General features: G+C 41.9%; 3 protein-coding genes across 5 annotated transcripts; 1 reads left to right on the top strand and 2 right to left on the bottom strand.

Annotated features, from left to right (window-relative positions):
* Positions 1 to 30,138: 30,138 nt before the first annotated feature.
* LOC111227860 (nuclear factor of activated T-cells, cytoplasmic 1-like) lies at positions 30,139 to 89,677 on the top strand. Its single transcript, XM_022753586.1, has 10 exons — positions 30,139 to 30,256; positions 33,646 to 34,750; positions 36,671 to 36,830; positions 46,113 to 46,315; positions 49,525 to 49,697; positions 50,667 to 50,807; positions 60,757 to 60,812; positions 62,854 to 62,986; positions 69,855 to 70,520; positions 89,622 to 89,677. Exons 1-10 carry the CDS (start codon positions 30,139 to 30,141, stop codon positions 89,675 to 89,677), a joined length of 2,811 nt encoding a protein of 936 aa, XP_022609307.1.
* An 11,501-nt stretch (positions 89,678 to 101,178) lies between these two features.
* LOC111227886 (riboflavin transporter 2-like) lies at positions 101,179 to 109,964 on the bottom strand. 3 transcript variants are annotated; one of them, XM_022753618.1, is made up of 5 exons: positions 106,150 to 106,320; positions 105,290 to 105,355; positions 103,371 to 104,454; positions 102,979 to 103,102; positions 101,179 to 101,905 (listed from the first exon to the last, which is right to left on the bottom strand). In XM_022753618.1, the coding sequence occupies exons 2-5, from the start codon at positions 105,300 to 105,302 to the stop codon at positions 101,693 to 101,695; spliced, it is 1,434 nt and encodes a 477-aa protein (XP_022609339.1). In that variant the 5' UTR covers positions 105,303 to 105,355; positions 106,150 to 106,320; the 3' UTR covers positions 101,179 to 101,692. The 3 variants fall into 3 exon arrangements, with proteins under 3 accessions (XP_022609339.1, XP_022609341.1, XP_022609340.1); XM_022753620.1 differs by lacking the exons at positions 105,290 to 105,355; positions 106,150 to 106,320 and adding an exon at positions 109,846 to 109,964; XM_022753619.1 differs by lacking the exon at positions 105,290 to 105,355.
* A 4,640-nt stretch (positions 109,965 to 114,604) lies between these two features.
* On the bottom strand, positions 114,605 to 123,727 carry LOC111227859 (microtubule-actin cross-linking factor 1-like). Its single transcript, XM_022753584.1, has 24 exons — positions 123,677 to 123,727; positions 123,305 to 123,469; positions 123,006 to 123,161; positions 122,403 to 122,600; positions 121,814 to 121,942; positions 121,507 to 121,677; positions 121,228 to 121,383; positions 120,904 to 121,110; positions 120,691 to 120,810; positions 120,443 to 120,612; positions 120,168 to 120,327; positions 119,855 to 120,049; positions 118,989 to 119,114; positions 118,511 to 118,654; positions 118,079 to 118,267; positions 117,733 to 117,847; positions 117,506 to 117,591; positions 117,147 to 117,309; positions 116,811 to 116,965; positions 116,643 to 116,717; positions 116,192 to 116,309; positions 115,254 to 115,399; positions 114,758 to 114,895; positions 114,605 to 114,646 (listed from the first exon to the last, which is right to left on the bottom strand). The coding sequence occupies exons 1-24, from the start codon at positions 123,725 to 123,727 to the stop codon at positions 114,605 to 114,607; spliced, it is 3,375 nt and encodes a 1,124-aa protein (XP_022609305.1).
* Between the last annotated feature and the right edge of the window lie 20,267 nt (positions 123,728 to 143,994).

The following is a 143,994-nucleotide window of genomic DNA, read 5'->3' as shown; positions in this document are numbered from 1 at the left end:
GAAACAAATCACCCAAACACATTCCTATCTGCTACTTCCCGGACAATTGAATCACTGGAAGTCAGAGCAGCCAATCACGGCGTCGCAGGGCCGCCATTCGTAAGGAAGACTCGCTCGTAATTGAGCTTTATTGAAACGGGAGTGTGTCAAGAGCGACTACATCAGAATCGCCGTTGCGAGTTTACGCCAGACAAACTTTCATTACATTCAACAGCCATTTCACTTGGTCGCCCCCACCCCCCCGAAGTTTTATGTGTAACAACATCCTGGAACCCACCTGACACGCAACTTGTTGCCCACTTGGGGGCACTAAAATGTGTACTGGTGAACGTTACTCAACATTACAGTCAGATCTGTGTCTATTAAAGGTATATTACCAACCTGTGTACAAAAGTGACCCCTTCTCTTATTTCATCCAGAGTCAATTACCGAGTGGGCAAAGAGGGCAAACGTAATGAAATCTCATACAAATATTAGGCTTCAAGTTCCAGTATTTGAACCTAATTTTCCAGGGGGTTTAACAGAGTATGTGATATCCTGGGATTCCCGCATGTAGTATTTCAGAGAGTGTTTCTGTGTCATTATTGGCACATCTGTGTAACTGAGGTGACATATTTTATTCCCCGCAGGGCCAGAAGACAGTATAATCCCCCAGAGATGACTTCCTTTTGATAGTGCGCTCTGAAAGCTTCCTGTCACTTAGTGCAGTTTGACAGCATCATCACAGCCACCATTGATCTGTTTGCTTGACTCTGCATTATTAAGATGACAACTGTGTGTGTGTGGGTGTTCGCTGTGTGTGTGCGTCCCAACTGTAATGCATGTCTCAGATCCATTATAACCCGATTAGATTCCCCTCTCCTGGAAGCGCCGCTCTGTGACAGAGAGCATAATCTTTAATGGAATTTGTGTGAAATTAAATTATACGAGCATCAATAAACATAACATAATTCAGAAGAGTAAATGGGCTTAATTTATTGGATGGGCAGTCGTAATGGCACCGGTGTGTATAGAATGAAGATGTCAGGGGGACAGGTTTGAAACAGCGGGTTAAAAAAATAGGGTTGACAAATACATTATCCGTGTGTATGCGTGTGTATGCGTGTGTATGCGTGTGTATGCGTGTGTGTGTGTGTGTGAGTGCATGCGTATGTGTGACACTTTAAGTGAGAGAGATAAATGTTAACGGTGAGGCATAGCGGGGTCTTCACTGTTCTTACAGTTCTGTGTGAGAGTGTGTATGTGTGTATGTGCGAGTGTGTGTGTGTGTGTGTGTGAGTGTGTGTTCAATATTCTGAGGCAGGAATTTGGAACAGCAGGAAACTGGCAGATTCTTCATCCACATGAGTGGGTAAAGAAAGTTCAACCTTTTATTAGAGAGGACTGTAATTTAATGGGCAGGGTGCACACATGGACTGAGAGAGCCGAGCGAGAGATGAAGACAGAGGGTGGCGAGGGAGGGAGAGAGAGAGAGGGAGAGGTAGAGAGAGAGGGAGAGAGGAAGACAAAGATTAGATTGAGAGACAGATGAAAAGATAGCCAGAAATGCGATGGGGATGGACTCAGAGAGAAAAGGGGGTGAAAAAAAAAAAAGGTTGAAAAGGCTGGGGTGAAAACATATTGAGGGATGGAGTGAGAAAGAAAGGCTTGGAGTATGTGTGTGTGCGCGCTTCTGTGTGTGTGCTTTGAAAGGAAGATTTGATGGAGTGGCTCTGCAGCTGTAACAGTCAAGTGTTTGATTGCCCGGGTGGGAATCGTGTGAGGTTGTCATTTTGCGTCTTAACCTTTTCGGGGGAGCTTTTCTTTTTTTGGGTGGGAGGTTAATAATCAAAAATGATCTGCTTCACTAGAGCAGATAAATAGTGTCAAACACAGCTGGGACAGAGAGGGGCTGACTGGCCACCACAGAGCTAAATTGATGGTTGTAGCTGCAGAGGAGACGGGGAAAAAAGCCCCCTCGCTCTACTGTATGACATGAATAGACTTCTAGGTGTCGTTTTTTTTTTTTTTTTCTTCCTTTTTTTCTGCTCTGTCGTTTTTGTGATGAGCCGCAGTCAGAAGCCAGGCGGCGCAGATGTAAAGTGTGTGTCGCCCCGAGACGTGGCAGCACAGTAGCAGCTGAACCGACGGAGCTGCCTTTACAGCGGCCTTTCAATTTACAAGCTGAAAGGTTGACATTTTTATTCATTATTTTTTTCTCCTTTCACTCGGTGGTGGGTTGTGTGTATTTCAGAAATGTTCGCCACACTGTTGACTCTGTGTGAGGGATTATGTCATAGTCAGACACACACACGCTCACACACACACACACACACACATGCACACACACACACCCATGCACACACACAATAAGACAGAAAAAGGTGCAAGCTGTTGAAGACATATGTCACTGTCACATTTTTTATTCTCTCCTCCCCCCGAAGGCCTGACTGTTTTTGAAAGATATACTGTCCACAAAGGCTCCTCTCCTTTATCCCATAAATCTGTTTGTGTGGCGGATAAAAGGAGATGGACTGAGAGGAAAAGAAAAGCAACTCAGTTTACTTTATCATCTTTCACTCTCCCACCCTCCCCACCTACCCCTCTTCCCCTCTGCCCTCGCTCCAGCACCAGATTTGTGGCCATAATCGAGGATAACTTACAGTATAATCTTGTTTGTTCCTTTCTTAAATGGAGCGATAACATCTCTCCGGATCATGAGTGGAACGGCAGCGGGGGGGCAGAGGATGAGGAGGAAGGGGTGGGTGGGGTGGGTTGGGTTGCGGGATGGGGGTGGGGGTGGGGTTCATGGTAGATGAAGAAGGAGGAGGAGGAGGAGGAAGGCGGGAGGTGGGACTGTAGCAACAGCAGGGGAAGTGGGAAAGGATAGAGAGGCTGTTGCACCTCTTTTCTTTATGTGGAAATCCTATAGCGGTGGCATTTATGACCAGATGCCTGGTTGCTTCCACTCCAGGATTTACTAACCCCCTCACACACACACACACACACACACACACACACACACACACACAAACACACACACATTCAACTAGCAATGTAGGCGCAATGTTATCTTGAGAAAGCACAGTAATAAATATCAACAATATAAGAGGTCAGCAAAGGTCGATCGGCGAGGAAGATCCCCTGTCATAATTTGTTTAAGGTCCTGCATCACAGAGCTGTTTGTGGGATTATCAGTGCTGTGTGTGTGGGGGCTTTAAATGCAAACTGTTCATTATTCAGTGAAGGAAAATGGGCTTTTGTTTAGATCAGTCACAGTCGTAAGAGCTCCCAGTGACACTGCCATATACACTGGACTAGAGAATCCTTACTGGGAGCGCTGCATTTGTGATGATTGGTGATGTTTATCTATTAAATACAGTTAGAATCAATTAGGCCGGATAAACCTCATGAACTCAACTTTTGACTCATGTGCAAGTTCTACATTTAAAAGGAAATGCAAAAGCTATTAATTTAGCGTAAAGCATTACTGCTTTATGTTGTTTGTTTATGGTGATCACTGACTGGAGGTCAGGGATTATCTTCAATATGATTTTCATCTTTGATCTTCAGCTTTATTTCAGTCAGTTCAGTAAAATAAAGTTTAATATATACACGTATACAATGATAATACCTGTACATATCACTGCTGTCCCGTGAAAACAATGAATTTGAGCATTAAGTAGTTTGTCTTACTTCTCTTATATATGTATGTATAAAAAAGAAATGTTATTGTCTAAAAAGTACATTAATTCACAAAACTCACACTCATGGACAAGTTGGTGTGAATAACAATATAGTAAAACACAGTTGTAACAATATAAAACACTGTATACGTCTGATAAATACAGTACATTAATACTTATAACATGTCACTAATGTGTGATGCAACCCATCTGTTAAATGTTTATACATGTTTATACGTTGCTTTTAAATACAACATACATTATATCTAGGACTTACACAGTATATGTCAGTTACAGGTGATATGATTCAGTTAGACTTTCTTTCCGTCATTTGTAATTTCAAGATGATTTTCTCCTCTTTGTGGTTTTACTGATAGCAAATCTTAATCCTAAGTGATTATTTTTAATGATTACTTTATATAAATTGCGGTGTAACTTTCAGACATGGCTGAAGCTGCGCACTCATTAAAAGCCTGTTGTTCGTGCGCCTGTTCCTCAGAGAGAAAGGACAGCTCCGAGATGCAGATCCCTCATGAGGAGAGCTATAGAAATGTACGCCTTGTTAATTATTCAAAAGGCTGAGCAGGCGGCTCCGAAGCTTTAGCGATAAAGCCGATCGGAGATGAGGGGTAGTTTGCAAAAGCAAACCCGATAAAGAAGACCTCAGCCTTGTGTCTGCCAGCCGGTGGACCTTCCCAGCCAAACCTTCCCCCATGTTGAGGGTGCGCCTGATGGATGGGCCTGCATTTCCTAAGCTTGGGAATTACCCCATCCCCCCCACCCACCACCCCCCATCCTCACTGCACCTTTCTCAACCTCCCCTCTCTCCCCAGCTTGGACAGGTGATACAAGTGTATATTTATTTATTTCCTTTAATACTCTTCTTTATCTCCTTCATTGTTAGTAGGCCTGTGAGATTGATCAATATTTAATTTTCTGGGAGAAGGAGTGGGGAGGAATCAGGGCTGCAGTGACACTCAGGAAATTGTCCTCCACAGTCCGGCTTCATTCTCTCATCCTCTCCCTTCCCTCATCCTCCCCTCATCTCTTGTCTCATCCTATCCCTCTTCCCTCTGTCTCCCCACATCTTTTCTTTCACACCTTCTTCCTGTTACTCTGTTAACCACTGTTTCTCCATGCTGAACAAAAGTGGCTGCTATTCCCCCTGACACAAAGACCAAGGCTGAGGTTAACTTCTAATGTAATGAATGATCATAAAGGGAGTTGCTGTGCCCTCTTGCAGGAAGGGCCTTGCTCTGAACAGAGCCCTTTGGTGACCTTTGACCCCATATAGTCATTGCCCAGTGCTTGAATATGCCCTTTAATGACTTAGCAGTCTAATCAATGGATCATTTTTCACTTTGAAGACTGGGAGGTTTCTTTTAATGCCGTAAGCAGAAGAGAGGAGCACAATGAAGGGGCAGAAATAAAGGCAAGACTGCCCATATTGTCATTGTGTATGTTTCCTTCTCTATCTGGTGGCAGTGTAAGAAGATGCTGACACTTGCTGTGGTTTGAAAATGAAAAATTGGAGGCCTGGCCCTGCCAATAAAGCGTTGAGACAACTGCTTAGTCAGGTTCAACTAATCATGTCTTTTTGTCAATGTATTTGAAACGAGCGAATTGTCGTCAATGACATAAGCCATCATTGTCTTGACCCTAAAGCCCTCTTTAATTAACCCATACATTTGATTTAATGCCTTTACTTTCGTCTTTTCTGGACTTTTTTTTTTCTGGGTTTTGACATACTGAAGTTACACACTGGAAAGATTAGAAACCAAAATCTATGTTTTATGTTGAATGACTTTAAATGTTTAGATACAAATCAGTCTAAGCTCACTTTAGGCATCAAAGGAGCAAACACGTGTTGTGGAAAAGAAGGGTATTTTTTTTTCCTTTCCGATGCCACTTTAAGGAGGAATGTTAAATGGCTCTCAGTGGATTGAACACATTCTCGCAGCTACTTAAAAAAAAAAAAAAAAAAAAAAGACGAAGCATCCTTGTTTTGCTCCTCGCATTATCAGTGCTGCAATACAGTAGATGATCATGAAAGGGAGCTGATAGTTTTGACTGCAGGCCATTGAGACTCACTCTAGATAGAGGGCAGTGCCACCGCGGCTCTCATTATGACCCCAACCCCCCTTCCCCACTCCCTTCCCTTTGCCCCTCTTGGTAATCGCCACCAGAAGGGTGCAGGAATTTCTCCGCACATGCTGGTGGTTTCTGGCTCGTTTCAACCTCTGCTTCCCATTGACTGGCGGAGGAATTTAAATTTTCATACACAGCGAGGAGAAATTGCTCTCGCAAAGTTGTTCCTGTCTCAGAATGCCTGGCTCGCTTTGAAATATCCACTCTAAAGACTTTGAAAGCGAGTGATAAAATGTTATCAGGAGAGCAGCAAAAAAAAAAAAAAAAAAAAAAAAAAAAAAAAAGAGAGAGCTATTCTTTTATAGGTCTCAAACTCTCTTTCTCGCTCTCTCTCTCTGAAGTGGCAGCAGCCAGTTTTAGCTCTGTCTATCTGTGATCCACATAGCTGACTAATGGTGTCGTGCAGCATGTGGTCTCGGGGGCTTCAGGCCAGGTGTTGGTGTTAATGCTGGAGCCCTCACAACACCTGTTAGGGGCAACTTCAGCATCCATACAGTCATCTGCTGCGGTTGCCCTGCTTAACCAGCCTGACTTACTCTCAACTGAGAAACGTAGTGGTCTGTTTTCTAAATGATTACAAAGGAAACATTTTTATCAAATCTGGTAATAAGGCATTGACATTCTATCATAATCACCATCATACGGTTTAACTTTCTCTGGAAACGAGCAGATAATTTCATTCCTGTTAGCGTTTGTTGTCTCTGAAAGAAATCAAGACATATTAGTCTCGGAGGTATTACTATACTGGATAACAATGTTTCCTCCTTGACAGAAGACCATGCACTCATCCTTTGGACACTTGAGTCCTCACACCCACATAAAAGTTGATCATTTGTCTTCAAAAATGACCCATATGAGCGTTTTCTGATATGGCACCTCATTGGTCGTTAGTTAAGGTTTGGTTACATTTAAACTGCTAAGTTAAGTATGACGTTTAATTAGTCTCAAAAGTCAAAGACCTAAGAGCCGTGGGCATACGAAAACACATCAGTAACTAGCTTCAGCTAACATTGTTCGCTACATTGACGGTTTGGGACAAAGAAATAGAAACTGCACAGACAGTCCAGCGCTCAAATTTACGCGAAGAAGGCCAGGGCGAGAATTTGCCTTTCTGCATTCTGTCTGAAACAAAACCACGCTGCTTCAACCCTTTGCTTCTGTAAGTGGACAGCCATTTGCATGGCCACAAAAGGTCACTTGTCAGGAAAATATACCCGATGTCATTTTAAGCATTTGAACAAGAAACCGATGCCGTTTTGTAATGAAGGCAGTTTCGCTTCTCTCTGCTGTATTTTCTGAAGTGGCCTTTAGCAAGTGTCACGGTCACAGGTTGTCATTTGTCCTATTGATTGGTTGCCGAATGTCAAGTAGGCAGGTCTTACCCAGCATGAGAGCGTCAGAGGGCAAACATCTTTTTGGCACGCTGCAAATATTACAGGAAATCATTATGTGAGACCATGAGTGATAACCCTTGTCCCAAAAGTTTTTTTGTTTTGTTTTGTTTTTAGTTTCTACTGGGGTTTACAATGTTAATCTAAATGAACTGAAACCAACAGCAAGCGGTGAGATGTCAGTGTTTGGTTTGAGACGCAAGAGGATGCTGGGTCCTGCTCCAACCGCAGAGCTCGGTGTGAGTCAACACCGCAGGTTTGAATCCTTTCTCTGACGATCAAAGCCAGCAGCGATACCTGTGCCATCACACAAGACACATTGTCCAAGTCGTCCACCTTAACACTTCCTCTTGTTTTGAAGGTGCCCTCATTGGGAAAGATGCTATTAAAAAAAAGAGCTAGCGGTGGAAAAAAAAATTTGTACTGTAGACATCATCAGAATATTACAGAGTTTGGGCTTAAACCGGGACACCATTATACTTTACTTCACAGACCATGAGAGGGGGGAGAGTCAAGAGTGACAGTGAGTTTCCCTGCTGGAAAAAAAACACATTAAATCATATCTGTTCCTTGACAACTTGCCCTTTTGTCTCTTCTCTCAGGTGCCATTATGTAACCCTCGGCAACCACCACACACAGCTTTACAAGATGTTATGACCTCTTAAACAGTGGCACTTTAAAGTATTCCTCTCCTGCTTAGTGGCCCGCAGAGGCCAAGTTCTTGCCAGGGATTATCAAAGTTAACAGAATTTTAATGGGTCCAGGGAGACTGGTAAAGACCCTACCAGGGCCAGGTAGTGCCGTTCTCCTGCTACCCCTCTCAGTCCCAAATGCAGTCAGGCTGCACATCCGAGCACCAGCTAAATAATAAACAGATGGCCACAACCAAATATAGCTGGCCCCAGTTCAAACTACAAAGGGACCCCGAAATGAAATGATAGGGTATTAAAGGGGAGATACAATTTGCAGGTCAAAATGTAATGGTAACCCTTCCTTGTGCAAATTGAAAATTAACCTTTGGTGGTACTGAATTATTCACAGCTGATGTTGTACATGCATGGGAAGCTTTTTTGGCCATTGCAGAATAAGCTGTAGGGGGAAAAGGGGGAAATCAATGGTGACGAAGTCAGCTCATATTTATGACTCTGGGGTTTTTCTCTCATTTGTCTAACCTCTTCAGGACCCACTGCAAGCCAAGAAAATCAGGAGCACAATGCATGGTGCCTTTGAGTTCTACGGCTTTTGTTTCCAACACACCATTTTTAAAAAAAAAAAAAAAAAAATCTGTTTCATGCCCCGGAGATCATGATTCAAGCTTTTTTACGTGCGACTGTAAGGTATGAGAGCGGCGTTTCCAGATGATTTTGTTTGCGCAACAAAATACCACTCATGTTTCATAGAATTATGAAATCCAAAAACAAATGAGTCAAGGTCCAGTGTATTTTTCCCCCCCTGGATTAATGCATTTATACAAATAGGCTGGCCTCTTTTCACTGTTCCTGGGGCATTAATCCATGCCCTAAACCCCCTTTGCAAGAAAAGGCTTATGATGCTAACCTTGTCATATTCAGCAGCTGTCAGCGAAATGGCCACTGTACCGGGCCAAGCTGGTAAAGTGGCCTATTCATTATACTAATCTCATTAGTTAAGATCTGTTAAGTAGAGACTGGTTTTAATGCATGCTTTTCCCTTTTAATTATTGACCATAAATACATTGGAGTGCATTAGGGTCCTAGGGCGAAATGCAGACGGGCTCCTAATAGATTAGGAGACAAGCACGTTATCTAAATGTACATATCTAACTAATCATGCATCAGCCATGGACATGTGAGCATTGTGACATCAATTGCAGTTTGACATTTGACCCCAGCTGTGGCCTCTCGGAGGTCCAGGCACATAAAGGTCTAACGCTGTCCGAAGGAAAAACTGACGTCATGACTGTAGCCAAGCTCCAGAGCGTAGCACCCCCACTTTTCTTTCCCATAATGATTAAGACTGAACTGTTATTTCTGAATGCTAACAGATTATTTCTAAATTGCTCCACGCTTAATCATGTTACAGATTAAATCATTTGGGGATTAGCTTTGAATACATGAATAAGCACTGCACTGTGCTGTATGTCAGCCGGCGCGCTGGTGATCTCATGTTGAGGTGATCCAGGAGAGAACAGGAGGGGAAAAGAAACAGGAGGTTCATCTCCATTCACTCTCCTCTCTGCTGCTTCTCTTCTTTTTGTCACTTTTGCTTTCCATCTGTCTTACACAAGCACCTTCTTTTTTTTTCTCTCCTTCTGCAACACACACACACACACACACATACACACACACACACACACACACACACACACACACACACACACACACAGACAGTCAGTGATGAGGGGAAGAGTGCACTGTTAGCCACACAGAGGGGCTTTTTTTTTAGAGCTGTGAGAGGCTATTGTGTAAAACAAGAGCGAGGGCACGCTCCTTAGAAGTATCATCCCAGCTAAGGATCATCCTAGCCTATCCTGTGTGTTGTTCATACTGTGTTCTCCACCTGTAAGCACATGGAGGTATATTCAATATCCTTTACCCTGAATGTTTAAGGTCCTATCATTTATTATTATTTTTTTTTTTTTTTATTGATTTGGTTTAAAATCTCCTGTCAGTCAAGATAAGCCTCATGCATCTCATTATGATTCTTAGTTCTTTCAAAGTGCTATTCATTTCAGATAAGGTCTTTGCAATAGTGGATCCTGATTGGCCAAAACAGCCTGCTTTCAAATTAAAGGTAATTAAATAAAACCTGCTGAGTGCAGGTTTCTCAGTTCAAACGCTGTATACCGTCCTAATTTTATAGTGATGGGAGCCAATCATAATCACATCCAGCTGGGAAGCGTTCACTGGGAGATAATATGAAAAAAGAGGAGGAGGGGGAAAAAAGGCTTTTTAATACAATTGGCTCAAATTCAGCCACTCAAGCAAAACTGAACTCAAAATCATCATTTAGATATCGTGAGCTAAATTCTCTCAGTGGCCATTTGATTAGTTACATCTCTACAATCTAGTGTGGGTCAATAATAGCAGCTCTACCATAAATGATACCTTTATGAAATCTGTATTTGACACTGTGAGAAATGTGTGAGTTCAAATGGATATTTGGAAGGTCAGGTCAGAGTTGAAGGCGTGTTGTACTGAGAGATGTTTCTTTTTTTTTTGTTATCCCTATTTACACACATGAGAGAGGCAGAATATTAGAAACACCTGAATAGAATGCCGCCACTAACTATGAACTCAGTGCTAAAAGACATATATGATACCAAAAAAAAAACTGTTTTATTATTATACATGTAAAAGTAGACCTTGTGGCAGAACAGTTGTATTGGATTGCATTAGACTGTATAAGTGTAACTAATGAAGTGCACACTGAGTATAAATACATGTTCAAAAGAGTCTAAAAATAGACTTAATGATATATTATAATAATCTGTAATAATATTTATAATCCATTTTATGAAAAAAGCACATAAATATAATACAATTTAATTTCTGTAGAGGGGCTTTTAAGCATCATCTTTATCCTTTACCCAGTTATTTCAGGTGGGCAGTTGCAGTACAGTAAATCTTCAGGACATAAATATGATAAAGGTGAAGGCAAATGCGTTTTAAATCACACACCGTGCTGTGCAGCTGATGAATCAGAGAGGAAGGAGCTGTCCTGAAACTATAACCGAATCTGTCCATACTGGTAGTTTGTCACTGCAGCATGAGGCTACAGAGCAGCTGTTGAACTCCACAGGACAATCACCCCCCTCACTCCACATCCAGTGAGAGACACACAGAATAAGGACTATTGTCTTGTCCAGCACATATCCGTAACAGCATACAGTGTGTTTGTGTGTGAAATAAGAGCCTCAGTGTTACTTAGCCTTAATGACTGGCTACAGCAAAGTCACCAGTCGCAGTGCAGTTAAAGCACATGTGTGATATGTGTGTCCGTGCTCTCGGTTCTGTACACTAACATTCAGTCTTAGTCTGTGGTGTATTTGCGTCATTGTTTGCAACAAAACTGCCATTTAAAAATCATACAAATTTGATTTGCATTATTTTTCCCCATGAGGCAAACAAGGCTGTCATGCCTCTGTGGCCTTTTTGGCAGTAGCACACTTTCAGCATGTGTACGTTTAATAATCTGCTAAAGGGATTATGAGTTTTTCGACATCACTGTACAATGAGATCTCTGCTTGAAATTACATATGCAAAAATACAGTAATTACTGTTCTCTTTTCTGATGCTAAACACAGGTGGTGCATTAACATCCTTTCCTTTTAATCCATTTAATTACTGTATGTATGACAACGTGTGTTTATGAGTGTACATAACTCCCTTCCAACCCCTGCGTCATCATTATCCGGCCGCTTCCATTCATTATGGTCTAATTCAACCGAGGCAGTTATTGCTTGGCTAACATGTATGGATGGACGTCTCGAGAGCGGCAGGTCATAACAGTCATATTGTATCGGCCATATTAGCGAGTCAATAAGAGCCCGGGGCAGGTTGATTTAATTACACTAGTAGCCTGATTACCCTGCTTTGCCTGGAGTAAATACGGACTATATGTCATAATCATAACAATGGTGCAAATGATGAACAGGTCACAGGAATATCCCTTTGTGGTTTGTCATTGCTAATCATTCTGGTAAATGAATGTGTGGTGATGTGTGTTCATGTTGTGCCTGCGGTGTTGATTTTTTTGTTTTGACAAACTGTAAAGAGAAAATGACAAATGACTGCAGTGTGTTCTGAGTATTGGAGCGGAGAGAAAACCACCTTTAACCAATTTCAGCTTCCTTTACTCTTCAGAAATGAATAGAAAAATCTGTGATGTTTTGTGACACATGACAGTAAACACAGGCATGCTTAAATGGCACCCTGGAGCTCCTATATTCATATCTCCTGAAAGCATGCTGGGAACAAAACTGACATGATTTGCTCTGTTATGCTCACAGACTTAATGAACTATCCCAATCAAAGCAAACTTGACATTTAGTCATTTTCTTAAAATAAGCGAATAAATAAATGAATAAGGTCAGTGTTTGCGTTGTCTTTGTTTTAAATTAAGGATTACACCCCAAACCGAGCACCTAAACACAACACAAAATAATTAATTTGGAAATGTTATTTAGACATAATTTACATATAAATGTGTTTGTATTAAAATAAAGCATTAATACAAATAACCATAGTGATAAATGACCCCCTCAAGACTGCAATTTACAATTAAAATGTTAAATGTGCTGATTATATTCAAGAACAATTTCTTCTTGACCTTTCTTCATCCAGAGAGTGTTTGGGCTTCAATTGAAATTTCACCCTTTCAGTTGCCACTAATATTATCATGGTTTACTTTTCATCACATGTTACTACATTACAAGACCGCTGGCTTACACGGTGCTCCGCCGTGCTGGTGATAATGCAATATAAGGAACAGGACAACTGATTCGTCAGACAGGAAAATGACAAATGTCCTTTGCTTGACTATATTTCGTTTATGCTACTTTATACTTTGACTCCACTACATTTAGAGAGAATAATATATATATTTAGTCCACTATATACACTACTATACTGCTACTTAGTGTTACTTTCAATTTACACACAAACCATTTAGAAAAATTATTATATCATTCTGCATTATTATAGATTAAAGAATAAAGTCAATTACTGTGACTGCTGATCAGACCTGCTCAGGTTGGAGTTGTGCCAAGGTGCATGGTCAGGCACATGAGGTCATCATTTATTAATAACATAATGATAATTCATTGTAAATATGTATATTATCTTCCACTACACAATAATTAGTTGAGTGCACAAATAATTATCATGTCTGCACACAAGTTAAAAAAAAAAATATTTCAGCACCTTCAGGGCTCCATAACTTCACACTCTGAAATGAAACATTCTGCTGATAAAACCTCTACACTTTTAACCAAGAGGAATTTTGAATGCAGGTATTTGACTTGTAACAGGGTATTTTTACATTATGGTATTGGCACTTTTACTTCAGAGAAGGATCTGAGTACTTCTTCCACCACTGATTGTAATTGATAATTTCCACTTGGGGATCATTAAAGTTTTTCTGATTCGGAGCATAAAATAATGAAAACAATGTGCAAAAATTAAGGGATAACTGCAAAATGCATGATATGATAACTTCTCTGATGTCTGTCTAGAAATAATGTATTTATAATGTGCAAAAGCAGGTGTTATAATCACATAAGGTGTGACAAGTGATTAAATGTTCCTCCCAGCAATTCCTCTTTATTCTGCAAACATGCAGCAAATCTGATATGTAGGAATTTAAACAAATAAAAGCCCTGATCATAGTATTTCCAGTTATAAAATAACCTTTACATATTCCATAATAAATGTGGCTCCAACTTAAATTCCCTGGGTTACATGTGTAGGTGGATATGGGCCATAATCATCCCATTGTTGCTTACAGAGGCAGATGTGTCAAGCCTTTTCCACACGGTGGCAGCAGAGTAATAGACGTGTGCATTTGCATGTGTTCACATACACTCTGTGTGTCCCTGTAGGGTGTGTGCGTTTGGATGCGCACGCACACATGTGCATGCCATCACATGTTTGACAGCGCTGATCTGACCCATGCTAATGAAAGCTGCCGACGTAGCTGACACAGACTGACACCAGGACAAGAAAAAGACCCTCTTCTCTCCAACGCCTCCATTTCTGGGCCTTTAAATAGCCCCACGTCGCCCGCTGCATGTTTATTAGTCATGTATCAGACCAGCTGCTGATGGACACGGATGCTCATTACCAGTTAGTGTTGCTTCAAAAGAGACCAATCTGTTGCTCTGTGAGGCTCGTCACTCAGGAGCGAACCTGATCGAGGCATAAGCTGAACTTGAATGGGAAATGTTGCACATTATATTTGACTGAATGAAAAGGCAGCTTTCACTGAAAGGAAAACGTTCCTGATCACATCAGTGTGCATGCAGCATAATAGGTCAATTGTGCTAACAGTGCAGAACGTTCCCATGAGAGTTTTTACTAATAATATTGCCCCTGTCCTTTCTTTTACCTTCGTCTCCAGGTATTTTCTCAGCAGGTCAAGTTACCTTACATCTGCATAAGTACCACACATCCCTTTTTTTTTCTTTATTGAGATATCTGATATTTTGGCAATTGCGCAATGTGACATACACAGGCCTGTGAGGCAGACGTGGTCCCTCTCCTTACCTTCCATGCATGACATCACCACGTCTGCTTTTAATTAAAAGACACAAAACGGCAGCACGGGAAATATGAGTAAAATATTTGAATTTCAATCACTATCACATTTCCCTTATTTCACACACACTGCATCCGTGGAATGTGACATATTGCTGCGTATCCACCGGCGGGATCAGCCCACTGAGCATGAGGGCAGGAAGCAGAGCAGAAAGGAGCAGGGGCTGTACAGTTCATTCACAGACTGAAGAAACGCAGAGCAGTCCGTCTGTAGTAGCAGGTGCTTTTTATATAAGAGGCCCTCGGCGTGCAGTGACGGTGATGTTTTCACTTGATGCCGCTAGGAGCCTCCACAGTGTTGGAACCAGCCAGAGCAGACGAGCGTGATGAGTGGAGGACAGATGAAAATGAAAATAGTTAACCCATGAAAAATAAGGTTTTCTTTTATCAACAAATGCTTGGTAAATGTGACAGGTAATAATGACCGTGCTCTCCAGCAGATGGTGCAAGGCTCCATAACTGATAATCACTGTTCCCTCCCTTTCAAGTCTGGTTTTAGGCAGCTTTTATTTATGCTATTTTTGAAGTTAACTATATAAAATCATTTTTTAATCTCCACCTTGAAAAAAAAACCATGCAATATATTTACAATACTCTATACTCAATACTAATTAAGGACTGATAATGGAAATCTGCAGTAATTATAGTTATTTTCACTGTAAACCGAAGGTATTTTTGTGATACTTCTCCATGCTCTATTGTGCATGCTCTTGAATGTGATGTATTACATAGTGTGCATTACATTGTAAGGTCATTTAAAAGGAAACAGTTTAGCATTAAGTAAGTTCTACAAAGTGTGTAAATAAATGGATGTTTTACGTTATCATATCTATTTACCTATAATACCATATTACCTATATTACCATAATTTTGATTTCACCTGTTTTTATCATGCACAACATACCTTACAATATGGAGTATAAGTAATGGTGCAATACATCAGTAACCCAGCAGATGGCAGCAGCTGCACATGAACCAGCTTCACTATTTGATCATATTCAAGAATGAAAAAAAAATGCACTGCAGATACCTGCAGCCAGTCACTGATACCTCCTCTATAATGGACCAGGGTGTGATATCTCAACCAGCATTTCAAACATCCTGACTGACTATTTGACTTGAGCTCTGTCAGTGATTTGTAAAGTGACAGCTCCTTTACATTTTTAATTTGCCAGAATACTCAGCTTTTATAAGACTGTGATGGCAGGGGAACTGATGTGTGTGAAAGGGTAAGAGTTAGCATTTTAGGTTAGCTTAGGTTAGCATTTTACATTTTTAATCTAAACTATAGATTGTGAAACATTCATTATACTGAAATAATCGTATCCTAAGATTTTCAAATTGTGATGAAGTGTGTAACCCTGTAAGTGACATAAACCAGTGTAAAGATTTTTCCAGATTCACACCAGATAAAAAGTCATGAAGCGAACAGCTCACTTTTGCATGCACCAGTATCTTTAAAGCTCCAGTAGGTGAAAAATACCCAGAGAAAAAGTGAAGTTGCTTCCCAACGTGAAATTGAAGCAAAGAGCTGCCCAGGAGAACAACATTTGTTAGCAAATAGATGGATGTACTAAATGTCTTTGTTATGTAATTGTGTGTGTGTGTGTGTGTGTGTGTGTGCATGCATGTGAAGGACAGTCATGGTTGACTGGTTTTAAGGAGATTTGAATGATGTGATGGAGAAAAGCACATATTACTACTGACACCTGAGTGCAGCCACCACAATTTAAGAAAAAAATATTCCAATATTCCTGTTATGTCTATTAATACAAGCCAATACTACCCTTCATTCTCTGATTAATCCTCATGTACTTTCAACCAGCTTGGTCACTATTTTTGCCCAATCAAAGTTTGTATACATCTATAAAATATGACTGTGCATTCTGACATTCTGGATATTCTGAGTGTCAAATGTCCTGATCAGTCAGTCAGTTGTGACCGTCACCATGGGCAAAGTGAAACCAGCTCACAGTTGACTTATTTACCGGAGACTTATAAAATGTTTGTTACTCAGAGACAGAAAATGTTCAAACAAAATGTGAAAGAAATGTTGCAATGTGTTTCCAGGAGATTTTCCCTGTTGCCTGGAAGGGTTGTACCCTTCCAGGCAGCAGAATCTGAAATACTTTATGAGTTCAAGAGCCATCAACATCATGATTAAATCAAACATGTTTTTTTCTGTTGGGGCTAGTCTTCCCATAAACTCAAATTAGAACAGGAGTCAATTTAAACTGGGTTTCTGTTGAGAGAAAAAGGGAATAAAAGGAACATCTATAAACTTATTGATGGGAGTTTTGTACTCTAATTCCTTCTGTGAACTGACGGAGAGCTTTGCTTTACTGACACGTAAACTGGTCTGTGTAAATATTTGCAAAATTGCTTTCTGCTCTACCTTCAACATATACAAAGAAATCCACAGATTGCTCTGAAATATGTGTGAAAACCACAGCTGCAATCTGAAGACACAATTCCTGTTAGAACAGCTGTACCAATGATCAATTCCAGTAGCAATGAACTACTCCATCTTTAATTGTGTGCTTCTTGGAGATAGTTGTTTGTGTGTGTGTGTGTGTGTGTGTGTGTGTGTGTGTGTGTGTGTGTGTGTGCATCAAGTGTGACTCAAAATTAAGGATGCAGCTGCAAGACGTTAAATCCTCTCTCCTCAATCTTTCACGTCACACGATTATCACATGAGCAATATTGATTTATGAAGACTGTGACTGTAAAATAATGTGCGGAGGAAGGTAGAACTGATTGTTGGTCAATATTACACTGTACTATAGAGATGTAAGGCGCAACAATGGATGTTACAGCTGAGTAAATAGTTTACCCAGACAAAAAAAAAGAAGGAATTTCAAAGTGATGTGGTCATTCCCGGTTTGCCTCCACTGGCGGGTCAAGGAGGAACTCCGTGTTTAACATGAGACTTCGAGAGATGCATCCCTCTGAAACCACATCGTGAAACCATAACTGAGGTATAATAACCTATTTGCTCTGTGAGTTTCGTAACCGTCTGGGTGCTTTTAAAAAAAAAAAAAAAGCCACCATGGCAGTCAGTCTGCGCTCTGTACCTAATGTGAAGCTAGGACACAGACCTGGTGCATGTGGTGATATGTAAATACTTTCGGGGCTAATTTTCCACCTTAAAGATCTCGGAGCTCCATAAAGCACACGATGGGACACACACACACACACACACACACACGCACACAGACATGCAGACAAACACACAGACACAGTACTAATGTGTTCCGACGGGTGACCGACCAAGAGCCCGACCGATGCAAAAGTGGGAAATCTCATTCATCTGGAGATCTCCTCACTCATGGCCTGGCATGGCTTTCTGGGAAGTGCGGGAAGCCGAGGCATTGAGTCACTCTAGACGATGGGTCAGGGTGGTTTCAGACGGTTGGAAGAGAATTATGTCAAAGGGGCCAGTATGGAGTGTGTATTCTCAGCTGGGGTAGCAGGGATTCCCTCTGACAAGACCTACACTTTATTTCCTTACAAAGGGAAGGGGGGGGTGGGTGATGTGGGGGTGGGTGTGTGAGGTGATGATGTGTGAAATTATATTGTCCAGATGTATTTACACATACAGGCACGATTTAAAGAGAAGAGAGAGCTATTATATTTGGCAACAAACCCGTTGAGTGTGCAGCACACGTATAGCTTTCCTCGTTCATACATGTGTTTGTGCACATGTGTGCCTTTTCTCGGCATGCTTCTTGGCAGCGCGGTAGCTCCTGATATCCTTTTACTGGAGCATGATTATGGGCCCAGACGGTTTCCCAGAAGCCATAGCAGTTGCGTAGATAGTGGCAAGGTTGTGACACATGGGAGCTGCTGAGTAACACTGCCTCCTGCTGCCAGGGCTGACAAGCTAACAAACCATGAAGGCATGTGAGCTTTCACAATCTCATATCTTTCACCGGGGGGATGTGTGTCATAATCCCAAAACTCATCATGCATGTATAGAGTAAGGCATTATTGCACCATATGCTCTAGTAAATATGATCCCATACGCAAGATGGCGTTTGATCCACCATTAACATGAGTGCAGAAAAAACACGGACGTGCTTTCTCTAAATAAACTGTGAATACTTTGGATAAATTAAACAAGCATCACACTGTACAAGTAATGATCTTTATGTACACACACATGACTTCAACTGCAGCCATGCCCTGTTAGAAAACACCACAGTATGCATAGAGTTACCTGCACTCGACCGAACAACTTATAGACTTGCCCAGTCAAGGCTAATCCTGGATATACTCCTTTGCTTGCAAAGGACTGGAGGATAGTATCCTGTTTATTGTTAGGATGCACAGACATGTGCACTGCCGGTCACCACAGCTCTCCCTTGAATGTTTTATTAATTACACAACATCTAGCCACAGGACAGTCGGCACATCAGGCTCTTGATGTTCAGACAATGGTCAGGGTTTTATATGTCGGAAACTAATTGGAGATCATGAATCACCACATTCTGAGTCACTCTGCAAATAGACATGACAATGTTTTAACTGAAAATGCTGATTTTTACTGCGGGGAGCAAATATGACTGTAACATTGGCTGCCACAAGTAAAAAAGGACTGAAAAATGAATCCCAGACCCCAACAGTCATTGAATACGAAATAGTAATTTGTAAATTGAGACTATTACTTACTGAAATGGTGCTTTTATAATAAACCATGCAAGTTATCAGCAGGAGCAGCAGCCAGTTTTCCTACTTGAGTATGTTTCCTGGAGAGGGATCCCTCATTACACGATTATACTATTTGGTTTCAGCACAGAGGGTCCAAACTGCAGCATCAGGGTATTCCTCCTGATTGGGATCACTGTCTGAGGTCAGGAACACCGCTGTAGGATTCAAGTGAAAAACACACCACTAGATCAGGTTTCCAGGGACTGGGGAGACGCTTAAGGCTGCAGGGTGGAAGGGAAAGACTTCACATGGATCCACAGCAGGGCAGCACGTTCTCTCCCTGCGGAGCAGCACTTTATTATGTCTGGGTTCAACTCAACAGTGTTTAAATGGTGCAAAATGGACTGAGAGAGGAGGAAAACTGTTTCTCCTCCTGAGCCGATGTGTGCATGAATATGTTAGTTTTGTGGAATTCAGCCACCAGTGAGTCATTCTGACCTGATGAGTTTTTCATCCGGACACACACGCACATTCTCATTTGGCTCATGTGTGTGTGTGTGTGTGTGTGTGCGCGTCTGTGTCGCGCGCATTTAACATGCGTGTGTGGTTGCTGTTAAACCTTGTAACGGCCTCAAAGAGCAGAAAACAGCCTGATGTAAACCTGACATCTATCGGTGGTACCGGCACGCAGGTGAGGTGAGGGATGTGAAGGTCAAGCCTTCGCCTCAGCGGAGTCATCAAACACTCGAACATCACACTATGTTGCTTATTCCTCATGTGATACAGTCTCGTCCCAGCCCTACCAGAGCCAGATGGGGGTGAATCAAAGGAGATGACTGACTAATAGCACAGCGTGAATCACAGCATTTTTAACAAGGGCTTGTTGTATGTGCTTTTGCTGTGTGCACGTGCTGTACAAAGTAAGCATTTTAGCCCATCACATTCAAGATGAGTAGTAATGGTTAGGGTGATGGTTATAAGAGGAAATAAGAGTCGACTGGCAAACAAGATATTAAAGCGAAATAGGGATTCCAGGTTAAACCCAGAGAGCTGAAATGAAACTTCCAGGTTCTTTTCCAGAAGTAATAAAACTTAATTCAAAATCCCATTGACATTGTAATAGTGCAAATAACTACAAATTCAGCCTTGGAACAGGGCTTTACTCAACTGTATGTCATGTGGTGCACTCCAGCAGTTATGATAAGGAGGATACTGTTTCAATCTGATATAGCTCATTCAATATTTTGCAGCCTTTGACAAACACTATTTCCCATTAGTCCTTGACCCTCACCAGTAACCTGACCTCACCTGACTGTGACTGTGACAGAGAGGACTGAACTCTGTATACATGTTTGGAAGCAGAGATTATGGCTATAAAGTTGAAAAAATGACATTAGAAGAGAGTATTAGCAGATATCACGGATATGGATGAAACCAAGTTACGATTATTGAAGTGTCCATGCTGCCACGATCGTAAATTTCATAGGAGATGTAATGTTTTGCAAGTTAACAAATGAGTTATCAATGGTAAAGCACTAAAACATACATTTTATGTTTCAAAAAGACAGAGAAATTAAACACTTAATGAGAGATTTCATTGTTTTACAGAAGCTAGTGAGGCCTAGAGGTGATGTCACCACTTTGGCTTCCTATAAAGCTCATATAGGTAAATTGGTATACAGGTAAATATGTTTGAAAAAAGTGGCATATTTAAACATCCAGCACCAAACCAATCCAATATTTCCCGTCCTTTTAGCTCTGATTTTGGCCTCAACCAACTGCTGAGTAAAATATCTGGCTCTTTAGCTGCTAAGTGCTCCACTGTGTTCACGAGCTAGTCACTAACTTTGTGAGTCTGTCACTTTGTGCTGGGCGGATAACGGACACTGGACTCATCGGAGCTTTTTTTGCCGACAACAGGTGCCCGCTGTGCAACAAGCTGCAAACAAGCTTGATGAGAGCAGGAAGGGTGAAAGAAAAACATTCTCCATAGAGCTGAGGGGAACAAGCAAAGTGTGATGGTTTTTTTATTGGTTTGTCACTGTGAACAACACCTTCATATTACACATGGTCATTTTTTCCATTGTTAATATAAAAATGTTGATTAGCATTGATGTAGAGGCACGTGAGGGCTGGGTAACGTAAGAACAGCAGATAATGTCAGAAAACTAAGCAACCACACATACATATAAATCCTGTTTTTGTTTTCCTGTTTTCAGATTATTATTTACTCATCATTTTAAGGTTAAGGGGAAGGGGACAAGCCAATTTAGTGGAACGGGGCATTTCTTTCACCTATATATCAGAATGCCAACATAAAAACGGTAAACCATCCCACCCATATGCTGACCTTGTAACCTTCCGAGCCCCCAAGTCACACCAGTAAAAAGAGAAAAAATCCCTCCCGACTGGACAGCTGCCACGGTTTCCAAGCAACTCACACAAACAGCAGGAAACAGAAGAGGGGATCCCATCAGTGGGGCTGTGAAAAAGGAAGGCATTGACTACAGACAGGAAGAGGGGAGAAAAAAGAGGAAGAGGACGGGGTTTGGTCCTTCAGTTGACCCCCTCCACATAAATGTCCAGCCAGGGTTATTTTTCTTGACTCCTCAGCCAGAGTGACTGTCGGCAGATCTTAGACCAGAATGTGACTTGTTGCAGCACTGTAAGCCAGGATCAAGCTATTTTTAATCTTTTTATGACATGTCAATACCAACACCAAGGACAGGTCATCGAATCACACTGCAGTGTAAGTGACCTGCTTCAAGCGCTCTCTGGGTCTGTACAAAGGCCCTGTAAATCCGACTACTGCAGCTGCATTGTTAAACTTGAACTATATAGTAGTTAAAAAAAAAAAAAAATGCTAATATGCATCTATTTTTTGCAGTAGTTTCCATTTGAAAAAGAAATAAAGAAAATTAAAGACGACCAAGAAAATCCATGAAAGTGTATTGTGTGGTTTACAGTGGCTTTCCAATAAATCACTTAAATCAAACCAGCAAAACAAGACAAAGCTCAATAAGAGTGCAGGCCTCCACAAGGGCTGAATAACTGAGCCAGTCCGCTGTTACTTTCATAGTCATCATAAAAATGTAGATGACAGAGTAGTTACATTAGGTTGGTCAAAGTTTGGCCTGTTGGCAACACGAGGATAAAGGTCACCAAAATCAATAGGTTTCCTCCTATTGGGAGCAGGAAAGCACACAGCAAATATTGTGTTTTATGAGCATGGGCTCAGGAAATACAGAGTCATTTGAAAATTGAAAGGTTGACTTGATATGGTGCCAGAAAAGGAAAGGTCATGGGGCTCATCAAAATTGACTGTTTTTTTTTGGTTTTTTTTGTGTGTGCACAGTAAATTTCATGCCAATCAGGCCATTAATGATGGAGAATTTATGGACAGACATATAAATGGACAGGTGGACCTCAGTGTGAGTATGAAACATGAAGGAGCGTTATAGGGTTAGGGTTAGGGTTAGGGGAGTTAGGGGAATACAATATATTATACACTGATGGCCACACATACATATGCAGAATGTGGAGTGAAGCTGGCTAAACACGGTATGTTATCCTAACTTTAATTAAAGAAAGATTTTACTGGTTATTGAGAAGTAATTATACTCACTGTTCAACTCATCTGTCTTTGTTCTCTCACTAAATATGTTTTAAAAGTTCAACATTTTGGGAAATAGGGCAGACTGAGGACGGTTTCATCACTTTGCATTTCTCTCAGTTACTCAGAGACTATTTGGACCAGACGAACCAAACCTTTATATATTAAACTTTAAACACACCATTTAAAGATGCTTATATATGAAATAACATTTGTTTGAATGGAAGAATTCAGATGCTGCAACTGATCGCAACCCCGAGGACAGTTGCAACACAGATCAGGGACGGTTACAACATATTAAAAACACATTAAATTGCACTAATCAACTTTTGCCTTTTGTCTTAATAAGCAGAGTATTCTGAAAATACGCAATGTCTTACAGTAATATTATAGTATTATTTTATTTATTTAATAATATTCATGAAAGAACAGTTATTGAGTTTTGTTTTGCATAGAAGATAGGCAAACCTTGAGTCAAAATAGGCTCAATTTATCCATCTTATTGCTTATGATAAGCAGAACAGGAAAACATATTATAAGAGCATGAGAAGCAAACTAAAAAATTCCCAAAATAAGTTGTTTGTATTCTTTTATGCATTAAAATGACCAATTATTGTTGCATCTGTTGTGCTATTGTACAAAATTGGCTGCATACTGTGCCTATTTTAAACTAAAAATGTTGAAAAATACTATTGCTGTTCGTACTGCTGTTACACCTCATGAAAGAATTACTTTAAAACCTCCTAAATTCTGCCCCTGAAACTGCAACTGCCCCTTGTTGAAACCGTGCCCAGTCTCCCCTACACCTGTTTGAATTCTTGAGAAGCTCATTTCCGCTCTCATGTCTTTCTGATGTATGACGCTGGGGTCAGGAGACAGTTAGCTTAGCTTAGCACAAAGACTGGAAACCATAGGAATCAGCTTGCCTGTCTCCGTCCAAAGGTAAAAATATCCATTCAATAACCTAAATGAAAAAAACAGCAGTTGGTGGTTTTATACTGACTACAGTATTTCTTGGCCAGGAGCAGTGACTTCCTGGAGTCTTGTTACAACAAGGTTGAAAGGTTGGATGGCACGAGGCTAGCTGTTTATCATGGCCTCTAGTCTCAATAATTAACACACAGATAAGTGGTAATGATCTCCTCATCTACCTCTAGACGAGAAAGTGAATAAGCAACAAACTTTTGCTTTAGATGTTTCTTCGAGTGATTTGTGTCATCGGACCAAATTTCTGTCCAATAAATGACCCGGTGATGTCATTGTGAATAGTGGAGGAGCAGAGCTGTCATCAGAGGGAGTGTTTGATACTCACCATGCAGCCTCGAGTTTATTTAATGTATGTTGTCAGTGTTATCCAGTCAGTAATTTGGAATTAGATGACCGCTATGAGTATTTCTTTAAATAAAACACACTAAACATCCTGCCTGTCATCTTTTAGTTAAATGAATTGCAATGGAAACAATGACTGCCTGTGACAAATCACCTCTCAGTATTTAGTCGACAAAATGATTCAAGACGCTGGGAGATTGAGCTCAGATTTGTGAGTGACCCTTTTGCATAACCAGGACCCTGGCTGTGTTGGACTATATAAATGTGTTTTAATGTAGAGCAGCTAAGCTGGAGAGCCCTGCAGTAAAAATGGCCTTGGCATATATGCTTGGGTTTAAATCACTGTAATGGACCTGGATGTGACAGTCATAGGCTAGAAAAATGAAACCATCCGCCCTCATAATCCCATAACCATTACTAGGATTGCAACAAAACTGAACTGGATACACATTTCTGTAGAGGGAGGAAAAAAAAAACAGCGCTTATATCATAGTTTTTTGTTTGAAACTGACAATATGGCCCTCCTCAGATGTCTTGCCTGAGTAATTATCTGTGTTAGATATGATGTAGGAAAATTGTCTCATAGGTCATATGTGTTTGACCTATAGAAACTGTTATTGGCCACAGGTTTTGAATTAGCTACACATGTGGGTAAGATACAGTACCCACAGTGGAGCTCTTATCACAACTCACAGTCAGCAAAACCAGTCCTAGAAAAAACAACACTGACAGAGTGCAGTAATAGGTTATTACTTAAAAAAACAGTGTTCAGATATTTCAACCTTGTGGAGCTTCACTTAATGTAGACATAACAAACAACAGACAGCATATCATACTTTTATGATTTTCTTTGTCACTGCTGGCTTATTTCCAGGGTTTGTATTCTTGAGGTTTTTCCATTATTTTCATAATGTGTTTGGTATTATTTTCTTTCACTTATAGGGGTTTTAAATAGTTATATTGATTCTTAAATTGACTTTGTGATAAAGCACAGTCGCAGGACATCAGATGTAAGTGGGTAGCAATAGTTTTAAGTGGTGTATTAATCTCACTTATCTTTCCAAAGCTGCAACAATGGGACTGGACCCCTGGGATATGTGAATGAAAAGATCTATCTTGAGTTCATCATGTAAACAACAGTGACAAAGCAGCAGCCTCAAACCGTTTCTTCCCTATTTTTTACCAGCACACGATCTTAGTCAACGCCCGTGTGACGATGACAGCCCTGCTCCTTCGCTTTACAAGCCAGACTTGTACGTTACTTCCTGTTCATAAGAGGAATCTCTGAAAAAAGCCAGTAGCTAAACATACAGCAGTGTCCAGACATGCCTAAGATAGCTCCGAGCAGTTCTCCTATTGTGGAGCGCTCAAGTATGCACCTCCATGCAGCTAAATACTAACAAAGGGGGGAAAAAAGGAGAAGTGTGGAAGTGTGTACAACTTGTGCGCTACACTCATGCCAGATGGGAGCATGGAAATGACCGCAGCCATTCACAACTTGCGTTATTAACCGCAGACTTCTTCATTTAACACCGTCACCTCTCACATTAGACGACAATCAAATGAGATGACTAGTAACCACGCCGGTGGCGGCGGCGGCGGCAGCAGCTACACCGCCGATGCTGCAGGGTTAAACATGGCTGAGTAATGTACTTGTATCAACAGCGTGCACATAAATGAGTGTTTACAGCTATTGAAAGCTGCCTGATTCAAGTCACAGCACATAGAAAAACTTAGAAAATAGATAATAATAGTGTAGAGAACTCAAGATGCCAGTGTACACATTTCTCCGGATATGTCAAACATGAATTATACGTTGTAAAAGGAGAGGATTAAGTGTGCAGCTTTGAGGTAAGAGCTTGGGTTTGTAGCCTTGAATTTATATGCATCGCAGAGATGATGTCTTGTTAGTGTCCATATCCATATTAATATCTGTCTCAACCCCCTTTTTTTTTCCAACTGGTAGCATTCTTGATGTCTAGACAAACAAATATGACAAGCCTAAGCCCACAGCTTGGAAAGCTTTATATGTGATTATTTATACCTGTCAAGTTTTGGTCAGTTTTTTATGTGTAAATCTTTTATGGAGAGTTTCTAAGAAACGGTTTCTGACCATGCCAAGATGTAGCCTGACTCCTGGGCCAAACCACTGGTAGTAAACATTAAAGAAGCTGGCATTAAGTATAGCACTCACACCGAAAAACCCACTCTTGTCATTTATTATATCATCAGCACTGTTGGCAAAAGGTTTCCAAGTCCCTCAACAGCGATGCACCAGGGTGAAGCAGTAGAGGAGCGGAAAGCAAGGGAACCTCAAGAAAATAGGAGTGAAGTTTGTGTTGATCTTGATTTTCGCACGTACTGACGTGTGTGCGTATGAGAAATAGTTTTGTCAAAAAAAAAAAAAAAAGAAGAAGAAGAAAAAACAAAAACACAAGAGCGACATCTTAATCTGTGCAAATGTAAAAGCAGCATGTTTCTGTTTACAAGACACGAGCAACGATCACTTTCTGCGAGAGACACGAGCGAGGAGCAGGCCGCTCATAAATCTGAGCGCAAGACGCAGTGTGTCTCTAATGCTCTCCGCAGACATGTTGTGGCTGCTCAGTATGTGCAGTGTCACAGGGCCAGATGTAGCAGAGCTATAAATTATAATCTTACAATTTCCAGAGAAGATGTAAAGCGAAGGCGAATTCTCTATACAACCATGCTGATGTTTTGAAACTCATCACAATCCGGAACCAAATCAAGACGTCGTCGACACAAGAGTTACCCAAGAGTTAAGTCCTCGGCCCATCTGTGGGGACTTTGTAACGAGGAAAAAGAAAAAAAGAAAATACCTAACGTAAGTGAGTCCAGCTTTCTTATTCGCTGCTGTTTAAGACACAATTTGGATTCGCACCTCTGTTAAGTTATGATTTGGCCCCTCCTGCATGTGCACAAGTGTGCAGCTCTATAGGGTTTATCTTGGCAAGTCTACACAGTCTCAGTATGGATGTTTTGTTTTATTTTTTTATATAAAATCCTTACCTCATGTACAGTTAAACTTTAGTGGGCATTCCAACCTGAGGCTGAATCCCACTGAATACAGCCAGACATATGAACTGATCCTGAAGAAAGGGTAAAGTTACTTAAGCGTAGTTGTTCTACACACATACATCATGTGAAGCATTACACCATCAGGTTTTTACATTAGCCCTATCTTCTCTAATGAAGTATAGAGTGCTTGATGACCTGGTGGCTGCAATGTTTGTCGCTGCAGAGATGGTTTTGAAGTGCTCTGACTTTTGTTGACAGACGCTGTAGTTAATGGTACTTTACTCAGCAGCAGAGAATCCATCAAGATAAGCCTTCAGACGGCCATTGAACCATGCCCCACCGCAGAGTTTTAAAGTTGTTCAACAACTAGCGCAGCCCCATCCCACAAGTGCCAATCACTCGTGCAGCTGCTTTTTTTTCCTACCGCTGGTTTGTATCATAATTCATCTCCTAAAGTATGTGATGCTGCTTTTTCATCTTTGAGCTCACACGTGCACATTGGCCAAGCCGCAGCTGACGCCAGAGAGCTACTGTAGGCAAAGAAAACACAGCGTACTATTACTTTCCCCCCATGCAGTCTGCTCACGCTTGCCCCACAGCCTGCCTGCCTTGGCTGCCCCCAAAAGGCTGTCTGCTTCTGATTATGTGTGATCATCCTCGAGCTTGCCAGCTACATTTCAGACTCACGGGAGTCTTTTTTTTTTTTTTTTTCTTCAAATCTGGCCTTCATTCAAAAGGAATTACACTGTAGCTTGTCTAAGCCATTGTTAATTGCACTCATGGCAGCTACCAGCCATATTCCTGCACTGCTTGTTATATGGACGTCTTTTTACTCGTCATTATCATTTCCTTACTTTTTGGAACCCACATGGAGACGTTCAGAGTTTTGTGAAAGTTATGCATTGGGAGGGTAAATAATTCTACCGCTCATTAAACGCTGTTAATTTAAAAAGAGGCAACAAGCACCATAATGGGACGTATCACTGCAAATTAAAACTTAATTTATCAATGTAAGCTTACAGTGTCCATTCTGCCAATTGCTTAAGTGTTCCCATTAGTTAATCACTGCAGTTGGCAGACAGGGATAAGTGGCATTTCAATGCTCAGGAATGTACGGTATATTTGAACATATAACATATGTCAGGCATATCTAACCAGTATGTTTTCACCTTTCTCTATCGGTTTATGACCCCAACATATAACAACACGGTCAGATAACAGGAACTATTACTCTGATTAATGGCAATAGGAGTGCAATTAAGGAAATAAGCTGTAAAGTGAACCTCAATATTTTCCTTTAACATAGGCAAAGAACTAGGCCCGGTGCCCGCAGATTCACTGGGGACTCACTTGAAACAACGCAGTGGAAAGCAGAGATGAGGAAGACGTTGTGTTTGTGCTGTCAGTGGTTCAGGTTGGTTATTTTGGGCGAAACTGTGAAACCGTATTTCCCACAAACACGAGGAAAACACATTTGGAAGTGAAACTTGATAGCATTCGAGTTCGGATTTTAATCATGGGGAATGGGTTGAATGTTTGAGTAACGTTAATGATCGTATAATAACAATGTTAACGAGGAAGGCCATTATAGTTATATCAGTAGATGTGCTGCAATATGATACCTTGTTGTTCGTGTAGGAGACGCCCCTCTTCCTCCCCGTCCTCTAGGGAAGTCAAAGGTCAGGGACAGCTGCACAAAAACACGTGGAAAATGTATATTCATTACATCAATCCCAATAATATACAGTCGCTGCCACTGAATTATGAGTTTAAATAGCAGGCAAACTACCAATAATACTGGAATCATTCATCCGCTTTATTGGTAATCCTGTGGAGGCACTACCATCTAGGAGAAACAAGTTCAGAATAACACTTAACACATATAATATCATTCATAAAATTTCAATTTAGTGTCAAAATTTAAATCATTAAGACAGAAAAATGTGACTCTAATCTAAAATAACACAACAACAGTCAAAATCTACAGAACAGCAAGTAAGGGGACATTTCCCTGAGATTGCTTTTTTAAATAGACTTTATTATAAGAATTCAGGCCACAAAGATAAGGCACCTGGATAATCCAAAGAAGAATAAACTGGCAATTATTTCAATGAATTTAAGGTAGAAATATATATATTATAATAAATACATATAATAAATATATAATATAATTAATAAATACATGTTCGATTAATAACTTAGTTCCATTTTGTAACTATTGTAACTTTTATAAGTTACTTTAGAACTTAAATACAATTTGAATCTAAGAGTGAATATTAGTATTAGGTGTTATGGACAGTTTTAGTGACAATATCAGTTGCAATTTGACAAATACAGAGAATTATGTCACAAATCAATGAAAAAAAGGATTCAAACTTAGGACCTTAGAAATAAACTTGACTTTGTGGTAAGGTCTCTCTCACTCTCCCTCTGTGTGTGAATGTGTGTGTGTGTGTGTGTGTACACTCACACGCGTATCTCGCACACCTCCCACCTCCTCCGATGGGATCCCAGGGTGGAAGACATCATCAGGCGGTCCAGGAGGTTGCAGGAGCCGGCCGCGTCATCCCTGGATGGGCGGCGCACTAACGGAAGGACGGAGGGTGTTTTCCAGCTTTAAAAGCACCGGAGCCGGCCCCTCTGACAAACCGCGCTGCGTCATCGACCTGGGGAGACTCTTGAAAACCTTCACTGAGCTGAAGAGAGCCAAACTCACCTCACCCGCGGTCCCATCAACAGCTCCTACCTGCGCCGCTCTCCAGATCCATTACAGTAGCCTACAATATTTATCCCCGTCCATCTGGAGCGCGCGGTCCACCGCGGTGTGCTCCCAACTTGTGCACGCGCTTTTTTCGTGAAATTCTTTGCGAGCTATGCTTTTATTTAATTGTGTATGAAGTGAAACCAACTCTTGCAATACTACCGTCGCTGAAGGTGTTTGCTTTTTACAGTCTTCACAACCGGAAAAAAAAAAAAAAAAAAGAAAAAAGTTGCGCATCGCTTGTTGAATGCAGGATACCTTCTGCCTGAGCGTCAAATCCAAGTTCAGCTTTGGAGCAACAGTCGCTAAGGAGCGGGGACTCCAGCTTCTCACCTCACTCGCCAACATGAAGTCTGCAGAGGAAGGTAAAATATAACGCTTCAAGTCCGACTGAATGCTTGAACAGGCGCTCACATACGAACTTGCTGTCTTTGCTGTGCTCATTTGATTTAAAGATGTGTTGCCATAACGTGCTGCGGCTAATGCAAACTGATAGGGAGCTTGTGCACCCCAGTGAAGTCTATGCCAAGCATTAGTTGAGCAGATATTACGGCCGTAGCCTATAATCTGCTACTCTACTGCAAGATCAATGCATGTAGATAAATAATTAAATAAACACACCTGTAAATATCTGGGTACAAACTTGAGTAGCCTAACTGTTGAGTGACTGACAATATATTATTATTTGGTCACTTTGATAAATGATTTCTATTTATTAAAGGTTAAAACCATAAACATTTTCCTTAATAATCTATAAATACTCATTTAATGTGAGATATTTGTAAAGATGTCACCACATAAATTGTGTCCACTTTTATACTTAAATTTGTTGCTCAGCATGGGGGATCAAATCAGCTGTAAATTGTGTGAGTGCAGCCATTTTTACATCCACACCATTAGGTGTCTCCAGCTGTCCTTTGCAGGTGCTTCTCATCATGTGTAATGAATGTTGATGGGGTTACACTGCCGCTGCTCAACTTGATAAGAGAAAAGATTCATGTGAAATTTATGATGTTAAAAAGGAGGCGGGTTGTCAAATCTCCCAATGCACTGAGAGAGGTCAGAGGTCAGGGGTCGACTATAGAGCAGCCCTCAGGAGCTGCTAAGGATTCTCTGATTTGCATAGAGACACTTCGGCACAGAGGATGGTTCATCCTGGGTTTGCCATTAAAAGGAAGTTTCTTTTTTTTTTTTTAAGTTCTTTGATTCAGCTTTTTATGGTAGTAAAATGTGATTTGGTCCATCAGAAGTCATTGATAGTTTGTCTTCCAGTGCTGAAGTCATGGGCTTTTTGTGGATTTTGAGAATTTCATTTTGTCTTTGAGGTTACAGACAGTCGGGTGCGGGCTGTATTATTATTCATTTCAGTCCCTCAGTCTTAGCCTTATAATTGGTAACAGACGTGTGTTTGAGTGTGAGTGTGTGTGTGTGTGTGTGTGAGTGTGAGAGAGAGAGAGAGAGAGAGAGAGAGAGAGAGAGAGAGAGAGAGAGAGAGAGAGAGAGAGAGAGAGAGAGAGAGAGAGAGAGAGAGAGAGAGAGAGAGAGAGAGAGAGAGAGAGAGAGAGAGAGAGAGAGAGAGAAAGCTGTGATGTGTGCATTCAGGGATGCCGGGTAACTTGCTTGACAAGGAGACATGCTTAACCACACACAGCTTCAGCACTATGCCGAGAGCTGCTTTATTATCACACATAAACTCAGGCACATAGACACACCAGCACACACAGGCACACACACACACATACACACACACTCTACTGGTGTTTTGCCATAGCCCGAAGTCAGCCATGTGCAATAAGTGGCCCCAGGGTTCTTAGTTCCACAGGCTGCAGATGACTTCTGTGGGCGACCACCTATCTCTCCCTGAGGTCCCGTCAGTCTGAGCCCAGCCTAGACCACAATCCCCGTGGATAAACCCATCCATTCTTTAGTCATGCTGGTTTGGTTGTGGGGAAGAGAGTGTTTTGATCGTGATAGCATAATTGAGAAAAATTGTGGAGGACAGAAAGAGCACGCTATAATCTGTGTGATAGCCAGTGTTTTCAAATTAACTCTGCTTACACCGCAGTTTGAACCCAGTGCAAACAATTGTATAAGCATTGCCTTGAGTGCAAGAGTGAGTCATTTTTATTTTTCTTTCATTTGTTTTATCCCACAAATTATGATCTGGTGTAGTTTTTGTTAGTTCAGCAGTCATGACGTGTGTGTGTGTGCAACCAGGAAAAGCCCAAAGTTTCAAGATCATGCAGCAGCACAAGAGTGAAAGCTCCAGTGTGTTTGAGTGGGTGTTTGAAGAAGTGAAGTATGTTGCGGTGTGGTGCACTGATCACACACATGTTCAAAAGGAAAAAAAAAAAAAAAAAAAAACAGCTGCAACTCTAAGCAAAGTCAGTCAGGCTTGAAGTAAAGGGGTGTGTCACGACGGGTGGAGTGGGCAGGAGATTATCATCTGTTCAGCACTTGAAGAAGGTACACCAGAGGAGAGAGGCATCAGAGGAGAATGAGCTGAAGGCATACTAGTTTTTATGTTGAAACTCAGTGTATAATCACTGGGGTGGAGATGAGTTTCCAGAATAAACAGCAAGAGGTTGATTTCAGCTATGTGTTTGATCACAGCCGAGGTGTCCAGCATGAACCTGAGAGAGGTGGGTACTTTTTTGTATTCTTGGATCATGAGGAAAATGACTGAAGTGAGTGTTTTTTTTTTTTGGAGTGAAAAGGTTATGAAAGGGTCTGACGTCTAGCATTCTGTTAGCCAAACAGAGGAAGTCACTCAATTCTTAAAAGCAAGATCTGGCACTTGATATTATCTCCTGGTTGTTTATAAAAAAATCCGAGGCCTCACTTGTTGTGTGCTGAACTTGTCTGATGCATATCGCATAATCACCTCTGAAAATAGAATCTCATAAACTAATTTTAGCTTGCCTGCCCATATATTATGCGGTGTGTGACAGATTCATCACTTCATGTGATGCGCAGCATTGTGGTTAACAAATATAGCACGCTGCATCAAGGGGAATGCCCTTCACTGGGTTTCTGACTGAATGGTATTCATTCTGTGACTACTTTTATACTCATTGACATTATCAATAAAAGCCAGACGTGAGTTTTACAACTGTTGACACAGCAGCCAGCTGCTACGAGGCTAACTGAAGCAGCATACCTGCCAGGCTCTATGTGCTCCCACTGACTGTGCTTGTGTGTCACTGCACTTGTCTGCCTATGATTTCCTTTTGTGCTAGCTTGTGCGTGCTCTTTGTGTGTGTTTGTGTGTGTGTGTGTATGTGTGTGCCACGGTGCATCTGTGTTTAACACTGCAGCAAACTCTCTTTGTCTTAATCAGAAGCTCAGAGCGATGCGAGAGTGCTGTCAGTTTTCCACAGGGGAGGGCCTAATTCACTCAGTGAGTGATGCAATCAATCAAATAAAGCATCCATCAGCGCTGCTGGAGGAATTCCTGTAGAGTACATATGACAGCAGGATGTGCCAAATAGAGCCTTAGATGAACTGATCAAACAAACAGAGTGGCTGTGCAACTTGCGACTGCACAGCAACCACATACAGTAACCGCTTTGAGATGATTGCTAAGCTTATCCAGATGTTTATAAGGAAAGGAGGCAGTAAGTCGCTGCAAGACATGTTGCTGAGAGTTGTGTAGGGGTATTGTTCTAAAATGTAATCACAGTTAATTACCACCATAATGTCATGCACTATACTTCTCCACAGTTAAAATATATTTCTTTCTTTTTTTTTCCAGATGCATACAGCTACACACCAAATGTCAGCCTGTCCCTTCCACTGGGCATGGGAAACCCCTGTCTGGCCAACCAGTACCACACCTTACAGACCAGCCCAGTCATCTCAGTTTCTTCTTGCCACCAGACAGGCTACAGTCTCCAGAATGATAACCATGCAGCATCAGGCTATTACCTGCCCCACGGCCTGAGACCCAATGGGGCTCCAGCCTTGGAAAGCCCCCGTATTGAGATCACTGCCTACAGCCAGTACCCCGAGGATGAGGTGGAAGAGAGCAGCAGCGAGGACCACATCATCAAACGAGGCGTTAACTCCATCGTCACGCTGACGCTGCCCAACGCAGACGGCTACCGTGACCCCAGTTGCCTCAGCCCTGCGAGCAGCATCTCGTCACGCAGCTGCAACTCTGAGGCGTCCTCCTATGAGTCCGGCTTCTACAACTACGACAACTCCCCACAGAACTCGCCTTGGCAGTCTCCATGCGTGTCTCCCAGAGGCTCGTCCTCACTTCTGTCCTGCCCACATGCCGGCGGCCCAGCAGGCTCCCCTCACCACTCGCCCTCCACCTCCCCTCAGATAGGAGCCATGGCTGAGGAAGGATGGCCGGCTCAACCCCGTGGCTCCAGGCCTAACTCCCCTTCCTGCAGTGGAGGCGGTGGAGGCAACGGCGGAGGTGGTGGGGTGGGCAAGAGAAAGTACAGCTTCAACGGTGCCCCCTACCGTCAGACATCCTGCTCACCCAACCAGTCTCCTATCCCCTCTCCGCATGGCTCCCCAAGGGTCAGCGTCACAGATGAGAACTGGCTCGCCAACACCAACCAGTACACCAACTCTGCCATCGTGGCCGCCATCAACGCTCTGACCACAGACGGAGTGATAGACATGGGGGAGGGAATCCCGATCAAGACACGGAAGACAATGCTTGACCACTCACCCTCCATGAGCCTGAAGGTGGAGCCGGGTGGCGAGGAGCTGGGTCCCGATGGGGAGCTCTGCCATGAGGACTACCCCTCCCGATTGGCCCTCAAGAAGGAGAACTACTGTGGAGGGTTCCTGGATGTGCCCCAGCACCCATACTCCTGGTCTAAACCCAAGCCTTACCTCAGGTAGGTGACACTGCTTTGGCATCTGTTGAATAAACTAAGTCGTTCTGTACCAAAGTTAATCACAAAAATCCACAAGATGAAGCACTTGTGATTTCAAAGATGATTGAACCAGTCAGTGTAAAACCCAACCCGCAGTCTTGCCTCTAAATTGCAGTGCCAAGACAATGAAGCGAAAACAAGCGTTTACTTATTTAGACAGATTTATGGTTTCTAACGTTCTGCCTAAGGACTACTTTTTCCCAGCAAAGGAATGACAATTCATCCAGTAGCGCCACCACTGTGTTCCGTTGTTGTCTTTTCGTTTCCACATTTAGCGTAATTTATTCATTGCAAGGACAAGATTGTTTTAGTTTTTAATCTTCAAAGGCCATATCAAAAGGCAGAAATCCAAAAGTTGCATGCTCTTCACTTCCAAAAGAGTTCTCTTTGAAGATCAAAACTATTTCATAAATCATATTTCACAGGGAGGAGTTGCCTAGCATGTGTATGTCTGTGTGTGTGTGTGTGTGCCACTGTTGCTAAAGCAACCTACACACAAACATACACGTACAGACACACACACACACACACACACATACACACGTATATGCATGCACTCAGCTATGTCATTGATTTTTTACTTTTGAACAAGGTAAGTTTTTTCGATTTCAAATGTGTACCTTGTAACATTTTTTCCAAGCCAATGACACTCTTTCCTGTCGGAAATCAAGTGTTTGATTAAGATAGTGAGCAACAGGAAGTAATGGTGACAGGTCTAGCTGAAGGGGAAGCAGTCTGTGAGTTAATCAGGCAGCTTGCCGCTCTGGTCCGCCGCGCCATCAGCCCATCTCTTTCTGTGGAGCTAACGTGATGTCATGCACCGACTGGGCAGATAAAGCCCTGCAGGGGGAAATCAGTTCGTTTTGGGTCAACAAACAGCCTGCAAGTTCCACAAAGATGCCAGAGATTGGTTTCAGTTGAGCCACCCTTCAGGTCAGGGGTTTGCGTTTACCAGGCATCCGGCACAGAGAAATATTGTCTTGCACATGTTTGTTTTGGTTTAGATATCTCCACGGTGTTCACATGGGAAGCTCTGGCTCTGCATCTGAACAATGATGTTAAGGGAGGCCAGCTGTAGCTCTGAGAAAGAGATATGCTCCAAGGCAGGGTGTGCTGCTGACCTTATTCCACTGTATAACTCCATTGTCTGCAGCATTAGTGTGGTTGTGTTTTATAATTTTACAGTTATCAATATGGAATGCATAATAATTGTATCAAAGGACAGGCTGGTTGCCAGTTGGTGTGAAATTTGTTTTTGTGCCCTAGAAATGTCTTTACTCCCGCTGTCACTTTCTTAACTCTGCATGTCTGTTTCCACCTGTCACACCATAATAAAAAACACACTGCTCTCTAACCAGGGCACATTTGACTCTCATTTATTTATTTTTTTTTGTAAAAAAAAAAAAGGGACTCTAATTATTACCCAGACCCAAGGAATTACACACGTCAGTGAATGACTTCAATTGATTAGATTATAGACCATGATGAAATGGAGAAGGATCAAGCTAGTTGGATTACACTTAAGTGTCCTAATTTTGAAGCTAATTTAAAGCAAGTTTAGGACTTTTTGATTTGCACTTCCTTGGCAGTTATTGAACCGTGGAAAAACGGCAACCTCACAGTTCCTGCTCTGGCAAATCAAATCAAAACAAAGAAAAAAGAAGGAAAGGACAATCATTCTCCTAAATTACAAGAAAACTGGAAATGTGAAACAAGCAACTTCCTGTTTTTCAGGAAAGATAACTAGAATTGTAAATCTTTCATGGACTAGATAGAAGTTAATTCACTATTATGTCAGTCACTGGCCCAGTAAAAAAACAGCTGATATTTTGTATAACGTTACTTTATCCTAATAACAAGCAATGTGTCATGTTATTCCAGCCCATCCCTGCCAGCTCTTGACTGGCAGCTTCCGTCCTGCTCTGGCCCTTACAACCTTCAGATTGAGGTGCAGCCAAAGTCCCACCACAGGGCCCACTATGAGACTGAAGGCAGCCGAGGGGCCGTGAAGGCGCTCTCCGGAGGACACCCTGTTGTACAGGTACGTCACCAGCATTATATGCGCAGAGAGCAACTGTTTACTGAATCAAGGTTGGCTTTGTGTGTTTAAACTGTGTAATAATTTGCTGTCCTTACAGCATAAGTAGTACCAAGCAGACAAGTGTGGGCTGATTAACGGCTATTTTTTTCTGGCCAACAACAAGCTCGTGACGTGGATGTTTGGCTGGTGCAGACTTTATGACAGCTTGTAGTCATAGAGCAAAGTCGGCACAGCTATGAAATTTATGTCAATTTTTTGTCAGTGATTCTTAAAATCAGATTTGAATTTATTGTTGGAACCTTGTCGAGCTGGATCTCTAGATTTTAAAAGACCACTGGCCCTAGAAAAAGCTATTTGTGTCTGTGACAGACTGACTGACTAAGTGATGAAGTTACACCATTAGTTTGGCCATTGGTTGGAGTTTCCTCATTGGCCACTGCTCCTTCACTATGAAGTGCTGCAATTATTATTATGTCATTTACAGGCAGTGTTGCCAACTTAGTGCATTTGACGATACATGTACCAATTTTTCAAACCTCTTTAGCGCCTTTATTTTCAAATAAGGATGTGGCGACCATTGGATCAGGGTTTCCCTCCGCATGCACACCTCTCTATGCCTCTCATTCAGCTGACCGGCTTGGAAGTGACTGCTGGTTAACATGTAGTGTTAATAATAACATATACTGTATTGTGAGCTCAGAGAGTGGCAAGAGAGAGAAGCAAACAGATAAAAGGCGGAGACTGGCTGATACTTGGCGGAATGCAAATACGACGCAATAATGTCATGGAAATGCTAATTCGTTTATTTCGTTATCTAGCGACATTTAGCGACTGTTGAAGTAGGCTTTAGGTACTTTCTATTGAAAGTAGTTGATTACAGCAGTTCCACAACATTTTTCCTTTATATATATATTACTATTACTATATATTATTATATATTATTATATATATATATGTGTAGGTTTTGACCTGGTCTTGTTTGTAACTTCTGGCAGCAGCAGTGCAGTATATCCAAACCGCAGTCTATGTTTCTGTATGTGCTTGTATGCTATGTTATTAATGTTCCCTGAAGCCGGGAGTCAATCTACTGCTGCAAAAGGTCGCTCTGACCAGCAGCAGTGCATGCTGACTCAATTAGTATAGAGCAGGAACATCGCCTCTCACTATTGTACTTGGCGAACACTTAAAGAGCACACGTCAGTCTCACCAGCAGCACAGCACAGAGCTCCTTTCTCTGCTACACTGTCATCGCACTGTGCTGACATCTTAGTTTACTTAAGGTGGGGATTTAGCGACGTGTGTGTGTGTCCTCAGGGTTGTGGGTCAATTTGCCTTCAATTCAAACTAACACTGTATTTAACCCAGTAATGACAGGGCATTCATTGGTTATAGCTTTGTTAAAGAATAGATTTAAATGTTTTAGATTGCAAATTAAGAATTCTATTCATCACGCAGCCAGAGAAAACATTTCTTTTGGGGCAGCACAGGCTCAGGTTGGTGGTCTATCCTTGTTGCACACTTAACATTAGACGTTGTTAGCGCCACAGCTGTTTTGTAAATAGATGTTGTCAACACATCCCGGTCTGCTCAATGTCAAACACACTTGACAGCTGTTGGCCTATGTGGTGCTATAAACAGGCCTGTCAACCCTCAGGTTTTCTCTGTAAATACAGGTAATTATTCCCCTTCATTTCAAACCTTTGTATACCAACATGATGCGAGTGAATCAACATTTTACCCTGGCACCTCCCAGATTCGGCCTGCCATGCACAGCTGCGGCAGGTGAGACTGATCTTGATTTAGTTTATGCCATTTTATGACTCACTTGGGTGGGGGGTGGGGGGGTGGGGTGGGGGTGAGAAGTCATGAGTCAGCGTCAGTGTCTTTGCAATACACACATTTAGAGTGATGACTTGGGTTGTTTATTTCATACTACACAGGCACCAATTTATTGCTTTGCGGGGATGTTTTAAAGTCTTACTGTGTATGTGAAGAAATTATTAATGAGTAGTAGTCATGGAGAAAATATGATGACAGCTGCTTTACCATCACCCCCCCCCCCAGATGAGCATAGCTTACATTTTACTCTTACTTTTTGGGTGTGGAGTGATTTATGCTTCTGATATTGCATTTGTAGTCGATTGGGATATCTGGAGGGTCTCATAACAAGGACAACACTGGAAGCATAGCAGTTGGCAGAAAGATAAATCTATAAGGATTAGGCAATCATGTGTACATGCTAGAGGGTAAAATATAGGACAAGAGAGTGTCTTGTGTCTTCAGAGAGTTTTTGCACAGTTCGAGCACAGGGTTTCTCTACATATGGGTGTCTTAATCTTTATCACTGTCTTAGTCTCTGCTGTAGAGTTGTGTGAAATTGTGTTGTTGTAATCTTGGAGGATAGGGCATGCTGTAGTCCCCAGTGCCCTGTGGTAATGAGTGGCAGGCGCTGGATGGGTGAGGTGCAGTCAAGGAGAATGAGTCAATAATGACACTAGGGCACGGGTGTAGGAAGCAGCTAAGGAAGTGTCTGTGTGTGTGTGTGTGTGTGTGTGTGTGTGTGTGTGTGTGTGTGTGTGTGTGTGTGTGTGTGTGCGTGCGTGTGTGTTTGTGCTTAATACTGGATCGAGTAGAGAGAAAGAGAGAGAAGGGGCAGGAGGGAGTCACCAGGCAGCTGGGGCTTGGCTCAGCTGCCCCTGGAGATGCTCTGTATCCTGCTGATTAGGGCCTGGGTGGCCCTGAGGTTGGCTGAGCATGGTGGTGGTGGTGGGGGGGCGGTGTTGTGGTGGGGGGGTGATGGTGGATAATAGTCAGAATCCCAGCGCCCATCAGACGCCACCTCCTCTTTCCACGCACCGGTGCCTGCCCCCCCCACCCCCCACCCCCTGGGGGGGGCCTGAGGATGTCGCTCCATGTGAACCATTCATCCTTCAACCATCTCCCAAACCCGCAGCAGCAGGCCTCCCTCGGCTGAAGCCCAGTCATCCACAGCTCTATTGTTTTTTTAGCTCATGGGTGATCAGACACACGCGCGGTGAGTGATGGTGACATGTGTGTTGGAAAGCAGCACTGGATGAGGAAACAGCAAGATGAAAAACAGGAAGGGATACACTGTTTCTATACCTTACCGTGCCCCCCCCCAGAGAGCCAGCAACTGACAGATAGTTAAACCAAAATACTCACCTGCTCATTTACTGCTGCTGTCTTGCTATCCAGTAACAAGGTGTTTCCCTGATATACACACAGTAAAGTTTAGCATCTCTAAGGTCTGACATCATCCTAAGCTGCAGCAGATCAACCACAACACATTCAGCGCAGGATGGCGAGCTTGTGGGATGGGTGCGTGGGGAGAATGGAGTGGTTTAACTCCGGCCGCACACCAGCGAAAACCTCTAGATTACGGGTTACCTCGACTCATTACCCTTCTGCAGCTTGCACCGGCTATCCGCACTTCCTGTTCCAAATCTCATTCATTTATTCTGGACCCGTACTCCATCCCTCCGTCCCCTCCTCCACATCCGCAGCCTTTTAACTTCCTCTCTCACGATTGGTCCACTTTGTGACCCCCGTGGCTGCTTTTCCACTTTATTTACTGCAGCAGACCACAGCGCCATTAAGGGGATCGAGGGTACTCTATCGGCTCCTCTCACACTGCTCCAGACGCTCCCCTCTCTCACCACAGCTATGCCAAAACGTCTACAGGATGATTTTCGTAGCTGTGCTCAGGAAAACCAAGCAACCTGGTCTAACTTCACTCAGAAGACTGCCGTGACAATGATTGATGGCTTTTTCCACAGGAGAACAGTGGGGAAAAAAAGTGGAATCACGCCGAAATCTCTTCATTGAGAATATAGCTACAGAGGACGTGACCCGTCTTTGATCTGATATGTGGGTTCAGATGAAGATGTTGCAAGGGCTTTTGGGTTCAAACTCAGTCAGGAAGCACACAGACATCCGCCAGGCCCTTTGGTAACAGCAGACAACAACACCTGTGGAGTATTAAACCTATCACCCAGCACGCAGCGCAGTCATGCATATGGCCAGTTCATATGGGATAATGACTGGCCTATAGGGTTTACCCCCTCATACATACACACACTCTCTCACCCACTCTCTCATTAAGTCTAAAGCAGCAACAGACACGGTTGTAATTTCAGCAGGATGTGGCCATCATCCCCATTAATGTGTGCGTGACTTAATACCCATCTCCGTTCCCCTGCAACTGTATGTAATGCACGTCAAATTCGCATGTTTCCCGCCACAGTGACATAAAAAGACGGCGGTGAACATGTGCTCGGTTCTCCGCATGTGCAGTTTCACCTTGGGATCCGGCTGCGTAATGTCTCAAAGAAAAGCCCTGATCTACAGCACCCTATACTGTAGCTGCTAATTGCTCATTAAATCTACTGCCGCCTCTTGTTTGAGATTCAAAAGGCTCGGTGTACCCCGTAGTGCTGTTAGAGCTTAGTCAGGGCTATTATTCGTTGCCCAAAGGGGTATTTATGCCACTCTTAAATTGTGGTTCTCCATCTGCGGGGCTTCCCTTACACTGGTATTGGGCTACCACTAATTACCAGTTAATAACAAGTGGAAAAACGGAGCGAAATGCGCATCGTTTTCACTAGTTTGAGGTAATAACCAGACAGCCCACAGATTTATGAGGTAAGACACTGGTGGCAGTCGTACTATCGGGGGGTACAGAATTTGTCCGTGCATCATCTTACTCAAATTCTCTGTAGGTTTGGATGATATTTCTTATGGCAGACCGTGCTGGTAACAAAGCCATTCTTTTTTATATGGAATTTGGACCCTCGCTGGTCTAGACATGGGCTAGTGCTTGAAACTATGCCCTCAATGACATAACACCAAAGTACTCAGTTCAACAAAAACTTTGAGGGATATAGCTGTTTGGTTGCTTATAAAAGGAGTAGCATTTGGAGCCATGGAAACGCTGCGCATTAAAGGATTGCATATGTTGCCTTATGCATTCAATATGAGCGACTGGAGACATGAGCAGGGCAGGGGGGGTGATGGAGTAAAGTCTGGAAGGAGAGACAACTTGGATGAGTTGTACATTTAATTGGGTACAGCAAGGCTGGCTGTGTGACTGTCAGCACTTGACAGAAAGAGGGGAGCGTGATAATGGGAAAAAGCCTGAATCTGCTGTTGTAGTTCTCCTCCCCTGCTTCAGCCCCCCCCCCTCCCCCTTCCTCTCCTCTGCTGCTTCCAGTCGTCTTCTCCTTCTCCCCTCTCCAATTCTCTGCGCCACGTGGACTTCTACGAGTCATGACATTTCTCCAGGCAGTGATGAAATCACTGCAGAGGGAAAGAAGGCAGCCCAGTGCAGGCCTGTGGAGTGTATTCACACTCAATTTCTAGCCAGGCCAGACACATCTAATTTACCAGCAAGTAATTATCAAACAGTACATGCTCAAATCCTTTCTTTGAACTATTGAAGCCAGGTGCAGGCAGCATGAAGAATGTCAGTATTACTGAAGAGACTGAGGGATAAAATGTGTTATGAATATATATATATATAATTTCATTATAACTGCACAACTGAATGTGCGTCCCTAATTGAAGCAAATGAGAGAATGACTGAGTGAAATTTTCTGTACCGATGATGGATCTGCAATGGTCCAAAGGCGAGCATGGAAGATGAATGGTGGAGAGTGGTTGGGATGCACCCTTCCTCTCTCTTTTTAGCTCGACCCCCCCCCACCCCCCACCCCCCCACATCATCACAACTGACCCAGACAATACAGCTGCATACAATTACACAATTAATGCATCAGCTGCCATATCCACAATGTTTATTTGAGCCTCAGCTATCAAAAAATGGCTTGTGCACCAGTGGCTTGTGGTGGGAGGTGTAAATGGATCTAGCTGACACAGTGGCAGAAGTTGGCACCCTGAAACAGCTGCAAATCAAGGCTAGATTCAAACTCCGTTTAGATTATCTCAAAATAAATACACAGTACGTGTGCCAGATAGGCTGCAGTTACAGCACGAGAAGCTCATCTGTTCAAAATTAGCGGCTCCGTGGTCCAACCGCGCAGGCAGCGTCAGACACAAATACAAAGCTGAGGTCACAGGTGTGTGTGAAGCCTCTGTCGTAGGCCCACACTTAAAGTTTACGACACTATCTCGACTTTTTCCCCCCAACTTATTTCCCCTTTGAGAATAAAATGAAGAAGTAAGTTTTGTGCTCTGCTTGTGGTGTGCATTTGAGTGAGCATCACAGGAGTTTAGCAGAAGCAAAGAGGGGGGGAGGGGGGGGGGGGCGCCTTAGGGAGAGGGTCAGGGGAGCACATATGGTAAAGGAATCGAGGGAGGTCGCCCAGGGGGGACTAGACTGCCTTCCTCCGCTGCTGGGAAGGCCAGCGTCACCAAGAGGACTACCTGACCTCATTAATCACTTCCTGTCCTCCATGAGGTCACTACGGCTTTGAGTGAGGACGCCACCGTCATTGTGCGCTACCGCAAGACTAGTGAAGGGATAAAGACACCCCCCTCCACTTCCCTCCCTCCTTCTTGCCTCTCTTGCGGGCCCCCTTACAGCCACGTGGCGGCTGAGGTAATGGTTGGAGGTCACTGAGAAATCCAAAGAAGTCTACCGAGGCAAAAGTGACAGATGACACTGCTTTGTAGCGTGGCTGCCTGCGTTTTATTAAATCATAAGGAAACGTCATGCAATTTAACGCTCCGGTGTTTCAGATCTGTACCTCATGCTCCGCTATAGCCCTCTCAAGAGTCAATACACAAGTAACTGGTAGCATGTGCGGCTATGGATAATTACTTCTGGTGACACCATAAGTAAAATATAACAAGCAGAGCGGGGTCTGCTGGTGAGATCACCGCATAGATGAAGTGGTCCCTTGGGATGCCAAGACTTCAAGAAGCTCCTGACCTCGGCCTAACTCACTGATGACTAGCATGTGTGACTAGCTCACAGGTCAAGACAGCTGCTAGAGACACTATGTGGAGGTGAAGAGAAAAATAGGACGGTTGGAACTGGGAGATGAATGACAGCCTTAGCGTAACCGCTCCCTCACCACTCCCTTGATATCTGAATCAAAAAGCAAAGGCAGATAGCCACTGGTGCGTAGTTTATTGAGACATATGGATATATGCTCTGCTACACTGACTAGTCAGGGCCTATTATTATTCAACATAATTAATACTGAAAATTGTGGAACTGGGAAGAAAAAGAACACAATCCTCTGCCTTGTCCCAAATCCAAAAATATCTGTCATCAAGTACAGACCAAAGGCGTTTAATCTCCATGTTTATTATCAGGCCAGACAACTTTAATACAGAATCCAGACAAATTTGTTCTCAAACCAAAGACATTAGGTGTCCATGACACTGCAGCACTAATTTCCACAGACTTCTAATGACGTAGTTCCCCCGTCCTCCACCAGCCTTCCTCTTCCTCACACCCCCCATCCCTGACCACCCTCGTAAAGGTAATTATAAACCCATTAATCAGATTATGTCATAGGTTACATGTGGTCTGCATTTTGTTATATGACTCAGTCTGTTAGATAAACAACAGGGGTCTTTTATTCCATTTGACGGTACCACTGTTTTCACTGGGACGGAGCTCAAAGAAAATTGGGGTAACTGACCAATTTGTGGGATTCTTCTGGTGGCCATGACTCGGTGAGCCCTGGTCTTGAGTAAGTGATCCCTCCCAGTAAATGTCACATGCGGTCGAGTAGCCACGTGGGTGGATCCACGGAGGTCGACTTGATGAGAAGTTAGTCCTCTCAGTTTTTTTTTTTTTTTTTTTTTTTTACATACCAGATGGATTTTGCAGGTTCCTGACAGTTTTTTAAGGTTTGGAGAGATTTCTAAGCCCACACCAACATCCACCCATATGACCATACGACCACTTTGCACTGTAAAGAGAAAGCATATCCTGGGAGGTCCGCAGTGTAAGACACGGTTCCACCAGAAATCCACATTTGGTTGGCAAATTATTCTGGTCAGACATCACTCACAAAGTATCAGTTGTCCTTCACCACACTTTGGAATTTGCAACCCTGTCTGTATGTTCATATTTTTGAGCCATTACACACTTGGTCAAACCAGCAAATTATGTTGTTTTAGAGATTGTCAGAAAATGATCCAGGGATGCTGAATGTAAATTGGCAGTTCAGAGTTGAAGTGCTGTTGACCCCAAAGACAACAGTACTTTTAAAACTATGCATGCCCATGGAGTTTTTCTTCTCTCTCTCTCTTTTTTTTTTTTTTTTTTAAAGATTTGATCTTTTTATTAGTTGAGCAGTAGCAGCTAATGGAGGCTAGAGGAAGTGGTAGTTGTTTGAAGTGGTGGTTCTGATACAGGAGTCTCTTTCATCACAGTGGGACACAGTCTCTGAGCTTTAATGGAAATCATAATGCATGTTCATAACTGCCCAAAGGCAAAGGGGCTGGAATCTGTCTGCATGCCAAATGCAGTTTTTTGTGTGTTATTACCTATCACATGGGGATAAAGTTTGCTGAAGTGCTGCACCTATACAGAAACAGTTATTACACTCTAAATGTATGTTGATACTCATCACAGAAAATTTGAAAATTTGGACATTGCGTCCAATGGTAGTTTGTTGAACACAACACAATGTCATCGTGTTGGTTAGTTTATTGACACTAAAGTTTTAATGTCTACCGAAGATTTTGGTTTCATCCTGCAGATGCAACTCATAGGGAAGCTGGTATCAGACCAATCACTAGTTTTATAAACGTTGATAACTGTGAGCATTACACCTCGAGGCAGACCTGAGATGATTGTCCTTTCTTATTATGTCCCTTTAAGGGTCACTTTACACGCGAGTCTCTGTCGACTGCTTGTCTCTCTATAGGCACTTTTTTTTTTTAATAGCAGCAGTGAGATTTTAATGAACAGTGAAGTGATGGGGAGCCAGCCTCTCCATCAGCCTCCATACCTCTGTACCCAGGAGATCCCTACCTCAGGCAAACCCAGAGACATCAAAAAACTTTTTTCTTCACCTTCCCCTAAAGGAATGTAGAACTAGCTGAAAAAAGAACAGTAAAGACCACAGAAAAAGGGTCTCCAACCCAGCTAAAAAACAAACAAAGAAAAAGGGGCTTATTTTCGCAGCCCCTCTACCATGTCAGGGCTATCATTAAAGGCCCCTTTAACTATCAGTAGCCGATGTGCATTCAATCTCTATTTACTAAATGAGGGGTTGCCTCAGATGGGGGTCTTAAAACCTGATGTTGGCTCTCACCTGGGTCCCTTTGTTCTCCCGCCAGCTTTATGGCTACATGGAAAGCGAGCCGCTCACCCTGCAGCTGTTCATAGGGACCGCAGACGACCGCCTCCTGCGACCACATGCCTTCTACCAGGTCCACCGCATCACCGGCAAAACCGTCTCCACCGCCAGCCATGAAGTCATGCAATCCAACACCAAAATTCTGGAGATCCCTCTGCTGCCTGAAAACAACATGAGAGCCATGTGAGTGCTCTGAGACCTCCACACAAGTTACCTATCCATCTTTTTCTTTCCATATTTTCCTCTGGTAACCATTACTTTAAAGCATACACACACAAACACAAACCCTTCTTTCTCTCAGCACTTTGCTCCTTGCTTTAAGTCTACAAACAGAATGCCTGATGATAGGTACTATACAGCGCACACTTCTAAATAAAAAAAACGCAGTGCTTTCACCCCAAGAGATGCATGATTTCTAAGGAGGTGAAATATACTCAGTGTCGACACACTGAGTTCAGCAAGAAGCTTTAAAATAAATGTCCGACCAGGGGCCCAAACTGAAGTCCAAAGTACAAAAGATATCTCAAAAAATAAAAACCGCCCTAGAGCCACGACACATTGAGAGTCCCACGGTCCCTGTAGCCTGCAATGTGCAATGAAAAACTCTGTAGTCATGACAAACAAAACTGGCAATTGTAGTAGCCATTTAGCAACAGCAAAACAATGTCAACTGATGACCATTAAAGTGTATGAAAGTAATTTAAAAAAAAGCATAAATCGGTAGCATAATTTAAGTCTTGCACTTGAACGTATGCTCAGTAAAACTTTAACAAACACAAGTGGTTTTCACAGCAGACACTGTCATAGCAGAAGAAGCCCAGGTGTTAGTAATAACATTAACAATGGCTCTGTTCTGTTAAAGTGTTGCAGGAAGCCATGACATTTAGCCAGCCTGTACAATTGCAGGATACTGCAAACGAAATAGCTGAACGGTATTCAGGTATCATTACCATTATCATACTCACCTGTGTTTTTTTTCCACTGTGACATGTCAAATGTCTTTCATCAAAAAGACCTGTTTCCAAATGAACAGCTGTTAGAGCAGTGGCAGCCTGCACCATGACCAAAAAGGAAACTTTGACTGTGTGACAGTAAAGTATGAAACCTAGCTTATTGTGACACAGTAACTTTTTGTTTTTACAGTAAGATAGTTTTGTCTGCTAATTAGGGTGGATGTCCGCTCAGTATTAGTTCTGGTGGTCTTGGAGCTCAACTTAACGGACGTCTTTTACTTTGTGAAGCTGGGGTTAGAATCAGAAGAAGTACTAAATATAATTTTGGTTTTACTTTTAAAAACAAGTTTGCTAGGCTGAGGTAAATCTGGCTTGGCCTCTCCTGTCCTCCCCCCAGCCTTGCAGTAATCCAAGGGGCTGTGCTCTGCAGTGTGTCCAGGCTGTGGCTCCTGTCCTGGGGCTCCATTCAGACAAGGGAGCAGTGAAATTATTGGACTCGGGCCCAGAACTCTGTGTTATGGATAAAACCACTGTATATGAACATAGGTTATATAAGGCCATTACCTCTTGCTGCACATTAAATTCATCCTTCACCATTGCAAATTTTAAAATATATATCTTGTAATCATTCCTTACTCTCTCTGTCTATCTATATGTCCAGCTTTCTATACATTGAAAGATAGATAGAGGGAGAAAGAGAGCAAGAGAGAGAGAGAGAGAGAGAGAGAGAGATTATAATGATATTTATGGGACATAGGAGTTTCCTTGTTGGACAGTGGCCTTCTCTGGTTGGGCATGGATGAATTTAACATTCACACTGCCTTGCAAACCAACAATACCACAGTATTCCTTATATTGTATCATATTTTGAGACGCCTTTCCCCCATTTGACTTAACGTCTCCCTTAGGATGAATATGATATTGTATACAGTATTCAAGAGGAAGTTTCTTTTTCCCTTTGTCAATAGCACACATGGTAAAGAAGGAGGAGTGAAAGTTCTGTATTTCTTCCCCAACTATATGAAAGGTCAAAGACGAAGCAAAGCCTGTAACTGTCTCTTTCCACTGAACTGTTAAACAGTCGTCTTGATAACATAGCATCCATCTCGCTGCTCGCATGCCAGCAATCATTCGCTCGCTGTGTGGGATGCAGACAGTCGAGAACTGCAGTCAAAGACAGTTTCAATCTGTCTTTCTTTTCTCTTCTAGGAAAATTCATCTGATACACATCATTTAAAGTTATATATTACCTTCTGCAAATTACAGTAAATTCTACATACTGTACGATCATAAATAAAAAAAACATTTAGAAAAGAAAAGAAGAATTTGGTGAACATGTCTCACTGGCTGGCATCTAATCTAAACATTTCTGTGCTGAAAATGTAACTGTCCCACATCTCAGGTTGTATAGGCCTGGAAACTGACTTCAAACTAATCCATGACATCCAGCATCTTGTGTTTATTTTAAAACTATATGTATGACATGTCATGTGAGGCTGATAAGCCGTGGGTAGTCAGCATTACATGTTATTTTATTTCTTATTTATTCAAATTGTCCAAACCAAAGTCAAGGGAAAAAATGGATCGGTATAAAACCTGACATTTACCATGTTCCAGGAAGAGTGCCCAAATAGCTACCATGTAAAATAATTGAAATGCCAAACCATATCCCATTTGTATTCCTTCACTTTTTTTACCAGCCACTTTAGTTTTATTTAAATTCATGAAAGGCCATGTCTGAAAACGAATGCTTTTTTTTTTTCCACTGAGAAAAGGGAAAGAAAATTCACCCCTTTACCTCCCAAATTGTGAAATGAAATAAATAAAGAGAGACAGCGTAGAAAACATGTGGCAATGATTAAGAGAGGTTTAAGCCCTAAATGTATGAGGTATATGACTTTGTATATACTGACTGCGGCTGATGGGACCTTGTGTGATAGTGTTAAGCCGTGGTGTGTGTTCGGTCCAGAGGACTCCTCCAGAGAACTGCTAATTCTTGGACCACTGTGACCCTTTAAAACTGTGATGTGAAGTCATTAATGTCCAACTCTGTCTTTGATGACAAGCTGGATTAATAATGACACAGTCATGCTAGAGTGAACCTCCAGTGCATGATCTGTAACACCGGCGGGGGACTTCACTGCTTGATCTTATGCACAGCAACTCTGCTCAGTGTCGCACTCAAATAGTCAGTGTCAAATAATCAAATCAGCCTATTTCACCCTTTGTCCTTACCTTTCTAAAGAAAATGTTCTATGTATCATTTGTGATTATAGGTTGTGTAATAGCACATAAAGCAGAGTTCCTTTCCCAATACAGTTGCTTTGTAATAAAATACAGGTCTGTCTTAAAACTAAAAAAACAAACTCCACCTTTCTATTTATCTTGTATAATGTAAAATATTGTGTTAACTGTTGCCCTTCCGTGCTTCTGTCCCAGAATTGATTGTGCAGGGATCCTGAAGCTGCGTAATTCGGACATCGAGCTCCGCAAAGGGGAAACAGACATCGGACGTAAAAACACACGTGTGAGGCTGGTGTTCCGAGTGCACATCAACCAGCCCAATGGCAGGACAGTGTCGCTGCAGACCGCCTCCAACCCCATCGAATGCTGTAAGTCTCACACACCAATGCACAGGGATAAAGTCACAAACTGGCATGCCTTTTTCACTTGGCTTTCCACTTAAGCAAAAGGTGGCATCTATTGTTGTTAATCCAATAAACTGAGCTACTATTTTATTACTTGCTGGAGCAAATTCAGTGCCTCTGCAACCAATAAGCTTTATATGATCAAAGCAATTTGCCAAGGCAATAGATGCATTGTGCATGATGCCAGACACACGTGTTATCTATCTCAATTCGCATTTTATGACTGAGTGCACAAGTTATTGTGGTGAGACTGCCCCATTAGCACAGGTTCCACAAAGGTCATTTGCCAGCCCCAGTTTTGGCACAGATGAACGAGCGCATTGAAAGAAACCTCTGTTTCTTTGTCATTCATTTGTGTGCATAGGTGTGATGTTATTTGCACCCAAGGAAGCCAATTAAAGTTACATGGTAAGATGGAGCTGGCGTTATAGTTTATGGTCCAAAGTGGATGTTAATTTGAGTTGTTTTTTTTGGTAAGATTTTTTTTGTATGTGTTTTACTGAGCTCCTATATGATTATGTAATGGGATAACAGATGAAATAAGTAGATATGTGATAATTAATATATGTGACTCTGGCTGTGAATCTGGTCACCAATTCCATTTCCACATTTATAGAAAGCAGAGACAGGTGATTGGTTGTAGGCTTCTTGATGGAAAATTATGACTAAGCAACAGACCACGAAAATATTGTTTGGATCCGCTGTCTGCCTTTTTCGATGTAATTTAAAGAGCAGTTTTTGGCTTAAAACCCCGTGGCGAGGGGTCATGAAATCATCATAATAAAGTTGATAAGCCTGTTTAACCAACCAAGTACTGCTGTTTTACTGGCTGTGAGCTGGGCCTTGGGGTGGATGTAGATCAGCAGTGAGTTTATGTGGGCTCACGCACTGTATTGAAATGAATGTGTGTGTGTGTGTGTTTCCTTTCAATAGCCCAGCGCTCAGCACAGGAGCTTCCCTTGGTGGAGAAGCAGAGTGTGGAAAGTTACCCTGCCACGGGAGGCAAAATGATGCTCCTGAGTGGTCTTAACTTCCTCCCTGACTCAAAGGTGGTGTTCGTGGAGAAGGCCCAGGGTAAGCTCCAGTCAACAGACCATGTTTACTGCGTCTCAATTTTCCCTTCTTAATATCTCTTTCAAACGTCTCTCTCCCTCTCTGCCTCTCTCGCATTTCCTCAGTCTCTCCTCCCGTCAAAATAGAGCAGGCCTTGCCAGAGAGCCACATGTGGTGTGCATTAAGCCACTATATTTTTAACCAAAGCGTATTTACATTTGCAGAAATTTCCATTGCCTGTTCACTGGTGCTCGCCACAAGTTAAGGGATGAATCACAACCAGGGCATGTGCAATGTCTCTTTCTCTCACTTTCTCTCTCCCCCTTGCTGTCTTTCCCTCCCTTGGACTCCCTTGGTTTTTGACATTTAACTGTCTCGTGTACTTTCTCCAGCTCACTCTTCCACCCGTTCTGCTGGATACTCATCCTTGCTGTTGTTCACTGACGCGAGGTTAAGAGGTTATTCCTTTCTTTGGCCACATTTTTCGGCCATGCGTTTCCTGCCTGTGTGGGAGGGAGCAATGGTCAAAACACCACTGATGAAGTTTGCATGAATGATCATTTCCTTGATTGCACCCACTAAATCAATGCAAAGGTCAAACACAGTGATACCTCCGAAGTCTGTTGAATCACAACTGGTGATGATGACGATGAACAACAAGTGAGAAAGGGTGAGGGAGGAACATAAAGGTTGTTTCTCACCTCTGATAATAAAAGCCAATTGATTAATCATAGATTTTTATATTTCCTGGTGTTGGTTGTAGTCACAAACCCATATTACACACAAAAATACTTCACATTATCTACACTTTTTTGACTTATAGAATGAATCAGGATAGTGAAATTAAAAAACAGACAAAACATAGGCCTCATAACAGACAGTTTACCTTCTCTGCATTTGACAGTGAGTGAATGAATCTAGTTTTTATAATAATGTCATAAATACAACTATCTATCCATCTCACATGGGTTTACAAAACATTACAAATTCATACAAGCCAGATCCAGAGTACTAGAATAAAGAACTAAACCAAATAAAGAAAAACCAAAATGTATAAATTACTTACAAAAAAATAAATTCTAAACATAATTGTATAAACTGGAGTAAATACTAATTAAATGGTCCCACTTGCCTTCTTTTCCAGGCTGTTAGACACAATTAGCAAACTTAAACAGAACAATTAACCATTCCGATATTTGATCACCAGAATATTCCAGGGTTTCATGGAAAATGTACATCATCATAGGTATGTACACCACAAAGGACAATGGGACTCACTTTCCACTTGTCCCAGATCACATGTCGGTTGTTTACTTGTCAACTATTTATGCACCAACCGTCCCCTGTGGGCCGTCAGGTGATTCGGGTGACTCGCCTCTCAGTTAGAAGGCAACAGCTGGTTAGGAAACTACTGGAGTCATTGCCTGAATCAATAGAAAATGCTTGAACGCTTCGGTACTGCTTCAACAAAGCTCACTCAAAAAGAGTTTGAACGCTGGGAAGGAAAAACAAGCTTTAATCATGACTCAGTTTCCCCCAAATTTATAAATGTTCTTAAAAATGACTTTCTTAGTAATAGAAACAATAAGGAGTAATTTCTACACTTGCCACATTATATTAGAACAGTCTACACTTAACCACCTCAGGGGTTAAGGGGGAAACAGAGGTGGGATAAGGGGGGGTGGATGAACTTGGTAATATGGGGTCTCCCTCCTCCTGGCTTCACTTAGTCATGGAAGGGGATTCCCCTGGAGAGGAAAGCCCATTCATACACAACACCTTTTGCCTCTCTACCTCCTGCTATTTGAGACTCATGACCCCCTTCTAGGATGTATTTCCCTCCTTTCACCTCCCCTCTCTCTCCCTCTCTCTCTCTCTCTTCCGCCCTGCCTTTACTTTGGTACCTCGTTTCCTCCTTGTCTCTCCTTTCACTCCCTCATCATCCTCGACTCTTCTTACCTCTATCCTCAATACCCGTTAAAGACATTAGGCTGTGTGGAGCTCTGCACTAGCGGGATCCCCACACTCGTGCCTGCCACGGACATTTCAGTGGTTTGCTTTCCGTCTCTGTGGTGTCAAGAAGGAGAGAGAGAGAGAGATAGAGAGATCGAAGGAGAGGTTGCCTGTCTGCTACTTAGTCTGCTTTTATGTAAACTTTAATGACCCACCACTTCCAGGGTCTCCTAAGTCAAAAAGCCCATTACAGATAGACCTACACTCTCCACGCTCACATGCACACACAGGAACACATACATCACTCTCTAATGGCAACTATCTATGTGCAAGTATGAGTGTGGAAAAGTACTTATGTCCCAAATATACTGCAAAATATTGTCTTTTGGCATTTTAATCAGAGGATCCTGCTGTTTCATGAAGGTTCTCAGACTTAAAATTTCTCTGATTGTTGATTTAGAAGGACCAGACTGGGATGAGGAAAAAAAAGACCCCAATAAAATTATAATTATATTACAGATTCATTCTATAACTTTGGTTTTATTTTCCTCTGGAAAAGTTCATGACTAAATACACCCATGAAATACAGAGCATCGCACTGCAGTAATTACCACTCGCAGACATGTGCTTACACACACAGCGGGGACACACACATGCACACGTACAGCCTAAACTCTTTGTACGGCAGGACACCAATCACTGCTTTCGCCACAGCGGTGACAGCCATTACTGCTGTTGCCATCAAAGGTCACGACGGCTGCTCACTTTCCAAAATTGACTCCAATAAACACCTTCCAGAAAATTCCACAATCCTAAGGAGCAACAGACGGTTTTTCGAGAGTCCCAATCCAACTTGTGTGAATAATTATACACAGTCAAAAGAATCCAAGTTGAGTCAGAGAGAGATCACACACAGCACAAAGGCCTATTAGCACAAATGAGATAGCCATAAATCATAATACATGCATTCTGAATTGTTTCCATTCGCTTTCACACACTCAAGGATGTGGCAGCTTTTAGCACAAACAGAACCCACTGTCTGCTTTTGAATTGCCTGCTTGAAAATAATGAGAGCAGACATCAATTCATTGAGTGAATAATTTATGACATCACTTTTTGAGAGACTTGCCTATTAACAGTTTCTGGTTAAGTGATCACAACTGAGACACCCAAAAACATCTTGCAAATCATCGGGGCTCCATGTTAGTACAAAGGTTTACACTTGTTTTAAAGGACCAGGGCCACAGGCACTGTCTTAAATATGAGAAAATAATTAAAGATAAACATCAAGTGAACTGAATTGGAGATTAGTGAAAAAGCTGCCAGGGACAAATCTGACAGGTGATGACAGGTTACTGTAAAACTAAGAATAAATAAAGGAAAAGTCAAATGAGCTGGCTACATCTAAGAGTGAGTTGAAAAAGTGAATTAAAGGTCCATATTTTATACTTTTCCTGTGTTTCATTTGAAGTTTTGATATTTATAAGAAGATATATTTGTGGTTTTAAGGATCAAAAACCACATCAATCTAGTCTCCTCTCTCAGGCTTCTCTTTGGAGCTCTAGTAACGACAGGTCATGAGCCAATCAGAAGAGAGGCTCTGAGCCTCCCTTCTTGTGACATCACAAAGTTACAGAAGTCCTGACAGCTTGTTTTGAGGCTCAGTTTCTGAATACAGGCTGTGTGCATTTCTCTGTGGACTGAGCGCTTTGATACTTTCACAGTATTAATATAGAACCAAGACCTACTTTACAATCAAAACAGACATTGACATCTACCTTTATGCAATGTGGGCTCTTTAGTAGTTACATGCTGCACCAGTGCAATTCATCTGTGAAGGGCAGATAGCTGATTTTAGTGACATTATTCAGATTATTTGCACCAGTGCAGAGGGCAGATAGTTGTTTTGATGTCATGTCTTAGTAGGAATGTAGCAGCCCCTTCTTAAAATCTACATGTGTTCTTTTTCGCCTGGTGTACTGTTAAATCATAGTTTCCCTCTGCCGGTCTTTTGCTGCCACTTTAATCTTACTCTCTTTCTTTTTATGTTGTTTTGATTGTCTGTCTGCCCCCCCCTGAGATGTCCCCAGTATCAAATGAGCAGAGCTCATAGCGGTTGCCACTGCGGGAGACCTTAATGCGCCTTGAAAAATAATTACTTCTACTTTTCAAAAGCCACATCCATCCCCACTGCTCCACTTCATCACCCACAGGATAACTGATGCAAACTCTGTGCATCCACTACATGCGCATGTGTATGTTTGTTGCTGTGTGTGTGTGTGTGTTTGTGTGTGTGTGTGTGTCCCCACTATTGCTGTTAGCCTCCAGGCCTGTTTGCGTTGTGCAGTAGGAAGTGTTTTCAGTGAGTCATCCGCGAGGGATTCCCTGTAGAGGTGTGAATCGGAAAAGACGAGACCCTCAGAGGCTAGATGGAGAGAAGAGGGAGTGGAAGAGGAGAGGAAGAGGAGAGGCAGAAAAGAATGGAGCTTCCTTAGAAATCCATCTTGTGACCTTGTGCACTGAGATGTCAGAGCATATAAACTGCCTGATGTTGCCTCTTGTTCAGTGAATGAAAGCGTTGGGTCAGATTCATCTGGTCCCAACAAAAAAGTTTTATGTACTCATGTGACTTTTATAGATAAACTTTATTCATCCCACCAGCGCATGAATTGATATAAGTGCCTCCCCCAGTGTTTTTAGTTCAAGCAGGGAGAGCAAGTTAATCAGACTGTAGCCAGATAATGATAGACTGAAGAACCTCAAGTCCACATTTTTGTTTCTACTGCAATGTAAATATTCCTTTTTAACAGTGATTATTGTTGACATGTATATTTAATAGGCCATATCATTTCTTTCTTCACAGCAGTGGAGAGTCATACCTCTCACAAAGCCACAATGTGGGCATTTATGAAACTTTCCATCTGCTTTTGCATTGTTGTGCACGGTTCAGTTTTTCTGTTATTCCTATTGTGTCTATGTGTTTAGGTTGTGTCAGTGTTTCGCTTCGCCCAAACCGCTCTTTTGGCACAGGAGTAGGAAGACATACCTGGCGCACCTATTGCAGTGTGTGTTCTGGCTTGCCCTGCTTTCCATGGATGGAATGAGTGTTAGAGACAGGGAAAATAGAAGAGAGAGAGAGAGACAGACAGACAGAGAGACAGACAGACAAACAGAGAGAGAGGGAGAGAGAGAGCTGGGGAAAGCCTACACTCTGACTCAGAGGAGAGGTAAGGGAATTCCCTGGTGAGCTGGATAGTTTTTACATCTGGTTGGATTGGAGCGTTGCCTGGAGCTCGGCAGCACCACACAGCCCGGGCTGCAGCAGGGAGAAGTCTGGTCTTCTCCACCTCTGCTTCAGGCTGGTCCAGCTCACAGCCAAGACTAAGAGAAGTCTGAGCTCCAGTATAATCTGTAACATTAGGACAGTATGGTCCACAATAATACCCCTAGGTTATTACTCTAGTCATGTGGAAACTCCTGAAATATTTGGATTCTCATTCCTCGATAATTTGAACAACCCAGGCCTTACAGACTGTCATCTGTAGTGTTAGAGTTCATTCAAAGACAGTTTACACTCGGTTGAACGCTTTTACCTTGGGCAAGTCTAAACACCAGAGAACCTGGTCGGGGCATTGTACTTCTAGCAGTATGTCTAGACTGCCCGTTGGCTTTAGGCTGGAATAACGTGCATGATCCCGGCTTGTAGTTTTAGCACTATGACAGCATGAAGTCAGCCTCCACCCATGCTTCAGGCTAGAGATTAGAGAAGCACGAGTTACAGTATCCTGTACAATTAGGATGGCTTATTAAACCACAATCGATGATAATGTATGAATGTAGTTCTAGGAGAGACCCTCTAAAGGTAGGGGACTTCACCTCTCATCCTCATCTGACATCTTCCATAAACTGAAGCCACTGCTGCTGCTTTTCTAGGAAGAGAAAACCCTTTGATGAGATTCATTCAGCTAGCTCAGCCTGCACTATGTAAATGTTCAGTGTCGGCGGGGAGGCAAAGTTAAACCTAAATGGTCCTGTTATACGGTGAAGCCTCTGTGAAGTAGAGCTGAAAATTCACCCCCACATGTTTTTCTTTTTTGTTTTTTTTGTTGTTTTTTTTTTTTTTTTTTATAATGCAATGATTTATCAGCTGGTGGTCAGTGGCAGTGGTCAGTTAGGTGTATGACCCCTGCTTTGGGTACGTCCTTCAAAGGAACTGGTTGGGTCATAACTGTATCATAACTGTATCATAACAGAAAGACATCTAGATTGTCTGGTGGCCTCCACCCTTTACTTCTGACTGGTCTGAACACGTTGTAGACAGATACACGCTTCAAATCAGGGAGGGACAATTGTTCTTTCTGAGGCAGGTCTTAAGGAATGCCCCTACCATATGATAAGAATAGTGATATGTCTTGATGAAGTGTTCCTCAGTGCGTAGGATTTCATATTTGAGAGTCCCTGCCCAATTATCAACATACAACACATACCTACCCTCCTTTTCTACCCTACCTTCGGTTTTAGGGTTCGTAAGTAAGAGTCTTGCTGTGACCCTACTGTGAAAAACACCATGGCAAGCAACCAACCTTGATGTCCTCCTTTAGAACCCTTTGGACTACACAAATATTATACAAATTTAAAAGTGTGGAAGACCCTCCAGCCATCGCTATCAGTCTGCAGATAATTTTCAGACTCAATGCCACACAGCTGGAGTCTTGATAAAAGGAAGAAATCGGACTCTGCTGGCCCGCCATCCTCCTCCTGCTGCACCCACAGGTCAAGTCGGCTCACAGTTTCCCTGTTATACACCAATAATAACTCACTTCCTGACTATAAACCCATCACAAATCTACTGTCGGGCTATAATTTATACGGAAGCCTCTTGATGCGATGCAGACCCACATTTCTCCAGTTTCAGCAGTCCTCAGATTGGCAGAGGCCAGGTGCGTCAGAGGGGAAAGCAGCTGTACCTCTGGGATCAGTCATGGGGGGGGGGGGGGGGGGGGGGGGGGGGGGGACCCCTTTGGCCTTTTGGCTTTGCTCCACATCGGACAATGAGGTAAATGCCATGAAAATATGAGAAAAATTATTGCGAGCTTTTTCAGTCCACGTTGCAGCAGCAGCAGCAGCAGCAGCAGCAGCAGCAGCAGCAGCAGCAGCAGCAGCAGACTGGTACTAAAACGGAAAATAAACTTGACATGTAAACAGGAAAGAGAGAAAAAAAAATGCTCCTGAAAATCATCTCTGGAAAAGAGACATAGCTGCAAAATACTTCTGGGTTGTTTCACAAGGCAACCTCCGCAATTAAGCGTGTGAATCATATTTTCCATTCTCAAAAATATTAAAGTGAACTCTCTTTGGGCCGTGGAAGTTGTTGTGCACAACACGACACTTCTGGCTGTCAATGTGAAAAGAGGAAAAGCCAAAGTCTGTAAGGTGAATGTGAGGACAAAGATGTTACTGCTCAGATATCTGTGTCTTTGTAGAAGAAAGTTAGTAATCTAATCAGGATGTAATATACATATATACTGTATATATAACCATCTTCATCATCAATCAAACTTCAGTCATTGAAAATATGACAACTTAGAGGATTTGCTTGTATGTGCAACAGTGTTGCTGTGTTCTCACCATGTACACAACATTGTGCGTTGTCAAGAACTGACTCCAAGAAGCCTCACCCTTACATGCAGTCTAATTAACTGATGAATGAGTGTGTTGCCCTGGCTCCCTGTATTGGTGTTAGCCTTTGTGGATCTCAATTTCACAAGTGAGTCATGTCGAGCAATAGACAGACTGCTGGCTTACCTTTGAGCACAAAGCACTAAAAATAAGTGTGTGTATTTCCACAGTACTTGTCTATTTGCTCGCATGTATGTCCTTTCATTTCTCAGTTTAATGGTGATTGGTGATTCTCCAGACGCTGCTCCTGTCCCACCTATTGTTTGTGTGCTTCCCAATCTTATCATTCAAGTTGACGGCCAGAACAAAGGTAGAGGATACTGCAGTTGTGTTTGTGCATCTGTGTGTGTGTGCATCTGTGTGTTTGTGTGTGCGCGTGCGTGTGTGTGTGTGTGTATGTGTGTGTGTGTGTGTGTGTGTGTGAGCATTATGCGTGGGTGGAGGCTGCGTGAAGGAGGAGGTGTTGTCGGGAACAGAAGCATTTTGCAGATGTTGCAGGGAAGAAGGAGTGAATGGAAAGTTCTGTGGTTATCAGTCGTACAGCGCTCTCCGACTTGCAAAGGTATGCCACATGTGGCCCCATCCCAACTCAGTCTCACTTTTAGATTTGCTAAGTCTGACTGAGTAAGAAAAGTAAGTTTCGCTAGAGCAAAAAAGGTTTCGGGGTGTAGAAGGTGAGAGGAAGGTAGAGAAAGAACAAAAAAGAGGAAGAAAAGTTTGAAAAAGTTGTTTACTAGAGGAGGTTGGGGTTGACGTCGTAGTCTAAGGTTTCCCTCTTGGAGTGTCTCCCAGAGCGGAGGCGGGTGAGATTCCCTCTTGGTTCCCCTAGACGTAACATGAGGAACGCTCATCTCTGTCTGTCTCTGTCTCTCTCCCTCTCTCTGACCTTCTCCCCGTCTGTGCTCACTCTAATTGCCCTTCCATACTCTTACGGCCGCTTCACAGCGTTACGTGGGCCTCATTCTTTAGTGCATCTCAATCACCCGCCACGTGCAAGATATCATTTCTGTGCCCCGTGGCATTTCTATAGGCATATCACTCTTGCCTCTCTTCCACATCATCTCCATCGCAGAGAGGCACATTTCTCCATATGCAACTCATATTTCCTCCAGTTCAAATAGAAAAACCCTTATCTGATCCATTCACCGTCTGTTTTCCTCTTTCCATGAGTTTTAATATGGCCATTTTGGAAAGAGATATCTACTGATGTTCACTCTCTGAATAATAAAGCTGACCACCCGCCCCCACGACCACAGCTCACCAATAATAAGCCAACCGTGACTGGGATCCTTTATTCTTTCGCTCGCCGCATGATGTGAAAAACATAATGCTTTGGAAAAAAACAAGGGATTTACATCTTCCAGAGCTGCCGGACTGTTTGGAAACTGACTCTGATTATCTTATCTGATGGCTTCCTGTCCCAGAGGCAAAGTGCAGCATTTTCGGCAGCGACCGTATTGCTGTATCAATAAAGGCACAGTTGCAGTAGTGGCGGTGCCACAGTGCCCGTGCTATTGCCTCACATGCTGTGCCACTGACACAAAGGCTGTTCTGTGTCACTTCTATTTCTGACAGCCCTAATGAGTCATCGGTTCTGAAAAAAAGAGGAAAAAAAAAAAAAAAAAGTGGCACTTTGGTTGTTGCTGATTGCCCTAGCAGAGCCCAGAGCCTCACTAAGGTGTGGCATGAAATCACAGAGAAAAACCCAAAGAATGTGAGCTGAGCTTCTGCAGGCTCCCAACAGCTGCAGTAGCTCACAAGCCTTTTATTGCACGGCAGCGAGGGAAACCTCCTCACCACAACAAGATGGAGATGAGAAGAAAGAGAGAACAAACGAAAGCTGCAGCTTCTTTTTTTTTTTTTTTTTTTTGTAATTTCACAGAGCAGAGTTAAGAATAGAAATAAAGGAGGAGAAGAGAAAAAAAGGATTTAATGAAGGGATGAGAATAGTGCAGAACTTGAGTGGAGATCCAGTCCCAGCTGAAACTCGGGAGACAAATTTTTATAAACTGACTAATAATGTAGTGTATAAAATCACCATTTTATTTTTTAACCTTTTAAAAAAAGCCACCGAGAAGCAGCATAACCTCACATTTGAGACGTTTCGCTACCGTGATGACTATTAATCAATTATCCAATTATTGACTAATCATTAACTGTTTCAGCACTGCACGGACTTAAAAGATAAAGCCTCTTAAGGCCTAACACACCCAAAAGCACACATCCTCTCCTCTCTACCGATATGAGAATCATCTCCAGCCTCCATTTGAGGTCCATCTTAATGACGCAGTTTATAATGACCCATACTAAATCTTGTGTCTTATCCTTTTGTCAATAGATGGGCATCATCTGTGGGAGACAGAAGCCAAAGTTGACAAGGACTCCGTCAAATCTGTAAGTTCACCTCCACTGACATGTCTCATTGGAAATGCTCCTGCCGTCTTCATCCCACCCTCCCTTGACACTTTCTCTGTTCCTCTCCTCTCTCTGTCTCCTCCTCATCTGTCCCCTGTAATGATGTAACCTTTGCTAAGGCATTACAAGTTGCAACACAGACAATGATGATTAGCCCACGCAATCCTGAGTGGAATTTTCACAAAATCTCTGTACCCTCGCAAAAGTAAACACAAGCTGTCATATTGTTTTTGCATTTAACACAGATTATAAACTGGGAGCATAAATGCACACACACATACGTACACACACTCACACCACAGCCCTCCCGGCATAGCCAGACGTTTAGTTCACAGCGCAAGTGTTGTGGTGTGGCGAATTGGACTTAAACACCTCGTCTGTGCTGGGATCATGCAGCCAGGAGCGAATCACACCCCTGCTTTTTACCTGCTGCTTTTCATGAGAGCCGTAATGAAAAAAAATAGACCCGGGCGCTCATTTTACTGACGTTCAGTCACACATTGAGATTGTGTTAATATATACAACAGAGTGAGAGGGAATTGTCAAGAGAGGGAATGAAGCAAATGTTGTTGTACACGTCCCAGAAAGCTGCCTGTGCTCTGGAGTTAATTAAGATTTCACTGAGGTTTGTTAGATCTGTTCTCAGTGTGGAGAGTAAAGTACAGGATCTGCAAGAACCTGTTTGCTTGTGCGTGATGACAGTATGTTTTGAAATGCTCAGTCCTTTCATCAGTGGCGTGTCATCTTTCCTCCATCTCCCCCCTTTTTTTTTTTTTTTTTTTCGCAAACTAACTGAGGCAATTTAAACTTGCACAGGATCTAAAATAAACCATCCACATCTAAATGCTGCAACTTGAGGGTGTTTTTCTCCTTGTTGTTGCTGTTATTTCACTCAGGTAAATGACTTGGTTGCATCAGTAGGGTAAATATGGACTCTTGTCTAATTGGCCTGTAGGGCTGGCTGATGTGCTATGGCTCGAGTCCCAGATGCTGGAAAATTAGCAGGCGTGCAAGGCTTGGCCGGGGGCGGCGGTGTGGGGAGGCGAGGTCGATGAAAGACAAATACTACAGTGTGTTTATTTGTAGAGCTAACAAACAAATGGGGAGAGACAGCAAGAGAGCTCTGGCCTTCTTCTTATGTCTGTTGCCACCAGACTAGTTTTAAATGCTCCAGGCTGCCTTCCTGACTGTGTTTTTATTGCTGTCCAGAGCGTGCTAACTTTCATTGGCTAGGCTGGAGAAGGAAAGCCATGTGCATGCACACACTTAACGCACTCAATCAGCCACCTGCGTGTTTTCTTTGTCATCATCTGGCGGGCAGACTGGGGCTGAGAATGCAGATCCCTCAGCTCCAACAACCCCCAGCCACCACTCCCCATCACCCCCCACCACCACCACCACCCCAACTTGACCTCCCCACTTTCCTATATGCAAACTGATGACCGACAAAAACCCGCTTCCTGTCCCAGTGCCCCATTCTGGCCTGTTTAGATCCCCACGAGCGTGACAGCCATCCCAGGAATTAGACAATACCGCTCAGATAAATTCTATCCGTGTTTCCTTGTCAGAAGGAAAGTAGTCGAAAGTTCACATCCGTCCAGACTTGCCGAAGTCTGGCCTTAGGGGTGGGGAGTGGGACAGGTGAGCCTCTCCGCGGGGGGGGGTGGGGGTGGCTGTGCAAACAAATACGCTGGCTACCTCTCTCTTCTCGTGCTGCACAGGAACAAAGCTAAAGCCCTGGGGTTTTCCTCAGGAACAAACACGGGCACTGGACCAGCCTCGTGCTCTGCTGCGTCTACACAGTTCAGACGAGCTCATTTAGACCAGATCTCAGTTCAGTACCCTAAACGCAGGCCAGCTGCAAAGTAAACACAGCAGTTGATTAATACGATGAAGGAGGTCATATTACAAATGTACGTTTGGCGATGAGTGAATACAACAAAAGGACATTATTTTCTGATGGTATCAGCAGCTGTCTTATCTCATAAAGGTGAAATATCTTTTTTTTTGTGTGTTTTAGAGTACTCTTGTTGTGGAGATCCCACCATACAGAAACCAGAGAATATCCAGCCCGGTGCACGTTAACTTCTACGTCTGCAACGGCAAGAGGAAGAGGAGCCAGTGCCAGCGCTTCACCTACCTGCCTCCTAATGGTAATCATCATAAATATTTCCCACCTTTTTTTTTTTTTTTTATCAGCAGTGACATTTAAGGACATGTGTGCTTTTCAGAAGCAGCTCACTCCACATTCATCACGTAGAGTATTTCTCCAGGGTCTTGACATCCATTCACTATAGTTTACCGCAGCCGTCAATATGCCATGTGAAAATTTGTGGCCGTGTTTTTTTCACATTTACGTCTGGCACCACTTGACTGTAGCCTGTGAGTGAGAGCAGGAGATGTGAGGTGTGTTTATTCTGTAGTGAGACCAGCGTTCCCCAGCGATGAGGTGTACCTGCTGAGTGACAGAGCCTCCGAGCGCTGTTAATGTAGAGAAGTCAATCCCCCGGCGACCTAACTTTCACACCCCGCCTCACACAATGCCCCCCTGGTTCACCAACGCACCTATGAACACAAAAAATACACACACACACACACACACACACACACACACACACACACACACACACCTATCTACTCAGCAGCGCTTTGGCCTGTCATTCATGTAGCAACCTGAAAACCCAGGAATACCTCGGTGTGTGTTTATCATGTGTCCCTGGCCTCAGTGTTTATAGATGGCTTTCACATTGGAATCTGAAGAATGTATTGGTGAAGGTTTAGAGAAGAGTTCAGCCCCAACATCACATTGTGAGCTATTGACTTTTCACAGCGGGCACAGGTGAAATATCAGCTGTGATATCAGTTTCAAGCATCCCACTAGAAGACTGTTATTTTATCTTATGTATCCAAAAGAAGGTTGACTGATCAAACAATGCTTCTCATTTTTACACTGTTGAGCTTTACTCAAGCAGGTGGGAGCCCGGTGTCTTTTTCTCCAGGATCTAAACCGCTTTTCCTGGCTCCTGAACAATTAAAGGAGGGTTTCGTTTTTTGTGAAATTTCTCCACCCACATTGTCCCAGCTGGTTTAGAACCTCCAACCAGAACCTTCCATTCAGCAAGACTCGCCTCCCTGTTGTGATAACCAGTGAAAATCCATTAGATCAAAACAATGGTATCTTGTTTTCATTGATCAGTGTCTAATGGGTCTAATGCTGCTGGGATAGCATGCATTGTGTTTTAACTCTACAGCCGTTAACAAGATGTGACATTTAAATTATCAGCAGATGTATTTATGGCCACGGGAGATAAGTGATAAGTGGGATACTGGACGAAGCTCTGAGAGAAAGTAGAGCAGGGCCCTATTTGGAGATGCCTGATTGTATGATGAACGAGTGCATTGTGGGTAACTGGACCGAAGTGGGGAAGACTAACTGTGGCCTTATGCAGCATATCAATTTCATACACTGTACTGCCACGGAGAAAGAGAAAGATATGTAGAGGCTTATCATCCTCCACTATGCATCTCTTAAGTCGTTTCCCTGAGCATAAACACAGCTCTAATTAAAAGATGACTTGTTGTGTTCTCTCCGTCACTGCCAAGTAAACCACAAGTACAGTGTGGACCACACAAGCAGGGCCAACGTCTTGTCAAAGGAGCGTAATTAACTCACAAGTGCTAAAGCCAAAGAGATCATGAATCACAGGATATTGAGTTCTATTTTGAGATTTACCATTCTTTTGAAGACACATTTAAATATACAACAGCATCTTTCTATAAAACAAATATTCTGTTTGAGAGTCTAGTATTACAACTGAGCTGAATAAGAGCTGAGGAAGAATTGCTCTGGGTGCAGAATCTCATTTCAGTACCAAAACACACCAAGCAGTCTAACATGTATTATAGTCTAATGTGTCATTACAGAGTTGGAGTTGAGGTTATAATTATAAATAAAAATAGAAATATAAATAGCAATAATGTATTTTTTTTCTACTATTTCTTACTCTTGATGCTGGCTGGCATAGTGACTAATGACTGAAGCATTCACAAAGAACACTGTATAAAGGTTATAATCAGTGTAAACAGACGCTCTGTAGTGCAGATGAGTGTAATACTTTCATGGTTTCAATGGAGCAACAAAGAAGGGAAGGAAATTGTAGTGAAGTTGTTTGCTTTTGAGGGTTTCAGCGTGTGTGTCAACACTGAGAGAAGCAACCAGCATTGTGGCCAGGTACTCAGGGTGGGCCGGGGATGAGGACACCCACACACTCGCATACACACATGCACACACTGTTGTCAACGCTTTTTTTTTGTTTTGCTCACTCATATGAAAAGACTTCCGGCCCGCTGTCCCACTTCAAGCACAGTTGTGGTCACTGACGTTGTTTAGAGAGAACATTTCTTTCACACTCTGGTGTCTGCTCATCTATAAAAAGGCAAACTCAAACCCTTAAAATAGCCTGAGTTGTTTGAAACACCGGAAGGATGAAGCAAACCCTCTCTGGGACACAGATGCTACTGAAAACCACCTTTATTTTCCACTCGGGTCATGTGACCACCTTGTTATTCTTTGACGCTAATGCAAACGCAGTTGACACCTACTGTGGCTGAACACTGATGCCCGCATTTGAGGAACTGAATACACCAGGATGAAATTTTCTGCGTGTTTTCCCCTCAGTTCAAATCAGACATGTCATTTCAATAGAGATTTTTATCTTCTCTCAGCCAGGCCTTGCCTTCAGAATTATAACATATTATTATCAGATGTAGTCTGTAATGGAAACAGAGCTGCTCTCACTCTTACGAGCTGACACACAAAGATAAGCTTGAGTGATATGAGTGGAGGGGCGCTGCAGACCTGTTGAAACATTGCCATAATAATGCATTGTGAAGTTAAAAGAGGATTTAGAAATTTGACCTCGCACTGTGTAATACAGTATGTCAGTGAGCACATAGGTCAAGTGCCTTTATGAACAGTGAATCCTTTAGTTGTGCTTCAGTGAGCACAAGAGCTTCACCTGTAGTTTTCCAGAAATATGAAAGGAAACTTTAAAGGTCCCATATTTTACACTTTTTCCTGTGTTTTATTTGAAGTCATGATGAGAAGATATGTTTGCAGTTTTAAGAACCAAAAACCATCTCAATGTAGTTTAACATCTCCGGCTCGGCAATAACAGGTCGATGAGCCAATCAGAAGAGAGGAGGCTCGGAGAGCGGTAACTGCTTTGTTGTGACATCGCAAAGGTCAGGAAGTCCAGACAGCTCATTTTAAGGCTCAGTTTCTGAATACAGGCATTTCTCTATGTGGACTGAGCACTTTGATACTTTCACAGTATTGATATAGAACCTAGACCTGCTTTATGATCAAAAAAAGACATGGAAATCTCACTTTATACAATATGGGACCTTTAAAGAATATTTTAAAGAAAGTTAAATACATAAAATGTACATACCAGTTGAGGCAATTTTTTGCTGCTCAAGAGTTATTGAATATGAGCTGAAGCTGTCTTCAGCCAATGGATCAAGAGGAGATTTGCTGTTGAGATATACCATCAGCAGCATTTGTGGTTCCAGCCTAAGTGCTTGTCTGTGATGCTGAGATGTACGTACAGTACAAGTGTCCTTGTCTGGCTCCCGGAGTGAGCCTCGCTTTTCCAAGATCCCTTCCAATCATTCTTGCGTGAGTAGAGACGTGACGTGTTGCTCTTCAAATAAGAAACAGTTTTCACCAACCACATTAAACAACAAACGCCAAAAAAGTGCTGGCAGTGACCGAAAGCTCGAGCGAAGAACTTCTCGGAACCCCTTTATTTTTACAGGCCGTTTGGAGATTCCTCTGTAATATCGAGTTCTATTCTTAACGCAAACGGGTGCTGACTCCCCCACCCTTGCACCCTGCACTGGTTTGTGGTTGGAGCTGGGGAGGAGAGAGTCAGAAACATGTTCTGTGACACATACAGGAAAAGTTAATGAACCACACATTGTTCTTTTTTTTTTTTTCTTTTTTTTTTTTTTTTCGTAAATATTTGCACAGTCATGTTTTTCCAAAAAAATTGGACAAAGACTGAACTGTTTCTGTCATGTCTACAGCTTTGGGCTTTGTCAGACTCACCTATGGTACACTAAGGCCCACAGTATGCTGGGTGACCAGATTGCATACACAGTGGGACATGGTGCACCAGGTACCTTTGAGTTAATGAACTACCACCTGCTCCATGTTAAATGTCACTGCAGATTCATGCAGTTAGAACAAGATGAGTTCAGCATTTCTGCAACAAGACGAGCCCTGGTTTTTCCGCAGTGGCATGACAATGTCAAATCCCGGCCAATGAGCATGAGAAATGCGAATCAGAACCTTTTGTATCACAGGAAACCAATTGCCCAATGGCTGTAAGTAGAGAGGATTTCCTTCTGAAGATAATTTACAAATCCTCATAAGCCCTGTTTGCTTGACCTTTGCAATCAAATACACCGAGACAGGCACAGACACACATCTATGTCTGTGACATCTATGTCATTCCCTTCAGAGGAAACGAGTGCTCTATAAAATACACAGATCAGGCCTGATCAGTTTAATACGAGCAGACAGAGGGGGAACTGCCAGAGATGGAGAGAAAACCATGTGCAGACCATCATCTGTCTGTGGGCCATAACCCACAGGTTGGGAGGAAATAGAAGCCAGCTGAAGTTGGGACTCGCCTGGTGAATCTGTTTTCTCAGCTCACATACAAAGTGGAAAGGAGACACCCAGATGGATCAAGCTGGAGGGAGACCTTGGTTTACATCTGTAGCATAGACGTGCGGATCTTGGAATAAATCTTTGAAGAAAGGCCCAATGTGATTTGATTTCTTTATTTTGCCAGTCTTATGTTTACAAGTTACTTCACTGTAAAGAAATACCTTTAGCTGCCATAAACCAAAGTCATCTTTAAAAACAACAACTGTCTTCTCTGACTGGTTTACCAAGTGGAGCTTCAAAGGACAAGAACAGCCCATTCCTCCTGACATACTGCTGATTCTCCAAATGAAATTCTCACTATGGTCACAGGCAGGAAATCTTGTGACGCAAGATGAACCGTATAATCTTAAAAAGTTGAGAAAGCGCCCTTTGGTTTTCTTTGGTATAAATCATCACTAACCAGAAGGATTGGTTAAGATGACTGTGCTTTTGTTCAGTTCAAACTTACTTACTTATTTCCTTTGTCCAAGTGCAACTTCAAAACTTTTTTTCCTCTCATCCAGTGGCTGAAAGAAAACCTTACATACACTAACAGTTTGTCAGTTTTCAGGCTCCAGCAGGCGTGATGATAATTTAATGTTCTGACTTTATTAAACATCATAAATTTGTTTCAGCCCAGATGACAAAGCAGCTCCTGAGCCGAAGCTAAAATGTGAAAATGATGAAATTTGGTTGTGACATTTCCACATGACGACTCTGACATCACACTGCTGGCTCCGTGGCCCTGTGCCATCCTTACACACTACAGAGAAGGCAGTGAAGAGAGAGCGAATCACTGGAAGGAAACGTCTGTGGATGTGGTGCGCACCATGTGACCCGCTTGTTATTCCCCAGGCTGCGAAGAGGAGGCCTGTGCATCATGGGACTCGCCTTACGATGCTCCCCCAGACACCTGGCTCGGTCTCTGGGCTCTGAAAGCAGACAGGGCTGACGTAAATGTGCTCCCTGCTGCATTATCACCGCACCGCAGCTCAGCACCCCGGAGGCCACAGGCGCGATTAATGTCTTTTCAAATCCAGCTCCCACAAAAATAATAACACTTTGAAAAACAGCCTGTTTTTCATATGACACACTCATGCTTCACACATTTCATTTTGCAACCTTTGCTTTTTGCTATCACTCAAAGGTTCTGCTGTGTTTGAATTCAAACACACAGTTTACACAGGCATCTTATTCATATTGACATCTGTATGCCTTTGAATAAATGTCACTCGGAGCAAGTTTAGCCAAAAACTCTTAATGGTTGGCATCAAACGCTCACCACACCCATTAACACATTTTAACAATGTGTAGAAATAGAAACAGTGTGTCTATTGTGACTCAGAAGCCTTTGCTATGCATCTGGGTATCTTAACACTGCCCTATTAGTTTTGTGTTGGCACAGTCTGTGCATATGTACTTATATAATAACAACAGTGAGCTTGTTAATGTGGATCCCACCCCATCCCTCAACACATTTCAGTTCGTGAACGTGTTACAGACTGAGACAGAAATTTTCAGTTAATAGAAAACCCACCTTGTTTTCAATAACTAACTCCTCTTGACAGTGAACAGGAAGCATTAACTAATCATGAAGCGGCGCAGATGCTCTCTGCTGTGTTAGAAATTAGAGGAGAGAAGGCAGGATGATCAAGTGGGGTCACACTCCTGCATTAGCTGAGGCCTAAAGCTCCTCAAACCACAGGCACAGCTCTATAGCCTCTTAAGGAGCTCAGGCGGCCTAATCAAAAACAAATCATCTCCTTTTTTTCTCTCTCTCTCTCTCCTCCTATCTCTTGGTCCTGAGAGAAACAATTACTCCTTGAGTGCGGAGGAAACCTAGGGGTCCCGGGCTACGCGACCAGCAGCAGCAGCAGCAGCAGCGGCAACAGCAGCAGCAGCAGCCCAGTGTTTTAAAGTAGTCTTTTATTGGATATCAGAGCTGGAGGACAGTCCAAAGAAAATAGGTCTTATTCATTATTAGAGCCAGCTGTGGCTTTCCACACTGATGACTCATCCATTTTTCTTTCCCCCCCTATTCTTTTCCTTTTTTTTTCATTGTGTGGTAAAGAGGGGTGGCGGGTGGAAGACGTGAGGGTTTCTCTGTTAAAGGACTTGGCCAAGTTGACACTGAGCCCATATCCACTGGTGGTTGTTTGTTTGGATTATGGAGGGTAGTGTGGCCACAATTGTGCCTGCTCACTGCTTCACTCAGCCTTGCTCGTGCACTCATTGCGCCACGTGGATCCCCAGCACGTTTTTTTAATATCTCCACCTTTCTTTCTACTTTTTTCCCCCCCCAGTGCCAGTAATAAAGACAGAACCCAGTGATGAATATGATTCTCTGGTGACTGCAGGGCTGTCCATGCATTCAAAGCCCTACTACAGCCAGCCAAGGCTCACTCCCATCATGCCTGTAGCCGATCCTGATGCCTGCCTGGTCGGCGCCTACCCTCCCTGCCCGCCTCGCCATGCTGCCATTCCATCGTCGTCTCCCAGCTCCAGCCCCACCCTGCATGACCTATCCCCCGTGGCATACAGCAAGTGCCTCCCCAGCAGCCCCACCCATGCGGCACCGCCAGGCTCTGTTGTGCCCCCCATCCAGGAGACCCCTGGCCGTCCTAACCTCGCCCACCCAGCCTCGCCAGACCACAACTCTTGCCTAGGGATGCTCCATTCCCAGGGCAGTCCCAGCCACCTCAACAGCCCAGGACCCCATGGTTACCACCCTATCTATGCCAACAGCAGCCCCTCGTCCTCCCCAGTGTCCCACCCTTCCACTCCCGGTGGGACTGCAGAGAGCCCGTTCGTTCAGGCCTACAGCCCCAGTCAGGTTCAGGCAGCAGCCAGCTCAGCCCAGGCCGGAGGGAGCCCACCCAGCCTGCTACCTGAGGACGCCAGCCCCCCTTCGATGGCCATCACCGTCAAACAGGAGCCACAGGAACTGGACCAGATGTACTTAGATGATGGTAAGTTACCAGAAACAAGGTGTGCACACATTGCTTGCAAGTTTCCACTTGGTAATTATTTGACCAAAGAGAGGCATTTTGTTTTTCTAGATGAAAGCTTCTCTATATGAGCTCACTGTCCATGCCAAAAAAAACGGCTGTTTACGTAGCACATCACATTTATTTAACACCTTTTGCTTATCTCCTGGCCCTCACACACAGCCGCGCCCCGCTGCACCTCTCAGTATTTCCTGATGAAATCCTGGTTGCAGATTTACGTCACATTTGTTTAATTTTAGACGCGGCAATTTATTTACTTTTGGTGTAACGCGCGTTCCAGCTTATGTTGTCCAAGTGGCCGCTTTACTTTAAAACAGTAAATTGCCTTGATGGGATTCTGAAACAATCTGTCAAAACATCAGAGCACTGAGGTCAGCCGGGGTGCAGCTGAACAAAAACAGTGGCACACGCGTGGCCAGCCAAACTGTTGACACAACGACTAATGAAGGAAGCAAAACAATGGGTAGGGGTTTCCTGAACCGAGCCATTTTTTCCCCCCCCTCATATTTCTGGGAGGGATGCTGGGATGCAGGAGGCAGAGGCTTTGTTTTCCCGTCTTTTCCCCACAGAGTCGACACCATGTGGCTGTCGTCATCAGGGGAGACTGTGGGGTCACTGGTCTCCCTCTGGCAATGAAACCAGTCACACCCAAGGGACCATATGGTCGGGTTTACTGCCTCCTGTGTCCATCTCACATTATGTCTCTCAGGTCGCCAACCTGTTATCTGTGTTAGCAGAGGCTCCACTTGTTGTTATGATATATATTCATAGAGCACAGCAATGGCATCGGGCCAGTTTGAAATGTTAAAATCCCCCTGCATCCTAATAGAGGTGGGGAGGTAGACAACTCAACATTGAACTCAGGAATATTACCCTTCCTGTGCACCTTTTGTTCAGTAAACTGATGTTGTGTGTGTGTGTGTGCGGTGTGTGTGTGTGTGTGTGCGTGTGTGTGTGTGTGTGCTTGTGTTCATGCATGAGTGTGTGCACACTTCACTCAACAGCTCTGGGAGTAGAGGGGTGATAGGCATGAGGGGACCAGGGGAGTTTTGCTGTGGAACTGTAATTGAGTTGAAATGCAGTTGTCAGCATATCTGTCAGCCCTGATGAGTCCCATTAGTCCTCACCTCATAAACACACAATACAAAGACAAGGGAGGGTGTCTGTCTGTTATCAGCTCTATAAACTGATTTTCAGCTTTTTCTTTCCTCTTTCCTTTTTTTTTTTTTTTTTTAATTTTCTTTTTTCTTGTCTCCTGTTCTTGAGTTCACAGCGATGCCAGATGCTGTGGAAATTCTGATTTGGAAAACAGGTTCTGATTTGAACTTTGTAATAGTTTGGCCAGGCAGAGGCTTTAATTTCAGCATTAATTGAATAAAGTGAAACTGTAGCTTTACTTGGCGTTTTGCAGTAAGGTTGGCCAGAGGTCCTTTTACACCAACTCCATGAAGATACAGCAAATGTACATAGCAGTGCTGAGGGTGAAATCATGTAACCTTGTTTGTCTTCCCCACTACTCCATCCACTGTCACTTTAGCAGGCTCAATCCTCCTCCAGCGCGGTGGCCAAATGTATTCAGCCAGTGATTACAGTTGCATTAGGGACGCACAGGAATGTGTATTGATTGACCAAGGACAGTGGAGCAGCCCTGTGCTGCCGTTTTGCATCACCTAACGTCTGCACAAGCATCTGTGGTGAGCTCCCGGACTCCTGGTAAGTGTGCGGTGGTAACAGCATACTGCAAAGGCATCTGCTGCTCCCGGGGCCCGGCCCTATCTCAGACCCCTCAAATGAGCTCTAAGCTAAAATAAATAAGATTGGAAAGCAGCTCACAGGGCGTCCCGCTCCCCGTCCACACGCATTACCGCCGTACGTTAGCAAGCTGAGCGCTCCATTAGAGAAGGAAGACAAGCGGATGACCTCACCACAGCAGCAGTGATTTAACGCCAGCCATGTAGAGTAGCGTTCCTCCCCAGCAATTGGGGGCCGGTGATTTGGAGTCTGTGGGAGCACACTTGAGCTTCCCCAAGAGTGGAGTGCCTCCCACGCTCGAACACTGAGGCCTCCGGCTCTCATCAGCCAGAGGAAATGTGTCTCTCTGGCCAGGCCCAGATTTTACGCAGCCCCTGAGAAATCACTCAACTTATCAACGGTGAGCTACTGTACCGCAAGGAGCTTGGTTAGTATGCAAGGAGTCTGGGATGTAAACCCCCCTGACTGCCATACATAGTCTCCGCTGTAATCTGCTAAACTCTTCCCTCTACTGTGATAGAAACTTACTATCTACAAGGCGAGACATGAGGTGATGATTCTGGTGGTCTGCAGTGAGGTTTTACAGGAAGACTCCAGTCGTCAGTCAATTGTATGTCAGAGCAGCTCTCACCTGCTTCGGTCTCCCTTCTCACTCCTGTTAGTGAAGCAACATCAGCGAGGGTAAGAAAGCATGAAGAGGAAGAAACACCCAACACTGCTGGAAGACTCGCTGTATTGTTGACTCACTGTTATAAACAAGGCATGGTGGGGCTCACCATAAAACCAACGTTTTTCAGACATTTCGTACTTACTCACAGCTCCACTATCTGTGCTTTACAAGGCACATGACTGTGAGCGAAAACGCCATTCAAATGACATCAGCGCATGTAACAATAGAATTTATGAAAAGCATTTACGTTTGCCTTGTTAGCCGCGCTAATTAAGCCAAAAAAAGAAATGCTACAATGACGGCATGCTTTGTCACAAGTCTGAAGGAGCAATTCTGGTGATATCATACCCCCTCTTGTCTCCAACAACCCGTGGCTCACGTCCATCTACACACAGAAAAACACACACACACACTTTCTCACACAATTTTTGGAAACTGTAGTCCACTTTAAGCGTCAAAAACCCTTCACTTGGAAGTCTGTTCCTGCTGTTTATAGGTATTTTGCAGTGGACATGTGTGTGCGCGCGTGTGTGTGTGTGTGTGTGTGTGTAGAGCAGAAGTGGTGTGCTGGCAGGGCTAGGCGTTTGGTCCTGTGAGGCGGCTGCCGTGTGTCCTGTCTCATTAGCTGCCGCTGTGATGGGTGATATCATGCAATGCAGCTGAATGCAGCGCACAGCAAAGGAACTAGTGCTAATCAGAGCACCAGATTTCTACCAGCTGCCTCTCTGGGAAACAGAGGGCCCTTATTCCCCAAAATAAGAAAAACACAGAGTGCTCAGAGTGCCTCTGCCGATTTCTGACATTTGACATATGTGCTCTGATTGCCCCGTGTTACAGAGCAGTTTTCCTTGTGATTGTTTCCTCCTCAATTCAAGGTTTTGCGCATTTGAAACTCTCCCAGGCTTGTTTTCTCAAACTGAAAACAGAATTGTTGTTGGTTCCTCCATTCCTCCTGCCCTCCCTCCAGCAACAAAAAAGGCACTCTAGCCTTCCTGAAGATCTCCTTCCACCACCGATGCTTCTGAAGGCAACTCAAGGCTTTCCTCATGGAAACTTTTACACATGCTGGCAAGTTGCCCAGACCCCAGGACTCCGCAAAACCCCTAATGATGATTGAGAGCGCGTCCGCACCGCGCTGAAAACATGCTGAGTCGCTAACATTGGAGTGTGCCGCAAGGTTGGCTCTGGGATCGGGAGGGGGTGGGCAGAACAGAGAGAGGATTTAGAGGGGGGGGGGGGTTCATTAAAGTAGAGGTTGAAATGTCTAATGGGACTCACTAAAGCAGAGCTGCTCCTGTACGTTTCGATGGTATGCATTTGTGTGCGTGTGTGTGTGTCTTTCAGTCGGTGGGGTCAGCTGGGTGTGGAAGCGCTGTAAGAGCCAGCGGCAGCTTGTGCTTTCACAACACTCCACCTCTGACACTGTGGCCTTCGGGGAGCAGGTCAAGCCCCAGCTAATAGTGCACAGAAAGAAAGGCTGTCTTGTGGTTAAGTGCAATGCCAAGAACGTAGTCTCCTTTTAGACATAGTGATATTGACATCGTACAAGAAGGAGGGTGATGGCTTTTTTATTATTTATGACTACAAAGAGGATGTGGATTTTTTTTACTATTGTTGTTATTGCTGCCTTCTCATATTAGGAATCCTGTTTTCCTGGCAGCCTGTGATATGGAGAGGTATAAGTAAAAGTTTGGGATGCTGGAGAAGGTTTATAGTCACAGGAAAAATTAATAGGTGGCTGCACTCATGGTTTGGCCTGAGACCACCTAAGCTATAGATCAACAGCTGCACTTTTGGGATCAGCAATAGATTTGATTCAATTTCTTCTCATTAGGATCAAAAACCATTACTTTGACTGGGCAAATTGAACAGCTGTGACTCCTGTTACCTATTATCAGATATTACTGACTGTACCAAGCAGCTGAAGGAGTGTGCTCTGAGGTAAATATGAAGATATATGTAGTTGCAGTCATGGTAGAGGTTGTGTATGATATTAATTGATCAATTAGCTTATAAAGAGACATAAATTTCATGCCTGATCTTGTAAACTTGTTAGTTGTAGTCGTATAATGTTGGAAAAGAAGAGCATAGCCAAAACTGGTGCTTAAAAAGGAAAAAAAAAAAATCTTTACACTCTGTAGCAGCACTCAGTTGGAAAGTTGAAGTCACTCTTGTAAAGTAGATAACAGTCTGCTTAAACACATTTGTAATATAAAGTAAGGAAGTAACAGTGCAAGTGGAGTAATGGAAGCCAGAGAATACGGCGGCGTCTTCGCCATAGAAGAAGAATACCTTTGTAGTTGAGTGGAAGTTCTCTGGATTACCTTAGCGCCCTCTGTTTCTTCTTACATCTCTTTTATCTCTGTCCTCTTGGCGGAACATAAGAGCCTTTAGATTCCTGGTTGTGATCAGATTTTTTCTTTTTTTATATATCACATATTATGAAACCCACTCAATTATAGACACTATTGTCCAAGATTGCTTGCAGTTTAGCAAATAATTGGATCTAAGTGGTTACATATGACAGTGGCAATGGGGTCACCGTATTAGCGCTTTGATTTTTAGCTCTTTCTAAAACCGTTGGGAATATTATTAGTTTTGATAAGTGCAGCAAGATGAATCTGTAAGAATTCAATCCATTCATTACCGCAATGTGCTGGCTTTTATACGTGTGCGTCTGTGTATGTGTGTGTGTGTGTGTGTGTGTGTGTGTGTGTGTGTGTGTGTGTACACCCCAAACCCTGGCAGCTTAGCCAGAGGATCTGGTCTGGTTTCAGTCGCTCTGTCATAATATCCACAGTCACTGAGAAAGAATGTGTCTGCTGCAAAACTGCAGCTAAATTATCTAAACAAATTGGGTTTCTTTTGTGTCTGGGATCTGATACACGCGCACATTTAGATGGGAGACTTTGATTCGGACCCTGAATGGGTTTCGTGTTTATTTTGCCCAAATGTCAGAGATGTGTGACGCAGATTTTGCTACTGTAAAGATTTATGTCTTATTTTCTTCCATCGTTCCAAGCTGTGTAAAAAGATGGAAACACCATGTGGACTTTTTATGGCAGTCAGTTACCTGGCATCAGCAGCAAAATGGATTTGAACAAAGTATACAATCAAATATAGCAGCGTAAAGCCACAAGGTGCAGCACAGAGTCTATTCATTAAGGCTATATCCCTTCAGTTTATCATACGTCATGTATTTCTTACAGTTTCTCCTGACACAGCCGTTTAGAGGCTCGGTTTATGTGGCTCACATTCTGAGGTTTAGGAAACGCGCGTCGAAAAGCCACCGAGCCACACAGATCACAGCGGGTCAGGACTCAGACATAGCCTGTGGCTTGGCTGGGATCTTCCTGTGTGTATCTGTGATCATGGAGCAGTCACCTCATACCAGACACTCTCATTACCTAATCATAATATGACAAATGTCAGTGCGGTTGACAGCTCTTGACTGGATGATCAGTGAGCGGGTCTCCTTCCCCCCGTGAGGCTGCGAGGTCGTTATCTGTCCTTTGGTGAAGGTTGTATTCAAGCTTTGATTCAGCCTCTTACCGGTTTACTGTCTGGCTTCATTTTTCTCATTTTAAAGGTTAATTAAAACTGTTTTCAGCATCCAGCGTCTGTAAGGTTCAAAAAGTTGTTGTGGCAAGTGCAGGCCTCATTTCAGAGGTTGTGATTGGTTGGCGGTTTCTGTGTCGGTTTGTTTGTGATTTAAAGAACATAATGTAATCTCCACAAACATTACACCAGCACTGCATTTACCATAAAACACCGTTCCTCTGTGGAGATAACTGAGCTTGCTGCGCACACCGCAAACGCTGCACAGTCACAGAAACCATAAATTTGCTTTGAATCTTGGATATTTCCTGCTGGCATTGAAAATATGAGCACATGGAAAACTCATGAAGACGAGACACACACAAAACACCAAACAAGCACAACTGATTTGCCGAAAGACACATTTTTCTTTGTTGACTTGCGCACGGGGAGGTCAGAGATCAGGATAAGCTTCGGGACAGCGAGCCTGGTGCTCACAGGGTCTCGCTCAAGGACCCTTAACTCCAGCCACAGACAGTTGAACGTGGTTCACAGATGGGATCCTCTCATCTGAACAGAATAACCACACTCAGATGCTTGTCCCTAGCAGTTGCAATGTTTCTGGTTGGTATTTAGGGGATGTAAATACCTGCGGCATCAGTAAACAGGAGTAGGCCTCCGTCCCAGACCACTTAATAACAGCTCCCCATCTGAAATTTGTTAGCTCAGTGAAATAGTATCCTGTAGCGACGGATGTCAACAGAGAGGTCTGATCCAGCCGGGAGGGATGGGGAAAGCCTTTGGGTTTTGCAACTCTTGGCAGATTTTGTCGTCTCCTCCATGCACAGATACCTCAGAAAGAAGAGGGTGGAAGAGATAATCATGAAGAGAAAACAAGAGGAGGAGGAGGAGGAGGAGGAGGGGGCATGAAGATGGAAAGTATAAGAGAGAATGAAATAAAGATGCAGATATAAACTTTGAAAGAGTGAGAATCCCAGTACAAACTGTCACAAGACTGTAAACCAAATGCACATGTGCCCTGTTTCAGTCGTATAGTCCATTGACAAATCATTCTAAACACAGACAGGTTAACATGAAATGCAACTGTCAAAATAATCAATCTGTCTGAAAAGATTATAGAATTCTGCCATTCATAATCCACTGCTGTCTCGCCACACTTTGTTCATTTTTTTTAAGCATGATATCTGCTCTCATCGCTCATGAAGCTAAAATGGAGGGACGTAAGTCACGAGATGTACTTTAGGGTTTTGAGATTTTGGGGTCAGGAGATTCTCATCATGTCCTCACATCCAGGAATATTCAGCGAGCATGAGAAGAAGCAGGTCAGCCATAGAAATAAAGGAGACAGAGACACAGAGAGACAGACAGACCAAGAGAAAGAGGGGAAAATGTGAGGTGGAAGAAAGTAGCATGCAATCTTGGTGATTTTCCCTGGCAGCTTCTCCCATTGCCCCTGTTCTTCACACGCACATACACACACACATGCATATACACACACACACACACACACACACACTCCTTTTGTAGCTAAAGCTGTTAAAACCAAAACACTAAAAGTCAAAGGAAGATAAACACCACTGAAGTTAAAGATCACATTTTCTTCCTCTCCCACCAGTGGCCGCTTGCAGTGCAGAGACTTACCACGCAGTTGGTGAATGGGTTTACTTCTGGGGAGGGAATGATCATAACCACTGAACTGTAAGTGTCCTACTGTTGACATATGACCCATCGCAGTTATAAGCCTCAACGGGTCCCCTGACTCTCTCGATTGTCCTCAGCTGAGCTCAAATTCCTCTCAAAACAACATGCTAACAAATAGAGAGATCCCCTCACACTCGGTAAGCCTTTTGTACAGTGTGAGCAGCACTGAGGGAAGAAATGATGGGGGTCTATAGCACTGCACAAACTTCTACGTTAAGGTCTGTAGCTCAAGAAAAACCAAGATGGTTTTATTGTTTAGCTGCATTTAGCACTGAAATATCCCTGCTCTCAAATGCTCATGTATCATGAGCTTTTCAAATTAATTTAGGATATATTATTAGAATGCGTATATTATATAAGAATATAAGATAAAAGTATAACACTTTATATAAACCAGTGCCTTCAAACCCCACACCCATGTCCCTTAATAAGCATTTTAAAGCAGCATATTAACACATAATATATTGTTTATGGGACACTTTGATATAGTTGTAAGCAGATATAAGGACATTTTAGGGATTAATTAATGTATCCAATGTATGTCAACACCTAAAGTCCACCAATCAGATATTTTAAGATTCACAGTATAATGAGTTTCAGTATAATGATGTCGTCTTCAGTCATCACATTTTATATAAGTATGAATTATAAAGGTATTCAGTTATCATAGATATTGGTGGCATATATTTATTGATGAAATCTTATACTTAATCTTATACTTTTTTTTAATTAAACATATTTCAGCCAGTGATAAAGAGATCCAGCTTTATACTAAGTACATTATACTGTGCTATAACCCATTTATTTAGTGTAAATATACAGATTATTAATGCCCTTTATAATGTGTTTATATGTTGTAACTAATAGTATTGTGAATTCTTTATAAATCATTTACTAATGCTTCATAGATAAGGTATGCATCGTTAATTAGATTTGGTTCATAAAATTAACTTATACGTGCTCAAAAAGCATTTGTAAATAATGTATTAAGCATTAATATTGTCATTAATAACATAATGTAAACACTTCACGAAGAGTGTCTTATTAGAAGGTGGTTATCTTGCTTTTCTGCCCTGAAATCAACAACTTACTTTTTTTTTTAAAGCTGTTCATCTTCTCCCATCCATTGGGGCCTAGAAGAAGCATAAGTAGAAGAGAAGACAATTCTTTACGCTTATGTTGTAAATCAGAGATGTCAAGTCTGCACCGAGTCTGAGTTGGAAAGCTTGGCTCCTAAACACTGCGTGAATGAAAATGTCACGTACAATTTAATGAAATCAGTTAGATTTACTGCATGATGGAGTAAAATAGCAGGCTCTTGTTTCTGTTAAGGCATTTAAGTTCCCTCCCTAAGCCCCAGCAACTATTAAATCTGAGAGAGCACAAACAGAAGCAGGTGAGAATGTGGTGTGATATGCTATGATGTACAGGTGACAGAAAAATGTCGCCGTCTTCACCTTTGACTCTGAAAATCAAATGGAGGGTGCTGGAAATGAATGGCACATTTGCCAAGTCCTCCCCTCTCTCCTGCCTCCAGACTGGTCTGTGTGGAATAAGTCCACCATGTGCCCCGAGGCGACCTCCTTCCTCCTCGGTGTCTTTGAATCCCCGCAGGCGTTGAGGATTTAAAGTTGTAGGGCAGCTCGCTCTCTCAGGGTCAGCAGACAGAGAGCTGATCATATCGCACTCAGCTTCAGCACGGAGTCAAGTCGCTAGAGCTCAGCAGGGATGTTTGAAAAGGGAGAGGCCGTGTTCTTGTGTGCAGCGGGAGCTTTTTAGGATTTAGTTACTTTTAGTGTACTATTCAGTGCCTTTTCTGTGACTTTAGGATGGAGCCTGCAAAACCCCTCTGTCAGGCTCTCCAAGAGGCTAGATCAGTGGAAATGTTACTTTCATCGGAGCATGCTTTCCAAACCTGTAAAACAACCTATAAGAGACTAGGATTGCCAGTTTGAGCAAGAGTACTGAAGTGTCCAACGTGCTGTTCTGAAAAAAAGTCTGACAGTCCCCCAGAGGCCTGGTTCCTCCTTACACCAAACTGAACCAATTTCATTTGAAACAGCAGACCGATCAAATGAGCAGCTTTTGCATCCTTGCAGCACAAAACTTTTACTAGCGGAGGACAGAGAGCAAAACCAGTGTTTTTTCATGGATGGCAAAACAGACAGGTTAACCAAAGGCCATGATGTGCTGATACACACAAGCAGACACGCACACTAAAAAACAGGAAGGAGCCTCTCTGAGCCATCTATCCGTGATGGATAGTTCACAATAAAGCTTGCACTGATCTAAGCCCTTTTGGACACGGAGAACATAGTTTCTCGATATATAAATAAAAGAAAACAATTCTGAAATCCCACATTACGACTGACAGTCAACAGGTGATTTAAGAAGCACAATACAAATGCAGTTATAAATCGTATTATGTGCAGGTGCACGGCCAAATTCTCACTCAGACGACTGCAACCCAATGAAGTATGATTGTTTCAATATGCTCATTTTTTTTTTTCACTGTGTGCCATTTTTAAAACCAGGGAAATCTCAAGCCCGTCTACATCAGCCTCGGCACGAGCATACGTTTCTAATTCTGAATCAATCACTGCGAGTTTATCAGATGGCTGAGTTATTTTACCATAAACCCACTGGTAATGAGCCATGCAAAAAGTTTTAATCTGTCTCCTTTCGTATCTCCATCACAAAGACGTGTGTGTTTCACTCAGTTTGGTGAATTTTTTCTGACTCTGGTGTTTGCTTCACGCGGTTACGCTTCACTAGTCGTGTGAAACTGAGCTTTTGATTTCTCACAGTCTTCAGTCATCTATACGCACTTTGTGTCAGAAGCTCTTTAGCTTCTTACTTTTATGTTTGCTTTCGATAAACACTCTGATTGTCGAGTTCTGTTGTGGTATTTTCCACTGCAGCTAAACAAATACTTTACAACTCAACGCAATCAAACTGAACTGTGTAATCAACATAACTGAAAGTCCCGTTGTGGTGCTGCATTCAGCATCTGCACTGTTTGACATCATTTGTCATTTAAAGTGTGGGCAGCATCCTTTTGTTTTGTTTTGTTTTTTTATGTTGAAAAAGTACACACTAAATGTTTATGTGCGAGGGCACCTATTGCAGTAAGTATATTAGATCAGTGGTTCCTAACCTGGTGGTCAAACCCCACAATGGGCCCCAATATAAGTCTGGGGATTCACAAGATGATAAGTCTATCGAACAGAAAAATACATAAATATAAATATTTCTTACTTTAAAAATCATTAAATGAAACAATCTGCAAAGGAAAGACAAAAATATGGTTGAGCCGCTCATCGACCATGTAACTATAGGTCACAAGTATGACATTGATAATTAGTATTTCCTTGGCAGCCGCTGTATTAAAATTGTAGGATTACATTTTACCAGTTTGAGATAAGAAAGCAATGTGTCAAGTAGTTCATGTGAATTTGAAAAATTAGAAGCACTACCTGCGTTTTTTACTGCTGTCCAGACTTTATTTCCAGAATGCACTGCATTGTGAGACAATATTGTACATCAGTGCACTGAAAAAGAGATTTTTGTATGCACGCTGGCAATTTTAAGTATAATTCATTTTCTATGTTCACATTCTAAACATAGAGCTGACAGTCTATTCAAAACACTCTTACAATCTGCGCTTTTATTTTGTTATCATTTACAATGCAGTCTGGCCAAGTTGCGCAATGATTTCAGAGAAGTCAGTGATGAGGGCACTGGAGAGCAGCTCCAACCATGTAAACACCTCCCCCTCATCCTCCCCGCGGACCGACCTCGAGCGAGCACACCCGCGGCCTCCTGGGCCCGGGAGGAAATGAGAGGAGGAGGAGGAGAGGGAAGTGGCAGGCTCACAAAGAGAGACAGAGCGAGGTGAGATAGGGAGAGGCCCAGCACACCACGCACGATCAAAGACAGAGGTTACGCACCGCCGTCGCCAAAATAAGCACATGAGTGGTGGTGTTCTCAGTGAAAGCTGTTGGCTTTAGATTTCTAATTTGGGATGGTGCAGTTTAATCGTTCTCATGCCTGGAGCACAACATTTTTAGTTAAAGTTAATGTGGACCATAGGCAGACGGCTGAACTCTCCTGGGCCAGGTCATTTGGTTTGGTAACATGTCAGATTCATCTGACTACAGAGAGCCATAAAGCATGTCGTCTGAAGAGCGAGGCACATCAGAGACTCACAGGTGGAGATTAGAGCCCCGCTCCACTTTGTCTCTCCACATGAGGCTCAGAGAGTATGTCATCATTATTTCTCAAGGCTGCTACAGCTCTCTTATCCAACCGAGCAAGGAGCCCTTGTCTAAAAACAGCAGCAGACGTATTGATTGGAAATCTCTTCAGTGACATCAGAGCACTTAGTGTTTACACTCCACACTTGATTTCTTCTTTTCTCTTGGTCTCTCCAAAAGAGGGATCGTATCACTCCTCTGTTGGCATCCCTGCTCCGGCTCCTTTTGAACTGTTGTTGTCAACTTTACTAACACGCAATAACACACAGTATTTCCTCTCGCTCTCATCAGTCTCATTGTCCCGCAGCTCTTCTCCTTCTTCTCTGTCATTTTCTCCCTCAGCACGCGAGGATGTAGGTTTGGTTTCAAAGAAAAAACGAATAAATAAACAAATAAATTAAAAAGTAACTGTGTCAATGCTATTCCATGCATATAATTTACATCAGTGAGGCAAATGACAAATTACAATGGAAGTGGATATCGGTTAATGTTAATAGAGACCTGATATTTCATCATAGATCTGATGTCATGTGAGTTGATCTAGGAGCATTTTGACTATTTGATAACAGATATTGAATCATTTTTCATGCAGTGTTGTTTGCAGTATTTTCCCTGCAGGTCTTTCTCTCAGGTTACAGGTATTTTTCCACCAATCAGAGGGTAGAACAGGAGAGAAAGAAAGTCCATTAATCAGTCACTGCTGCTACTATAGCTTACGAACTGTGAAAAGAGCAATAATTGAAGAGATTTAGATGAACATATGAACATTTTTATCAGCTTGTCTCATCTCTCCTCTAGATGTTGGAAACTGGACACTACAGAGATTCTGTTTAGAGAGAGGAAATCAAACTGAAAAGTAAGGGGGGACAAAAATAGGATTTTTTTGAGGGAGCATGTCTCCACGGTCCCCCGTGGAAAATATGTCCTTGCTCATCAACTATTTCTCACATTGTTGTCTCTTTCCATTAAGTCTACGTCTACATTATAAATTTCACAGCGTCACGGTTCACCTGAGCAGCGTGAGCGAGGTGATTGGCTGTGGCCCGCGGCGCAGCAGCGTCACCGCACAGCTGCTGCTGCGGGGCAGTTGTAAAGCCTCAGCTCTCAGTGTAAACTCAGCGTTGTTTTAAAACAAACTCTCGCTCTGCAGCCCTATATCTCTCTCACTCCTTCTCTTTTTTTTTTTTCTCTTCTTCTCCTCCATCTCCGCTGTCAGTTGAGGAGACTGAGTATTTCCACATGGGAAAGCCCAGGGCTTCACACATCAGCCTAGCTGTGGGGATGAAATATGCTGTCTGTACATATCATCACATCATTAGGCCCAAAGGGATCCCTGCGATGGATTAGAAGCTGTCTACCTGCAAGACTCCGATGAATTTATGAAGCACTTTATCATGATGAAGCATTAGTGGAACGCTTTGTCTCTTTCCATTTGAGTTTATCTGTGGGAATAATGATTGTGTCTCCCTCCATTTCGCTCCTTCTCTTTTCAGTCGCTCTCTCTCCCTGACATTTACGTGTGTGTTCTGACCTTTGACCCCCTCCCTATTTGTGATGCTGCTGGTTACCAGCACATGATAAGTGACGGTGTCGGAGTCTCTCCGTCCAGCCGTGTGTGGGAGGCAGCAAATTGTCCATTAAGTGTTTCTGCTGAGGCTGAGAGAAGATTTGATATAGTGGGGAAACAAAAGTAATATGTACCAGGAAATTCAATTGTCTCTCTCCAGCAAGTTTGAGCTTTAGTTTGGCTTCCCCACCAAATCAATTTCACATGAAAGCACAAGTTCAGCTGAGGTTTAACTTTGAGTCCGTCTTGCAGCCTTTTACTCTTTCTGAGCTCCTGCACAGACTTGATGCCAGTGTTTATCTGTGTTTATATGAAAGAGCTTCTATGACTCAGACGAACTTCCTCACATGCTGCGGAGAGTCTGAGTGCCACAATTGAAGGAAGCTACCTCCTCTTTCTCACAAACCTGATTGTGCCACTCCAGGAGGTACAAGTAAGCAGAGGAAACACCCCCCTTGCTACAGTGTGAAGGTCATTGACCCCAACACAGCTGCAGTTTATTCATGCAGTGAAAGTGAGAGAAGTTCAGGAAGGTGCCCTCCGCTTCTTCAGTTTCAAGAGACTCCGAGTGAGAACTGGAGTCCCTGGCAGGAAGCCTCCGTTACAACCTTCAGTTCAGAGGTCGTGTTTTGGATAGTCAGCTGAGGGAAGCCAGGGGAAGGTGAAGTCACTCTCTGCCAGGTCTTTGCCAGTCAGTCCTGATTTGGAAGGAGGGGGATCGTGTTACGACAGCAGGAACCTCCGAGCAGCTCTCAGGCCTCCAGGTTTCTGTATCTCACCAGACCACAGGGCATCCTCTGTTCTCTGAGGAAGCCCGGCTGTTATCGAACCCCAATGCACAGCGCTCTCCTCTAACAATACTAACTGAATCCCCAGTGCAGGTCAGGTTTACGCTGGACTCTCAGAGTAACCCAATGAAAACATAATGCTTGGATTACTTAATAGAAAAAAGAGACACATTTGCAGCACCATAACTTCTTCTATTTTCAGTTTGCATGTTTTTTATATATACAAAACTCAGACTTTTTGTATCTTATCATATCTTATGGTGAGACGCTGCTCACATTTCCATTTATTTTTATTTTTTTGCGGCAACTCACACAGCTGGTGATGTGCTCACTGACAGATTTTTCAGTTGGAAAAACCTCTTTCATCATCTTCCTGTACCAATGCCAGAAATGAATGGTGACAGAAAAAATGGCGGCAACATGGATAAGAAGTGAACTTATAAAAAAACTACCCCCCACTACCCCAAATCAGTATAGATACACTATCATTGCTTTTGTGTAGATGAAAAATTGACATCAATGGGACCAATTTGTCAAATCAGTAATAATTAATTAGGGCAAATAACCCCTCTTCTGCAAATGGTTAACATAAACACAATGTCAGGCTGAATTATGAAGAGAAAACTAACAAGCAACTGAGTCTGATAATCGGGCTATTTGTCTCCTGTTTGTTGATAAGCCAAGAGACAGCTGGACTAATGGACATTTGGAGGTCTGTCTATCCTTTGTATAAAGCATTACAGACCAGCTACAATAGTTTGTAAACAACAGCTTGATGCAGTTTTCTGGCTTTTTTCAGATAAAGTTAGAAAGTCACAGCCGAGCTGGGTTGGTGGAGACAAAAAAACCGAGCCTAAAGCGGATGAATATTGGATTTACATTCCTCCTGTATGTCAGTGTTGTGTTCACAGTTTGTTTCCGCTGCCGTCAAGTTACCAAAAAAGAGGTTTGAAAACTTCTAAGTTTCTGAACGCCCACTTAGTCCAGACCTTCTGGTACGGTCGGTTTTTCGACAACCTGTAACACAACGAGCCCACTGTTGCCAAACTTTACGTGTTACGTTGTATTGTTCTGATAATCGATTGTACCTATTTTATAAAAGCTGCAGTTACCTGCATTGTTCATGCATGCACTACAGTGGGCAGCACGTGCACTGGAAGCACTTCACCGCCCGTTCTAACAGGCAGAAATAATTTTCCTTCACACTTGATACAGACGGATTATTTTAGCGAGGTCAACATTCATTCAGCCAGCAGTCACACCCAATGGAGACGGAGGTTTACATGTAAGCCACTGCAAAAAAACACTGGTAGGCCCTCACAAAGGAGCTGAATTGTGCATTGAACTTGGCACGACAGTAAAGCACAGTCATATTTTTGTGTCACTCTCACACCTGCCTGCCTGCCCGCCTGAAATAGATCTCCCAGCCGCCCAGCCCTAAGTATGAGTCCTGACAGGTCCGGACTGTGGTTTACTGATTGCACTGACACTACAGCTAATAAAGGATGTCACTCTGTTTAACTCGGACTAGCAAGGCACGTGTTGTTTTTTTTGTTTTTTTTTTTTTTCAGCAGGGGAATATTTGGAGCTCAGCTTTCCGCTGTTTTTGTTTATTCACGAGAGGGTACCCTCCCAGTAACAGCAGTAATAGCTTTCCATTATTAACCTGGGAAACTGAAAAAAAAGAAGAAAAAAAAAGAAAACAAGTTTCCAATACTGTTGGGAATGATGCCAGGCTGAGAGTTCATTTATGTACATATCTGACCATAAACCCATTACTTGCATCATTATTGTGTAGCATAACATAGCATTCTTTTTTTTACAATGGCATATAGAGATCATGAATGTGGAAAATAACTAGCTGGCATGCTTTCTAAACTAGCTTTACAAGGCCCAGTTTGCAGAGGAGATGTTGTACTTATACCCCTGCCCATCCGCATTATGCAAGGCAATTGAATTTTTAGAGCCAAATTCCACTCTGAACAAAATGTTCCTCAGCATGTCTGACTGCCTTCCCTTGTGCTGCATATTTGTGGTTATCTAGTCACTTCATGGAAGGTGAGACGGACTCAAAAATAAAGAGCTGTCACGTGGAAGAGTTTGACTTCAAAAGAAAAATATGCTCCTTGTCAAAATAGAATTTTAAAAAAAAAATCACTTCAGTGAAAAAAATATATTTTTGATTCGATTAAAAATACTGCATACTCAAAGTCATTACCTGTGTGTGTGTGTGTGTGTGTGTGTGTGTGTGTGTGTGTATGTGTGTGTGTTTGTGTGTGTGTGTGTGTGTGTGTGTGTGTGCGCGCGTGCGTGCGTGTGTGCGTGTGTTATCCGTCATTCAGGTTTCACCTACTGTTCTGTAAAAATTTTCTTCATTTCCCAGAAGTTGTTGCAACTAAATAGTGACAAGAGCTACCCCATTAAACAACTATAAATAGGCTGTTGGTGTTGCCTTGTGGTGTAACAGTTGGCCACATCCTGTTCTGAGATTCTCACTTTGCCAAAGATGAAAAACACAGGGGCCAGTGTCTCACCTTTCTTCTCTTTATCGCCTGTTTCTGAAGAATGGAACATCATTGAACGTACTGATGGAAAATATTAGTTGATAATGCAAAATAACACAGAAGTTAACCTGTGGGTGGAGGAGACGTCACTATTTTTTTTTTTTTTTGACTGAAAAGAAGAAAGGAAGCCACTGCTTTCCCTCTGAGAACAATAAAGAGTACATTCGTTGGGTTTTCCCTTCCCCTCCTGGAGCTGTTTTCTCACCTCCGCTAACAAAAAAACGAGCTGCGACATTAAAGTTTGATCATTTAATTGTTACATGTGCTTGCACTTCCTTTATGTCCTGGGATGGCAGAGCTAAAAATAACCTCAGCGTGTAAATGCCTGTTTAGCCTGGAGCAGAATAGAGTCGAAAACAGCCAGCAGTGTTGGCACAGGTTGGATTTTTCCAATGGGAGTTCCTCCTGTTGAAGGAGGTGAGTCCCAACCAACCTGTTTGTGTGTGTGTGTGTGTGTGTGTGTGTGTGTGTGTGTGTGTGTGTGTGTGTGTGTGTGTGTGTGTGTGTGTGTGTATGTGTGCGTATGTGTGCATGTGTAGTTGGGTATTTGACTAGATATAGTAAGCAGGGCATGTTATTATAGGTGTGTGGCCTACTTCTTTAAAAAACACAATCTGTTTATTCATTTACATCTTTATTTTTAGTTTCCATCCTTGGCAATAAGTGTAGCTACACACTGGTGTGTTATTTCAACACATTATTTCCCTTACATCAGTTCAGCTGACATCAATTGTTGTACATGAAAAAGCAAAAAAAAACATGCTTTGTTCATATTTCATCAGCACCAAACTGTAAATATGTCAATATGTCATCATACAGATGACAGCATTGAAATGTTTGGGTATTAAAAAACAACCTTGTTTTCTCTATGTGATGTTTTCGTCTTGATTAGTGCCAGTGCTTCACCGTTCAACAAACAGTGTCTAGTGATAACAAACTGCGTGCCCACTTTGAACCTCAGAGTGGGTGGACTTCCTGTCTCTGCTCCACTGCGTGTGGAGGTTTCACCAGACTCTCTCTCTCTCTGTCTGAATCAGTCCGCTTTATCGCGGCTTGCTCTAAAACTGAGGAGCTTCTTGTTTGCGCTAAGCCACGGGGCTCAGGGTCCTCACCATCTTCACAGTCACTTCCCTCTGTTTTGCCAAAGAACACAGAGCAGATAAAGGCAGGAGACTGATCTGTGTCTGCCTGACTGTGGGAAAGGCGCGGGCACAGGAACTAGTGCAGGAAAGACAAGACCATGACTTCAAAACACAGATGGGTGTATGGGGCCGATATGAGTTTTAAAGCATGGTAATGACATTGATATGTTTGGATTGTGACCACTGATACCCGGTATTTTTCAACTTGCCCATATCTATGCCAAGTATTCAGTGGAGTTTTGCCACATGTGACATTATTTATTGCAGGCTGCGACACTGTCTTCGATTAAAGTTTTGAGTGTTCTGGATTAAGAAAAATAAATGCCACACATCAGATCGAGGCCAAATTTAAAAAATAACACAACTAACTGACTAAAACTAACACAAAACTTGCAAAACACGACTGAGGCATTGGACACACACCTTTTAATTAGCCTCATTTCTCTCCCCAGAATCCCCTACCCTGGGCCCGGGACAGAAATGAGTTGGAGGGCCCCTATTAATCCCCCTGATAGCACTCTATCCCACTGTGGCAGTACAAATTTTCCCTACCTGGCCCCAGATTTTCTACATGGTAATTTGTTTTAACACATGCATTTATAAAATATGCAAAATACTAGCACAAAAGGGAAACAATAAAGGCCTTAAAACCAGATATAGACACAGTGAAGCCCAGTCCAGGTTAGGCAAAAAAGCAGGGTCCACAGCAGGGCTTCTATCATGTCATTTATTTTACATGTGTGGTGCATATTCTTAAAAAAATCTATTAGAGGTCCACTCCAGTGATTTGAAACAGCAGAGGCCATTATTTTCTTACCTTTAATTCCTATCGGGCATCATGCCACCAAAATCCGACACTTCCCATAATGCACTACAGCACCTGGGTCCCTGGAGTACATTTAACCCACTGTGAATCTTGCCGGGGATTCAGTACACCCTGTCTATCACCTGCCTTGCGTCTGCAACTTCTCTCTATGTTATATGAAATAGTGTCTTAATGATTTTAATTATTATTCATTGTGAGCGGTTAATAACAGTCTGCCACCTCTCTTTTGTTTCCACAGTTAACGAGATTATCAGGAACGACCTCTCCAGCATATCCGTGCATACTCATGCATAGACGTCCAGATGTCTCCTGCAGCAGCAGCAACACACACTCAAACAGCAGCATCATCAACATAAAGAGAGGACAAGAAAAAAAAAAAAAAAACCCAGAGATCCAGATGATGAAGAATACATTTTTGACCAGGATCTCCCACTGGACAATCGTCACCATCAGCTCCTCCTCAGTCAAAGACTTGCTGCAGATTCACATTGACAATCACTGGCAAGCTCCATTTTGAATAAACAGATGAATGTTTTATTTACAAAAAAAAAAAAAAAAAAGGGAAGGGATATCAGGGGCAAAGTATACGACTACACTTGCCTTAATAATTCACAGCAGATGTTCTTTAGGGGACCAAACAGCTCAATGAGACTGAGTTACTCTTCTATCATTGACAAATGACAATCTTCAGTCCGAGCGTGATCTGTATGTTAATGCATGGACAAAACTAACGGGACAATGAGTGTCATGCTTCATCACTTTGGTTCATTTTGTTTGTGCAGTCAGTCCGCAACAACCGAAACGGTGCCTTACAACAGTGATATTGACAGCAAACAACAGCAGCAGCAGACACACAAATGCAAATGGTTCGTGGTAACCCAAAGTGGAAGTTTTTATATGACATTTTTGTATCATTTCAATGATTTGTTTACAGGGACACAGAATAAAAGGCTAGAAAAGTATCTAAGGAGTATGTGAATTGTAGAATTGTATTTTTTCTCGCTTCCTTATATCCCATTGTTCATTTATACTGAATGTTATTGTATGATATTCTTTTGTATAAACATGTATTTGGAAGTATGTATGCCTTATGCTTTTATCGTGCTCTTTTGCTATTTAGTTTTCCATTTTTTTCTCTCCATTTGTCTTCCCCTGATATGATTTGTACCATTTCTAACACCTTGCATTATGCTTTTCACCTTAGTGCCTATTTTTAATCATCCTGCCCCGATCTTCCAGTCCTCCACCCAGATCACGACATAATGACGCACAGACAATCAGAGAAATATATAATACATATCCTATGACAACAGTTCCTGGTTGCAGGGGCTTATAAAGGCAGGTAGCAGAGTTTTTATCCCCCCAAGCTATAAGATAGTTGAACAATGGTATGCTTACCTGCTGAATTTAAATGAGAATACTCCAGGACAATATTATATATATTTGTCTGTTACTTCTTGCACTGCAGGTTTGCATGTAAATAGGCACAGGGATAATCTAAGTATGCCACAGGCTCAGTTTTATTTTTCATCTGGGTGACTCAACTGAGGAGTTGGCAGGACTGTTACTTACAGCTGGCAATAATTGATCTGATTAAACCAAAGGATTTTACCTTTGGTGAAGTTATTGTCCGAGTTTTCCTCTTTCTGTCAGAGACTTTAGCGTAGAATGGTTCCCCATACAAAAAAAAAAAAAAAACAACAACAACAAAAACAGAAAAACATTATGCACTTTACCGTAGACACAGAGCAGGTTTTCTTGCCTCCAGACCAAATATTGTAGATTGATTTCCGCGTGTCATGTCATAAACTTTCACACAGCTGCAGTCTTTTCCATGTTACCTGTCTTTTGGAGCATGCACACCATACCGATGCTGGGGATCATTTAGCTGACAGTAGCTTTCCATATAGCTTCCTAATACATTTTTGGACATATAGTATAATAGCATGACTAAACTGTATGAATAAGGTTTCTATTTTGTGCCTTACTCTCTTTCTTGATCATCAGATCATTGCAAGTCTATAACGCTTTTCTGTGTAGGCACAAGGTGGGACATATTTCTCTTTAATATGAAATATTTATGAAAAATGAAATGTGTTTTAAGTGCATTTAAATGTGTTCTCAACAATTAATTAATAAATGGCATAATGGTGACCATACACATCACAAGTCCTCGATTATTTTGGTGTTAAACAACAACATTAATGATTTTTTTACTGTTGGGATTTTGACACCAGAAATTTGTAGGTAACTGGTTTTGGTTTTACACTTGCTATTGAGGTGGTGTCCAAACCATTTCCTGGTTATCTGCAAGATTTATGTTCTTGTTTTTTCTCCAAACAAACTTACGTTTCTCCAAATGGAAATTTGAAAATGATTTTTGACACCTTTATGACTTACTTTTTTTTTTTACTGTGGAGATTCATTTTTAATGCCTTTTGAATCTCAGCTAATTCTATTACATTTTGTACCACAAAATATTGAATTAAATAATGCATTCTCTCTCTTTTGTCCTCTTTCCCCCTCAGTTCATGCTAAAAGAATTTTTGGACTATTACATGCATGGCCCATATGGCATTGCTTTAGTTTAAGGCTTTTTCTCTAACCTGGCTCTGCGATTTTCTTGTGTTATATAGCTTGACCTTAATAAACCTCAGACTGTTCCAACCTGTACCTATATCCCTCATAAAACCTGAAATGGAGACAGTTGGACATTGACAAGAGCATGGTGCAAAAACAAAATAGTGCCACCTGACAATTATTTTTCAATATAATTTATCAGTCACTTTTAAGCCTGTCGGTATTTTTTATTATTATTAATTTATAGTGATTCCTACAATTGTGGTTGAAGGTACAAATGGTTTTACATCTTACACATTTACCTTTTTCCATTGCCAACAAAGAGGGCACTTAATAAATCAATCACTAGCTGGTATTAAGTTTTGTCTTACTGGTTTGTTTCACACTGCACTGCAAACAAACCTACGCTGTTCTTTATCAGGATGAAACGCAACGGGCTGCTGATATGCCAAGTACAAGCAGAGGCCTGTGTGTTTTCCGGTGAGTATTGTTAGTGGTGGGTAGTTATGAGTGAAACAGCTCTTCGCCATGGGAGATGTGCCACACTCCTGTGTACCACCTGCCAGTCCTCCAGACTTTTTCCATCCAGCAAAGTTATGAAGCGCCCATCCCCATAGTGACAGAAGGCAGGCCTGGGCGGTGCTCCCCTGTATGACCGCGGTAAGCCCAAAAATAGCCCCACTATTTACAGATGCAGTCACGCCCCTTTTTCCTGGCACCCTGTTCTTCTTACCTTAGTCTTCCTCTGATCAGGGCCGTACCCTTTGACACAATGGAGAGGTGACGCCGGGTCATGGTTTCCACTGCCGACACAGCAATCAAGTGAAGACAGTATCTAAAGGAGTGGGATTGCCATGATATGATCATAGAATACAGCTTCAGAATGAAATGTCGTTTATCAAAAGATAAGCATCACTTTCATTTTTGATGTTCACCAGTACAGAACCGGGAATACATCAAACATCATTTCAGTAAACGTGATTATCTGCTATGATATAACAGCATATAAGATGATATATAAATTTTTTTCAACCCTATCACCTTGAAATTGTGTTTACATCAAAGTAGTTTTGATGGAAACATAATGCCAACCAGATTACACTTTTATTAACATAGTGATGACATGTTGTTATTTTATATGTTCTGCAAATCACAGAAGCATTGTTACTAAACTTATCACGGACAACGTATTTGTTGGTCTGGTTGAATAAAGAAAAAGTTCACAGTGAACTCTTATTTCAGTTTACCAGAAATCGTGTTTTATTGTTCTTCTTATTTGAAACTGACAAGCAATTCAGGAATGGTCGTGTTGGCTTTTCTTATTTGGCATCAAAAATATGTTGGCAGCTGGACGGCCTCTTTTGGCTTTAGCCTCTGATATGGTACGCAAATGACTTTGTTATCTGAAAGTGATTTGTGTTTTTCTCTTAAATCCAAGCAAACTGATATCTCTCCTGCTGGAAATTTGATGTGTGTATATAACTTTGTTTTTCCATGATTTCAATAATTTTACAATGGAACGAGTTTGAAATCTGGATGAATCTGAAAGTCACTAAAAATATATATTTATTTGTATAAAATGTCAAATATGATGACATCGGATACAGCTGTGCACTGATTCCACTGATTACCTGACCAAACGACGGGCTAAGGACTGATCCACTGATGATGACTGAATGACTAAGTGACAGACAGCGACTCTGCCATTTTTGATGGCCAAAGCATGCACGTCCAAATCAGTCCCTGATCCTAAGGACTGCAGCGCGTGCCATTTTCTCCCTGAGGTCCAGATGCACACAGCACCTGGCAAAGGGCACAACTTAGAAGTTTCATTGAACAGATTTATAGTGTCTTTACGGCCTCGCTTCCTCCCCAATTGTATTCCCACCGAGCCCTTGATTTGGGCTTTTATAAAGTGAGTGCATAGGCACAGTGCTGGAGTTGCTGCTCTTGTCTCTCATCGGCCATCTGCAGGCAGTAAATCCTCAATATACCTCTGTTATGAAGGGCATGTTGAAAGAACCATGGGGGTGGCTTTAAGAGATGCTTTAAGAGATAATTGCTTGACCATACTGAGGGACCTTTGATAGCTGTGTCCCATAAGCCAGGTCTACATTTGATCTTTTTTGGTCCCTTGAGTCAGATTTTGGGATTTTTTTATTCTTCAGAAACATATGTCAGATGACTATAAACAGACCGTCTTATCAATTACCTTTAGGATGACAAAGGGAGAAGATGAGGACCATGTGTATGTGTGTGGATTTTAGCACGTGTTTACATGTGTGTTTTTAATCTGTTTAGGATGGGGTTGACGGGCGCCACAGGTGTATACACAGACCCTTTCATGGGACCGTTCACATGTGACAGCAGCAGCCAGCAGATGATCCGCCAACATGCTGACATGGTCACATCGTTGCTGACACACAGACAAATCACCTTTTTAAAAGACACTTTAAGAGACGCTCAGAAAGGCAACCAGATGGGGTCTGGAAAATCTTGTGTCGTCTTTTATTCTCCATCTGCAATCATTCAGCTTGATTCACTCTTTCTTTTGTGATGCGTGAAATGTTGTGCAAGGATTTATAAAAATTTAGGGGTGGGACACATGTTTAAGCTTAAGAAATGTGAAAAGTGAGAATTATCTTTAAGTGTGTGTTTATACGATCAGGCCACGTGAGTTCTCTATTCTCCACATCAAAGTCGATGTCTTCAATATCCCTTTCTAGTTCACCCTGAGAGCTCTATTTCTTCATGGAAAAAAAAAAAAAAACCTCCAATACATCCCCAGCAATCATTCTTCCATTGTTTGCTGTAAAAGTTTCGGTACATATGCAGAATGTTTATGTTGAAGTACATTGTAGTGCACATTAAGGATGCTCTTAATGGGCTACAGTAAAAGCCCTTGCTAGTCAAGGGTTCAGGCAGGTGCAGACTCTTACAGTAGATAAAGGAGCCTGGCACTGGAGATGAGTTCACGACAATCACTGTGAGGCTTTTAGACGCCTTCTCCAAGCTCAATCTTCATTTCCCCTGACACTGATTTTGCAATAAGGATCCGGAGAAAAGGGGAATGTCCATCTATTCATTTTAATGATCCCTCATTATTGACTGCTGGCAGGGAGGGGGCGGGCAAAGGTAATGATTCTTTGTCTTTGCTGGCCAATCACTCCTCTTAAAGGAATAAGACGCTAAATAAGGCCACTAATGGATGCCCAGTGTGACCTAAAGCTGACCCCGCATGCAACCCATGCAAACTGACTTCCCAACATGAAGGAGTGAGAGTTTGCTGATTTAGTAATCTGTTTTTTTGGTTTTTTTTTTTTTTTTACTGAGCTGGTTATGATTTGTCCTAATAGAGGGAGGAATTGTGATTACAAATGTCAAATCACAAATTCCATGTGGTTTTATGTGAAAATATTGATTAAAACAAAAAAGACAGGATGTTACTGAAGCTAAGCTCTTGGAAATGCTTATTATTATTGCAAGAATTGTTCAACATTTTGGGGAATACATGTATTCGCTTTCTTGCAGAGAGTTAGATGAGAAGATCAATACCACTCTCAATCTGTACATTAACTATGAAGCTACAGCCGGCAGACTGTTAGCTTAGCTTAACATTAAGACTGGAAACAGAGAAACAGCTGGCCTGGCTCTGGCCAAAGGTAACAAACACCACCTGCCAGCACCTCTAAAGCTCAGCAGTTAGCAGGTTTTATCTTGTTTGTTCAATCAGTAGAATAAGAAAAAAAGTCACATTGTGGTTTTACCCGTGTTAGATGCCGAGTATTTAACTTCATGGAGTCCTTGTTGGTTTCAAGGCAAAGTAGCTAAAGCTGGCTTAAAAAGTTGCTAGATGATGCCAGATGACGCCCAATTTTCATGAGTTACTTAAAGGTCCCACTTTTCCTGTGTTTTATTTGAAGTGAGAAGAACAACAACAAAAAAAACACTCTGAGTCTCTCTTCTGATTGGCTGACTGTTTTCTGAGTGATTGAATAAAAATATAGCAGATTTCAGGTAAAACACTCAGAGAAACCAAATACTGCAAGGCTGGATGGTGGGTCCAGGTGGGTGGGGCTTGGGTCATGGCTGAGAGCAGTGTCTGCTTTGTTGTGACATCACAAAGCTTCATCCTGCCATCAAACAGCCTTTCCTTTTGAACTACAGTATGTGAACTGTTGGACAATAGTATTAGTATGCATAAGCGCAGCTCCGCAGATGGAGCTGCTGGACCAGAAAGAGCTAAGCGTGGGTTTGCCTCTGCATATGCGGTAGTTCAACACCTGAAAGAAATGTAGTTCCAAAGGAAAGAGCTGTTTGACGGCAAGATAAAGCGGTGCGAATATTCAAAATGTACACTTACATACTACTTACGTATACAAACTGATATTAGCTGTTCTCTGAGCATTTTTTTAAGTGGCTCAAATACATTTATTTGCTTGCCCCATCCGCAACAGCTCATCGCTCAACTTCCATGCGGGTGCTTCTGGCTGCTTCTCTAAACTGGCAGTGTGCTGATCCAAATCTATTGCAGTAATACACGGATTATAGATATCTTCCTCACTCAACTATCACTTTAAGTTATCAATAGAAAAAAGCCAAACAAATGTGATGCAGGTCAGCTTCCAGCCCCTCAAAGACGTCCTTTGTCCGCTGAACTATGTCGGTGAAACACAGATTTTTAATGTGAAACTGCTTTATTCAGCATGTCTAACGATTTTTATCCCCTGGTCTGTTTGTTGTGGAGAGGATGACACCTCTGCATATAATTTGAATCCCGGTAAAAAAAAAAACCTCCTGAACAAGGGACACTGAAGGAATCCAAACCAGGAGAAGCTTACAGCAATGATGGGTAAAACAACAACTCCCATGATCCCACGCTACACTTCACACAACGTCGCCCAACATTGTCTTTTGTTATTGTTTTGATTGAGAGACCCCTAGTGACAGAAATTACATACTGTTCGTATAAAGAATATAGATAAATGAACAGAGCCATGCTAGCCATTTCCCTCTGTTTCCAGTCTTCATGCTAAGCTAAGCTAATGGGCTGCTGGCCCCAGCTGCAGTACATATTTATCATACTGACACGTTGTCAGTATTCTAAAAGTTAACAATTGTGTCTCCCAAAAAGTCCAACTATTGCTTTAAAACCTTTTTCCAACTAAACTTTTGGAGATCCAGACAGTTTCTCTGAACCCACTGCACTTTTATCATGCACTGATGTGGATGCCTTCAGCGAATAACTCTGAAAGGACTTGCAAGTAAGTGATCTTACGTTTTAGAGCCCCCAAAAACATTGAGGTATTTCTTTCTTTGCAGCGTGGGCATTCTGATTTATATAAAATCTTACAGTGTGTGCATAGCGCCAGAAGCACTAAGAACTGATTATTTAGCCTTTACTTTACTGTGTATGTGTGTGTGCGCATCTCAGCCAGTCTTAACTGTCATCAGTCTGTCAAGGTAATGAACCCTACTTTACTGCAGCCTCCAACAGCTCTTTAAGGCATACTTCACACCACTGAAGAAATACACTCAGGTATTAGTTGTTCTGCCTGGATGGTCTGCTGGATGATGGGTGGGCGGGGATGTTATTAGGAGTATTCATCTACAAGGCTCCCCAAGCCATACTATACTGAAACTGACCACAAGACAACCCTATCATCCTCAAAGATTACCTGTCTCCTGCACTGTATATGAATGTTTTATCATAAAAGCTTTTCTTTTTTGCTAAGTGCCTCCTTGAGTGTTTGCTTTTAACTTTTGATTACTTTATGTCTTGTTGTGAAGAAGAAGAAGAAGAAAAAAAAAAAAAAAGCCTGGCCCATTTGAATATAATGGACTTAACGGGAAAGGTAGTCTCTGTTGCTTCATTGAGAGGATACAGCACGGTGGTGTAATCCACCACAGTGGGTGTGAAAAAGTTTTCACAAAGTGGTAATTTCAGTGCCTGGGGGCAAGCAGTTTTTATCAAGACGTTGTCAAAGTGGGCCAAGCAGGTGGAGAGAGTCAAGGGAGAAAACAGACATGACACAATCATATATATCAAACAGCATGGCCGGGTTTGTATAGGATCCATATGTTTCCGTCTGTGAGGAAATATAGGATATCATGCATTACGGTGTAAAAAGAGTCATTTAAACCCATTAAAAACAGCCCAGTTCAACTTATCTGTGTTTGATGTGGTGGATCACATCTCATTTGGCTCTTTTTTTTATATATGATAGCTGAGTTTCTCTTTTATAAAGCCTTGAGTCATTATAAGAAAAAATATTTTTCTCTCTTTTGGTCTAGACATTGAGGTTTCCAGCCCTTAGCCCCCCTCCCTTCCTCCTCTCGGTTTTACCAGACGTCGCGTTGTGAGAGGGGAATGGTCGATTGCATAACGGCAGGCGAGACTTGATCGTTCCTGGCCTTCTCACAAAATTCAATCATTCTCTGCATACTCCAATCCCATGACGGCCCATTAAAGAGTAGCACAGGCTAGGATTTCCCCTCATGTGTTTTAAATTGAAATTACGGTCACAAAGTCTGCCATATGCATGAATCGAGGAAGACAAGGAGCTTGGGGAAAAGGAGATATCAAAATAGTTGGACTGAAGGAGAGAAAGAGAGAGGCAGCAGAATGATAAGGAAGACCCCACTCCCCCACTTTCTTTCATTATGTTATTTGTGTCATCCTGCCACCCACATTCATATTGGGCTGTCTACCTGTCTGCATCTCAGTGCTTTCTGATTTGGACTTCATAACACTTAAAGGGCCCTGTTCGCATTTTTTATTACACAATTCTAGAAAAGCATATAAAAAATTGAGCTAGTCTTGAATGTTTCCCCATTCACAGATATAAAGCTATTGCTAAAATCATTCCAAACAAGTCTGTGGCATTTAAACTCAGCACACCATAAGTCATAGAAACTACAGGAAGAGATAAGAAGAAGAGGAGAAGCATGAGAGATGATGATGATGACCCCAGATGTTCTCTGAGGAACCACTGGGATCTGAATCAGACTCTGACTGGCCATGACTTCCTCATTCCTATTTGTCCCCGTAGACTGGAGGAAGGACAAATACACACACACACACACACACACACACACACACACACACACACACACAAACACCTACATGGATAAGACTTACTCTCTGATTTAGTGTGAGGCGGATATGATGCAGACGTGACTACAGTGACCTGGGCAAACACCCCAGAGACATGCATCACTCCCCCACCTTGAGCAATATTTATGTAGGCTACTTTTGGAAAAAGAAAAAACAGCATCAAGGCAGGATGAAAGATGGTAGAGAAGTTTATATTTATGCTCAGTGTTTCCATCAAATCGAGTGTAAAATCTTGTGTAAAAAAAAAAAAAAAAGAGCACGATAAAACTAAATCCTTTCTTATCGTCTCATTAAGCTAATGTGATTTGATCAAACAAATTTTGAGTTATTATTATTGCTGCAGATCAAAACTGTAGGAACATTCGAATCTTGAAGTGTGACTGCAGCTTATTGTGATGCTCTTCTAATCATACAGTGACATCTAGTGTTGGTTTCAGACACGTGCAGGCTACCAATATTAATGTATTATCTAATGACACATTATATAAAGACAGTGTGCATAGATTTGAACCAGTTCTTACTTTTTCAAGTAATTTCTGGAAAACAATTGAAAATGGGTATAAATGGGTGGTAAAGAAGTTTACTAATACACCACTATTCCATGATTGGTTGTTATGTATTGGAAATAAAGTATTTTAAATAAGTATTTGTTTTTTCAATGGCAAACTGGAGGAATATGTTGTCTTTTCAGACATTATAAAGCAAAACCTTTGAGTGTTCCCAGGAGCACAGTGGCCTCAATAGTTGTGAAATGGAGGAAATTTGGAACCACCAGGACTCTTCCTGGAGCTGGCCATCCTGCCAAACTCAGTCTGTGGTCTCGTGAAATGATCAAAACTACACTGCTCATCACTATGATGAAGCATGGTAGTGGCAGCATGATGAAATGGGGGGAGGGGGCTTCTCAGCGACAGGGAGACTTGTCAGAATTGAGGGACTGATGAATGCAGCCAAATACAGAGGTGCTTGAAGAAAGCCTGCACCAGAGTGCGTCCGTCCTGAGACTGGGGCGACAGTTCACCCTACAGCTCGACAATGACCCAGAGCATACAGAGCCCCTGAAGGTGGCAGTTTTTCTATCTATAATAGTTTTTTCTATCCAATCAGACCAAGCTTGAGATACTCTGACAGGAAGAACAGGATAAACTGCCCAAATCCAGGTCTGCAAAGCGTGTAGAGACTTTCCCAAGAAGGCTTTTTAATTGATGCTGAAAGGGGCTTCTACAATGTTCTGCAAAGCACTGAATTAAGGGTCTGAATACTTTTGTAAATGAGAGATTTCAGTTTTTGATGTTTAATGAATTTGGAAAGAAATTCTACAAACATGTTCTTATTTGTCATTATGGGTTATTAAGTATAGACTGATGGTAGTGTTATCCATTTAACATGAAATCCACACAATAAAGTGTGCACACATTGTGCTTTCTGGGGCCACTGTATGCAAATGTTGTAAGATGGAAACCCCATTAAACCTGTTTTACAGTCAGGTAAATCTATTTACATGAATGATTTAAAGACATTTGCATATGATACCTTTCATGTCACATGTATGTAATAGATAATAATAATAATAATAATGATAAATAATAGACTGTAACAGGATAATATATGTATATGTAGGAGATGAATAGATAACTGTCAGGGGAACGAGGGGACGGTTGGATTGTGTGGGGGATGAATTGTATGTTTTCTTTTTTGTCTCTTTTTCTGTGTTATCTGGGATCTTATATTTTCCTCCCTCTCCTCTATTGACATGTTTGTCAGCTGTTGTAGTTTGTGCTTGTGCTGCACATACCTTGCACCATGTAAAACCACCAGCTATGTGCTCAGGGATAGGTGGGAAGGATGATGGTTTTATCTATGATGGAAAATACCCTTTTGAAATTGAATTTTTTTTTCACATTTCACACATTCCCTGTAACATTTGCCAAAATAGTTGATGCTACCTTCAACGGTACTCCAACATTAAAGACAGGCTCATGCTGCCCCCCCCCACCCCCGTCCTCTCTCTATTCTTAAGCATAAAATATTTTGCCCCAGCTGGATTAGGATAAGGAGAATGTTTAAGAGAATTTGCAGAATAAAACACTCATTCAGGTAGCAATAAAAAGAAAAGTTTTATTTGGTATGGATATAACAGTTTCTCCACACTTGTCACATACAGAAAGCAAGTTATAACGTTAAACAAACCAAAAACTACAAATCTGTCCGTCTCAAATTAAGGCACATCTTAAAGCCAAAGGTATCACAGGTTCTTATAAAAGCAACATCACTCACATAATGGTAACAGTTCAAGTAAAATGGCTTTGACCTCTGAATTGAGAAGGAACTATAATATCCTCAGCAGTAACATACACTTTAGTTGGTCGTTTGTGGTCTGAGACATTGAGAATGTACAGTAGATGTCACTTCATCCCTGTCTAGAGTTCACTCCATAAGTCAAATAAATAGAGATATCTATGTAAAAGCAATGATTCATCATCTGACTCTCGTGAGAAGATGTACTAAATGTAAATCTGATGAGCAAAATGAATTCGGTGCCACTGAAATAAGTGCAATTTGAAGTTGAGTTTCGTACAGCAGTGTTTAACTTAAACATATTAACTTATCGTCTACATTGGACATTTAGTGTTGCAAGCATCACCTGACTTGAAAAGTCCATAGACACTGACCAACGGGAACATGGATACGGCGCCAACCATGGAGCCCAACTGCACTACTGCTCCACACCACACCAGGGCGCTGTGGCCCTCGTCCCGCAGAATCACCCCGATGATGACCTTCACATATGACAGCGACAGGACAAACAGGATCCAGGCCAGGACCTGCAGCACAGAAGAGGTGATTATTTATATATCTGAGCAAATCACAATTGACATCCAGTCCCTGTTACATGGATACCACTAAGATTGCAACATGTCCTGGTTTTACCTCAACATATCATCCAGCTCAGTGGCTTTCGATGTCGTGCCATCATGAACAGGCTGGAACAGGAGCTTTTCACTCCCAACAAAAGCGGAACCATAAGTTCCTCCTCTCTGGTTGAAGTGCTAGCAGTCAATAAATTCCCCTGCTGAGGTGTTTGACTGCAGTTATGGCATCATGATTATTGATACACCAAACCATTTTTTTTGTTTGTTTGTGTTGTGCATTAGTTTATGTTTGGTTGTAATTGTACATGTATGCTCCTCATTTCAGCAATTTTTTTATTGTTTACTGTAATTTAAGTTAAGCTAATCACATTTCTCTGTTTAGAGGTGTTGTGTAAATAAAGTTAGAATTATTAAGTTATTGATTGTGATAAAGAGAAATGGACTGTCAAAAGCTCTGAGGGATAAAAATCTCTCAGAGCTTTAGCCGAGCTAACTCAAACCCTGCTAACTTGCTATTAGGATTTTCCCCCTATGCTTTTTTCTAAATGATTTTTGGACATTTTTATGTTCACTATGATAGGGAAAGTGGGAGGGAGAGAGAGAGCAGCATGAGGTTTCCCTAGGCTGACAAGTTTCATTCCTGGCAGATACAGGCGGGGACAGTATGATGCAACCTTGTACAAGAGTGCTTGCCAATCTACATGTGAATGAACGCCTCTGTGACGGTAACTGAAATTTTCCTCAGGCAAAATTCACAACTTCATAAATATTGCACTAAGATGGTTTGACAGTATTGTCTTCATCAAGTCAGATGGGACTGAGTTGACATGCATTTATCTAAAAAACCAAGCAATGTGAACAGACAGGTGGGTTGTACTTTCTACTTTCATTCTTTTATAAGGTGTAGCATGAGCCTGATGTACAAGACAGAACGTGCGATCAAAAATTAACTTGTTTGCAGTATGTAATTTATTTCATAATCTAAACAGCTGTGTGTCAGAATGCGTTAGGAGAAAGGGTCTTACTATGATTACAGCTCCAGAAGCACTGTAGACCAGCAGGGGACAGGGACTAAGGGCAGCCATGGCCATGATGTAGGCTCCAAATCCAGTCCCAAACATGGTCAAGAAACCCATGAAGATGAGAGACCTGGAAGCAAAGTTTAATGCATGAATTAAACTGAGGATTTTCTGTTGCACACTGAACTACTTGGCTTCATAAAACACACAAATATGACAGTTTAAATGCATTCAGGGGACAGCTTTTAAGATGTGACCTCCACAAACTCTAGTGACCTGTAGGAGTTGCAGTAATGAGTAAATGTATCTCTTCTTTGTTATTGGAGGAGACTGAAAAAATCCTAGTCTTATTAGATTGAGCCTTTGTGTAAAGAGGTGGTTCCAGTATTCATTCTTACCTAATTGGCATAAACATGGCGATGAAGCAGGCCACTGGGTTAGCAACAGCACCCATGGTGGCAGCTAGATGGTAGGCCTGGTTACCATAAGGCAGACAGGAATAGGACTGCACTGATGGCAGCACCGCGTTAGTCAGAGCGTTGACCCAGGCCAGCACCAGGAAGATGAACACCACCTCGAGATTGCTGTACATCCCCGTCCCAAAGGAGCTCCTGGGTTCCCTCCTGACCGCCTCCAGGGGACTGATCATTGGCTTCTGCTCTGGTGTCTGAGCGTGCAGAGACAGTCCTTGTTCTCTCTTCCCCTGAGCAAGATCCCCACTGAAGTACAGGTCATTCTTCCTCTCCCGAGCCACAGCTGGGTGATGGTTGAGTAGGATGAAGGCTACCAGGGACACGACCATCATAGCACTAAGGAACACGAAGAAGACCTGGGCAGAGAACTTAGCCGGCTGGTAGATGGCTTGTAGCTCTGCACTGCTAACCCCAGTGAAATTATCAGCTGTTTTGTTGGCTAAACCAGCCAAAGTGGCATTCTGACAGTGGACTACACCAACACCTTGAATTAGAGCCACCAGTGCAGGCACCAGACCACTGAGTCCCTCACCTGCAAAGTACGTAGTGAGGTACTGTGGACGCAGTCGCATCATGAAAGGCAGAAAGGTAACAGAGGAGGTGCAGTCTACTACGGAGAGCAGGAAGCTTAACACCAGCAGGGGCACACTGTGCAAAGAGCCCCCTATTGTCACTGTGTGCCTCCAGAAGAAAGCCAGCAGGAATGTAGCAATGATCCCCAACACCACAATGCAGTAGATAACCGGCCGCTCGTCCAGCGCCCCAGGGCGGAAGCGGTGCATCAGGGTGATGAAGAGTGGACCTACGTTGGCCATCTGGATGAGGACTGTGAGGTATGAGGGCAGGTACCACCCCTCTGGGATGTAATTTACAATCAAGGGGAGCTCCACCCACATCCCATTGATGGCCACCCAGGAGCCCATACCAAACAGACACGCCAGCACGTGAGTGAGCAGCGACATGATGGAGGCAGGAATGAGGCAAATGAGGAAATGTAGATGTTGACTATCTGAAACACAGACACAACATGAGCCAGTTTGATTAGTAGATTGTAACACTTGAAGGATCCTTACAAAAAGAAAAATGTTTTTTTCATATGAAGCACAGTTCGGATGAAGGTTAGATTGGTATCGAAATACTGACTATGAGCCTATTAGATACAGCTCTATGATGGATATGTTATATTTACATTGTGTGTATTCTTTTCTTCTTTCTTATCTGAATTGGATGTAATGTAATGGCACTTTAGCTAAGTTTCCATCCATATGTAACACAAATTTTAACCAAATCTGTAAAAGAAAATGTTAATTAATGTGTGTTTTCATCTACTACTCTTATGTGATGTTTTTTTTTTAATTTCTGGTGCTTACACTCAGGTTTTTCAGATGGCATAAAACAGGTGGATGGAAATGCACTTATTGTTTGAGTGATGGCTCTTAGTGTTCTGTAATAGTATAAGAGCTGTTTTTATACTCTGAAGAGAGAGAAACAGTGAATATGTTTTACTAAATGCTTTGGGGTGAGATTAGTATTAGTAGAAGAAATTACTCAGTGGCAAAAACACTGAACAAAGCAGCTTAAGCCCAAACATGCAAGCAGCTCTGTGAGGCTGTAATTCAGGCACATTGGTTCCATCTGATCAAAAAGTATAGTAATAGTTATGTTTACAACCACCTTAGGTTAGCATGTTAGCATGCTAATGTTTGTTAATTAGCACAAAACACAAAGTGCTGCTGAAGCTGATGAGAATATCCTTAGTTTTGCAGTTGATTGGACAACATGATGACCTGATGATAGTACAAAATGGAGAGTTAAAGTTATAGTTATTGTAATTGTAATTCAACCTGAAGAGGACATCAATGTCACTTCAGCCTGGACCGACCATCCATAAAGTCATCCTTGTAGCATGGCTAAAAAGGACCAAAAGATACCCTGGAGATAATGTTTGGTAACTACATATCAGCATAAATAAAAACAGTTTCAGTAGATAAGCATACCACGAGTTAATGTTACATATTTGTATCGAGAACAAAAACATGTGCCCATGTGGCTGGGATTGACCTTCCCACTCTCTCCCTTCTCCCTGCCTCTAATCCTATCCTCCTTCATGTTCTCTCTGGCAAGGGATGCCTGACCTCTCACACACTGACACACTGCTCTCACAAAAACCATGTGGCTGTGACATAAATACATGAGCTATATGAAACGGAAATTATTATGAAGGTATAAAAATAACCTTCACCGCTTTCCAACTAAAACAGTACTACAACAACATGTGTAATGATATTTTGTTATTGAAACAAGTAAAAAGACTTTCCACTTCGTAAGAGGTACAAGAGGATTACATTATTCAAAATAACCAGAAGCTGACCATTAAAAACAATTAATAATCACAATTAAAAAGTAAAATATGTATCAAATAAAAAATAAAATAAAATCAATCATTTCAGCCACATTTAGAAACAAGGAAGCAGTGCTGATTGTGTAATGTGGTAAAACATGATGAAATTTCCTCATAACTGCCTCTAAATGTCCAATCTAAAACTGAACAATGATTTCTTTTCATCACATTACATAGACTGGGAAGCACATGGACTGAGGGATTTGAGCATTATGGTTCTAGGATAACCTGGCAAGCCAATAACCTCTTACTCCCCTCACACATCACTTCTGGGCTGTAAGGTGTCAGAATGCATCATCTTACCTTGTTCACCCAGCAAGGGAGAGACCTCTCTCCTGTTTCCTTTCAAAAATCTTTCACTGCATTGTGACCACGGTTTATTCTGTTATATATGTTTGAATGTGAATGCATGTCCTCCCCCTTCTCTCTTACACAAACCCAGACCACAAAGTAGCCACAGGCTTATACATTTGTCTTCCGTGTTTGATAGGGGAGGGACTGCACAGGCGCACATGTCCTCTGCCTCCATGATACTTTGATCGTCTTTCTATTGGAGGGTGGTTTCAAAATCACACAACCATGTGCTCTCTGTGCCTGGGAGCTAACCTATAGGAGGGAAGCGGGCTGAGGGGGAGGTGTCAGTGAGAGTAGCTCCTCCTGTTTCTTTTCCCTCCCCCAACCGGCATACGACCTTGTGGTCTGCCCTCATTTAAACACACAGGCTGTAGCGTGACAGAGTGAAGCCAGTTTTACAGCTTCACATAACAGTTGTGCACTAGTTATTGGAAATATCACACTGACTTTCCTTTTGTTCCCCTCTCCCTGCCTCAGTGTATTTAATATGGTGTAGAGAGACTCTATTGGATTCTTCCTGTACAAGCAGGTCTATCTTGTTGACCATTATTCAGCTGTAAAGACCAGTCTGTCAACTTCTGCAACACAGGCATGACATTGCAGTTTAGATTTCCAATTCAAATCAGTTACAGGGAAACATTTAGTAAGGTTGTTTTAACCGTTCTGAATATGCCAAATAAAAAAGCACTCCACACGTTACGTTCAGTGATTCACATTAGACACCGATTTATCATTAGTTAACCTTCCTCTTGTGTTCGGGTCGGCACCGACCCGTTTTTAGGTTTTAAATGCATAAAAGTACCACATAATTATGTTTATTGCCTCAAGTCTTCTTGACTTTGTCAGAATCCTCTCCCTCAACAAAATAAAATACTTTTTTTTTTTTTCACTAAATTTTAAAATTCTCTGGTTGAAATTATACCCTTTGTGTTGTTCGGGTCGGTTCTCGACCCAGAATATAAAAATAAGAGGCCATAAAGCAATAATAAAGCTCAAAACTAAAAGCATAAGTGCCACTGTCAGTCAACACCACTTGACAACCAGCACCTGTCCCAAAATGTGTCTTTAGGATTCCTGCAGAAAAAAACAAACAAAGCACCTAACTTGTCCATTGTCAGTAGAGAGTTGGAGTGGATTTACAACATACACCTGCAATTTGCACAATGATGAGAAGAAGAATTTACACTGAGCAAGTTCTTGACAGTTATCCATGATGATAATGAGAGGAGGTGACCACGAGCAGCACGAGTGATACAGATGAGCCAGTTTCTGAGGTGGAAGACGATGTGGAGTTATCATCCAGAAGATACAGACACATCTGAATGAGGTCTGATGAGGAGGTTACTGGTGTTTGAAACTTGCTCCAGCGGAAAGATTCAAGTCCAAAAATGGTTTGAGATCTTTTGGAGCTCACTACCTCATGATGTGCATGCAGGGCAGCTGCGCAAATTGTAATCAAGGAATCACAAGGTTTGCTGTGACGAGAGTCCGAGTGACATCAAGATCCTGTTTTGAACTATTTAATGCCATTGAGGTTATAAAAAAAGAATCATCATTTCTGTGACAAACATTGAAGGAAAAAAAGTCCATGGCGACAAGTGGAACGACAATTGCATGAGGAATACCTTGGATGCCATATTGTTTGTTTCTTCTTGGCTTGGAGTCGTTAACAGATCCTGCAATGAGGCCACTGATAGTCTTTGGGAGCGCATCAACGTGCAGAAATATTGTTTCCGTGGCAACACATGTCACTTCAGACCTTACAAAGTAATAGCAAGAGTCCTTCCCAGATTTGGACAACAAGAGATACCAGAGCAAGAAATGACAAAGCTTGCCCCATCAGGAGTGTCTGGAAAAATGGGTGCGGCTCCTTCCCCACTGATGTTCAACCAGGGCCAGACGGTGACAGTGGGATGAACGTCTTGTCCCTATTCCGAGAAAATGCCCCTTCCGGCAATACATGCCCAGTAAGGCCAGGGAAGTACGGCACAAAAATCCTCGTGGCAGCCTGTGATGCAAGAACTAGTTATGCCTGTGGAACTACGATTTACATGGGCAAAGCTGCAATATATATATATGGGTCGAATTGACGTAACACCAAGATGTTACAATAGTTAATAATATTAAAGTGAAAAATAAATAAAACAAATTATTCAAACATTGTGTTCTAGTACCCCCCCTAGTAAGAGTCAGAAAGACAACAACCTTGTTTATGTATATGATTCCTTGGAAGGTGAGTGTCTTTACCATTTTTTTAAAATAGAAAATCGAGGGATATAACTGACTCCAGAGGCCCACTACCAATAAATATTATTAATCAAGATTTTGTCGGCTGGACCAATCGAGAAAGCCCCTAACAGGTAAATCAAGAGATGAGAAATAAAACACTCTGTAGTGAGAGGAAAATAGTTTTTAGCTCTATTTCTCACACATCGATTAAAACACGGGTCAAACTGACCACGGGGTGAACATGACGCACAGTAACAGGAAAACGAAAACACAAGAAGGAGGGTTAAGGTATAGAGTGTTTTAAACATATTTTTAATGATATAAGGTGGTGATAGAGGTGCACTGACAAGTAGCCTACTCCCCTTGAGTACGCAAAGGCTGGGTCTCCACTGCTCTGTCTACCATGTAGCAGCACAGGATAAGCCGACCATTAGCCTGGCTGACAAGGCGTACACCATCTGCCTTTTCTGTGGTAGCATCATGGCTCTAGGGATGGAAGTGATGAAAATCTCAAAAACTATGTTTGTTGCCCTGCAATTTTGGCGAAACATTCATGATTCCCAGATGATGATGATGATGATGGTGATCTTATGATTTTTCCTTAAGTGCCACCATGAGGTTGACACAATTTGAGTGCAAAAATGTTGTTCTATTTGTACTATTGTCCCCCTGTTTGTGATCCTCTGTCTTCTTTATACAGCACCATCATCAGGTCAGAATTTTCCATTTTCAGCAGGTGATTCCTAATCTTACTAAACTGCACTGTTTTCGAGAGCCAGCAGATATCTTGAAGTTTTCTCACAATATAAACCAGACTGCTGCAAGTTCCCATGCGTCTGTGTTATTGTTGTTCGCAGTCTAAGCAGCCCCCTTTTTCAAGGCTGCCAACAACAAATAGGAGGTTTAGGATTAGGTTGAGAATGTAAGAACCATGTTATAGAGCAGATTTCTACAGAGCAGCACGTATTAAAATGATTATTTAGGGTTGTATTAAAAGATAGTTCTCCTCACATACTGCATGTTGACAAATTGTGACTTTGAAACACTTGAAATCCAATCATGCAATCACACAAATCAAACAAAATCAAATATCTGAATTTAAAGTTGTGTAAGAAAACTGCATACAAATGTCAAATTACACTTTTTTTTGTATCCTAGAATATATGATGATGAGAACACTTCTAAAGTAAAGCCCAAAGGCAGTGCAGTGGGAAATCTGCCAGAACCTTTAACCAGACTATTAAAAGTAAAATAATTTGGTGTTTAGTTGTGTTTCTAAAATCCTAAACTGGACCATTTCACAAATCTGTGACAAATTGCTTCATTATAAAATTACACACCTAAACTGTCTGAACTAATTTCAGCAGTTTAAATTACCTCTGTTTATCATTGTAAATGACGCAAGATACCACCTACCTGCTTATGGGAATGAAAGTGCAGAGTCAGTCCTGATGAAAGGTCACACAAGTGCAGTGGAAACTGAGCTGAGGGCTGCTCTCCTCTGATGTGTAAAAGCAGTGGCCTTCTGATGTTCCTGTCTGTGAAGTATGCATACACATTGACTTGAGTGCTTTGTACTTTACCAGTCTAGATCTGTGGATTTGTGTCATGTGACCACTGAGGGCTGAGCCAGGGGTCCAGTTTGGGAACCAAAACTTCTTGGCAGGAGTGGTGGGTGGAGGGAGGGAACAAGGACATAAAGAAGGAAGGAAGGAGAGAGGAAGGATGAAAGAAGGGGAAAATAAGGTGAAAGAAAAATTGTAGTACATGAACATGAAGGTTGCCCCCTTGGGTAGAGTTTGAATGAGGGCAGCTTAGCCAACCAGAAGATGACTTTGGACAGCTCTCTGTGATTTCTGAGTGGGTGTTTGGTTGGGGTCAGTCTGGCTTTTGTTCAGCACAAATTCCAGCTCAAATGAATGACCCCTGTTGGGCAGTAACTTCACTGGATGGTATTTCATTTGAGTGCCCTTGCACCCACTTCTGCTCTGACTGGTACTACATGTTCCCTCCCTGAGACATAACAACAAAGCTCTTTTTAGGCTTGTGGATGTGGGACTGAGGAAAACTGAAATGTTTTGTTGCTGCTTAATATAAATTAAATCTCTGTCCTTTCCTGTCCCAATATATTCTACCTATGCTGTTTGCAAATTGATCTCTGTATATCATGTTTAGCAAAGTGACTCAATATACACAGCCAGGTTGATTTTGTTAACTATTCCAGTGTCCTTCACATTACTAAACAAAACTACAAACCTACTGAAAAGTGCAATCTGCGAACATATCCAGTATATCTGCCACAACCACCCTGAAGCTGCTTTAAATCCTCACAGGTTGTTGTAATTGGTCACTTTTGATAAATGCTTTGTACTTCAATGTACTCTTTGCTACAGTTGTGACACAACAAAAAGTTAGACTGATTGTTTAGCATGTTCATCTTATTTTTTTTACTGACATTATTACAGTTGTTCTTATTATTTAGTAATTATTAAGTATGTGTTTTTGGCCAAAGAAAGACCTCACATGGTTTACAATAGGATAAACCTTGATGATATTGTGAGTGCTCTATCTTCCCATACTGCTCATGAATGCACCTGTGAGAGGGTCAGTGAATATAATGAAAGACAATCATATTAAATTTAATATGAGTGACAGATGAGAGAGAAACGCAAATAAATAAGTGGAGAAACACCAACAACTTCTGTCTCAGGAATTATAGCTGGATCCCCCATTCATTTCAGCTGAAGCCAGTGTGACTGATGATTTCATTGAGTTTCCTGTTTCAGTGTCAACTTCTAACCAATGAATTTGCACAGTCGAATAGAAACACAAACAATCTGTGGAACTGTGACATCACATCTTTTTTCCAGACTGAGTGTGAGACAATTTGTTGTTTCCGTTGCTTTAAAGGGAAGTTATTCTGCGTGATCACCTTTATGCTATGATGAAACATAGGGATGTGAATCTTCCGGAAGAATGCTGTTATTCGTATATATTGTGGATAATACTTGGTATATATTATGTGCATTGTCTGGCTGTAAATTACAAAATGTTCCTGGGTGACAAGATCAAAATTACCAAAGACATGTCTGCTGATTGCATGACCTCATTCTTCTGCTACACACAAAATCATCACTGATGTCCAGTCACAGGACAGTGTTGTTTTGATTAAAACTTCAGGATTGTACAGGGCACTCCTGTGACCTGGAGTCATGGTGACTATTTGTGTAGCAGTACAATACTCTGCTTTCTTTTCTCAAAACTGCTGGGGCTCTGTGTTTAAACAAATATGTCTGTGTTTTTGGTACTGCCTGTACGGTGCGAGTGGGTCTGAAAGATTCACTTGTTAGACATCAACAGGAGGGCTGCCTGAGCTGGGGATACATGGATGAAATTTCTGACAGTGAGAATTACACGTTAAATAAGATACCAAACACAAGACAATGTACACCTGACCTTTATCCTCATTATGTTGTTATGGTGACTGGTGACACCCTCTTTTATAACTGGATCCTCCTTGGTCAGGGTGTAACATAATGTCTAACGTGGCAGATTCATCTATATATTAATTTATGAAAACATTCTCAATATTTATTAGCAGTCTCTTTTAAAATATAATTGTGTGCAAAGTGAAGTTGATGATTTGGATGTTAATCTTTCCTTTCTCTTTAGTTTTGTTAGTGAGCAATTAAAGGTGCTATAGTAAATATATTTACAATAACAATGGAACAAATGACAGAGAATTATCACCCGACTACGCAGTTTAACAGAGCTTTATAGCTTCTTTTAATGCACTGCTTTTGATTTGTGGCCACAACGTTACTGTTTCAGTTCATTCATTCTCTCTTACAACGCTGTTTCCATCACAAACAAAAAAATTAAACAAAAAAAGCTGTTAGGAGCCAGATATTTCAGGCGTTGGTAGAGAATAAGCTTTGGACTTACATTAGCAAGGTGGACAAAAACTGGACTCTGAATGAATGTGTTGCTTCACAGAAGTATGTATAAGTAGTCAACTATTTTTTTTTAACAAGTTCACTAGAACAACTACAAAGGTGAAAAGGTGATATGTTGAATTCACTGCCCCCAAGTGGCGAAAAAAAAAAATCTGTAATAGCAGGCATAAGGAAATTCACAGGCACTGGAATATTAGCTAGCCAAAGTAAACAAACTAGCATACTGTGTTATAATTAAACTGGACATTTGGTTTGTTCATGTGCAGGTGTTAACTTGATCATGTGTCAATTGGCAGAATAGCATATGAATGCAGCATTGTATAATTTGAATGATCACAGCAAATATTAAAATTTTTATTACAAAAAGATTTATTTTTATACAAGTGGACTTAAAATTATTAGTGACATTCATCTACAGTTTCCCTAAATTAGACATTGGAACGAGTGCTGGGTATAGAAACATTTACAGTACAGAAAGATTAGGGTGCATAGCAATAGTAGTGAAATCTGGCTATTGTATTTTTACAGTGCAGTAAATTATCAACCTTCTCCAAACATCAACACATTGAGGCCAAGAGTAAAAGGTACTTTATCATGTAAAAACAGTTTTGACTTTAAAAAATCTTTTTCACAACTGCATAGAGCAAATGCAATTAAGTACATAAGCTACTGTCTTCAACGTCAGGTAGACGTCTAGTACAAAGGGACAATTACAAATACAATACCTTTACACAGCTGATAACATATTGTGAAGTATTTACTGCTCTATAATGAAACCACAGAGTAAAGGCCAGGCACAGATCAACACTGAACAGCCTGTGCTGTGGTGGTGGCGCTGCAGTTGCTTCTCTCTCTCAGGGTAAATGTGTTTCAGTATTTTTTGCTAAAACAATGCATATTGGTATCTTCAGGTCTTAGTCTTACATGTTTCCAAAACACCTTTAAAAGTAGAGTAATAACATTAAGACAGCTGTGAGGATTTCTGACAGGACAGGAGATTATAGAAATCAAACAACAAAGGCAGGAGAACAGAAAAAAGAGATATATATATATACTGCTTTTGGTAAAAGATGCTGAAAAGACAGAGAAACTAGAAGGCAGATGTCACTGAAGAACTACACTGTTCAACCATACAGTATCACCTCCAGTGCATTCTGCTCAAACACAATTGAAAAAATTCAACATTTTTATGAAACACAAACTAAAATTATAGTTTGTGTTTCAAAATTAATTCTCTTTCTCATGACAACTGCCAAATACCCCACTTAGCAAAAACAACCTATCAGTAGTTGGACACAGAAAAGTGCATTTTTATGAAAATAATGTGCTAAACAAAACTTTCCTAGGCAGTAGTGTTATAAAGAAAACAACACATCTATATGTTCACAGTAATGTTCCAGAGAAAAACACACATCAAAAGGCAAAACCAATCCTGAGAAAATAATCTCTACAAATCAACAATGGCCTGTTGCACTTCAGTGCATTGATCAGTACACAATCTTCAATGTTTAAAACATCCTTACAACACAGAACAATAAAAATACATAATTATTTGAAAACATGGTGTCAAAAAAGGTAAAAAGACAGAAACAGTGTGGCCCTGCCAACAATGTCATCTTCATGGATTGAAATAAAAACAAAAATAATGAAGGACAGCATACTGTACCCTTCACTTAGTAATGGTTTTGGTATATGTGTTTTTTTTTTTTTTTGGATGCTAGTTGGGGCAGTCAAACAGTACAACACCCTCACATACCATATACAAATATGTTCTAGCTGTATGTAACTTTGAAATCACTTACACCATATTACTCTCAGCGTCTGGTACTGTCTGACTTTGCTTTTCTTTTCAACCACATAAAAAAACAAGCTGTAAAAAAAAAACAAAATCTGATTTAAGCAAGGCTCTGGCTATCATGCAATAAGCATCCATGCAGAACTTCTCAATTCCTACTCTCTACGCAATCAGATACTAGTGTATGAAATGCAACAGAGGACAACATAATCTTGCATCTGGACTGACATCCTCATTGTCCGCACATTATCTTTACAGAGATTCATCAAAGCTAAAGGCCCTTCAGCATCACCTCTGGTGACCTTCCATGTACTTTTCTGTCGGTGTCGGCTTGTCAGATTTGACTGATACTTCTGCTTATCACTCTGTTTTGGGGCCCCGAGGCTGTGTGTTTGGGTTCAGCACTGCAGCATACACATGGTGCTCAGAGGCAGAGGTAATCATGTGGGTAACCTCTCAGCTTCATCTGGAGGATGAAAGAGTGTAAACACACAGGATGGGGTTAACAGCAGCAATTTTTCATGGTTGTGTATCCAGTGAAAATTGTAATTCTGTATGATGCATGACAAAGACCAACTGAGGTGATTGGCTGACCTGATGGTGAGGATGGATTGTCCTCCCCTGTTGTGACAAACTGTAGATCAGACCCCAAAGCAGCTATGGAGCTCCTGGGACGGATGCAGCGGTCACCTGAGAAACTTCTGCGTAATAACGCCTAAAGCAAGACATGTCAGACATGACAGGTTATCTCAATGGTAAAATATCTCTATCAAAAACTTTTCAGGTAAAAGAGTTAAACTGGATGAACTACGAGATGCATTTTTCTTGTATATATGTACATAATAAAATATACTTACTTAACTAAAAGGACACAGTGGCAAAACATGTCAATGCAGCACACGCCAGTAAAGGCTGCAAATCTATCTATATATATATATATATATATATATATATATATATGTATAGATATTTTGATATTAAGATAAAACACGTAGCATCTTGATAAATCTATGTCCACAAAAAAACAAGATGCTGCTGCAGGCATTTGTAACAGGACAGAGTTTAAATCTTACCTTGCGTGTCATGGGACTGGTCGGGGCAGAGGCGCTGCTGTAGAGGCTGAGGCTCGAGTTGGACCTGCTGACAGTCAAGCCTTTAGAAGTGCTTCCTGCAGGAGACAAGTACTTCTCCTTGATCTTCAGGTTGGTCCGACCTTTTACTGTTGGTGACACAGCGAGGGGATTTCACAGAATACTGTAAACCTTGTAATTTATACAGCAGCCACACCTTAAATAACAGCCAGCAGACACATACTGTATGTAGAACTAATTAAAGCAAGGTTGCCAATGAAAGTCAGCTAAGAAAAAAAATGTCAGTGTTTCAGTGTTAATATGGTGGATAATACAGATTAGAAAAATTTCAATAATGTTAAAACTTCACCAGAGACAGATATTGCATTTATTAGAAATCCTGACGTGTTTTTATAGATTTGTGTACTGACTATGGCTGTCCTGTGAAAACCATGTATGTCCAAAATGTCAAGTTTTCATAAGCCAAGAGTAGGAGCCGTGTTTTCAGCTTTGCAACAATGTATTTTTGGGCTATATTCTATTGTTATAATTAATATTGATCTTAAGAAATTCTAGAAATTTCTAAACCGATGACGCAAAACCTTGTCTGTTTAGTTTTTTATTCAAAATCACCAAATTTAGAGATACTTGGTTTTCTTTGAACAACAACAATATACAGAACATTACCATACAGTATCAGACAGACATTAGCAACAGCTGTACTGTAGGGAAGCAGGACACAAAGGAGAAAACTGGATCTAAAAGCTCAACTTGGAGGATTTATTGTTTATCTGGCATCGGAAATAATTCATCTGATCATTTTTACATACATCAGTATTGTCACGTGTTTGAATCTACAACTGATTTCCATACAAATGATCAGTAAAGCACTTTTAGTCATGCCATGTGTTGAGGGCAGGAATTATGGATCGTGTACTGACCTCTGCAGGGGTCATTCTTGACCAGGAACTCATCTAAAGCAGTCCAGCCTCCTCCCACTCGCACCATCAACGTGCTCCGCAGGATACGAACCATCCGCAGCTGCTGGGAATCTCCAAACTGCAGCAAACACACAAAAAACATATTGCAGGTTATAGCTTTGAGGTCACAGCTACACAAGTAATAACACAGAGGATAATAATATTTTGTATATTTTGAGTCCTCATTGCTGTGGCACTTTTAAGATGATGATCACTGATGTTTCCATAAGGTTTCTAGACGCCATGCTCTTTCCAATTACCCATTTCATTTTATGTTTACAATAAAACAACCCTGTTATTGCTATGTTTATTACAGAGGATGCGTTCCCACAAACCCCCACCAGACATCAGGTGATTAAAGCGGTAAATGAAACAGCTGCTTTTTGAATTTGTGTCTATAAAAAAGACTCACCCTGTATCTGTTGGCACTTATTTGCTCCACTTGGAACCTCTTGGGACAGTTGCACTGTGATACCTGTCGACTCACCTGAAGAAGGCAAACAATGAGTTTGTCACATTAAATGAATCACTCTAATGGAAAAAACGTTTACGTGTTTTCGTATGCACACACAGTTCCTACCTCTTCATTTATCTGATCTGCATCCAGGGTTTTCCTGTAGGGATCTCTGCTAGGATGAAGCGCACTCACAAACTCATAGTAGTCAATGAAGCCATCACTGTTCATGTCAAAGATGTTTGCCACTGCATTCATCTCCAAGGAGTTGGTGGGAAATTCTACAGGAGTGAAGCCAAGAGGATTTTAAATTGTGCAACCTAAATGTAATTAGGTTGTAGATATGGCATAAAGTAAGTCTCATTACACATTTCAAATGCCATCTTTTGAACCTAATGGAAACTGAAAGAAGGTGATATACAGGTCACAACAGTGAAGTGATTCATAGCATGTGGCTCTTACTAGAGGCGAGGACATAATCGATAAACTCCCTCTGGCTGATGCGTCCGTCCTGGTCGCGGTCGATGCTGCGGAACACGTCTAAGATCCGTGACTTCAAATGACTGATCCACTGTATGTAACGCTTTCGCCAAATATTGAAGTCGAAGTTTGCAAATTCCTCCATCTGTCCAGAAACATAAAATGTCATTGAATGTTACCTCAAGTCAAAACTAGGCCAACTGTATTGGCACTAAAACCTGTTATCATTGCCACAATGATATTTTAAAGGGCACAATAACCTCTTTGAGTGTTTGCTGGTGTTGTTCCAGACGGTTTTGTCTCGCCATAGCCAGGAGCCAAAGCTTCTGCCACTGACTGACCAGCTGACAGAGCTGTGGGGTCTGGGGGTCAAGGTGCTCCAGGGGAATCGGTACGACAGGCTGCATCTTCAGAGTGCTCCTCCTCTCTGAATGGAGAAACAGCAGCATGGGTGGCTCAGTCAAATTATAAATGTTTTATCATTAACAAAGAGAAAGGCCTCAAGATGTTAATGCTAATTATGACTTTTTTCATGTGTTGATGTAATGTGAACTATACGGTGGCTTACTTGTGAGCGGCCTTTTGCTGGGAGACACGTGCTGTTTAGGAATGCTCTTGTGTTTGCAGGACTTTGTGGCGTGTTCAACATCTGGAAACTTTTTATTCAACTCCTCCATGAATACCTGAAGAATCAGTAATAACATGAAATTGTAAAGATGCATCTTAATGCGCTGTAAGTGGGAAATCCTTTAGTTAGAGAACATTGCCACCACAGTAAAATGGTAAAGGTTATATTGTGATGTAAATATTTTTAAAAAAGCATATGGACATCCTGAGCAAGAAGTGGAGACTCTTGATTTGAGCACAGTAAGATTGTTTTCTGGGTAGCTCATAGAACAGAGAAAAAATTGTACCGTGTGTTGCTCAATGAGTTCCTGGTTCTGCTCTGTGGTCTCAGGTGGAAGCTCTTGGTCTCTGAGGTTGAGGGCTTCCTCTGCAGAAGAGATCCAGTCTAGAAGCCTCTGGACTTCCTCTTTCTCTGCCTCCAGTGCTGACAAGTTGGCCTGGATTTTCTGGCCCTGCTGCTGAGCCCACGTCTGAACCTGACTCAGGAAAGGGGGAAGAAGCAGGAGGAAATTACACCAGTCACATCTGGATGCTCTCAAATTTGACACGCTTTTCTAGTTTAGAAATGTCTAGTTATTGAAAACATGTCTTCCTGTCTTCAAAGGATTTTCAGTTACCTAACTAAATAATTTCCTAATTAATTTGTGATTTATTTATGATATATGATTTATTTATAATACATTTTCTACTGTTTATTATGTGGTCATGAAAGCACTCACCTCCTCATAGCGGGTTTTGGTGACACTGATCCAAGATTTGAGGGTGATTATGGAGTCTGGGTGACAGGAATCCAAGATCTCCTCACCCAGACACTGGATGTTCTCTAACTCCACAGCCTGAACTTGCAAAGCACTCATTGACTCCTGTAGAGGGTTAGATAAAAGGATATTTAAGGGTTTTATCCAGTAACGCATTTGGGATGGCCATCATTCACGACGTACAGCTGATTGATCATTTTTCCGATTGCTGAAATGTGCCTATACAACAGTGGCTTAATGGTCAAAGCACCAGACCTACAAAGGGGTGAAGTTAGTTCAAGCATCGACTTGCTTAACTGCCCTTGAGCCAAATACTGAATCCTTATCAGCCCTTGTTGTTGTGTAGCAGACCCTGACCTTTGACCCCACTGGAAGCAGACAAGATGGGAAAAAAATTAACTTCCCTATTGAGAGTGGTAAAGTATCATGTTATACTAACCTTGTGCTGTTTGCGGAAGGCAAGCAAACTTTCCTCCTCCTCTGGTACCAGCCCATATTTCAGTATCCTCTCTGCCTCAGTAAGGCGCTCCATGAAGGAGTGGACAAGGCCATCGAACTTCTCAGCCTAACGAGGACATAGAAAGATAAGAGCTGGGATTGAACCTCCTTATCAACTTTTATTAATGGTCAGATATAGGTTACGCAACCATCATTCATTTCTGGTATGGTTGATGTTTCCACATGACCATTTAGACTTAATTTACCATTTACTAAATTTGAGAGAAACATGAACGTTCGTGGTTTTTGCAGGAAAATTGTCACATTTAAAGCCACTGTCACTGCAATGTATTGTAGATTGATAATTTCAGTCCAAAAACAGAAGTATCAGTATTCAAAAGCCAGGTTTGGACAGTAATGAAGTACATTTACTTGAGTACTGTTGTGTACAGTAATGTTGGCTGTGTTTACCAAAACCAAATTTCTTCACTGCTGTCCAACTTGAGAAAGTTTGTTGAAGTATATAATGTTTGTTTAATTCCAAATAAACTCTTAAAGAGAGAGCTTGTAGTAGTTGGCTGTGCTTTTGTTGATTCAATTGTGTTTTTTTGTAAATGCACAGTGGATACAACAATGTGTTGACATAAAAAAATGTACTTTTGAAAACTATTTTTTTAAGCAAATAATCCAGTACTTTAACTCAAACATTTGACTGAACAACTTCCCCTGGTATAGAAGTAATATTTGACCATAAGTTTGTATACTTTGACTCAAGTAACTAGAAACTAAAAGAAGAAGCTTATAAAGCTTCAGTCTTTTTAGCATTTATTATTTATCAGGTATTAGGCTTTTTAGCTGAACAAGTACCTGCTGAAGTGCAGCTTCCAGCCTGTCTTGCTTGCTGACTGACAGCTTGCACACAGCCTCCCAGCGGCCCTCCAGTTCATCCATCTGCTCCTGCAGCCAGTGGGCGTCAGCTGTGCTGCTCCTGGTCAGATCCCTCACAGAGCGCTTCAGGGTTCTAATGCAGCCGGCTCGCTTCCCTAACTCTTTTTGGAAAGCCTGAGAGAAAGAATATTTGGTGAGAACCTGCAACTTCCTTGCAGGACAGGATTGTGACACAAAATATAGATAAAAAGCAGCATACAGCAACTTAACATCAATAAGTTCACAGGTGTACCTTGTGTTTGTCAATCAGATTATTGACCATGTCTTTGTCTCCACCAACAGGAACATCCTCAGCCAGTTGGGGCTCTGCTCTGTACAACCAGTCATTCAGGGCCTGGAGAGCATCGGTGAACCTGCCTGAGAACAGCAGTGCTTCCTCCAGCTTATGCTGCCTGAAAGAAAACCACACACAACATTTTCAACATTACTCTGGATAAATCAGAAGTTTTGGTGTGTCATTTGAAAGAAATTTTGTTGTGTATGTTCAACTTTAGCGGCGTTGCATACCTCTCCATAGACTTGCCACTGATGGTGTCCCATGTGTCTTTGAGTTCAGCCAGCAGGTTTTCCAGATGTTGTCTATCGTGGCCAGTGTGAGCTCTTTCATGGAGGCTGCGACCATTCTTCAGTGTGGCCTCATACATGGGCCTCTTTGACCTCAGCAGTTTCTGGAACTCCTAATTACCAAACAATTGATCAGTAAAGATACTCATAAACAAAGAGCATGTTACCAAGTTGTTTTCATTGTGATGCACCTTCTGTTCAGTCAGCTGTTGTTTGATCTCCTCATGGGACACAGCAATCTCTTTATGCGTGTCTAATGTCTGTTCGACTTCAGTCATCCAGTCCACTAGCAGGCGCCAAGATTCATTGAACTGAAATATGAGAGATAAAGACAGATAGACGTGAGGCTTTGAGCATGAAAGCGAAAGTCATCCATTCATATTGGAGGTGACGAAGCGGGTTACCTGTTTGGCATTCTTTTTGACCTCTTCCAGCATCCTGCCTCTCTCTGAGGTGCGTTGCTGTAGCTTTTTGTAGCGATCCTGGACGGTCATTATTAGGTTATGAATGACATCGCACTCTTCCTTCCTGCTCAGTTCAGTTAGTCTACAGCCTGTGTTCTCCACTGTGGTCTTCTTCTCACAGTAACTGTTCACCTCATTGACTAGCGTCTGTTAAAAGAAGTTCAATGTTATTAGTGACCAAAAACAAATACTTACAAAAGTTTATGTAACTCTGGATCTGAAGCAGGCAGAAAGAAGGAATACAGCAGGTATAAAAAGACGTACTCTGTGATTCTGCAGCTGAGTACAAACAGTGTCCAGAACAAAGCTGGGAGAAGGAAGAAGCCCAATAGACTCTTCACACTTGCTCATCTTCGTGAGAAGTTCCTGGACGTTACTGTGGAACTCCTTGGCCAGACTCAGTCCCTCTGTAAGCTTCGCCTGCAGGACAAGCATTACGCTTTAATATAATCATGAGCTTGTATTCATAATAAAAAGCGATTCACACTGAAAACAAATTTAACTGAGGTGATACATGATGATGACTATGTAAAGTAAAATTACCTTTCGCTCCTGGACTTTGCTGTAAACAGACGCCCATTTCTGTTCAAGAATAGACAGGCTGTGTTCGGTGCTCGATCCCCGCACAACGTTGCCGCTCTCTAACATCCTGTGGATGGCATTCTTCACATCTGTGTAGGCGTGGAGCTTTGAATCCATCTCAGTGCACAGCTCCTGTTATGGTTAAAGACAGTTAAGAAAATTATCGGAAGGATTATAGGAAGGACATTATTATTTTCATGGGGAACAAATTTTTATTTTCTTGATTATATGTTTTAATTTTTACAGCTAAAATTCTGGTGGGTCTCACCAGGTGTGCACTGAGCCTTTCACTGGCAGAGTCTGGCATTCCCCACATGGTCTTAGAGGAGGACAATCTCAGGTCTGTGTTCTCCAGCCACTGCAGAAGATCCTGAATCTCCATTGTAACGTCTTGGACCTGTAATAAAAATGATCCATCAAGTAAGTAAAGACTGAAAAAAAATTAACAATGGTAACAAGGTTGTCATTTTACCTCATAATAAGTTATCTCAAAAGTTCCATTATGTGCCATCAAACTTTGTACTATTTTTTATTTGAAGATAACTATATATATATATTACATGCTACATTTCCTTTATGACAAAAAGCTGTACATTCAAATTTGGGCTTGCTTTAACACACTTGTGTATTCATCTTTCTCAGTTTAAAAAAACAAACACACATATAATTCATTCCTAATCAGACAATCACCACAAGATGGCACCATCACATACTAATGTGAAACTAAAATATGTTACGATGCAGCCTCCTATTATACTGTGTAATAATGTACTATACACACAGGTAACTATTAGTCTAATCTACCCTCTGGCTGTTACTGTGACTGTAACAGAATAATGGATGTTTTCTCTCTTCACCTGGCTCAGTCTGTTCTCTAGTTCCAGCTGCCTGCGTTCAGTCTCACAGCGAACAAACTCCCAGCTTTCATTGAGTTGCTCCAGGCGAGACTGCAGACCATGTGGACTGTCCCCGGACCCAACCTCCAGCAGCCCCCTGCCTGCCTGGTTCAGTGACTCCATTGTGCGAACATGGGACATGACATCATTACGCAAGACCTTTGAGAGAGAAAAGGCATCAGGAGTCAGAGATTTATCAAAGTATCAGTGACTGATTAATTAAAACGTATTGCTTGAGAGGTGTTAGAGCGAAGTGTTTTCTGATCTTAGTTGTCCTGGGATTCTAGCAGTGGTGAGGCTAGCTGTTGGTAAGGCACATAGTACAGACACTGGTGGACACAGTGGTGAACACTCAGGACACAGAAGCCTGTTGCTAATTCAAGGTTGAGTGTTCAGTGTTCACTAGCAGATAAAGCCACAGTTCTATGAGAAAATCTGAGTTCCAAGGTTTATTGTTTTCTGAGACCTTCAAAGTCTGAAAAAGCTTTATTACCTTAGGACCTCCCTGACCATACAGCCCTACAATGATGCACTCTACATTGATGTAACTAGACCAGCACCAACCTTGTGTTTGGCCAGCTCTATTTCACAGGCCTGCAGGTCGATGCTGATTGGCTGGCTGCCCTGCAGTTGTTCTGCGGTGCGGGAAAGCCATGTGTGCAGCTCATCCAATGTGTTTTGGAACTGACCCAGACCCAGCAAAGCACACTCCAGCTGATGCTGAAAATATAACGCGTGGATAGAAAGCTTTTAGGTGACATAGCATTATGAGAACAGCTAATTACCGGTATATGTTTAAACTTGGTGGCTTGATGACAGGACTTATTTATATTAATCTGTGATATCTGTTTCCATATTCTCACCTGTCTGCTGACCGTCTCCGACTCCAGGCTGTCCCAGCGCAGTCTGAAGTCACACAGCGGTGAGACTGAACCTGGGCGCTCTGAGCCTGGAGACAGCCGGCATACAAAGCGATGGTTCAGGCTTTCTATCTCAATCTTCTTCTGGTAAAGTTCTCGCTTAAATTCCTGAAGCAAAAAATTAAGAATGAATATGTGTGAACTAACATTCAGCTCACTATTTTCATCACTGACATGTTTTATGTAATAATAAAATGCATTACACAAATAAAATTTAAAAAAAGAGAAAAGAGAAACTAGCACATTTACTGGGCAAAACTAGTCATCAGTTAGTCTCATTGATGGTTATGGGTGTACTTTGGTGTACAAACTCACCTTGAGATCACATAGCTGCTCTTTAACTGATTCCAGGTCAGTTCCTACCATGAATTCTTCAGTAGACCTCAGCTCAGCTGACTTCAACCACTCAAAAAGACCCTATTAGCAAAACAATAACAAAGTGTGAATATAAGCACATTTAATGAGATACTGTCCAATCTCTGTTTGTTCCACTCAGCCCTTAATTCTTACCATGTTGTGTGACTGTAACATTGATTACATTTTTGTTCTTATCATCAAAACATGTGTCCTTGCTGATACATACTGCTGCATACATTTCATCTAGTTCATGTCTCATGCAGTTTACACCATTTAACTCATTTGCCTTTGGCAGAGGACCACACCATCTGTCATTTACTCACAGTGAAACTACAGGGAGTCACAGTCTGAACTTTTCTATTGCAACAAAATAAAAGACTAGCTTTGTCTTTGGCAGGAGGCCATAAGACTGCTGCCCGAGTCTGCTGCCCTGGTTGCCAAAGTGCCCTGTCTGACATGGCTATGATACTTTTCATGGCATATTTGTTAATGTATGGGTACGCATATACACATAATGCAGACATATACTGTAAGTATACACACACACACACACACACACCTGCATAGTGTCTTGATAGTGTAGTGCCATCTGCAAGGACTCCTCCAGCTTTTTGTGACATTCGTTCCACAGTTTGCTCAAGTTGTTCCATGTGCAATAGAGCTTCAAGACAGCAAAAGACAGAGTGTTAAGTTTGTCAACACATCTTCATCTTCATGAGACAAATTATTTATTTATGATTATTTAAATTACTGCTTACTTCATCTAGGCTCTTTGTGACATCTGGTTTGTCTGTATCCCCGCATGCTGACATCAGGTCCATTCCCAGAACACCAAGGGTGTCCAGATCTCCCTGCAAACTGTCAATATCCTCCCTGACAGTCTGAAGTGGAAAGAATAAAACATTTTATACAGTGTCATGGTGAATAATTATAGATCGCAATATGGGTTTTTTTATGTTCCAGAGAGTTTCCAGACAAACCTGCATGGTTTCAAGGCTCTGGCGGATTGTTTCAGAGTCTGTCCGACTAGCATTGAGGTCCAAAACCGCCTGCTGTGCATCACTGAGAGCAGCCGTGACATCGCTGACATCACTCCAGAACTTCATAGCAAGATCCAAGAGTTTGAGCAGCCAGTTTTCCCTCTCCTGGGCCTGAGTGTGTGTCTCATCCCACAGCTGGGACAAGCTGGACACTCGCTCCTGGATTGCTAGGATTGCCAGGATATAGCAAGGACATAGCTTAGAATCTGTCCCAATATATCAGTTAATAACACTGCACCAGCAGCATGTTTATATCGATGTCTTGGGACAATATCATATTTGTATTCAAGCAAGGTAATTTCTGAGAAGAGGATTACCTGTGCCAATGGAAACATCACCAGCTGCCTGTGTGTTAGCCAGCAGCTCATCTGCCTGTGTCTTGACACTGCTGAGGCCCAGCTCCAATTTGGACAGCTCAGCCAGGGTGTGCTTGTTGTCCTGCAGCTGCTCCTGGATCCTTGGGGTGATTCCTTGAAGTGAGGTGGGAGTCTGTATGCGACTGCGCAGGCGGTCAAGACTCTCTCTGATTAGAGTCATCCTCTCATTCAGCTACAGGAACAATAGAAGATATGAAGTTGTGCTTTTGTGTATTTGTGATAGGGCTATTCATAGTATTTTCTACATTATCTAAGCATTCTTGCCTGTGTGTATCGTGGCAACGACTCCTCAAGTAGACTGGCAGTCTCTCTGACCCGGTCTCTGATGGCCTTATGTTGCTCCTCTGCATCTGTAGCCTTGCGACAGAACTTGTCCCCCTGAATGGGATTTAGTTCTGACAAGCGTTTTGCCAGGGAGCATAAGCGTGCAATCAAAGGTCTGTGTTCTGCTATAGACTCCCTCAGACCCTGAGCGGAAGAGAGAGATAGAGAAAGGTTTAATAACAATGTGAAAAGTAGACTTTTTTTCTGAGAGAACATGATCTGAGTTTAATCCCTAAAATAAATAGATGGCGATAGAAAAAATCACATTGTCTCACTTTTCACGGCATACCTGACAAAACAGAAATGTCATTATAGTACACTGGTGGAAAAGTAACCCTGTCCAGACGCAGATTACACAAATGAACTATGCTTGAACAGAACAGCCCCATTAGCCCATTAGGAAAATGGCTGTAGACTGTGAAGTATAAAAGAACTTCTTTGTTGAACACGACAAGAAAAGGGGAGAAAAAAGCTGGCAGAGCCGGCTGTCGAGGCAGGTTTCGTCTACCTGTAAGAGGTCCTGTTGTTCCCGAAATGCTTCATAGCTAATTGTGCTCAGGGAGAGCTGACCAATGAGGGTTTGAGTTTCTTCCAGCCAGGGTGAAACCTCAGAAAGGCTCTCAGAGAACTGGAGAAGAAGCGACTGAGCATGCTCAAGCTGCAGAACCACGTGGGAATTGGTGGCTGAGGTGGTGTTGCATTGTTCCTGTAACACATCTATTGGGGTCTGCATGGAGAGATGACAGTAAAATAAGGAAATATTCAATCTTTATTAGTACATTTACAAAATCAGTAAAATGGTTGCATAAAATGTAGTGAAGACCATACCCGAAGATCACCCATTTCTCCTTCATCACTGTATGTTAGCAAGATTTCAGCAATCTTCACCATCTTCTCAATGTTAAACCTGTGTTGGAGAATCTCCACAGCCAAAATCTGTTCAGGACATAACAAATATTAAATTAAAGACAAATTAAATTCACATACTAAACATAAATTTAATTCATTTCTAAAAGGTTACACCAAACATAACACTTAACACAAACATGCAATGCAATGCAATGCAATGCAATGCAATGCAATGCAATGTTAGTGATGAAATATTTATTTAGTTCATTATCTAGTCAGCAATATTTATCCTGACCTTCTGCTCATAGAGCTGTTCTGCTATGAGCTCTGAATCCAGATGAATGGTTTTCAGCTTTTCAAGACTCAGGGCTGTGTCTCTGAACCAGGCCATCTCTTTCACCACCGCCTGTTCCAGCTAAAAAGAATAAACTGTATGTTAGCATATCATCAGTAATATTATCACTTCAATTTGATACAAACATGTCTGAAGTCTAACAACAGTGCAGGGCAAATACTGGCTGTAGCATAATTCTGTCATAAATGTGGTGTGTAAAAAGTATATTTCTAACAATGATATTATAATAACAATATTGTAAAAAAAAATGTGCACAGTACCGTATAACAAAATGTTAAAAATGTAAAAATAAGTATGAAGTAAGTCAGAAATATATATTTTTTAAAAATTGGCACACCTAGAAATACAGTCAAACGATATTTGAAACATACTTTAGAAAATAAAAATGTGTAATTACCATACATAACAATCTGATACCTAATATTTGCCTCAGCAGGATAATCAGGAGCAGATAGGTCCTCATGCCAGACACAGGTGGAACTAATAACATTAACGAGGACTCTGTTGCTGCATTGACATTATTCACTGCACCTGTGTCTTTCCTGTAATTATATGGCGACATATCTGCTGTAAAATAGGCCTTCAGTGTTAAGTGTTCTGCGTTAGGCCCCACATAGCGTGCCACTGGATATATCTGTCAAATATAGCTAAACATGGTAAGTCATGTCTGATTAAACATACAGTATTTGTTTAAGAAGTGGTTTTGGTGAACATATTAAGCTCTCATGCTAAATCTTACTAAAAGAAAGTAGCTCACCAACTTTACATGCATCAGCTTAGTTCACCTGAAGGAAAAATTTTGCTTTGATATTAAGTGCTAGCTACTGGATTACGTAGCTAACAAAGTTAATAAATAAAAAGTTCAGTTTAATAAAGTGTGTGCAGTTGAGGCTAGCTAGCTACTTTTTTCTTAATCTGATAGTAATTTATTTTACACATGCTGCTTGGAAATGTGGTTGGCAGTTCAGAAATAGTTTGCTATGCTATGATATGCCAAGAAATGCTAAGATACAAAGGTCATTCAAAGTCCAAAATGATTCCAAAGTGATTCCAGTCACAAAATGTAATGTGGTCAAAAAAAGTAACAATTGTAATAGCACTTTTGCTTCCATAGCTAATTTAATCTACTATTCCTTTCTTATGCTTTTGCTTTGAACCTACACTATGGCTGTTAGATGTTTCAAAGTAGGATTGTGTGGGAACATTACCCTCTGTCTCTCAGCTGCACAAAGTACTGCATCTCCAGTATGTGTCTGTGCTCCTGCTGCTCCCAAGAGCTCCCTCTCAATGCGGCCCAGCCACAGGTGGAGATCCTCCTGGCTGGAGGTGCAGCGACTAGAAGCCTCCAGGGCCTGCTCCAGCCTCTGCAGCACATCCAGACTGCTCAGACTCAGCACAGAGCAACGAATACGCAGAGCATCCGTCTTCTCTTGCACCTGCTGGGCTTCCTCCTCTGAAATGATCACAAACACTGGACATGTCAACAATGCATGGGGTAAAACCAAAATATTTTAGCATATATTGATAATATTAAAAATCAATCAGTCTGAGTTCAGTTGTCTAGTATACCAGATTCCACACAAAACCATCTGTAGGAGCATGTATTAGTATTACTATCAATAGATGTTACAGTGGAAAAGTCAGCTGTTGCCACTAGTAGTCTTGGAACAAAATATCAGAATTGGATTAATTCATTTAATAAATATTGATTTCCACAACCATACTAATGGACATACGTTTTTACCTTATAGTAAATATTACCTGTAATTGCTTCCATCAGATCATGTCCTGACTTTTGTATTTTCCCTAACTCAGCGGTTTTGATTTGTATCTCTTCAACAACAGCCTGTTGAAATGAAAACATGTGAAAATTATATTTTTATATTCAAACAACACAATGGAAATTTACTATAGTTTACATACAATTAAACCGCACATGTTAGATTTACAACCTTGGCCCGATCCGTGGCGTCTGAGAGATGCAGCATCACTCTTTCTGCATTTCGTAGTTCAGCAAGCGTCTGTTCCACAGATATGAGCCATTGCTGCAGGCTGTCTACTCCCTCCTGGAAGAGCTGGGCCCTGGGCAGAATGAGCTCCAGACTCGCCCTCCTACCAACAAGAAAATGTCCACTGATTGTTAGCATTGGTGAGTAAGATTTTTATCATGCAGTATGCTTTGCCAAGTGAATGTGTGGCATTGCCAGTAAAAGCAGCTGACCTCTGTTCTGCCTCCAGCTGTAAGGCCTCCCACTTCTGTTTGAGAGTGGAGAGCTTGACCTTTGCCTGCTCCCCCTCCTCTGCTGGGTGGGCCTCTACCAGCTGAGGGCCCTCTAACATCATAGAGTCCATACTATTCTGGCGGTCTGTTAAGAGGCGCTGCAATAGCTGTAATACAACATTACACGTCAGGTAAAGGCATACTCATGTAATCAAAAGGTTTAGAGTCTATAATATTTTATCCCTATTTGTAGAAAGACTGAATTTTCAAGAAAAAGTACAAAGAGTAGCATGAGTCAGAAATGTTCTCATCACTTTTACAGAAAATTGATTTAATATTTATCAAAGCCCTATTCTTGTTTTTTGCTTGCCTTTGTGGCAGTGTGGAGGACGCCCAGTCTTGTGTGTCAAGCTTACATTGTCAAGAGCCAGGCAGGTTTCACCTCATCCGAAGAGCTCACAATAGGTGTGATTACAGCTGAAAGGTGAGAGACTTCCTTGCTTTTTTCATACCCCCAGGAAATCTTCACAAAGACTGAACTTCATTGTGTCTATGTTATGAATGCAACCCATTCACCACTGAATAGAACTGAATTTATATAATAAAGGAAGCAGTTGACCATTTTCCATGACCTCAGCATACCTTTATATAGGTGCACCTTTCAGGTGTATTCCCTCTGCTATAATACTAGATATTTTTTAGAGCAAATGAATGAAGTGTTGTGATGTTGCTGATAACACACCTTTTGTTCTTGGAGCTGCGCTTTCACCACTTTGACCTCTGATGATGGGGGTTTCTGATTAGCTGTGAGCTCCTCTATCTCACACACCCATGTCAGCAAAGCGTCCAGGTTTTGGAGAAAGGTCTCAGAGTCTGTTGACACATCCCTCAGTGCCAAGGCAGATCTTGTTCCCTTGAGAAACAACATCACAAAATATTAGCTGAAGGATGATAAAATGAAAATATGAGATTGCTTTCAGGTGACACATGATAAGTTTTGGTGTTGCAACACAAGGATAAAACAGGAAAGGGTAAACCATACCCTCCATCTATCCAGGCTAGAATCCTGGTCTGAGCTTGAATGTCCATCACTTTGGAGCTGTAAAATAAAGGCAGTCCACATGTTGCATCAATTCATAAAAACGTCCCACCGCCATGTCACTGGGAGAAAACATTATTTTTAGGTTATTATTTTTAAAGAAAGAGACTATGGTGAGAATGACTGGTTTGATGAGAAGAGGAAAGAATGAAATGGAAGATACAGTAGATGAGATTTGGTGTTGTTGAAAGTTGGTGTTTTTATCAACCTCAGCGAGTTCCTCGGCCACCCCATTCAGGACTCTAACAGTTCTGGTGACTATCGGATCCCCTCCTTTATCTCCTGAAGGATACTCTGTCACTTCTACGATTTCGGTTACAGTCGTCTCTGTCACCTCCGTCACTTCTGTAACCTCCCGTGATGCCACAGTCTTCCATGACCAGGGACTTCCTTCCCTAGAGTCTCTCCTCTGGAAGCTGGCCCTTCTCTCTGTAGTGCTCTTGTCCGGATGAACCAGGGGGGATCTGGCAAACTCCGGAGGCACTGTTCTTCTTGTTAGCGTACCATTTCGGGATGTTTTTATTGGCGAGGGGCTGCTGTGCCAGGCGTTCTCCAGAGTACTACTGCTCCTGATTGTGGAGGCAGGAGAGCTGCGGAGGGGTTTGTCCGAAATGGGAGTATGAGTCCCTTCCTCTCGCTTGTAGTCAATTTCCTGTGTCTCTTTGTCTCTCTCAACCTCTCTTTCCTTGTTGGCACCCTCTCCAGCTTTGTCTTTGACAGGCTCTTCTCGTTTGGTCTCCCCATGTTGCTCTGGGGACTGCCACTCTCTTCGTCGCTGGTAGCACTCTTTCAGGAAGTCTTCGTCTGACCTCACATGCTTGGACTTCTGGCCCAGGCAGCTGGGCCGGCTGATGAGGTTACCCATAATCCTTCAGCCCAGAGGCTCGTGAGGTAATAGGTGAGGTTAGGCCCCTCGGCCATGCATGCGGGGGTTCCTTCAGCTACCTAAAATAAGACAAGGGGGCTCTGGGTCATCATGAAGTGGAAACATGCTCATTGTGCAAATCAACTAAGACATACCACTGCTGTTCTTTCTTTCTTTAAAAGTGCAACATTTCTTCTTCAAAATCACAAAATGCTGCTTGCCACAGCTTATATCATCAGAAAACTGCCATGAGATAAAATGAAACCATCTCTTACAGCCTTCATTTGCTAAATTTCTGTGCCAACATTGCCCTTTTCTTGATGCTGAAAGACCACAGGGAACTACAGCAGAGATACTTGGCCAGGATATACCCTGTCCCTTTGTCTTCCTCGCAACCACATACACACATGCTCCCCTCTGTCTCACATCACCAACTGAAATATTCCGGGTTTAGAAATCAATGTGACAGGCTTGTCGAGGATCCCACTGTTTAGCCTGGCACAGAGAACCGGTGGCAGCCAGCCAGCTCTTTCTCTAACTCAGCCTCAACCAGTCCTGGGAAACCCGTTGAGGATCTGATCAAATATGACAGCCATAAAAACGCAGACATCGCCTCATTTCTCTGGGGGGGAAATAAAACAACAGGAACACAGAGTGGCATGAGGGCGGTGGGGGATAGTTAGAAAAATACACAACAATCAACAGCATACTTTAATATGCATATAATTGCTTTTTAAAAAGCAAAAATAAATTCTGAATTTTCTGTCACAGTCACCAACTGGAGCTCATAAGATATCAGGCTTTTCTCTAGTTACTATTGCTGCATCACTGGATGACAATTTGCAATCGAATAATGAGCTCATCAACATCATTTGACCAAAATTAGTATATTACTGTAAAGACTCACACTAACAGTGACAGTTTCAAACTGTGTCAGCCCGTCTGCTTCCCCCTCAGCTCAGTGCCTTCATTGTTTTGACAGTAGGGTTAAAGGTGAATGTAATTATCTTGGTCTAGAGGAGCTGAGGTGAGCCCATCAGGAGATCACAGGGAGGGATCCTGTTGAAGTTGGGAACCTCCCCCTGAGGCGGGGTTGGACTGGTCCATTCAGACTTATATAGGTTACCTCAGGTCATGCTTGGTGACTAAAGATCTGCAGGGGAGCAATATGGGTTAACAAGGGGGAAATTGGGATGTTGTCTCCTATTATTTTATTCTGGCTGAAATACAAAAGAGGTGGATTTATAGTGGCGTACAGTGACATTTCACAGTCAAGCTGTAGGCAGAGAAAATTATGCTGAATCTGCAGCTCTCTGCTTCTGTGCTTCTGTCAGTATCCACCCCATATTTGAATCAAATCTGATTTACGTGTCTCTCAAATATGAAACTAATTATAGCTAAGATATATATCACAGCCTTCAAATAAAGTATAATCTTGACCTAGTTTGATACGATGCCTCCATGTGCATTAGGCTACTAATTACCTGCATCATGGATGTCTCTGTAGAGCAGATGATGCAGTCAGGGGGTCCACAGGGGAGTACACAGTCAGATCAGAGAGTGGTGCCCAGACAAAGCCCCAGCCCCAGGATCAATGATTACCCAGTTAGCTCAGATCACTGCCCAGCGGTCTCTCGAGGAGGGCAGAGAGTGTGTCTGTGGCCATGTCCACATGGGTTAACAATTCAAGAGAGTGGGTGTGCCGTGTCTGGTTACTGCGCCGCATGTGTGGTCATTTACTAAATTACACAGTTGCCTCTACAGTGATCTCACAGCACTGAATGTGAGGATGTGCTGAGTAGATTCATTAGCGAGCACATGTGCTGTACAAAAATATTCTAATATTTTTTTTTTCATTATGTCTACTGGATCCATTAGGTGCTCAAAACAACATACGCTTTGAAGAAAGCAAATTAATTATTTTGGAGGTGTTTTTTGGCCCAAGCATAAAATAATTTAACAATGCCATGACCTACATTATTCTACAATCAAAGCAAACCAGAAAAACCCTCCCAACGCCCTTCAAGCCTGTAACCTCTCACTTTCTAGCATAATGATACTAGAAAGAGAACCATATAAACCACTCCACCATTTAACTCGTATTGCGGATGACCTAACCATCCCATCACTTAACCTATTTTGAAATGGCCCTTAATTCAACCCAGCCCCTTATTTCCTCTCAACAGTGATTTATGATACATGACCGCAGTCCATTTCCTGATGAATTTGATTATCACTGTAGTATGGGGGCTTCTCCATGTTATGGTAAAAGAATATGAATTAAAAAATCCTAATGCTATTGTCCGGAAGAAAACAAAAATTACATTTTCACAATTAAACTCTAATTATTATCTAAATCTCAATATGGGAGACATGTGTATGCATATATATATATAAATATATATATACACACATGTTTTGAGCAACACCTCACATTATCAAAATACTAAAAACAAAAAATCTAATGTTCATCTTATGTATTGCATCGATTGACCCATTTAGATGATTCAAGTAGTTCTATGTGGGCAGATTTGTAATTTGTAGCCGAACAATAATCATCAATCACAACAGTACAGCGCCATAATGTCATGTCACTGCTGTGTGTCAGTCTCTGTTAAGGGAGATCCTGAAGTAGTAATCATGGTAGTGGTCCCTAATCAAGGATGGCAGCTGTGCATTCACCCATGAGACTCATAACATTTTAGGGTGGATATTGTAAAAGGTCACATGTTCATCTCAAAGACAGTTCTCTAAGCACACAACACAAATCTAAATGTATACTGTATATAAAATATAATAAATATAATCAAATGTCAGCATGGTTTTGACAAAATGAATGGTTAGAGAAAAGGGCCTGCCAACTGAGACGTAAAAAATGCTGATCAGAATTGTGAATCCTTTCAAGAGGCTGTACAAATTCAACTAAATAAAATCTACTTACATTAGAATGATCCCTTCACACTGATGTTATTTATGCTCGAATAAATCATTTCCCGCTGCACTTGTACTTTTTACTTAGTAAGAATTAGTGAGGAGAATCCCTCAGTCAGAACTCATTTACTGTCACATGCTTCTCCAGTTCAGTCAGTGACCAGCAAAAAGTCCAAAATCAAACTCTTTCTATGCTGATCCTGGGTCACTGGTGGTTTTGGCGGTTTGAAGCTTATGTGAACCACACTTACCCTGAAGCAGAGTTGAGCGCAACAGCATGAGTAAAGGAATCCAGCCAGTCCTCAATCACCATTCAAAAAGGAGAGAAAGAAAAAAATCCAGCTTTGTTTGAGCATCCTTTGAACGGCCTCCCAGCTCCAACATCCCAAACTGATGGCTCCTCACACACATACACTTGCATACTCCCTTCAACACACACTCAATCTAGTTTACTCATTCACATATGCTTACAAACAAATACTCTTACTAAACACACTCACACATGCCCTGATAACTCATGCTTTTCCGTTGCCCACAGTCACAGGCAAACAATGTCCTCCTCTCTCCTCACAGTGCACCCCTCCCCTCCCCTCACTTCACTTCTCCTCCCACCAGCTCTGCTCCTCTCCCTTTCTTCTTTGTTGTGGGAGCTGTGATAGAGGAATTCCTTCCTTGTTAACGCCGCTGATGGGATAGTGCGCCCAGATGGAGACAATGTATTCCAACGGCTCAGTTGAACTCCCACAGTTCCCGGCCAAGAGCAGTTTTCACATGGAGGTCAGATTGTGCCAGTTCCATATAACGGCAAGGCGGTGGCATTCTCAGCCAGCGCTGCTGCTGCTCAGGTTGCTCCTGTACCAGGCAGCTAGGCGGCAAAGTGCCCCTTTTACCTTCCCTGGGCTTTTTCTCTCACTCTCTCTCCCCCCTTCTCATCCAACAAAGCCCCTCCTCTGGATCTGACTGTGGCTCAGAAACTCCATGCTGCTTCTGCTTGAAAAATGGGGTGGGTGGGGGGCAAAAAAAGGAGAGTTTTCTAAAGACCCCTGGGCCGCCCTCGAAACATTCACATGTTAAGTGACAGCTGCCTCAGCCCATTCCCTCTCTCGATGGCGAGGGAGAGAAGTGCAGGCTACAAAAGAAGGGACCCACACCCACCCTGCTACCCACCCTCTCACACATTCACCCCCATCCCCCTTGCAGTCCCCTCTTTCCGCATTCAGAGTCGGTGCAGCAGTCTCCACAGCAGCAACAAAGACGACTAATTACTGTAAAACATCTCAGATTACTTTTCAACTCACTTCCAGCCATTGCAACCCCAACCCATAAACAAAGAGGCTGGAAACAAACACAAAATAGAGAGCAATGGGCAGATAATACTGAGTCTTTTCTCTGTTTCTGGCAAAGGAAGGACCCCTATGGTGAAATTCTATCATGCCCCATTTCAAGAAGTCACAATATTTGCTGTAGACCAAGCATACTGTATGCAAACACCACTACAGCAACAGTCACTTACATTTTCTTGCGGTTGAACTCTTTCTGTTAAATATATTGAGCTACATAGATATGAGCTATGGGATTAACACTAGCTTAATACACAAAAAATATCTCTCTGAAAACTGTGTAGTGTGCAGGTGCACTAAAGAGACAGAAGCATGCATACAGGTGACTGTCTTACAATGAGTGTTTACACCCCAAATCCTGCCCTCTTTATTCCTGTCCTTCTGTCTTTCTGCATCCAACCAAATAATCAACCAATCCACTGATCCACCAAATGCACGCATGAATGTGCAGCACACACCCACGCTCTCTTTCACTTTCCTGCATGCAGATACCTGCCAGTCAGCTTCCTCCCCAATCCACAAGGTCATTCGCTTGAGTCTTTAATATTCAAGGTCTGGTTAAAAGATAAGCACTCAGAATATAAATCTCATCACTGACTTTTCAAATAACAATCACATCTGGTTCACATACTTATGATATACTGTATATATATTTTTTACACAAAAAATATTTGCCTGTATTTCTTAGCTCATGCAGCCAGAATTGATAATATCTCCTAGGAGTAGGAGGAATGTTCATGTGCCTGCTTGCATTCCACTGTAAGTTAATATATACATTACCTCATAAAATAAATGTACATCACCAGAAAATATCATATAATCAATACCACTCTCTCTAGTGTAAATGGCCTACTATGTTACATGTGGATGAAAATGTCTGTGAACGTGTCGATGCAAACCTAGTTAATTCAGCATGAGACGTGTGCTGAGACCTGATTTATTTGGTTTATGCCACAGGATCATGATGTGACTCCATTAACAAAGACTTACTTCCAGTATATTCTGTTGGAACTTTCTGAATTAAACACATAGTTCAGACGAAGATGACAATTTTCTCACATTCTGTCATTTTTTCACATTAGTTTGAAACATTTTGTTATGTAGGTGTGCAGACAGTGAACTGAATTTGAAGGATTTGTCACTAAATAAGAGCAATAGTCTATAACCAGACTAGTGGCTTTTGGAGGCTATACTTAGGCAAAGTAATGATTTGACCTATAGCAGCTAATACTTACCAGGCTAACCACCTTAGTTTAACCTGTTGGCATGGCATTGGTTATTTAGCCATAAACATTCAGTACAGCAGAACCTGATGGGATTTCCATTATGTTTGCAAGTGATGTATCTGGTCATAGACCAAGGTATTAGGAAAATTTACTTTTTGAGCCAATCATGTCAAGTCAGAGGATGACTGATGTTTTATGGAGCTTTTAAATTAATGACAATCCACCCAATAGTTGTCAAGATCCAATAACAAGTCATCTAAATGACAGAATATGTTGTTTGTCCATGCTCTCTGGAAGAACATCTTACACCCCTATCTGCAGGAGGTTGGTTAGGTTTGAGCAGAATTTGAAGGTTAGATTTCAAGAAATATAATGGTTTCTGTTAAACAATTCTAGGCCTAACCCACTAAGGTTAGATGATCTTAACAAAAACACAATAATCCATTGAGAGTTAATGTAATTAGAATCAACAGTGTAGGATATGCATCAGAGTGGGGAGTGTTTGCAAGTGTTGTAAGTGCATGAAAAGTAAAAAGAAAAAAGAAAAGAAATAACAGGAGCGCTCTGGTGGCCCAATAGTTACAGCAGATGCCATATAACTGCAACCTCTACAACCTTTATTGCACCTCACATCAAGAACTAAAGCATTATGAGAAACCAATTGCTTGCAGGGAAGGTGAGAGAGAGGGACTACCAGCAGCCAGAACTTTATAAATTGGGTGCCCTGGACCCAGGTGTTACCAGTTGTCACAAATGATCCCTGCCCCACCCACCAGGTAAATGAAACAAAGGCAGACCAAAATAGGTTGACAGGAGAGGGCGGGGGTCGTCACAAAAGTTTAATGGCATCCAAAAGATTTTTACAGATATTTCAGTATGGACCAAAGCAGTGGATGTGACAGATGGACATCACCATCCCTAAAGCCATGCTGCTAGCTTTACAAACATTTTGTTTGGACAACAAAAAATTAGGCACTTTTTTTCAGCACTGCTGAAATCTATGGGATGTAAGTTACCTGGGATGGGACACATTTTGCTGCAGCCTCAGTTTCTGACCTATAACATGACTAAATACTTGCATAAAAATCTTTCCTAGAGAGGAACTAGTCTTGTAAAACAGTGTATCATGTTATTGTTTTGTATACAAGAGCATTAAAACCCTCTTCCCTTATGATGAACCTAAGGACTCTGGTGGTAAAAAAAAAAAAAAATGTGCTTTGAAGGTACTTCACCCCCCCCGCCCCACCACGGCGGCCGCCTGGACCAAGCTCGTCCAACAGAGGCTTTCATTTATGCAAATAAGGATAAAAACAAAGGTGTAGAGAAAAGAAAACTGAAAGTGCCTGCTGCTGTGACCACTGACAGAGTGAGGGGATTGAATTGAATGACCCCTGCAGGGTCAAGTTGTTTAACCCCTGAGTACTCTAGTGCTGATGCAAGAATTCCCCAGTCCTTGATTGTACCACAAATGGTATCCTGTAGTAATCTCACAACCCAGGAGGTACAGGGGGAATCATACATTATTAACACCTTTAGCTGGAAAAGATTTACAAACTCACAGATAGCTTTTTCTTAGGGTCACTCAAAGAGCTAATGTCTTTAGCTGTTTAATGAGCAAGTAAGGCCCACATTCCCCGTCCCCTCGTTCTTTATCTGAAAGAAGCTGGCAGTGATGCAGCACCAGTTTGCCAGGAAGACATTGTTGTAGAACCATGACACCTGATCCCAGCTTACAGCATCCTCCAGCCTCCTCTGACTAATTAAATGACTTTGCCAAATCTCTCTCCTCTCCATTTCACAGTAGGTGCACATAGAGCCTGCACACAGCTCTCAAAAAGACAGCAGCTGATGTAGTTGAAGAGCAACTGGCATGCTGAGCTATGTAGTGATGCAATAAACTGCTGCTGGTGGTAAGATTTGTAGCTGGTGATGCCAGCTCATCTTTACTTCAGTAGCCTTCATTATCTGTCCAAAATACAAGTAATAATGGAGTGGACACAGGCTGGGAGATGGAATAAAGTGGGTTTCCAAATTAATGTGATTCCAAATTAGTGCCCAATGGGAGTCTAAATTTGATCACAGATCCCATGAGCAAAAGGATCTGAGAGAAAAAAGATTAATTTTACGGGCTTGTTTTTCCCCTCCTCCACCATCTCAACCTCTCTGCAGCCTTTAAATTAAATAAGACCTCAATGGCTCCTCTACAGAACATGGTAATTAGCCCTCTTCATGAGAAATGAAAAAAAGAGGGGGTCCCTTTTAAGGGTCAGACCAGAAGCACCATTCAGTGCGCACACTGTCATTTATCACCAAAAGAGGTTGCTTCCAAGAAAAGTGGATGAAAGGCTGATGGGCTTCCCTATTGGGTTGCCCAGGCCCTGCTGGGCTGCCTGGAAACTGGAAATCATAGTCATGTGTGAACGGAGGATTTAGCCACTTGGGGATAGAGCAGTTCAACCACATCATCAGCTACGCTTTTGATTCAACTGCCCCCAGGAAGAGAGGATTTACAGCCATAAGTCCACATCTTCCATTGAGTACAGGAAGGCATGTGCAATAAAGGAAGAGGCCCCACATTGCCATTAACCCTGATAAACTGTGTGAATCAAAAAATCTCTTATGGGAGAGATTACCTAAAGCACTATAAAATGACAATCAATTTGACGCACTAAGCAAGAGGAGCAGGAGATTTAATCCTTAAAATATACAAGTTTACTTTATCACCATCTAAACATAGCTCTATAGTCATTTGTCATGTAGGTGATTCACAGAAAAGAAAACACACCTCCTTTCCCCCTAAAGGTTATGACAGCATCATAGAGCAGGGGTTCTGTTTGCTGGCTGTCAGAAACAGAGCCGGGAGGATAAAAGGCTGTGATCTCTCACCCCTCTTCCTGGGCCTGGTCAGGCCTGTTTGTAAGTTCTGTGTACAGGGCTTATTTGGGATGCAGCATCTGCCACAGGCCCAGGGAAACCAGAGACATTTAAGACACAGAGAGCCTTTATCCAGAAGAATGTCATCAGCAGGGGAGTGGGGAGGGGAGGGTGTCAAAAGAAGAACTTTTGACCTTACACTGACTGTCAAAGTGAAGAGATGTCGTTTTGACTTGTCACCAACATAATGTTCTGACACAGTGTAAAAAGAAGTTAAGGTTGTTATCAAAACACATGCTAATTTCACTGTTACTCATGCGTGTAAGGATTTCGTGTTCTCGATTACTTTCTCTCATGATGACAAAGACTGACTGAAACATTATCATGGACTAGTGGTTCCCAACCTGTTTTGTCTGATGTTCATGGTCCTATCAGATGAGCTGAAGTACACCTTCATCAATAACAACCACCAAGTCCCAAATGTGTTGATTTCACATGAATTAATAACAATGTTATTTAACAAAAGCATCATGAATGGTGTGTCTGAAGTTTAGTAAAGTAATAGTTTTTTCATAAAAGACATGGTGATCCTGGAATCATCTACATTTAGGCTTGCTCATATTTTTTCAGAAGACTTGGTCAAGTCTGCATTTGCATTGCCAACACTTGTACATTACACCCTTTTATCCATTACCTTTTATTTCGACTTATTTGCTCATTTACAAACTACTTTTTTACACGTTCTCAAATGCAGCATCCAGTGTGTTTGCATGTTATAATTGTCCAAGGTTGGTATAAAATGTGTTGTTAAAGCCATGGATTAGGCATGGAAAAGTATGAGCACTTGCTACAGTTCATCTCTATTCCAATGCTGATATTTTAAAATGGATTGACAAATGGATTCTAGACACCTTTTTCCCATCTAATAGTTTAGCACTTGGATTAAACATGTTTTTTCACATATCACATATTTTTCTGAAGTAGTTTTGGCTAATAAGATTGTGATATGTACCTGGATGGAGATTGTATTTGTCAATAGACATTTTGCTTCATCATTCCAACAAAGTAAATATCCCTTTAACTGTCGATTCTGTGATATCAAATTGGTAAAAAAAAGTTATAGAAAAATGTATTTGTATCATCATGCCTCATCCTGTATTGTATTCTTTTTGTTATTATAAACTTATTTCAAAATTTTCAATTATGCAGGGACTTTGCCAAATGTGAATTTAGTGAACTGATGATTTGCTCTTTAAGTTCTTGCACAATTAAAAATCTATTAATATTTAGGTTTCCCTCTTCCATAAGGTAAGAATTCACAAGTTATTCATATCTTAAATGCATATTATACTCATGCTAGACAACCAGTTTGAGGCTCATATGACTCCCAGTGTTCATGGGAACAGAAGTCTAAGATGCGTCAGTGCATGTCTTGTGTTAAGGGGCAGGTGTGTGTCTCTCTCCTGTGTATTGTAGAAGGGTCTGTATATTGGGGGGGGGGCTTCTCTGGGATGTCCTCATTCATGCTGCTAACTAACGAGTCCCTCAGGCCCAGACTGGAACCAGCAGTGCAGCAGACTAACAGCATTACCATGACAAAGGTCTGTGGTCGGATGCAGTATGATAAAGGCATGGTAGAGATAAAAAGACACCCCCTTTTTTCACACACTCTTGCTGGGGGTCAGACTAAAGCTCTCCAAAGCGTTCAAGTTTTCATGACGTGATAAGACATGCCTGTGCATCTTACAAGTCAGTCCCCAGGGAAACAGAAACTTCTTTCAAATAGAGACAAAACATGCAAAAAGAATTTTTAACTAAGAACATCTCCTGTTGAAAAATGTTTTTGTAAAAACTCTTCTTGAGCTGATAATCAGCAGTTTCTTCAAAGGTCATATGGGTTCAAACACAGATCGTATTTTGTCTCCTTGTGCTTTCGATCAATTAATGGCTCAAACATTCAGTCCTGACAATGGAATACATTCATTTTAATGGACCATAACTAAATCCGCCCAAACTGATTTTTACTATAACAATAAAAACATCAAACACTCTTGATCCTTTTGTGTAATTGATTCACAGCTCATTGGAGAAGGTGCAGTCACCCTTCACTAAGGATATTTAAATAAATTATTACCTCACCATCTTGCTTCACTACAGAGCTGTATCATGTTAATGTTTTGTGCTAGAGTGGCTCTCAGTTAGTGCTGTGCAATGGATTATCATCAGTGAGAACGTTTCATATTAAAAGGCTTATTAATTAATTTTTTCACTGTCAAAGCACAAAACGCCATCAGAAAATACATAATGTTGTTGTTCCATCTTTGTATAGTGGGAATGAGCAATATTCAACCAGATAATTAGACTTGTTGTCACGCAAACAACACTCAAACTGAGAGCTATGGAGATAGATGTAATATGATTGCTTAAATCCTGATGGGAGGAGCCTAGGAACATCAGGATTTATGGCGAATTAGATTGCAAAAGACAAATGGAGAGAATATATGTGACATTAGCATTGTTAGTGCTAAGGTTAGCTTACTAAGCTCACTTGCTTACCCGCCATGACCACAAGTACATTAACATTTTCACTATTTTGCCATTCAAGAAAAAAAGAAAGAGTCCTACAGTCCTGCTCTTACAAATGAAATTTAGTTGAATTTGTAAGCAACAAAACACACCCTTACTAAATTGGATATACCTGTGTTTTTTGCTGATTCAGCCTTATTTGATGTAGTGTGATCAGTCGTTTAGGTTGGCTAATGTTGGCTACTTTTAGCAAACTTTCCATGGATATTGCTGTGTAACTGAAATTTTGCTGACTTGCTGACTTGATGGTATTTTACTTTTTATCATCTACCATTATTTTGTAATTGTCACCATGGCTGCCAACAAGTTGGACTTACTTTAACAAGTTGTCTGCCCACAATTGGCCAGATTTTTTTTTTTTAACTCAACCATTAACACAATTATTGTCTTCGGCTCTGACAAATCGCTGTATAAATATTGGTATAAAAGGTTGTCTGACAAAATCTACAGTTGTGTTCAATAAAAGCCTCAACAGTCAGATCAGAGTGCTCTTACCATAAAGATCCTGCTTTTCTTTTTTCCTGCCCCCTTTGCCTCTTCCTACCATCTGAGTCTAATGTCTTTTCAGTGTGTTCGCTCATGTGTACAGAGGGCCTCCAGTGCCAAGCACTTCTCTAGCCTGGCTGTCCAGGCCAGGCACAATAGAGGCTGATTCCCCAGCCCCTCTGTCTCCCTGTGGCCTAAAGAGATCTCCCTGCAGGAGAGGAGGAGGACCACCTTGGTATTCGTCTGAGTATGTCAGACTTTGAAAAAACCTCCACAATCCCTTTCCTTTTTCTCGTAATGCTCAATTAACTTAAGAGTTCACATACTGAACACTTCAGACAAATTTTGTTAGTCGTTGGACTAATATTCCTCCTCTTTCTTGTTTTATTGTTTAAAATGTTTTCTCAGATATTCCTTTAAGACAGTTTATTACTGTTGAAATGAGCTTAATCTGCATTGGGGGAAGGAATAGTAATAGGGATGTCTAAAATAAGACAGTGTGTTATCCACAGTTATGGATTCTAAATCATCTCTTTTAGGCATGCTTGCCCTGCAGCAACACTGGATTATAGCCTATGATTTAAGTTGAACACATCTGACTTTATTTGTGTCCTGTTAATTTTTCTACCCAAACAAGCACACTTATAGGGGAACATTGATTTCCAATACTTTAGTTTATGACCAGGCACGTACAAAGTTAATGACAATTCCATCAGCCATAGTTGTACTTTGTCTCTAAAATAAGATGGTGACCATAATAACATTATACCTGCTAAACATCAGTATGTTTGCATTGCACTGCAAGCAGTAGTAGTAGTATTATTGTTTTTTCCCAGGGTGATGAGAACATAAGGCCCTGCAAGTATCTTTGTAGCCTTCAGAACTACTGTAGTTGAGAGCAGAGATATGACAGATGGATTTCTTTTCATGAAGACTAGCTTGGCAGGATGCACAGAGTCTATGACTCCTTTTGTATGAGAGGAACATGGGATGTGGTGAAAAAGGGAAAGAGACAGAGGTAGAGAGAGGTAGAGCAATCACAGCAGGCAGGCAGACAGACGTAGACTCAACTGACCCTGGGGTCTAGAGGAGGCAGCCTCATCTCCATGCTCTTCAGCCACTGTCTCAGTGCTCTGATTTGACTCCTGAACTCACTCTGCCATTGGCTCAAGTCCTCCACATCCGTCCTGAAACAGAGAGGAACAATACAAAGTCAAAAGCTATATTGATCTTATTTTACAGTTGAATTATAATCTTAAACATAAAGTCAAAGAAATTAAACACATTTAATTAAAAGGATCATACAACTAAATCTTGCCAAGTATACCTGTATGTCAGCAATCAAATGCCTTATTATATGTTTAAATAGAGAGATGGATTGGTGGTATGCTTCTCCTGTGATATATATATATATATAAATAAATAGTTATATATATGAAATTATGCTTTATGCTTTTTCTGTACATGTGGGTGCTGTTAACAGTTTGTGAGTGAACTCCTGCACTCTATTAAGCCTTTGGTTTGTTGTGTCTTTTCAGGAGCAATGCTCTTGCCAGTGAGAGTAAAAGGTCCACTATTATATATATTTTGTGGGATGAGTTTGGGGTTGGACTTAAGCGTTATTTTTATTGCAGTAAGTTAATAATTATATTTGGATCCCTATAGCAGGAAGTAGAATATTCAGAAAACAGACAGCAGCCACA

This window comes from Seriola dumerili, unplaced genomic scaffold (genome assembly GCF_002260705.1).
Source record: "Seriola dumerili isolate Sdu_G_001 unplaced genomic scaffold, Sdu_1.0 BDQW01000191.1, whole genome shotgun sequence".
NCBI classification, from domain to species: Eukaryota; Metazoa; Chordata; class Actinopteri; order Carangiformes; family Carangidae; genus Seriola; species Seriola dumerili.
The sequence above is the reverse complement of the archived record's forward strand: the minus strand, read 5'-3'. Positions and strand labels throughout refer to the sequence as shown.

Excerpts from the sequence above, each read along its gene's own strand:
- LOC111227886 (XM_022753618.1), bottom strand. Across the intron at positions 103,103-103,370 it reads GCCATGTTTATGCCAATTAG|GTCTCTCATCTTCATGGGTT; the intron begins GTAAGAATGAAT and ends CTTTGCTTCCAG. Across the intron at positions 101,906-102,978 it reads CTTCTGGAGCTGTAATCATA|GTCCTGGCCTGGATCCTGTT; the intron begins GTAAGACCCTTT and ends TCTGTGCTGCAG.
- LOC111227859 (XM_022753584.1), bottom strand. The coding sequence starts at position 123,727 with ATGGTAGGAACTGACCTGGAATCAGTTAAAGAGCAGCTATGTGATCTC. Across the intron at positions 120,050-120,167 it reads ATCTGATTGACAAACACAAG|GCTTTCCAAAAAGAGTTAGG; the intron begins GTACACCTGTGA and ends TCTTTCTCTCAG. Across the intron at positions 116,310-116,642 it reads TAAGTGCCAACAGATACAGG|TTTGGAGATTCCCAGCAGCT; the intron begins GTGAGTCTTTTT and ends TGTTTGCTGCAG.
- LOC111227860 (XM_022753586.1), top strand. The coding sequence starts at position 30,139 with ATGCAGGATACCTTCTGCCTGAGCGTCAAATCCAAGTTCAGCTTTGGA. Across the intron at positions 30,257-33,645 it reads CATGAAGTCTGCAGAGGAAG|ATGCATACAGCTACACACCA; the intron begins GTAAAATATAAC and ends TTTTTTTTCCAG. Across the intron at positions 60,813-62,853 it reads ACAAGGACTCCGTCAAATCT|AGTACTCTTGTTGTGGAGAT; the intron begins GTAAGTTCACCT and ends TGTGTGTTTTAG.